Raw genomic sequence first — 113,315 nt, 5'->3', positions numbered from 1 at the left:
CTCGGACTTCATACATTCTAGGTAAGCTTTTGGCATAAATTTCATACATTCCATGTAAGCTTTTAACACATTTGGCTTGCATTTTTCCTGACTATTTAAAGTTTATAGAGTTTGCATTGCTGGAGCTCTCAACATGGTCACCAAGGGCAGGGCTGCAGCGCTCACTGTCCCACGCTCAGGACACCCACAGCTCGGGTAATCTAGGAAGAGACAAACAGCCTCCCCACCCTTAGCCTCTGTCACAGTAACTCAGCCACACTGCCCGTGATTGCACAGAAAACGGCAGAGCTCGAGTCTGAACTTTGTCAAACAGAACGTAAAAACAGAATGACAACGCACAAAGCAAACAACTCGGTGCGGCCCTAGGCAAGCCAGTGTTCTCTTCCTGAAGCCAGGAAAAGCCTTGTTCCTGGTCGCTGGAGGGGGGGGGGGTGCTGTGGGAGATGGTATTTTTGAATGGCCTCGCCTATTTAGTTACCCCAACCCATAAACTCTTCTTGCAACGCGACTGACACTCCTGCCTTCCACCAGAGGAAGAGCTTGTTTTCCCTCCCCTTGAGGGCTGACAGCGAGGACCAAAGGAGTATGGCGAAAGTTGACACTGACTTCCCAGGGTAGATGCCGCCAGAAACATGAATCAAAAGCCTTCAAGTGCATCCTGGAGCAGAGATGAGTAGCCCCCACTGTCCCTTAGTTCATGATCCACAGAAACAATGACAAAATAAATGGCAATCGTTGTTTTAGGTCAAGTTTGAGTAATTTTTTTTTTCTTTAAGAGATTTATTTTTCATTTATTTATCTCCCCTTCCCGCTCCCCCCTCCCCCTGGTTATCTGCTCTCTGTGTCCACTCACTGTGCATTCCTGTGTGTCTGCTTCCATTCTTGTTGGCGGCACAGGCAATCTGCATTTCTTTATTGCGTCATCTTGCTGTGCTGTGCGGCGCCACTCGTGGGCAAGCTGCCCTTTTTTTGCGCTGGGCGGCTCTCCATACGGGGCACATTCCTTGTGTATGGTGCTCCCGTATGTGGGGAACACCCCTGCATGGCAGGGCACTCCTTGCATGCATCAACACTGTGCATGGCTCACCACATGGGTCAGGAGGCCCTGGGTTTGAACCCTGGACCTCCCATGCGGTAGGCAGGCACTCTATCCAGTGAGCCAAATCCACTTCCGAGTAATTTTTTTTAAACCTAGCAACACATAATTAAAATCCAGCAGTCTTAGCTTTAATTTCCCAGTCACCCCAAACTTGTCCCTTAAAAGACTCTGATTCTTTGACCAGTGAGACCCTACTCTAGGCCAACTACAAACTTTCATACTTGGATTGCTTTAGTAGCTATGGAAAAGAGATCATTTGTGTACGCCAGTGTGTACCAGTGTTTAAACATATTTTGTGTGATATTTGGCTTTTAACTGAAAAAGGTCATTTCTTTTAAAGAAGTAACTCAAAAAATTAAACAGCTGCACTGGCCTGATAAATACAGGATTATCCATTGGGAAAGGCTAGGGTTGACGATTAGACTAGTGGATCAAACAGTAAAAGCTGCCTAGTTATAATAATAATTACCTGCATAGTTCTTACTATGTGCCATTCTTTGCAATTCAATTCATTTACTCCTGTATTATCATTCACACTTTACATGTGAGGAAACGCAGATACTCAGAAGTTACATAATTAGCATAAGGTCACAGTGCTAGTTAAGTGACAGAGCTCAAATTTGAACCCAGTCTGGTTGCCAGGCCAAGGATCCTAACCACTACTACACTACTTTAGCCTTAGACATAAGACCTGCCTTAAAGCATATGGGTCGGCTCTGATTGGACAATTCTGCCACCAAAGACATTGTATCAGGGCAATATTGCCACTATGTTGGACAGGCCAGCTTCTAGACAAGAGAGATACTTAAGGATATTTGGGGCAGAAGAGAGTTTAATTCCAAAGCTATAGCAGACACACTGCTCTTCAAAACTAAACTTCCAAAATATAAGGGCAGCTTTATCACTAATATGAGCAACATGCAAAAATGTAATTTAAGAAAGAAAAAAAAATCCAAGGACTTTCAAAATTCATGATGTTTTAAAGAAAACAGGGAAATCCACTGCATCCAGAATAATTATAGTGCCCAAGTGCCATACCAGTAACTGATGAATGGATAAACAAAATAAGGTATGTACACCCAATGGAAAAGGAATGAAATTTCTTCCAACTGTAAAGGAATGAAATTCGGATACTTGTGATAACTTGGATGAACCTTGAGGTTTTGTTGAGTGAAATAAGCCAGGCACAAAAAGAACAAAAATTGTACTATCTCTCTGGCATGAAGCAATTGGAATAAAGACACTCAGGGTCAGAATCCAGAATCCAGGTTAACAGGCGATGGGGTGAGGGTAGGGAATGGGGAGTTAAGGCCTAATATGTAGTTTCTATTTGGAACGATAAAAGTTTTGGTAAAGGATGGTAGTGACAGTAGCCCAACACAGTGAACATAGTTATCGGAATATGGCTAAAAGGGGTAAAACTAGGTTGTATAAACGTTACTATAGTAAACAATTTTTAAAACCATGGAACTGCTTGAAAGTGTGCCCTAAATTAAACCATGCACTATAGCAGTAAAACTATAAAAATTTGTTCAGCAATTTTAACAAATGCACACAAAGGCAAGATGTTAATAGGGTGATAAATGAGAACCTTATATCGTATGCATGATTGTTATGTAAGCCCACAACTTCTAATTAAAAAAAAAAAATAGTGGAGAACCAGATTATAGTATGATGTATTTCTTATTTACGCTGTGGCTATCCTCCATTCACACCCAGAGTGTGAGGCCACAATGACCTGCAAGGGGACATTATAAATTCTTGATTTGAAAATTCTAAAGGAATTCAGTTCAGGTGAAAGACAAGAAGTTAAGAATCAGTTTTTCCTATCCCCTACAATATTGGTTAAGTAGAACTCAGGGGAGAAAGGCCAGAACTGACAAAGCAAGAGGATTAGCCATTTCGTTGTTAATGAGGGCCCGTGAGACAGGGTCCTAATCCCTGCCTCCACCTGCAGCCCAGCCAAGTGGGAGTGGGACAGTAGAGCCAAGAGCCCCCACCCCACACATGGTATCACTGTTAGGAGAGTAGAGCTGAGGGCCCCGACTCAGGCCAGCTTGTCAGAAGCAGCAAGCACACACAGAGGGACATCAAAGCTTAAATGGCAGATGGAGGGGGCTGCTGGACCTGGCCACACATGCCAATGTGGAAGCACCACAGGCTTGTTTTGGAGGCCAGACCAGGACAATAGAAGGACCAGAACAGGAGGGTGAAGGGAATAGCTCTGAAAGTGACAGACCAGTAACCCTAAAATATCTGAGGAAATAATTGAACCTGAGTTTAGATGAAAAAGTTTCTAGATTAAATATTCTTCCATGAGATAGAAAAGGAATGCAAAGGATAAAAATTATATCCAGTTAAGAGAATTTTTAAAATGTTTGCATATCTGAATTTATGGCCTTGAATTATCATTCCTGCCACAATTGGTAATACAGTGTGTGAACATAAATTTATTAATAGTTACATATTTCTAAAAATGGTTTATCTTGGAGTCTTAATTATATTTCTTAATTAACATAATTAAGAAATCTTAATATACTTAAGTAGATTAATTTTCATATTTCTGATTCCTAAGGCTAAGATTTACTATTTTGCATTGAAATATATAATTATAAAATTTTATAAAATCAAACTCTTAGAAACTATTTTATAGAACATCAAGACTTCCTGGGTAAGTAAAATCTTTTATATTACATTTTTATTTTGCAAGAAAATAAATTATACAACTTAAAAAATAAAATCCAAAAATTAAGCAGTTCATCAAAATATTTCAGCCTACTGCATACAGAAACTGCTACTATTTAAAATTGTACAGCATTATCATCTCAGTATGTAGTGGCACACATTCAAAATAGTATATACCATGAGTTTAGAGTACAACTTAGGAACTCAAATTTGTTCAACACTCCAGACAACATATAGTGTAGATGACAGGAAAGCTCTCATATAATGTTTATTTCACAAACATGACCTCAGAAGAATTTATAAGATAGCATCCCAGTCATTTACATGAAAATAGAAAAACCAGCTTGAGTTTAAGATAGCAAATCTTTCTGTAAAACTAGCAAAGCTTTTCACCCAAGTTGAATTTTTAAAATCTGCCCTTTTAGCAGGGCTAATAACATCCTACTGCAAATAATGCAAAATACTTTTTAACTACTCAGGTCATATTTTGTATTATTATATTTAATAAAAAGTAAAAGTAAGAAAGTGAACATTTCATTTTGGAGATTTTAACCTTGATGCTCAAAATAAGAGCAAGAGATTTAAATAAACAGGTTGACAGAACTTAGGGACCCCCTTCAATGAAATGTAAAAATTGGAAGACTTCAGAATTTATTTCAAGATCGTCATTAAATCATTAGAACAATAATGTTTTAATATTTATCTCACTGTAAGCATTAAAATTGTTCTATATTTTTACTTCGTAAATTTTATTTCATGTCTACTTATTCTGGCAACAGCAACAAAGGTTAACAATATTCGGATGGCTCAATCTTTAAATAGAGAGTGAGTGTTCAAAGCTTAAATTAACCTCTGAAACATTCTGTTGCCATACAACTAGTGAAATATATATATAACAAATTTTTTTGGCTTGGATTCATTCCCCTTAATTATGTCAGGTTTCATCCCTACTCATATAGCACTTAATGGAGAAAGGGATTTTATAAGGAATGCTAAATGTGATTCCGTAATCTTTATTAAGTTGCTGGTGAGATCTTTTTTTTTTTCAGATTCTTTTTTACATTGGCAAATCTATAGTCAAACATATTTAAAGAAAATTTAACAATGGCATAGGCACCTTGTTAACAATGTGGTTTTCATAAACACCAAGAAGTAGTTAAAATTTGTATACATAACGAAAAAATGATGAAAATTGTAATTTCTACAGTATTTGCTGCTGTTCTGTTGCATAAAGTACAAGTAGGACATAATTAGTTATTAAACAATTTATAAAATTTAACAGAAAATTTTGCTATGGATTAGGTTACCCACTTTTGTATTAGATTTGCCTTTATAAAAAATCAAAACATTATGGCTCTCATTCTTAAATTAAATGAACAAAAAGATTAGAAATTCCAAAAAGCACTGAGAACAATTATGGTTTAAAACTACAACAAATAAACTTTTAAAATTGGCCTATAATTTTACCCAATTTTCTTCTACTTTGGCATTCTTGTATTGGGACAAGAAAATATGCCAATACCAAACTATCTGTTAAACATAAGGGCCAACATTATTATAAAATTATATTCCTAAATTTCAAATTTATCCATTGTTAGCAGTCTTTTAATTAGAGAAAACAATGAACGCTAATTTTAGTTTAATTCTGAACAGTATGCTTGGTCTAATAGTTGACATATGTTACCTTAGAGGTAAAGTACAACATAGCTAATTTAGAAATAAAATTCCTATGAGTTTCACAGTAACAATTTGACCAGAGCCAGCAAAACCTTAAATGTTTTAATTTGCTTTCCTTCCTTTCAGCAGGCAGTTCACAAAGCACCTTGACATTGGGGACATATTCCAAGAAATGCTCTTGAAAGCACTCATCTAATAAATACTGTACGCTTTTCTGTGCTCCAGCACTCGACTTTCTACTATCTCGAAACCAGAATATTTTCAAAATGTTAATATCAAAAAAGTTAACAATTTGCAAGAAAATTGGAAACGTGCACCACAATGAATAAAAATCCATGTTGAGCCATTCTTTCCCAATGGGGAATAAATTTTTCTCTTTTAAGCTGTTTATGTCCTCAATTCCTAAATCTTCTACAACTCTGGGTATTTAGTTGCCAGCAACCATTAAGTTGCTACTTTGGATTGACTGAAAGGAACAAGGTAAGGGTTGTCTTCTGAACATTTTAAAAATGTTTATTTTTAAAATATATAAATATATATGTACATATATTTGGCAAGTTTACTGCTCATATTAAGATTGTAACAATTCTGCTTACACATTTCAGGTCAATTTATGTTGTAGTTTCTCTCTTTCTTCTCGATTAATGATACTTTATTATTACTTTTTAAAAGAGAATGTCTTCCTTTACAGAAACCTGAGGCTATAATCCCTAATCATGAGACCTTAAAATACCAAAATATTTCTATGATACAGATTACAAGATCAGTTACATAACTGTATTTTATCAGAGCAGGATATTTCGTCATTGTTTTTAACAAATTTAGATATGGCATAATAAATACTAGGCATACAAATATTAAATGTGTTAACAAACACACTTAATATGTTCACTTCACTATTTTGACTTTGCAATCATAATGAACTGTTCTGTACATTTTTTTTAACTGAAGCAACAATTACTATAGCTTCACTTTTTCAAATTAAACTCTCCAGCAATTTAAGATACAAATTCCTTATCATTTACTGCAAACAATGAAAACAGCAGCACCCTGCTAAAAGAAAACCAACATTTTAAAATTGGAAATATTTACTACCATTTTTAGGCCACCAATAAAATCCAGTTATACTGAAGCAGTGTTTGAACAAACAACTTGATACTATTAAATACTTATCTTCTCACCTACATCTGCTCTCTCCCATTGTTATGTAGACCAATTCACTCTTTGGATCAAAAGAAACCAAGAGTACAATTTCTAGTTCTAATTGCATTCTTAAAAACAAAAGATAACAACGTTTTTCAGTGCATGAATATCTGAAGATCCTTCCTTGTGCAAGTACATTTTTTTAAGAGGAAAAAAAAGAGGAAAAAAAGCAACAAGAACCCTGCCCTCCCTCTTCCCAACTGTATTTCTCCTGGTGGGTATAAATCATTTCACTTTTTAAAAGTTCATAATGGGCTCTTCATGAATGCAAGTTTCTCCACAAAACAGCATGCTGTCAAGAGTGTGCAACATGAAGGGAATGCCATCAAGCTAACTTATGTGATTGGCAAAATATAGTTGTTTTGTAAGGTAAGGCAGAGATTTCAATATTTATGTAATTAAAGTCCAAATAAACCTTTCTCCAGCACAAATTGTTACAACTTTCTGCCCAAGCACTCCAAAATTTGGGTTCTTGATGTTGTCCATGATATTCAAAATTATGCCATATATATGAAAGTGTTGATATCGGATTCATCTCTTCTTATATATTTGTGCTCTATTAGCCATTCTATTTGCTCCTTTATCATTTTCTTTTGTGGCAAGAACATGTTTTTCAAAATTTCTACTAATTCAGTCTGTAGCTGAGCATTACTAATTTTCTTTCTCATTTTCATTATCTGTATGATAGCCTCCTAAAAGAAAAATAAAAACAAAAGTGAATTAATATATCAAGGTATTTTAAGAAAGACAAAGTAAAAATTACTTTTTACGTATTTCATACCTATCCAACATCTATACAACATGAACAGTTGGGATGAATCTTGAGACCAGTTTCCTTCAATTTAACCCTTTCTATACTCACAGTAAAAAAAAAAAAAATCTAATTATAAAGATTTTGAGAAATAAGGAATAAACAAAATTACCCAAAACCTCTATGATAAAAGACAACCAACCAGCTGATGTTAATGTTATGGTATATTTCCTTCCATTCCTCATTTCCACACTATGCACATTTTAAAAATTTATCTTATTCATGACATGTATGGTGTTAAATACCAACTAAAATGACATATCCCTTAAAGGAACATTTTTTTCCTAATATTGTTATTGCATTGTATAGTAATGTAAGCCGTTTTAAAAATCATTAAGTACTATATTCTTTATTTACCAGATCAATACACTATATGCTAGAAACATATTTTTTTTTTGCATTGACTTGATTACATGTTTTGAATTTTCTAAAGGAATTTGCATTTTTCATCTAGGTAGATTTTATCAATATTTCCCTTTATGATTTCTTTCATTAAAATTAAGTTTGTATACAGATCATTTGAAAAAAGTGTTAAGTATTCTTTTCTATTTTGCCTTTTCCAATGCAAGCTCTCTCCTTAGACATCTGTCTGCCTTGGTGGAGATTAATATTTGTTATAAGAAAAATGTGAAAAGAGAAAATGAAGTACTATTTGCTTTTAACATTTAAAATGGAATTTTGCTGCAAAGCAATAATAGGCTTTTGAGTCAAGACACTATTGAGCAAGAGAAAAAGTTCTTCAACTTCCCCTCTGACAAATCAAGAGCCAGGCTCTTGATCACAAGGGTTTATGTTAAGGGTTCACAAAGGAACAAGGAGGAAAAGTCTGTTCCTTTGGGCCCTTGACAATTACATGTGTCAGGCAGGGGGAAGAGGGACAATTGCAAACGTCTCAGGTTTTCCTCTTCTGACTTTGGTAGAAATGAGGATGGTAGTTGTTAGAGAAGAAGAAAAAAGGGAGCAAAACGGCTCTGGCCCTGGTCTCCACTGCTAGGATGGAAGAGTCTGTACTCCTGAATCTCCCTTCAGTTCCTGTGTGTCACAGATAGAGGACAGAGCTCATGGACTCTATCACAAAGCAGGGGTGACCTTGCAGCACCAGATGATGATGACAGTGTGCCATGTAGGCCAAAGAGCCAAACAGAGGATGTGACAATCTCGGAGGGCTCAAGAGCTCAGTAAAAGTAGCAGACAAAGTCACAGCAGAGAAGAGGCCATGTGGCCCTAGGTGAAAAATGAACAAACGTTGAGTTCGTTATTTACAGGCATCAGCAGCTTAAAACAACAGAAAGCCAATCCCCATAGGAGACAGATAAAGCACTCCCCAGCTACCAAGAGCAAGGAACCAGGACACTGTCACAACTGTATAGGATGAATATCCCTCCTGTTACTAGGTCAGGTGAATTCCTTCACTCTCAAAATAAGCAGAAAAGATAAAAATTTATGTTACTGTTCAATGATGTAATATGATAAAGTAGCAGAGAAAGATGAATAAATCAAAACCAAAAGCTTTTCTCAATACAAAAATATAAACAAACAAACAAGTGGGAAAAATGAAATGAGAAAACCATAAAATTCAAAGGCATTTCTTTTTAAAGAAGTATGGAGGACTTATACAAAAAAAGTGAACCTTTACTGAGAAATTCAAAAGGAGATTTGAATTACTGGAGAAAAAGATCGTATTCTTTTCTCTTTTTAAAGGTTTTAATTGAAGTATAATTTACATATATAAAGTACACACTTCAAAGTGTAATTTTCAATGAGTTTTGATAAATGTATGTATACCTGTATGACCACGACCATAATTATAATTAAGATACAGAACCTTTACGTTACTCTAGTTACTCTAGCAGTTTCTCCTATGTCTCTCACCCGGACAACCCCCACACCTCCCCACCCCAGACATTTATATCACCCTAGTAGTTTCCACTATGTCTCCCATCCAGCCAGTCCCCTACCACCACCTGGGCTGATTTTCTATCACCATTGCTTGGTTTTGCTTGTTCTAGATGTTCATATAAATGGAATTGTATAGTATATATTCTAATGTTTGTCTTCTTTTACTCAACAAGAGATACTGTATTCTCTAATAATGGGCTGAATAACTTAAAGAGTCCATTTTTCCCGTTTTAATACCATGTTCACTGAATTTGATAAAAATCCAACTGGGACAATTTTTGGATTTTAAAAATTGATTCTCAGTTTTATCAGAAAGAATAAATACGTAAAAGTGACTGAAAAACTGAAAGAAAAAAAAAAGGCCTATTGTGGTGGTGGTAGAACTTGCCTTGCCAAATATTAAAACATATTTAAATATCTACAAAAATAAAACAGCATGACAAGCAAATTGAAGAAAATTACTTAGAATTAAAGGTACTATGTAATAAATCAAATTTCCAATGATATTAAAGAAAAAATAATAAAAGTAGACCTTGGCTTTTTTTTTTTTAAAGATAAATAGATCACACAAAAACAAATTGGTCTTATTAAGACTATTTCTATCTAAAGTTAAATCAGCTATATATTATGTTTGCAATAGACATTCTTTATCATATTCAGATACTTAAAAAAAGAAATAGGTATTAGAAAACTTTTCTGGATTATATATAAAACAACCTTAGTTTCACATTTCATTTGAATTAAAAGTCTTCAAATTAAATAAAATTTTGAACATTTCAATCCTATAATTGTAACTTGTTCCTGAAAAACTTTTCTTTTGGTGGAATCAAAAGAAGACAATTCAAAACCAAGTTTGTGCCCAATCCATTAGTTAGAATCAACTAGAGGCTACCAAGCCACACAGCAATATTTTTTGGCAGCTAAGAGAATGCCAACAACACATTTTTTTTTTTAATCCAGTAAACTAAAAATTGGCTTTTTCTTACAAAAACTTTGAAGATTTCACGACCAAGGTTTTTAAAGGTTCAGACATTTTGTCTTAACATAACAAACCTGGGTTCTTAATATTCTTAGTTGAACTATTCCTTCATTCTCTTCTTCTCTCATCCTTTCTGTAGTGAGCTGTAAGCGTCCAATCAAGTTTATTTTACCCCTTTTTTGAACTTTTGCATTTTTTCTATAAAAAACATTGAAACAAATGACAACGTAAATGTCAAGCCAAAAGTATAATATATATATTGTACAGTGAAAGGACTTTAAAAGATCACATTATAGCAACAATATCTAAGAAAAAAGATGTACAAGCATTCTAAAAGCTAATATTCAGAACCGTTTAAAGTAACAAATAATATTAGCTTTATTTAAAATGAACTCTAAAAAAAAACAAAAACAAAAATAAAATTAACTCTATGATTTTCCTCAAGAGTATGATAAAGACTATTAATATACAAGTGACTACATTCACTATAAAACAAGCTAAAATAATTCATATTGCCATAAAAGTGATTAGGTAATTGAGGATATATGGGTTATGAGTCAGCATAATCTGCTAATTGGATCTTTTTAAAAAATGCTTTATATGGATTCAGATGCTTCAGATTTAAAAAGAATGAAAAACAACACAGTATAAAGTCAGACACCAAAAGCGCATTCATGGAAAATCCGGTAAAGGAGTAAACCTCTCTAGTTCATTAATATATTAAAAAAAAGGAACTAAATGATATAAAACCAGAGTGATGACCATATATAGTTATACGTATTATCTAAAGAAAATATTTTGCTCCAAACCAAACACTAAAAAAATCAAACAAGGTATTTTTATTTTAGATGAACCAACATAAATCTTACATTAAACTGAACTCCTGGTTCACAGAGAAGAGAGTACCTTCTGTAAAATCTTTGGGTGAATTAACTTGAGGTTCATATAATAAAACTTGCCGTTTAAGCTTTGGGAAAGCTACTAAAGACTATGAAGAATAGAAAGAGAAAACAATTAGTGTCCATAAACAGATGAAATGCTAAAATCAATTCTCTCCAACATTACCAACGTAGGTAAGAAAGGATTATAAATGCAAAGTCAGAATTCAAACTTTTATTTGGTACACTCATGAATATAACCATGTAAATACAGAGTGGGGAAAGAGAGAATGAGAAGGACAAAAGGAGTTGGTTATTCGGAAGCAATAATACCCTTTCTGCAATGAGCATCCCAGAAATTAGAAGGACTGTTCATATATGACCACACTAAACACGACTTGCCAGTTAAATACACCCGCTATTTCTTCCCTAAGGTAGTAAGTTATTTTGGAACTTCCAAGGGGTCTATGGAATAGGGTAAAATGTAGTTTCAAGCAAGAGACAAACATATCTAACATGTCTTTGAAAGAATTAAAATCTTTCCATTCTTAAAGTTTTGGTCATCGTAAAACCTTTGAACACATAATATAAAAATTAAGTACAAAAGAACAAACAATAAAAATAAACAGAAATTTAGTGCCTATCTCTAGTCACATTCCTTACAGGTAATGTTCAAATACCAACTCATTCTTTCTCTTTTTATTTTTATGCCTTTCTCCATCTTGATAGCTTGTATGTTTTCAATTTCTTTTTTCCATAAATATCTCATCAATGCTTTTTCCTTGGTTAAAAATCATTTTGAGCATGTTAAGAATTTATAAAGTTATTACAAGGCAATCGTATATATTTCCTGATGGGGTGGCAGGACACCATATTAAAAACAAAAAACATAAAGAACAAACAAACCCATAAAGTCCGTCTAAGCTCAGCATCAGGGAGTTCAGTTGCAAGTTTTAGATTTTCAAAGCTGATTTTCTCTCTGGGTCTTTGGTTCCATGCAAACAACACTGCCAGCTGAAACGTTGTGACCTCCAAATCATACTGACCTACTTCATTTTTAAATGTTATCTATAATAGATAAAATACATGTTTAAAGATCAGAATCTCTTCACAATGATTACCATCTATTTAATACAATATCTCTTAGATGAGATTATTTGTAAAAAAGATTGCTCTAGTTGTCTTCAGTGTCCATTTTTCCTTTCTAACACAGGAATAGAAATTTTAGCAGACATTAATGACTGCCCAGGAAAAAAACCTCATTTCTCTGCTTATACTGGTGATTTGAATTCTGACCAAGTGGAATTGATGGGGGATGGGGGAAACTTCTAGATGTTGCCCTTAAAAGTAGATGGGGCCACTCCTTTTCCTTCCTATTGGCTGGAATACAGACATAATAAGGATCATATTGGATTACAAGGACAATACCTTAGAAATGATCATGCAACAAAGAGTATGGCCCTGACAATCAAGGAATAGATCCATAATCATGGCTCAAACTTTTACATGTGAGAGAGGCATGGCTGTAATATGTTTAAACTACTCATATTTGGACTCCTGCTATTTTCAGCCAAATCAATAACCAAACAAATATACCTTCTACTTACAATTCCGTTTGACATGAGATGATGCCAATGTAATTTTCTACCACTATGATTTTTTTTGTAGAATTCTTCTACTTCAGGTATCAGATCCTCCAGTTCAGTGGGAAGTGAGACAAATACTTTCTCTGAACTTCTTGACCAAGCCCCAGCATTCAAAATTTTTATATTCACTGAGTCAGCTATCAGAAAAAAAATATCAGAACTAAAGTAAATAATCATATTGGATAAAATTCCAAACAAATAATATGGGGTACTGATGAAAATAAATGAGAATCTAAAGATGAAAAAAGTGTCCTTCTGTTTCAAACCCAGGTTCGGCAAATCTAACATTCTGCTTTGACAGCTGTCTCGAAGGAATGTGAGCTTTGTAACATCTCTGGATGTATTACTTCCAACATTTATTTTTAATTTACTTGAAAACAAATTTATTATTTTTTAAAAGAGTTTAAATACACATACACATATAGTTACAAAATAATACCTGGTAAAGCCAACTTGTTATTTTTGTGCATTTCCTTAAAAGCTTGATTCAAATCTTCAGATACCTTTATGTCCTGAAACATTCTAGCAAGCTTGTTTACATAATCTGCCGGCATACCAACCTCCTATAAAAATCAAAGACAAAAAAGGTTATAAAATATAAACTAATAGGTTATCAGGAAAAATTTAACAGAAAAAGTTTTAGATAAGTTAATATAAATTTATTTTCTCCCTTATTTATTATAGCATAAATAGCCTAACAGCTAATAAATTTTAGAAACTAGGATAGTTCAAGCAGTCCCTTGTTTTACACAAATCCAACACGCACAGATTTCAGTTACCACGGCTTAGTGAAGTAATACCAGTCCCCGCAGCAGAAATAGCTGACTGTGTTTGTAATGTTGATACTGCTGCCAGTAAAAGTACTAGATATGCAGCCAGAGGAATTTAATGAAAGCAATTACTGACATAAATGAGAAAAATGGCAGCGAAAAAGGATGAAGACGTATCCGAGGAAGAGACACCAGCAAGAACTTTTTCATTTGAAAAACTCTCAGTATTTCAAAGACCAAAAGAAAATGCCAGAAGTTGATCTAAACTTAGGAGTATCACATTTCTCTAAGGCACAGAAAAGATGCTCGCTATGCATCACTAAGGTACATGACAAGAGGGCAAACACTACTCAAAAACTACTTTTTTTTTAGTAACAGCTGTATTGAGATATAATTCATCTACCATAAAACTTGCCATTTTAAAGTATATAATTAAGTGGATTAGTATAATCAGAGTTCCACAACCATCACCACTATAAAATTTTATATTTTCATTACCCCAGAAAGAAACATTGTGCCTAACAGCAGTCATTCTCCATTTCCCCACTATTCCCCTAGCTCCTGGGAAGCACTAATCAAACTTTCTGTCTCTACAGAGTTGTCTACCTAGACATTTCACATAAGTAGAATCAAGCAATATAGAGTCTTTTTTGACTGCCTTCTTTCTATTATAAAGGATTCATTATGTTGTAGCACAATTCACTACTTTATTCCTTTCTATGGCCAAATAATATTCCATTGTATGGACATACATTTCGCTTATTCACTCATCAGCTGATAGACATTTTGTCATCCCCCTCCCCACTCCTAACACACACACTTTTTGGTCATTATGAATAATGCTGATAAGAACACTGGTGAAAGAGGTTTTTTTGTGAATATATGTTTTCATTTCTCCTCAGTAAATACATAGGAGTGTAACTGCTGGATCATAAAACAGCACTATAATTAATATTTTAAGGACCTGACAACTAGTTTTCCAAAGTAGTCACACCATTTTACAATCCCACCAGCAATGTATGGGGGTTTCAAGTTCTTTGGAGTCTCACCAACACTTGATACTGTGGGTTTTTTTTCCCTTTTTAAAAATTTTATATAGCCTAACAAAGTGAAGGAGTATCCCTTTGCTGCTTTGATTTGCATTTCCTTAATAACTAAGGATGTTAAGCATCTTTTCAGTGTTAACTGGACATTTGTATATCTTCTTTGAAGAAATATCTATTCAAGAATGGGAGCGGATGTTTAATATATTAAGAATTTTTAACAAGGTTTATTTTAAGTGTTGAAATGAACAGAATTAATGGTAAGACATTTTAGTGAGTATAATTAACACTGATGATTTATAAATATGATTGTGGCTGAATGAGGTAGTCTATAAACAAATGTCAATTGAAATGAAGATAGAGAACAATCTAGAGAATGTGTAACGGTAATTTCAGTGATTGCTAAAGAGTGTGGTTAATAGTATACATAGAAGAATGTTCTTCATTTACAAAGTGTTAAGAATATGGTGATACACAGGAAAATTAAAACTACTGTGATTTATGGACAATAGTTAATGGTAATATTGTATTATTTTTGTGTCAATGGCAAAGAAGATATTATATCAATTCTAAGGGACAAGAACAGAGGGGGTTAAGAGGGTATGGGATTTTTCCTTTTAGAGTAATGAAAATGTTCTAAAATTGACTGAGGTGACGACAGCACAACTATATGGTGAAAACAAGAGCCGTTGAGTGAATACTCTGAATGGACTGTACAAAGTATGGGACTGTATAACAAAGGGAATCCAATGATGGAAGATGGACTGTGGTTAACAGAATATGAGAACATTCTCTCATGAACTATAACAAGTATATAATACTAATATAGGGCGCTAATAATCAAGTGGGATGGGAGAAAATACACCAAATGTAAGATACAGGCTATAGTTAGTAGTAATATTTTGATGATGCTCTTTCATGGTTTGTAATAAATGTTTCACAGCAATGCAAGTTGCTGGTGGTGGGGTGATGTATAGAGGTCTATATGATGATATGTATGTTTGATTTTAAGTTCACAACTTTTACTATACACTTTTTTCCTTTTGTGTCTAGCTTTTTTTTTGTCTTTATTTTTTTAATGTTACATTAAAAAAATATGAGGTCCCCATATATCCCCTATACCCCTCATCCCACTCCTCCCCCCACAACAACCTCCTCCATCATCATGAGACATTCACTGCACTTGGTGAATACATCTCTGAGCACAGCTGTACCTCATGGTCAATGGTCCACACCATAGCCCATACTCTCCCACAGTCCACCCAGGGGGCCATGGGAGGACATACAATGTCCAGTAACTGTCCCCATAGCACCACTCAGGACAACTCCAAGTTCTGAAAATGCCCCCATATCTCATCTCTCCCTCCCACACCCTACCCCCAGCAGGCACCATGGCCACTTTCTCCACACCAATGCCACATTTTCTTTGATTACTAATCACAATAGTTCATGAACAGAAAAAATTATGGAACACTTCACGAATTTGCATGTCATCCTTGTGCAGGGGCCATGCAAATCCTCTCTGTATTATTCCAATTTTAGTATATGTGCTGCTGAAGCGAGCACTATACACTTACTATTTTATGTATGTGCATGTATGTATGATATACTTCAATAAAATTTTATAAAAAAGTAAATATTCAAATCCTTCGACCATTTATAAAACTTGAGTTGTCTTTTCATTGTTGAGTTATAAGAGTTTTTTAATATATTCTGGATATGAGTCCTTTATCATATAAATGATATGCAAATATTTTCTCTATTACTGATAAATTTTTACAAAGAAATAAAACACTTTAATTTTTATAAGTTTCTTATGTTTTAAAATAATTGCACTAAATGTTTATTTTACTATATTTTTTGTTCTATATATTTAGAACTCCTAGAGTTTCTAATATTTTGACAAAAATCTTAAAAGTCACAGAATTAACACATTTTCCCCATTACCTATTCACTATTTTTTCCATTTATTGTCAATATTAAGATCTCTATGCACAGTAATTTTTATTCTACATTACTGCACAAAGGGCTATTTGTAATTTGAATTCTGTGTATGTACACACATATATATGTGTATATATATAATCACACATATAGACACATATACATAAGAAATGAAGGGCATATTCATGTTGTTAATAATAAAAGTCCAATCCATTAAAATAAACTAAAAGGAACAGACTCAAATATTTTGACAGGGAAATTTAATCATAGCATTGATTACGATAAATAAACCATCACCTAAAGGTTCTTTTGGCTATACAAAAGAATTTGTTATTATTTGTTTAGGAACATCTCTACCGTTAAGCATTTAGTACTGGAAACACATAAAAAATGAAATGCTGTGTCCTGTAGCCTATTTAATAAGCCCAGTTCAAATTAGAGTACAGGTACAAATGAAAGTGAAATAGCTGAAACAAAACAAAAGCAAAGGTGCTTTACTAAAAGTTTCATTAAGAAATTGTACTATATTAGGTAGCACTTTATTTTATATAAGTGATGCTCTACTTTCATAAAATGTTCCCTATCTCTTTAACATCAATAACTTCACCAAAATGAGTTACCTAAGGACACATATGAACCATGTGCTATATGAAAACCAAATATTAAAAAAAAAAAAGTTAACTTACTCTTAGCCACTCTACCATATTCTCTTCAATTTCACTATCAGCAGAGATGTCTAATATAAGACGTCGTGTCAAATGAGCTTTGTGATATCTCATAAAAACGTCTTTGTTTTGTACATATTTAAGCACCAAGAGCTGCATGGAGAACAAAGTCACTTTCAGTTCATATATACTCTTAAACATCTAATCTAGACCTTTCAACATTCCTCAATCATCAAAATTCTTAAATTTATAAAAGCATATACAGATAGAAGTACTAAATTACCCATCTCTGAAAAATAATCAGTCCTGAAAGAGATATTTATCTACTACTTAAAAGTGCGCCAGTTTGAGGCTGTACCCAAATTACCTTTTAAAATCCAAAAATATCAATTTTTAAGATTTTACATAAAATATGACAATACTTTTCATGAAAAATCAAAAGCACTCCTCTAATTTTCCCTCCTAAATATCTTCTTTACCTCTTTCTGGCACTAACCTTCTCTTCAGGCCTGTCTTTCTATTCTTTCCCTGCAGCTATACTTCTTCTATTTTTCCTGTCTATATTCCTTGGCTTATATCGTTATACTATCATTGGGGGACAAATATGAGGAAGAGAGGAACTAACCCTTTATTTATGTTCATAAATCCTGGACTATCTATCTTGGACTCTCAAAAAAAGGGAAGGAGTGAAAAATCATGGCTCCAAACATCATCAGCTGCACTTTCCTTCCTTTTATCCTTTACTAGGAGATAGAATTTAATTGGCAAAAAAAGAATTAAGAAAGGAGAAAAATTAAATGACATTTTCTCTTTCACATGGCTATAAAATAAAAATGCCATCTAAAAAAATAATTGCCTGGTAGTCTTGCATTGTAAAACAGCATCAGTTAATTACAGATGAACTTTTTAAAAATTGATGCTATCAGAGAATGTCTTACATGCAAAAAGGAAATGCATTAAAAATTTTGAAATATAAAATAATATACCACTTCTTTAAGCTTTGCTTCAATTTCTTCAGAAGTTAGTTTTTTGCTCAATGGTGTTTTTCTTAGCAACATGTCACAGTAATTGGCAAGCAGCTCAGGGCACTTTGATTCAGGCTGTGTTTTCAATCCTACCCTGAAAAACGAATTGAAAGCAGTTGATGAAAAATGACCGACATATGCAAATATTTCTTTCTAAGACCCATCTTTCACAAACTAACTTCTTAAATTTAAGGAGGCAGCCACTCTCAGGTTCCAATAAATGGAGACTGTCAGAAATCTGAGAGTGAGCACCTCTTTGGTTCATCATAGTCCTGGCCCTGCCAGCAATCTACAAAATATTTTATTAAGGTATCTACTAAAACACTTTTGAAAAACCATGTAAATCCTTGCATATTTACATGAACATTAAAAGACTTCTCATCATTAACATGTCAAAATAAAACTGTTACTTCACTCTTTGAAATATATCCAACATAACCTAAATTCCAGAGATTAAATCATCCATTAAAAAAAACTTTAATGAAGAATACAAAAACAATAATGAAGACACTCTATCTCTATTTCACTTTCCCCACAAAATTTTAAATCAGCTTAATACACTTCGATGGGTGAAAGCCTTGAATTTATTTTTTTATCCTACAACATATATAAGCAAATTTAAATTCGACATTTTAAAACTTTTTACACATATAAAATCCAAGTAATATTTTCTGAGGATTGAGTTACCCAAACTGTTATCCATATAAAACTTATCACTATGTAACTTTAATATTGTGTGTAAGCATGTGTATATAAATATATATGCAACATATGCCTACACAAAATTTAACTGGACATGTCAACTCTTTAATATAGTGTATGAAACTCTATTTCCTTCAAATTATGAATCCAGGGATCAATATCAGTTTTACTTCTACCTATTATTTTTATAGATTTACGTCTCCAATTCATAACGAGTAGATGGGAATAAAAAATGTTTCCATTATGTCTTTGAGCTCAGTTCTCTGAGTACCTCCTGAGTCATTTGCTTAAAAAAATTAGTCATCTAACAAACTATTTTTAGCAGAATGGGTGTAACATAAACATTATTTTTGGGTGTAACATAAACATTATTTTTAGCAGTGGTTGAGTGCCTACTTCCCATGTACAAGGTCCTGGGTTCAATCGCTGGTACCTCCTAAAAAAATATATATATTTTTAATAATGCACCAACTGATAAATCCATTAAGTAAGTTAAAACTATATTAAGGGAGAGGACGTGGTTCAAGCAGTTGTACACCTGCCTCCCCAATGGAGGTCCTGGGTTCAGTCTCTGGTGCCTCCTGTAAAAAAACAAACACAAAACAACAAGCAAAATGAACAAAAAAACCAACCCAGGGAAGCCAACGTGGCTCAGTGGTTGAGCACCAGCTTCCCACATATGAGATCCTAGGTTCAATCTCCGGACCATGGTACCTCAAAAAAAAATAACAACCTGTATTAAAAGCAAAGAGTTGGAAACCATCTGACTTGCAAAAAAGATCTGATACCTAGTCATTAGAAATTAATTTACTGCACATCAAGACCAATTATTGTGATTAGATCAATTATCACTGATGGTACACATTGGATGAATTCTATGCTTTATTAATTAGTAACTGTCAATAAAATTGATTTGTTTAAATAAAAAGAAAAGACCAATTGTTAGGGATTGAATCATGTATGTTGCCCCCTGCAGAAGACATGTCACAACCCATTCCTGTGGGTGTGAAGCAATTTGTAAACAGAACCTTTGAAGATGTTTTCAGATAAGGTGTGGACAACTAAATGAGGGTGGGCCTTAATCCAATATAAATGAAGTCCTTACAAGCAAAGAAAATTAGACAAGGAAGTAAAAACCAGAGAAGACAGAAAGGGGCAGACTGCCATACAATGAGGGCAGAGACAGAGCCACCACCAGAATGCTACAGACATCAGAGAAAACATTGCCTGGGATACCCTGATGTTGGAATTCTAGCCTCAAAATCTATGAGACAATAAATTACTCTTGTTCTGATGTTGGCTATAGGTGGGAGGCTCTTAATCTCTTTGTAGATAACCTCAGCTGTCTATGACTTGTGGGTGTGGGACAGTAAGAGGCTGCAGTCCTGCCCTTGGTGACCATGGCAATGACTCCAGTCCCAGGAAACAGTTTAGCGATGCAAACTCTATCAACTTAAATATTCAGGGAAAATGCAAACCAAATGTGCTAAAAGCTTATCTAGAATGTATAAGGTCCATGCTAAAAGCTTACCCAGGATGTGGACGATAGACGCTAATTCAAGCCTATGCAGCACTAAAACAAAGAACAATTTGACCCTTCCTCTCAGTATAAAAGGAACTCAAAATTCTTGTTCAGGGCTCGGGTTTGAAACAGAAAGTTCCCAAGTCCGGCTGGCCATCAATAAATCATTTTTCCTTCTCAAAATCATTCCTGAGTCCCGGTCTTTCTATACGCAAACAGAACCTCTCTCAACTTCTACACATTTTTGGGGGCTCGTCTGGGATTGCAAATGAAGGCCAGAGATGGTAGCATTTTGCTGCCCCTTCCAAATCCCTGAGGAAGCCAGGAAGACTCAGGTGAACCCCAAATCTGGTTGCCCCTGGAAATTTAATCCAGAAAAGATGTGGGCTCCGCCAGAATCTTCTGACAAAAATAGAGGGCAATGGAAGGTCTGAAGAGAAAGATTCTGGGAACAAAAAAGAACTCCAAACATGGAAGAAGGTAAGACTCCCTGGGTGAGCACGTCTGGAGAACCCTAGCTTTAACTGCAAGGAAGGGAGGCTGATCACCTCCCGAGAGAACACTAGTAGCCCAAGAAAATTGGGGGAAGCCATCCTCTCTAGGTCTGGAAAAAGAAAACCGGGAAAAAGCCTGGTGTTTTGGGTTTGTCTAACTGCATGTTAAAATCTGGTACTGGTCTTATATCCACTGAAAGAGTGGAGGCTTGATTATAATAGGAAGGGCTGTTCACAGGTTCGAGTCCTAACATCCTGGAAATTGGTCTAGAGTTTTAAAAAACTTGGTTACAGGAAAATGGATCAGCTTTGCTAGTGAAGCTTGGTCTGGGTGTAAAGTTAAACAGTGAAAAAGGTCTAGCTAGAATCTTTTGTTATGGTGCTGAATTGCGAATGAATTCACTTTATACCAAATGTTAATGTTAAGTGTTCTTTCTAAGATTTGTGATGGCTGTGGGGGCAGTCATGCTGAAAAAAAACATATATATAGAACTCGTGGGTCTGATTAGTGACCTTTGTGCTTCTGTCTGTGTCAGCTCAATGCTGGTGTTGGAGTTGTGTGGTTATGTAAAGTGGTGGAATTTAACTGAGCTGGAACCCTCCCTTGCCACTGGCAAGGGGGTGAATTGATTATGGGGCAAAACTACAGAGTCTGGATGTTTGCGGAGTCTGGATGTTTGCACATGCTCTGCTGCCTCGTCTCTGGTCCACCCCTTTGCTGGGGCTTGGAGGCCGTCTGTGTCTGTGCCATGCACCCGGGTTTGTTGGGGTTGCCCCAGTCAGGGTGACTGGATCCCTGGGAGGGATGCCAAATTTGAGTAGGTTCTGTCTCCCCATTTTGGCAGAAAGCTGGAAAGGGGAGAGCGGCTTGCCCCTTTCCAGTGAGTCCACACCTTCTATTGATAAGCCACATTCCTATTTGATTGTTGAGCACCCAACTGCCTGGAACGGGGAAGGTGAAGAGGATGAAAAGCAGAATCAAAATAAATGCAGTCAAGTTCCCTCCCTAGGGTGTCAAAGGCCAAAAATGCATTTGCATTCTGCCCAGGTTCTTCACTTTTCCAAATCTCTCTCTCTCTGTAAGAAATACTTTGTAGAAATACTTTGAAATGTTTTAGAACTGTAAACTTGTCTGAAGAAAGGAGGCTATTGCTTAAAACAATAGACCTCTCATCACTTGATAGCCTTTTCAATGGTCTGGCTGGAAACTTCAGGGTTGTGAGACTACAGAAGAAAAAGAAAAAAAAGGAACAGAAATGCCACTTTGAAATCTATGTTTGGCTTTTGTCAGTTGCTGGCGCCTAAGAATTCACAGTAAAAAGGTAAAAATGTATTTTAAAATGAATCTTTAAATACCAATACTCTCTTGCTGGTGAATTAAATGATAACTTGCAGATGAGAATTTGTTCCATTACTGAAAAAAGGCAGGACTTCACAGAATTGTTACTAATAAAATTCTTATAGCTTAATTAATAAGGTATCCAATTTACCTTAAGGTTAAAAAAATTAATAAAAACTGTAACTAAGAGTTAAGATCCTTTAGAGATGCATTTATCTTATAAAACAGCGGAAAGATAATAACTAAAATAACTGGGCGAATTTAGCCTGAAACTATTATTGTAAGTGTAAATTCTAAACTAACCTTACCTTTGTTTATGGTCATTTCAAGCCTAGTCTCACCCCTTGCCTTTGCCTATAGTTATTTCATAACAGCTTCTGCCCCTATAGTCCAGGGAAAGGCAGACTTGGGGACATCCCTGTCTCCTGTCCTACTGGTATTAGTAACCCTGCTTTCTCTCATGAATCCAAGTGTAAACTGAATTGCTGCCTGGTGGAATTCTTAGTCGCTGGGTTTAAACGACCACTGGAGTTTTATTATCTCCAAGGGCTGGGAGAAAAAAAAAGGGGAGGGGGGAGTCTCCTGCCTTAACTGTCAGTGTTCCTAAGACTGGCAATTCATTAGGGAACTCAGTCTGTCTCCCTGAGGCTTCAAAAAGCCTCAGTAAATATACATAGAATTAATCTTGTTGCTTATCCAAAATTCTGCTAAATTCAAGGTAAAATATAAAGTTCTAAAACAAAAGAAAATGTTGCTAAAGCATTGGGAACATTTTGGTTACCAAGCCATTAATAAAGAAACAAAATTCTTGTGCAAAACTGCACAGTCATAGTGCAAATTAAAAAAAGTTTCAGGAGTCTTTGAAATTTTTGCAGTCACACTTATTTTGTAAAAAATGGAATTTTTAAGTAACTAAAGTCATGTTTTTGTGTTAAACTATTCATGTCTGCCTATTTGCTCTAATTGTTGAGGTTAAATACGCAGTTTATAAGTAATATATATTTCTGGACCCCAAATTAAGCTAAACAGTATATAAAATAATGCGAATTATAAGTAACATCAATGAGTTGTATTTCTGTGTCTATTTGTGTCTGCCCATTTGCTCAGTGTACCTCTTCATACATAAGGATGATAATATCAAATTAACAATTGAAAATTCTTAAAAGAACTCTATTCAAATTGTTAAAAATTAAATATGCAGTTATATATGTGAATAAATATTCTTGGAGCCCAAATTAGACTAAATAGGATAGAAAAGTCATATAAAAATCTGATTATAAGAACTATTGGGAAAGGGCCTCCTCTTTGCAAGAGCTCTGAGGGCAGAAGTAGGTGTAGCAGATTAAACCTATCTACTAGGCTGGGGAATTAAAAATCAGTTTGCCCTGTAATTTCCCAGTTTAAACCTTTTGACAGTCATAAAATAAAGGTAGTTAGTGGTTCTGTTGACAAATTTCAGTAAGTAAGGAAAAGTCCATAAAAACTATGGAGGAATTTTTCCGGGATTATAATTAAACAAATTAGGTAATTGTGTAATGTGTTTTAAAACCTGGTAGTCAATGTGCTTTTAAAAATTATTCATTTTCATAACTTAAAAAAAGAAAAAAGTTTTAGCTTCCTGTAAAAAAAAAAAAATTCCTTGCATAAACTATAATGGTTTCAATTTTATTTAGCTTAGGTGTTATCTCCCTTAGTTTATAAAATACCCATTAAATAAATTAACATATGTATAAAATCTTTAGAGTAATAAAAATTGTAAATTCACATTAATGGAATTAAGCTAAAGACGAAAGATTGTAAATACCCTCTCTTAAATAAATACAGTAAATTTCTTTGGTTAGTAATTATAATAAGTTTATTTAAATGTAAGGTAACTAGTCAATTATAAAAAGTTTGTAAAACATCTTCCAAACTGAAAACGTTTAAATACTTCTAATTCTAGAAGTCATTGTTAACTAAAAATTTGGATTAGTATTGGTTGCAAAGAATAACTTCGTGGTAATAAAACCTATCTGAAGGCCACCGCAAGGTGCATATTTAAGTAAATGGTAATAAAAAGTTATCTTGATTCTATTGGGAATCTTCTGTTTTCATTTTAACAATGAAAAATAGTTTTTTCCCTCTAAAGTAAAATACCTACTATTATCTTAATGGCAAAATTGTATAAGTAAACAGTCATATGATATATGATGTGTTGCATTAAATTGTTTATAATATATATAAAAAAACAAGGAATAAACTTTAACATTGTCAAACTCTTTTGTGCAGTCAAACCAGGCCTTGAATGCATTATAGGTTGCCTCTCCATGTGAGTTATTGGCTAGGCTGGTCACTGACCCCTCAATTACAAGTATTTGCTGTATCAGCCTCTGGTTCTGCTCCTGAAGTCGATGGAAACTACTTTACAGTTTCAAGCTCCTGCAGCAGCCAATAATAAGTCGGTACAGCCAAGTGTACAATAAATATCGCCTCCAGACTGGCATTGTTCCATAGTGCCAGAGAGCACTATGCACCAGGCTAGTAAAATACTGGAAACTCTAAGATCAACAACGCTGCAACTTGCTCACTGTGTGAAGAACATGCAAAGTGGAGCCATGATACCAGGATACTGTAAGTAAAACTTCAACCCAATTGGCATTATGGCTTGCTCCCATGGAGAGATAACATGTAAAGTATTACAAACCTGAAACTTAAAACTATTAATTGCACCTCAGAATCCTTATGCATTAAGTAATACATTAATTAATATTAAAGTGCTGTACTTTTATCCGGTACTAAATATATGCCCAATAATTATAACTTTATCTTTTCTATTCTAGATTAGGTACAAAAGTATATTACACATGTTAAATTCCTGGTAACTTTATTTTCTAAATAATTAATAAACATGTCTATAAAATAAGGCAGTGGTCTTAGCCAGGCTCAGCCAACTTACTATTCTAGTATACTCCACTGTGTAGCAAAAATGAAGCTTGCTTGCTAATAATGGGTCACCTATTAAACAGTCAAAATTATCAGAAATTGTAAAATTAAAACTGAAATGTAAAAAAAAAACTTAATTCTGTAGTTCTGATCCATTCCCACAGCTAAAAACTAAGAAAATTTCCATCTTAGTGCACTAATCCTGAATGAAACCAACTGTCCAAAAGTGCCAGTTCACCAGGAGCATCTAACAGAACACGAGTGCCTATTATTAAACACCCTGAAATGCGTCTTCAAAACAAAGCTAAGTATCTATTGCAATTTCTCTCTAAAAATAACTTAGAAAAAATATATATATATACTGTTCCCACCAGCTTTTAAAAAGGGGTGCCATCTTTATAAGCACCTAATCTTGTCTACCTCTGTAATCCAATGTCCTCTTTTAAAAACGGGTATTCCAAAATTTTGTTTGTTTCTTTCAGAATAAACATCTTATTAGCCATATGAAAACTTCATCCAACTTCGTACAGAATGCCAGATCCATCTTCCTCCACTTAAAATAAAAGTTTTACACCTTTTTAGGTAATAACTACAGCCCATGGCCAGCAGGAAGCAGATACAGAAAAGAGATCATCTCCCTTCAGCACCCCTTTAAAATTAAAGGTGTAAACTCTTTAAGGGTAAAACAAAATTAATAGATGGATCTGGAGCCTGACTGGAAATCTGCTTGAGCACCTACGGCCCCAGGATAACTGCAGGCCCCACTCTAGGATTCTGCTGTCTAAAATGAAAATTTCTAAACTTCTAAGAACAGGATCTTGGATGCTACACTGAAAATTGATAAGTAAAGTAATCAATCAAAACAATAAACAGCCACCCATCTCACAGCTCCAAAAATAATTATGCCAAAGCTTAGCAAGTTAAGCTCCGGCATAAGGGGGAAAATGATGTGGGCTGTGGGTGGGAGGCTCTTCATCTCTTTGTGATAACCTCAGCTGCCTGTGACTTGTGGGTGTGGGACAGTAAGAGGCTGCAGTCCTGCCCTTGGTGACCATGGCAATGACTCCAGTCCCAAGAAACAGTTTAGCAATGCAAACTCTTATCAACTTTAAATATTCAGGGAAAATGCAAACCAAATGTGCTAAAAGCTTATCTAGAATGTATAAGGTCCATGCTAAAAGCTTACCTAGGATGTGGACGATAGATGCTAATTCAAGCCTATTCAAGCACTAAAACAAAGAACTATTTGACCCTTCCTCTCAGTATAAAAGGAACTCAAAATTGTTGTTCAGGGCTCGGGTTTGAAACAGAAAGTTCCCGAGTCCGGCTGGCCATCAATAAATCATTCTTCCTTCTCAAAATCATTCCTGAGTCCTGGCCTTTCTATAACTGAGCCTCTCTCAACTTCTACAACAGTTTAAGCCAAGCAATTCTGTGGTATCTGTCAGCATTCTGGGAAACTAAGACAGCAAAATTTCAAAATGTTACTTTCTTAGGCAAACTGAAGGATTTTCTGTTCTTAGGAAATGCTAAGTATTATAGTAAGAATGAGAGAGAATGCCTTTCTTTGCTAAGTGAAGAAGAATAATTCTGAAAGACGCAGAAAGGAGAAATTGCATGACGCTTCCATTACCAGGCTCAATTTTAGAAAAAAGTGGATGTGGAAGTTGATATCCAGGGTGGCATGGTCTAAGAAAAAAGAAATCCTTCAACTTAGCAAAAAAACAATCCAATTAAAAGACACGAACAGACATCTCTCCAAAAATGATACATACAAATAGCCAGAAAGTACATGAAAATATGCTCAAGGGAAGCGGACTTGGCCCAATGGATAAGGTGTTCGCCTACCACATGGGAGGTCCGTGGTTCAAACCCCAGGCCTCCTTGACCTGAGTGGAGCTGGTCCATGCGCAGTGCTGATGCGCGCAAGGAGTGCCCTGCTACGCAGGGGTGTCCCCCATGTAGGGGAGCCCCACGTGCAAGAAGTGCGCCCTGTAAGGAGAGCCTCCCTGCGTGAAAGAAAGTGCAGCCTGCCCAGGAATGGTGCCACACACACGGAGAGCTGACACAACAAGATGATGCAATAAAAAGAAACGCAGACTCCCGGTGCTGCTGCTAAGTAATAGAAGTGGTCACAGAAGAACACACAGCAAATGGACACAGAGAGCAGAAAACTGGGGGGGGCGGGGGAAGGGGAAAGAAATAAATCTTTAAATTAAAAAAAAAGAAAAAAAAAAAAGAAAATATGCTCAATATCATTAGCCACCACGGAAGTGCAAATCAAAACCACAGTGAGATATTATTTCACACCCACTAATGGCTACCATTAAAAAAAAAAAAAGGAAGAAAGTGTTGGAGAGAATTGGAGAAATAAGAACACTCACATTCATTGCTGGTGGCAATGTAAAACAGTGCAGCTGCTATGGAAGACAGTTTGGCAATTCCTCAAAAAATTAAAAATAGAATTACCATATAGTCTGGCAATTCCACTTTTAGGTATACACACAAAAGAACTGGAAGCAAGAATTCAAAGAGTTATTTGCACACCAATGTTCATAGCAGCATTATTCATAATTGCCAAAAAAATGGAGACAGATTTTTTTAAGTAATTAAAGGCAGCAAAGATTATAAAAGCAAAGCAAAGCAAACCTGATAGTATTAAGGTAACAGGACACCCTGCACATGCAATAAGGTAATACACTCCAAAAAAAATTAAGAATTTAAAAGCACAGTTTTAAAAAAACTTACCCTTTCTGCTTCAAAGGTAATTCAAGTTTAAATATGGTAGCATCATTAACAACTGCTTTATAAGCCTGCAAATAATAATTTGAAATGTAATATGAACATTATTTTTTAAATTTAAGTACAAAATACAATGTTACATATAAAAATAATAAAAATATAAACCTGTTTTGGTTTTTAATGGTATATCTGCCCTGGCAGAATTTTTCACATCAAAGCCTTTAGCATGCTATTTGTCATATTATTGTTATCATCATTTGCAAGTGGGGCTCTTAACGCTACCTAACAACCATAATATTTTCTCTTGTCCATTCATTCTTTTATAGTCCTAGAGAACGTTTTCATACCATTTCCTTTCTTTTCAAACCTTCAATACTTCCTTCCCAAAGTACATTCTCAGTTAATGATGTGGCTTCTTATTTCACTGAGGAAACTGAAGTAATCAGAAAAGAATTCCCATAGACCACCAACCATCTAACTGAAATCTATGCTCATAATACTCTGCCTTCTTTCTTATTAATATATATAATACTTGCTCCAAAGCAGACACCAGCCTTCCTGCTAAGACCCCATTCTGTGTCTTGTCCAAGCAATTCCCTCTTCTTTCTCCTGCATCAATTTTTCCCTCTCCACTGGTTCTGTCCCCTCAGCATATAAACATAGTGCTATTTTTCACATCTTAAAAATGGTCCCTTGGCTTTGTCTACCTTCATCAACTGCTTCATTTCTCTCCCTTCCTCTAAGCTAAATTCCTTGAAGAATTACCTAACTCACTATGGAAACCACTCTATTCAGGCTTTAACAGAACCACCCCAACAAGGGTTTTTTGTCAGAGTCCATTGGCAATTCCCATGTTACTGAAAGCAATGGTTAACCCCCATGTTTTCTGACCTATCAGCAGCATTTTAAAACCAGACCATGCCCTACTCTTCAAAGTACTTTTTCCCACTTGTTTCCTCACACATCACAGTCTCCTGGTCATTTGGCTTCTTTTTCTTTGCTGATTCCTCATCTTTCTTACAACTAAATGTCAGAATGCCCTGGGCCAGTCCTTCAGTCTCTATTCTTTTCATTCTTCACTTATTACTTAAGTGATTATATCCAGTCTCAGTGCTTTGAATGCCTTCTATAGACTGAAGCTTCCAAATTTACCTATCTAGCCCTGTTCTCTTCCTTAAATCGCAGACTCAACATTTCTACATGGACGTTTTGTAACAAGATGTTTCAAAATTAACTTGCCTAAAACTGAGTTCCTGATCTCTGTACCTACCTCCTTAAAATCTCCTTCTCCCAGTGTTCCTTATCTCAGTAAGTATATCCTTCCATTTGAGCAGAATATTTGAATGTCCTTGACTGCTCCCTACGGCATTTCACATCTGATTTATGAGCAAATCCTGTATAACTCATTTTCATAATATAATCAGAATCCAGCCACTTTTGATTATCCTCACCAATAATCACACTGGGCCAAGGCTTCCTGTTTTTGCAAGGCACTCAATTTAAGATTTCAAACCTCCACACCATCTATCTCTTTACTTACTTGCTTATTTATTATATTTATCTATTCACACCATCTATCTCTTTACTTACTTGCTTATTTATTATATTTATCTATTTATTTCAAATTAAAGTGAATGAGGAAAGAAACAAAAAAGAAAAGAGGAAAAAAAAAGTAAATAAGAAAAAAAAATTAAATGAAAAAAAAAAAAGAAAAGAAAATTACCAAGGAAAAAATCTAACTTGGGAAGTAGAGGCAGGGTGTCAATGAAGTCCCATGGTAAATAGAAACTGAGGTGGGTCGTAAAGGCAGAATCAAAAGGAATTCAATAACCAATACTACTAAAAAACAAGACATTCTTGAAAAAACGAAGAAGAAAACAACCTCCTAGCTTAATTCTAATTTACATGTATATCCAATGCCTATAAAAACATAAAAATACCAATATAAACCCTTCACTGATGAAAAATTAAATAAAAATAAATCTTTTAAAAAAAGTATATTATGATAGCAACATTTTAATACAAGGTGTTTATTTATATAGGAATATATATATATACCTTATCTCTTGCAGTAAGAAATCGAGGATCATCTTGAAAAGCTTCTTTGACAAGTTTACTAAATCTATTAAACAGTGTAAGCAATTGCTCAACATATTTCTCAGAGTCCTAGAAAAAAAAATTTATATCCAATTGAGTTTTCAAAAGGAAAAGAATGATACAATGAAAATTTAGAAATATGAACTGTAATAAAACCTATAGTTTTCAAATTAGGGAATTTTTTTCCTAATATGAAATTAGAAAGTGTTTTCAATGTTACAGTTTTGCCATTTCAATTACTATTTTAAATATCTGATGCTACATTTTAAAAATAATCTTAACATATATTTATCATAACATATATTAATCATCACAACTGAAGAAAACTTACAGTAGTGATAGTTTCAGCAGCTGCTACCATATCTGCCAAGCCAGCACTAATGATATGTTCTTCCAAGTCTTTCAACATTGGCTCTATCCCATTAGGAACTTTGTCCATCAATGAAAACATTAAATGTAATTCTGTAAGGATATATATAACACACTCAAGTAAGCATTTCATCCACTAGAATTAATTTTTCTCTAGAATGTCTATGGTAGTTAAGAATTTGGAGAAATAATTAGAAGCCTGTAATATTAAATGGAATTGTGTGGATAAAACTAGTTTGGGAGTTGTTACAGTAAGCAATAGTTCCTGATTCACCTCTCAGTTTAACAAAAATTATAACATAAAAAAAAATCTAATTAAAAGTGATGACATTCTGCAACATCCAATCGTCTTAAGAGGTGACTTGTTTGACTACTAAGATGATGGGATACTTTTAATTTTAGAAAGCACAAAAATTTATGTGAAAGATGGGGAGCAGATGTAGCTCAATGGTTGAGTGCCTGCTTTCCATGTATGAAGCCCTGGGTTTGATACCCAGTACCCCCTTTTAAAAAATTACGTAAAAGATTAGTGCAATGTATAAAGTTGATACAATATTAAATATGCAGCTACATCAAGGGATAAAAATCATGTCTTCAGATTTTTCAGATTATTGTTTACAAAAGGAAAGTATATTAGAGACCATAAATATGAAGCTATATTCATAAACAATGTTTCACTTTATAAAACACCTTCTTGTGTATTATACTGTGTAACAAACCGTCACAAAAATCTGACCTCATAGTATTGGTTACCAAAAATAAATCCTTTTGAAGGAATCCAACATGAAACAGACAGAATTCTATTTTAATTGGAAATTAAAAGACTACATGTATGTCAATAAGCACCTTGACCATCGCTACATAATTGCTACTGAACAGTGTATGAACTTAAGTGAATTAAAATACAAACTTTAATTAGAAGTTTAATGGAACCTTGCAGTTAGGCATAATAAAATCCAGAGAGCAATATATAAAAAGGTTGAAAGTGGTTAGCTCTGCGTAGTCAGCAAATGGGTAAAAATTTTAACTTTTATTTTGAAATAATTTCAAACTTATAGGACAGTTGCAAAAATAATACAAACCCTATACAGAAAAACTCCAACATACTCCCAATCCCCCAGATACTCAGATCCACTAATTTTTAGCATTCTGACACTTTTGCCATTATCACTACCTATCTACCTACCTACCTACCTACCTTCTTTCTATCATTCTACCTACTTATCGATCTTCTGAACATTTGAAAGCAGGATGCATACATAATCCTTGAACACATAATACCTTCATGCATATTTCCTACAAACAAGAATATTCACTTATATAATCACTTAAAACTTTAAGTACAGTCACCAAGCTTAAAAAATATATATATAAAGCTTACATTCTATACTCCAACTGTTTCTTAAGTCCCAATAATGTCCTTTTGAGCCCTTTTACCCATCCAATGTCACATACTGCATTTAATTGTCATTATCGCTATAGTTTCTCTTCTTTCCTTTTTTTTTTAGAATTTGGAAACATATATACAATATAATCTTCCCATCTCAATTCCTCCCAAGTGTACCATTCAGTGGGATTAACTGCATTCACAGTGATGCAGTAGTACCCTCACCATCATCATCCATTTCTAGAACTTCCCTTTTACCCCAAACAGAAACCCTACAATCATTTTGCAATAACTCCCCCATATGGGTAAATTTTATGTATTATTTTTGTTTGTAATGAATTTTGCCACCCCTACCATCTTTATTAAGAAAACATTTAAGTAAATAGAAAAAAAATAAACTTCAGAAATCTCCAACTGTAAAATTCTCTGGTGGAGGATCAAATGAAGATTATTAACATGAAGTATTTTATTACTTTCTAAAAATATTCCTTTTCACACAAAGGTCAAATACCTAGTTCTATGTTATACTACAATTACAATTTAAATTGACCTTTAAAAACCGTCTTTCAGGGAGCAAATGCAGCTCAGTGGTTGAGTGCCTGCTTCCCATGTATGACGTCCAGGGTTCAATTCCCACTACTTCTTAGGAAAAAAAAAAAAAGACAGTCTTACTTTGGAGAATAAATGAAATTAAAAAAAAAAAAAAAAAAAGGAATACCTAATGAGGAAAAAAATGCTTAAAATGTAGTTCAGAAATTCCTTAACAGTTTTCCTGTGTTTTTACTTTTTTTAATTTTTATTTCTCTCCCTTTCCCTGCCCCCTAGTTGTCTGCTCTCTGTGTCCATTCACTTTGTGTTCTGTGTCTGCTTATATTCTTGTCAGTGGCACCCAGCATCTATGTCTCTTTTTGTTGCGTCGTCTTACTGTGTCAGCTCTCCATGTGTGCGGCACCATTCCTGGGCAAGCTGCACTTTTTTCAAGCTGGGTGGCTCTCCTTATGGGGCAGGCTCCTTGTGTGTGGGGATTCCCTAGGCAGGGGAAACCCCTGAGTGGCAGGGCACTGCTTGTGCGAATCAGCCCTGCGTGTGGGCCAGCTCATTACCCGGGTCAGGAGGCCCTGGGTTTGAACCTTGGACCTCCCATGTGGTAGGTGGACGCCCTATCCATTGGGCCAAAACTGCTTCCCATGTGTTAAGTTTTTTATTATGGCCTAAACACAGTTCACTTTAACAAATATACCCATATATAAGAGAATGACCCAATGGCAATTATTAAGTGATTTGCTTCAAAGACACCCTTTTAAAAAGATTATGATAAGTTTATGTGATATTTTACCTACTTTCAGTTTCATTTCGCTTGATCATGCCTTGGCACTCAGCTAAGATAGTCTCTTTAAAGGATGTCACCAGGGCATTTACACAGCATTCCATAAGCTGAAATATATAAAAAATTGGCCAAGTACATTATATACTTTAAAGCACAAATCTATTCCAACTCAAAAAATAAAACCAAATTTTCCCACAGCAGAAGAAACAATATTCTAAAAGTAGATTTTACTTACCTGTACAACAAGATAATTATAGCTAGATATTAAGCCAGTTTACCACTTAAGCATATTCACCCCCCACCCCACACACATCCCCAGAAAGAAGTTATAGAACTTAGGATCCCTTTAAAAGTTGTAACAAAAGTCTTCAAGGAGGAAAGAAAAAAACTAAAAATATATGAAAACAAAATGAACAAGTAAATTTTGATGAATTCTTCCTTAATGTGGAGAGAGCCTAACCTATGTTGGGATTAGATTATAAATATCTAAAAGCATGAATGCATTCATTCAACAAACCATTATTTAGTGCCAACTATGTGCAGGCAGCAAACAAGTGTTTAGGAAACAAAGAAGAATAAGTTATAACCTCTGCTCTGGAGGAGATCACGGTCTAATTTAGAGTGGGAAGAGGGACAAATGCACACTGATAAATTCAAGAAAATTCAGTTAAGTCACATCACACACACAAAAAAACAAAATCAAACAAGTAAAAGAAAACTACTTCTTAAGAAAGGTTTCATCCACAAGATATCTAAATTGGATCCTGAAAGGTTAAGTCCTAAAACAGACTGAGTATTCTGACAACAATAAGTTGATAGGGAGGAGACAAACAGTGGAAGCAAAGGTTTGAAAGGAAAACCGAAGCCAAATTATGAAAGAAAATCTATGGTTTGGGATTTTATTGTACAGGTAGAGAATGAGAACAAAGTTTTTAAACAGAAGATTTGCATAACGCACTTCACTCTACCTCCCCCGCTATAGGTCATTTTTGAAAAATCAGTCCAATGGCAGTCAACGCAGGTGGTATGGTGGGAGGAAGGCTAGTAAAGGAGCCTGTGCAATATTCCATGTAAAATGACAAGGGTCTAATGTTCTAGGAGGTCCTCAGAAAAATCCCTTAAGTGGGGCAGATTTCTACTATGCTTTACTCCTCTTGCAGGGATCAAATACTATTAATTGATTGTGAGTAATGAAGCAAGGTTCATTAAAGCTGATATCTTTTGTGAAAAACAGATCATCTATCTGTATTAAAGTAGGTAGTTATGAGTGCCTTAAAAGTCCTTTGTGTCAGGTTTCTTTCACTTAGCATAATGTACTTTTTGTGTGTGCCTGATATTAACATTTTATAGTGTTAACCTACATTTGTTGAATTTCAAAGAAAAACATTCTTACATAGTTTCTTTGACACTCAACAAATGTATATTAATGTCACAAGATGTTAACATCAGGCAAAAAAAACCCAAACATTATACTAAGTGAAATGAACCAGACACAAAGTACAAATATTGTATGTTTCCGTTTATATAAAATGTAAATAAAAATCAATTTATAAAGATGAAATTAGATTAGTGGTTACATAGGACTGGGGAAGGATAGAGGGATTGAGAGGTGAATGCTAAGGGGTGTGGGTTTTTTCCTTTTGGAGTAGTGAAATTGTTCTAAAATTTTTTGTGGTGATGAATGCAAAACATTGTAGTTATACTAAAAGTCATTGATTAAACACTTTAGATAGATCATATGACATGTGCATATATCTTAATAAAACTGCTTAAAAATAATAAATAAATGTGCAAGAATAGCCAGAAATAGCAGCTATGTACAGCATGGGAAGCACAGACTGAGTGGTGATAAATGTTTTCTTTTTTTATCTGTTTTTTATTATTATTGAAATAATGAAAATGCTCTAATAATGACTGAAATGATGAAAGCACAAATATGTGATTATACCAAATATCATTAATTGTACACTTTGGATGCATTGTATACTTTATCAATAAAATTGATTTGTTTTTTTAAAAAAGTCTATTGTTGGGAAACGGACTTTGGCCCAGTGGTTAGGGCGTCCGTCTACCATATGGGAGGTCCGCGGTTCAAACCCCGGGCCTCCTTGACCCGTGTGGAGCTGGCCATGCGCAGTGCTGATGCGCGCAAGGAGTGCCGTGCCACGCAAGGGTGTCCCCTGCGTGGGGGAGCCCCACGCGCAAGGAGTGCGCCCGTGAGGAAAGCCGCCCAGCGTGAAAAGAAAGTGCAGCCTGCCCAGGAATGGCGCCGCCCACACTTCCCGTGCCGCTGACGACAAGAGAAGCGGACAAAGAAACAAGAGGCAGCAAACAGACACCAAGAACAGACAACCAGGGGAGGGGGGGAAATTAAATAAATAAATAAATCTTTTAAAAAAAAAAAAGTCTCTTGTTAAAAATTACTGTTGGAATTCACATAATGTTGTTAATTATTGAACTTAGATTCAGATAATGAGGTTTCATTATTTTTTAACTTTTTCATATGTTAAAAATTTCCATAATAAAAAGCTTTTTCAAGTCCCTTTAAGAATTATGCTAACTACTTTTAACTGTTTCAAATTGTTATGAAATCAGTTTTAATGGTTTGTGACCAGCTTTTATGTTAGTGACATAGAACAGAACAAATAACATCAGAGTACACCACACATAGTAACAATATGATTATTTCATAAAACCTTTGTTTCAGATATGTACACACATTATATACCAAGCCACAATATAAAATATAATTTTTATAGTGGGTTAAAATGAAGCCTAAAAACAGACGCCAAATGGACATGATAATTGAAGTAAACTGGATGGAATTTGGTAACTGCTTAGATGAAAGGGATTAGGGGGAAAAAGATTACTGATGCAGTTTCTAGCTTGAGTGGTTAAACAAATACACAATTGGTACTATAACAGGTACATTTCAATGAGCAGTATGTCCCCAGCAGACAGTGTTCTAAATGCTCTACACATATTACCTCATTTAGCCCACATGACAACTGTATGAAGCAGGTATTTAACATAGGAAGAAACAAGCTTAGAGAGGTAAAGTAACTTGCAAATGTTGCACAATTCGTAAGGTCCTGAGCTGTGACTCCACAGCCTCCATCTTTTATTACTACATCAACAAGGAGAGGAAGTATATAGTTAGTAATGACTACATGCTCAGACCTGAGATAAATGTGTAAAGAACAGAGAAGTACAAAACTTGGTTCATAACCTCAGTGATCTTAAAATCCAGTTGGGAAAATATAACTATAAACCTAAAAATGTGTGTATATCTCATATGTACAGAGGTATAAAAAAGAAATTTAATCTCACAAACAAGTGGGAATAAATGTACCATTATTACACTGTAAGTGTCACAAGGACAAGAACTATGTTCTGTCCACAACTATTTACTGATGGTCTTGGACATAGTTGCTGCTTAACAAATAACAAAAAGCCTATACTTTGCTACTAAATCAAGTGGTAGAAACAAGAAGCACCATAGGAATTCAAATAAGAGGAAAATTGATGAAGGCTAGAGAATTTAGGGACTACTTCATTAAAAGATGGGCTATAAGGATTCTGAAGGATGTGGACAGGTAGAAGAAAAAGAAAATGAATCCAAGAAACAAATGAATAGGATGAGTTATATGAATGAGGTAATAAACCTTACTGGAGGAGAAAGATGCTTGCTGGACAATATCAAAAAGTAAAATTAGAAAAATAGGTTAGGGTGAAATTATGAAAAGTCTTGATTACCAGGGATAGGAAATAATGATACTCTGTTTTTTTAATAAAGAAGTAAAACAACGAAAGTGATGTTTATGAAAAATTAGCCTGAATTCACAATAAATATATATGGCCAATAATAATAAGATGCTCAGTCTCATTAGTACTTTTTAATGCACACAAAAAACTCTTCTTCTCCACTTTGTGGGTATTTGAAAATGTTCATAACAGAGCTTTAAAAAAAATAAAGAGAATTATGGCATAGATCCCTGTGTACTGAGGAATCATTCAGAAAATGATTTTATCTAGACAAAAAGAGATTATCTGATAAGAGCTCTCTCATTTCAAATGAGTCTTGTCCTAACAAGGACATATTACTTCCCCATCATTTACCAAAGTACTATATACACAGTTGACCCTAATTACATATTTGTTAATTGGAAAATGCATCTTAAATGGAAAGGATACTGATAAACCAGCTCTCTCACCTTGTATTCCCTTTCTGTCTCCTTTTGCTAGCTTCCGTGAAGAAAAAAACTTTTTGCCATATGCCATCAACTCCTGTATTTGTTTGCCTGAGATGAGCACAACTTCTAAATCCATAGCAATCTCTCCCCAGAGGTCTGCAAGGTGAAACACTTTAACTATAAATGTGCTTAATGTTTTACCTTCCTCTATACCAAGTTTCTAAACACTTTAAGGATGATGCCTGCCATAAAACACAGCAGGCACTCAATAAATATTTATTGAATGAATAAACACACAGGTCTGTGAAGATAAAAGATAGAACTATCTTGTGAGACAGACAGGCTATGTGATATGGTAAATTCTTCTTTTAGTGTACTCAATTTGCACAATTCTACTTCACTGGAATTTAATAAAAACAACAATAACAGTTGTTCTTTTCATTAGCTCTGCTACTATGCAGAAGTAATAATTTGCCTTGATTTCTTCAGCTATAGAACAGGTATTGACCTAAATAATTGCTCATGTTTCTACAATTTAAGATTTTACTTAGCTATTATCAGGCCTTTCAACATAAAAAGATATCTACGATATATTCAAGAATTAATTCATTCTGTGTGTAGTAGGCTATTCTCAAAATTAACTTTACTTGGCCTTTTTTTAACTTGGTTAAGATTCTTTTTCTACCATTAAAACTAGTCATCATTTCTAAATTAGTTACTCAAGTAACCTTTCATAGAGAAAATGAAGTGTCAGACTAACTCACCTCAACTCTGGCTAGCATCCTTACTACAGCAAAATGCGGAAAGCTAATTAGCAAGTACTATTTTTATGTTAATAATTTATAACTCAAGACATAGTTGTTCATTCAAAGTTCTTAAAATCAGTGCTTTGTATAGACATTAAAATGGTTTCTATTTGACTTAAAATCAGTAAGCAATTTTCTACAAGTCAGAGCCTTAAAGTAAAAGCTACCATGCCAGGCACAGTACTTGAGTGTTTTATGTATATTTTTACATCATTTAATTTTGACAATATAAAAGGAATATAATTTGACAATATAAAATACAGTTAAGAAAGTAAGGATTACAGAGGTTGAAAAACTAGCCAAAAGACACAGAGCTGGTAAATGGCAACAGTGAAAATCAAATCCTCATCTATCGCACTCCAACACCGTCCCCTTATGTACCATAAGACCAATGGCCCAGTCTGTCTGGTGGTGGCCTGAGGGACAGAACCAGAAATTCACTGCAAGTTCACCACTCCAGAACTGGCCCTGCAAGTAGAGGGCACTTCACAAAATTCTCCTTCAGAACCCTGTGGGAGGACAGTAAAGTCGGATGCTGGGGCAAGGGAGTTAGTGGGTATGGGACATACAGTGCAGCATCTGGGACCTTGAGAAAACTGTTTCCTAGTGAGAGAGGCCATTTCTACCTGTAAAAATGGGGAAATTCCTAGGGCCAGATGTACATGCCCAAGCCAAGATCCATGAGCAGAAAAGATTAGGGATGCCCCTATACTCTGTCCTTGAGCTAGTCTCTAAACTCACTGTATGGATATGCTCTGAAGGAGAAGAGTCCGCGGATAGATCTGCAAAGACTGGGAAAGGTATTTTCTTTTTTAACCTTCCTTTCCATCCTCCCTCCTCCTCCGACACCTCCTAGCATTCAACGAGAACACTGCCATAACACTAGCTGGATACAAGCTTAAAGAACAGATGCCTTAGAGTCTAAATTCCATCAATAACACATTAAAATATCAAAATGTCCACATTTCAACAAAAACATTACAAAGAAAGAGGAGGTGAAGCCCAGGCAAGGGACAAGAATAAAGCCTTAGAAACCATCATGAAGAAGCTCAGAGCTGAAACATTCCAGAGAAAGACTTTTTTGAAAGGTCTTAAATATGCTCAAAGAGCTAAAGGAAAACATGGAGTAAGAACAAAAGGATATCAGGAAAACAGTAGAAGAAAACAAAGAGAATATCGATAGAGATGGAAATTATGAAAAGAAACCAAATAGAGCTGAAGACTACAGTAAGAGAAATTAAAATTCCCCAGAGGGATGCAACAACAGATTGGAGCTGGTAGAAGAAAGAATCAGTGAACCTGAAGATAACACAATCGGAAGCATCCAGTCTGAGAAGCAGAAAGAAAAAAAAAGAAAAGTGATCAAAGGCTGAGAAACCTGTGGGACACCATCAGGTATACCAGTATATGCATTGTGGGAGTCCCAGAAGGAAAAGAAAGAAAGGCGCACAGTGAATTTTCAAAGAGATAATGTGTGAAAACTTCCCAAATTTAAAGAAAGATGTGAATATACACATCCAAAGATCTCGTGGTGCCTCTCAATGAACTCCAAACAGGACAAACCCAAAGAGACCCACAACATGACATATTATAATCAAACTGCTGAATGTCAACAATAAAGAGAAAAGCTGCAAGAGAAACACAACATATCACATATAAGGACACCTCAATAAGATTAAGTGTCAGTTTCTCTTCAGAAACCACAAAGGTTGCAAGCAGGCAATGGGATGACATATTTGAAGGGGTGAAAGTGAAAGTTTGCCAACCAAGAATTCTGTTTCTGGAAGAGGACATGATTCAACTGATACAGCATCCACCTACCACATGGGAGGTCCAGGGTTCAAACCCAGGGTCTCTTGGCCTGAGCTGGCCCACAGGCAGTGGTGTTATGAGCAAGAAGTGCCCTGCTATGCAGGGGTTTCCCTAGCGTGGGGGAGCCCCACATGCAAGGAGTGTGCCCTGCATTGAGCCACCCCATGCAAAAAAAACACAGCCTGCCCAGGAGTGGTGCTGCACATGGAGAGCTGATGCAGCAAGATGACTCAACAAAAAAAAGAGACAGATTCCTGGTGCCGCCGAGAATGCAAGCAGGCACAGAACACACAGCAAATAGACACAGAGAGCAGACAATGGGGGGGGGGGGTTGTATTATTGTGTATATTTTGTGTGAATTCTATTCATAAATTTTCCCATTTTTATCTGTTAGGTTTTTGTTCCTTGACCCTCAATTCTTAAAAATTATTTATTAGGAATATTAATATTAGTCCTTGGTCTGTGATATGCATTGCAAATGGCGCAAGAAAAGAAATATATTGAAGTCCCAGAAGAGATGCAGGATTTGAGACAACTAATCACTGACATGCACACAAATTTCCAAAATCAAATGACTTGAAAGATAATATGACTAAAGAGAAAAAGGACATCAAGAAGATAATGAGTGAGTACAAAGAAGAAACTGAAAATATGAATGAGAAAGTAACAGCTCATGGGAATCAAAGACATGACATATGAGATCAAAATCACATTAGAGGCATGTAACAGCAGACTTGAAATGACAGAATAAGTGATACGGAAGCGAGAACAGCTGATATTGAAGAGAGAAAGAACACAGAAAAGAATGGAAAAAATTGAGCAGATTCAGGAAGCTGAATGAACATGAAACACAGCAACATAAATGGCATAGGAGTTTCAGACGGAGAGAAAAGGGGCAGAAAGAGTATATGAGGAGATAATAGCTGAAAATCTCCCAACTCTCTCAAAAGAAATGAACTTAATATGTCCAAGAAGCACAGCATACCCCAATCAGACTAAATGCAAACAGACCTACTCCAAGACACATACTACTCAGAATGTCCAACATCAAAGATAAAGAGAAAATTCTGAGAGCAGCAAGGGAGAAGCAAACCATCACATACAAGGGATACCCAGTAAGACTTAGTGAAGATTTCTCGTCAGAAACCATGGAGGCGAGAAGACAATGGTATGGCACAATTAGGATACTGAATGAGGAAAATTGCCAGCCAAGAATTCTTTATCCAGCAAAACTGTCCTCCGATTATGAATGTAAGCGTAAAATATTCACACATGAAGAGAAACTAAGAGAGTTGGAAAGCTGTAAATGTTGGAGAGGATGTGAAGAGATAGGAACACTTATTCACTGTTAGTGGGAATGTAGAATGGTATAGCCACTGTGGAGGACTGTTTGGCAGTTCCTAAAGAAGGTAACTATAGATGTACCATATGACTTGGCAATACCACTACTGGGTATATACCCAGAAGAACTGAGAGCAGTGACACAAACCGGCATCTGCACACCGATGTTCACAGTGTCATCATTCATGATTGCCAAAAGACGGAAACAAACCATATGCCCATCAAACAATGAATGGATAAACAAACTGTGGTGTATTCACATGATAGAATATTAATGCAGCTATAAGAAAAAAAATGAAGTCATGAAGCATATGACAATATGGATAAACCTGGAGGACACAATGTTGAGTAAAGCAAGCCAGACACAAAAAGACAAATACTGTATGACTACACTACTATGAACTAAATATACAGATTAATCTCATGGTGTTAATAACTTGAAAACAGATCACCAGAAAATAAAATGAGTTTAGAGAATGGAAAGCTCAGGGTTACCTCGTGCAGAATTGGTAAAAAGGATGTGTGTTTATCTTTGGAAATGAATAGAAAAGATGAAAGCCCAACCTAACGTTTCTAACTAGCTGTACTATTATGTGGGTATGAAAGTGGTTTAAAGGGACAATCTGAGGTCATGTATGTTACTAAAAGGAAAGCTAAAAAATGTAACATGGGACTGTCTAGCATAGTAAAACTGTATGTGAAATATGAATATGGGCAAAATTGCACATATAAGACTAGTTTTCTTTGAAGCTGAACAAAGGTATGTTAATACTACAAGATCTTAATATCAGACCAAAAAAACCCATCATGCCAAGTGAAAGAAACCATAAAGTACTACATATGCATGATTCTATTTATAAAAAATATAAACATAAATCAATTTATAAAGATAAAATTAGAATAGTGATTATGTAGAGCTTAGAAGGACTGCTAAATTGATGTGGATAAAGTGGCCATGGTAGCTGCTGAGGGTAATGAGAGGGAAGAAGAGATATGATGTGGGGACATTTTCAGGACTTGGAGTTGTCATGGGTGGTACTGCAGGGACAGATGCTGGACATTGTATGTCCTGCCATGGCCCATTGGGTGGACTGGGAGAGAGTGTAATTACAATGTAATCCACTATCCATGTGGGGCAGCAGTGCTCCAAAATGTATTCACCAAATGCAATGAATGTGCCACAATGATGAAAGAGGTTGCTGATGTGGGAGGAGTGGGGTGAGGGGGGGAGTATATGGGGACCTCATATTTTTTTAATGTAACATTTGGGGAAAAAAGGACTGCTAAGGGGTGTGGAGTTTTGTTTTTTGCAGTAGTGAAATTGTTCTAAAATTTTTTGTGGTGATGAATGCACAACATTATGATTATACTAAAAGCCACTAATTATACACTTTAGATAGGTTGTATGGGATGTAAATATATCTCAATAAAATAGCTTTAAAAAATAAATTGTGCAAGTTAAGCCAGAAATAGCAGTTATGTACAGCAGATGAAGTATCATGAGATTGAGGTGAAGAATTTTCTTGTCTTGTTTTTTATTACTATAATTGAAATAATGAAAATGCTATAGTAATGACTGAAGTGATAAATGCACAACTATGTGCTTATACCAAATACCACTGATTGTATACTTTGGGTGAAATGTATGCTTTATTAATATGTATCAATAAAATTGATTTTTTTTTTTTTAAGTCAGGATACTGATAACCCTAGAAGATGAGAGTAGTAACTTGGAAGTATGAGGGAAGGTTTCTGAATTGCTAATAATTCTTCTTCTGGGGTTTTCATATTTCTGTTCCTGTTGTGATAATTCACTGATTTTATACTTAAGATCTGTGCATTTTTCTGTACACATGTTAATGAAAAACAAACCACAGAAAGAGACCTCTTACATCCCCCATAAAGTACAGTTTATTTGGATGCATACCCTATATAGCTGCATTGCACTTAGGTGCTATGCTGTAAGAGCAATATTTATCTTTAAACCCTAGAAGCACTCAGCATGGGGGAGATGCTCACACTGGGTTGGTAACCGTGGAATAGCAAATTCACATCTTCTATTTCTTTTTCAAATGTGTATAAATGTGTGTATTTGTGTGTTAAAGTAGAGAGACTAGGGAAGCAGCTGTGTCTCAATCAGTTGGGCTCCTGTTTACCATATGCGAGGCCCTAGGTTCGCAACCCAGGGCCTCCTTGTTAAGGCAGGGTCGCCCCGCATACTGCAGAGAGCCACCCGCCTGCTGCAGAGTGCTGACTCAGCAAGGTGGCGCAACAAAAAAAAAGGGAGACAAGTAAAAACACAGAAGGGTGCACAGCAAATGGACACAGAGAGCAGACAAACAAGCCACGGGGGGGGGGGCACGAGAAAATAAAAATAAATAAATACAGACACAGAAGAACGCATGGTGAATGGACACAGAGAGCAGATAGCAAGAAAAAAAAGGGCTGCAGGGCAGGGGGAAGTAGAGAGACTAAACTGCTCTATACAAATTACTATCTGAGTATGGTCATTTATCTTTCTCATCCTCTAACTCATTCTTTTTCTTGCCCTCTCTCAATCTAGCTGGTCCTCTATAATAGAATTTCCGTAAGTTTAATGTCTGTATGATATAACTAAACTTTATAAACTGGAGTAGAAGAACAGAATAACAATTCTGTGTTACAAAATTGCACATTCCCACCCAGACACTAGGCACATCAATCACTCAAAGTACTCAAATCCCACAAAATGAACTCACCTTTCTCCCTCACTACTGAGACTTAGGCCTTCTGTAACAACACAATTCTCCCAAGACAAAACTTCAGAAACACTGCTGACTTAATTACCTTCCATATCTAACCAATCCAGTGTGATACAATGTCCCACCCTCTGGGAAGTCATTGTCTCTACCCTTGTCCTTTCCATCCCCATTGCTATAGTCCTATTTGATTCTCATAAAACTTTGCTTGAATTATTACAAAAAAGTCCTATTTCCTATTCCAGCTCTTTCCCACTCCAGTTAGTCTTTCATACTGTGCCAGATTAAACTTCCTGAGGGATAACTCTGACTATAGCATATCTGTTTTAAAAGTGACCTTTCCTGCCTTCTGAATGTATCCCAAACCTGGCTTTAAGCTTCTATAAAGAATATCTATTTAATCACTAAATTACCCTTTGTTTTCCAATAGCAAAATAAAAAATAATAAAAAAACAAGGAAATAAAGTAACTCAGTGTGATTTCAGAACTAAGAATAAACATGATTGTCATTTAAGATCATTTAAGATGAAAGACGCCAAAGAAAAGTCAGAAGCAAAAAACAAAAAAAAAAAGTTTGGATATAGGCAAACTGAAATATTATACCTCTGATTCTAAATCTAGGTCCCAGGTCCTAAGGATTGAAAGGAACTAAAGGAAACGTTGTTATATTTGAACAGATTCCCAAGATTCTGTCCAAACTCCATGCTTACTTTAGCACACTAAGGTCAATTTTCACTGTAAAAAAACATACTTAGGACTGATACTCTCACATGATTCTGACCAATCAGTATTTTATATTATGAAATTAAAATTTTAAAAATGACAATATAAAAAAGGCTTATGATAGGAAGCGGATGTGGCTCAAGCAGCTGGGCCCCACCTACCACATGGGATGTCGTAGGTTCAGTTCCTGATGCCTCCTAAGGAAGACAAACAAGACAATGAGCTGGCACAGTGAGCTGAACACAACAAAATGACACAGTGAGATGATGCAACCAAGAGACACAGCGAGGAAATACAATGAGAGACACAACAAAAAGGGAGCAGAGGTGGCTCAAGCGATTAGGTGCCTCCCTCCCACATGGGAGGCCCCGAGTTTTGGTCCCAGAGCCTCCGAAGAAGATGAGCAGACAGCAAGCATAAAACAATGGGGGGGGGGGAGTAGTAGATTAATAAAAATAAATAAATCTTTGGGAAAAAAAGCCTTATGTTCTCATATCAAATATTAATATTTTATCCCATGAAAAAAAAAGAAGTTTGAAAACAGCTTCCAACAAGTAGAAATAATTTTTACTCACATTAACAACATTAATTAGTATGAACATGTATTTTACCAAATGAAATGAACTAAAATAATTAACTGGTGAAACGGATAAATACTCAACACAGACAATATTCAGAGTTCAAAAACATACCCATATCTTTGTTCTCTAAAGAAAGAGCTTTTACTTGGAATAAATGGCTTGAGTTGTCCCTTCATTTTGCCTTTTAAAAATGATGCTTAATGACTGCAGAAATTTTTATAAGGTTGATGTAAATGTGTGGAAATGAAGAGATGATGGTAACATATTACTCTGAGTGTAATTAACAGAGATGATTTATAGATATGATTGTGGGTAAAAGGGGAAGTCTAGGGTCATAAAATTAGAAAAGAAAATGTTACGAAGTTAGGACTGCATAACAGTGAACTCGGTGGTAGATGAGGAATGTGGTTAATAGTACAAATAAATACAAGAACGTTCTTCCACGAACTAGAACAAATGTATATCACTATTATAGGTCTTAATAACATACATATATGAGAAAAATATAACTAATATAAATTACAGACTATAATTGAGAATGGGAATGTTCTAAAATTATCTGTGGAGATGAGACACAACACTGTGATTACACTGAGAGCCACTGGATATACACTTCAGATGGACTACACTAAACATGGGACTGTAACACATTGAACCCTGTTGTGGATGCTAGACTGTAGTTGATAGTAAAAATATAAGAATGTTCTTTCATGAATTATAACAAATGTACAATACTATCACAAGGTGTTAATAATAGGGTGATATATGAGAAAAATACACCTGTTATAAACTATGGACTATAGTTACACAGTAATATTTTAATAGTTCTTTCATCAAGCGTAGCAAAGGAAACACACTAATACATAGTGTCAAGGATAGAGAGGTACATGAAAATGTATTTTTTACAGGATGTTTCTGTAAACCTACAACCTCCTTAATTTAAAAAAATTAAAGTAATTTTTAAAAATGTATGATTACACATTTATATAAATGAATTATAGAGATAGAATTAGATTAGGGGTTATGCAGGGCTGGGGAAGGACAGAGGAATTGAGAAGTGACTGCTAAGGGATATGAGGTTTTTCTTTTTGGAGTAATGAAAATGGTCTAAAATTGACTGTGGTGAAGAATACACAATTGAATCTACCAAAAGCCACTGATTATACACATTGGATGGATTGTATGGAATGTGAATATATCTCAATAAAAGTGATTTTATAAAAGAAAAAAAAAACTCAGCTGCAGAGTTTAATACTTAAATTCTAACTTGGTAATTCTTTTCAAAACATAAACTTTAATCAACCAAGGAAAGAAGCAAAAATAGATGTAGTATTCCTCTTTAACCTGAGGTTTTGAAATATCGTCAAATTCAGTTGAAACAAGAAATCCATGTAAATTCAGTTCAAAAAAATAATTATTTCCATCATAATTATATTGATTCAGTTTCAAAATTAAATTATAAAAGAACTTAGCCTGAATTCTGTTGCTAAATCCAAAGTAAGAAGTAATTCATTTATTGTATTTAAACAAAACCATACATAACTCAAAACTTTTTCTAATATCATGATCAAGGGCAGTCACATCTTGTCTTAAATATTGTGACTTAGTTTTTATTCTAAGAATACAAAACAGAATAATGTTTTTTATTTTACTTTTTTTCTTCTTGGCTTTTTTTTAATAATGTTTTTTAAAGGTAAATATCTCTAGGAAGGTATATTTTATTTGCAACATTTAAGTCACTATAAAGGCTTAACTTCAGATATTCAAAAAACAATAAGGAAATTTAAGCACATTAAATATAATAAAAAGTCTTAAACAAGGATGGCAAATATATGTTATTTTACACACTAGCACTAAGAACAATTTGTTCTGAATAAGTTGCCTTCTAAGGTTATGCTTTGGCTCATTAGGAAAGACTTCTATAATCAATTTGTAATGTTTTTCAGAGACATGAGAAAGGATAATTATTATTTGTGTCCTGTATTTGCCATCCCTAGGCTATTGTACTTCAAATAACCCATAAAATGTTCAATTACAAAACTACTCACTGCTTCAACGGAGTTACATTCTCGTCGTGTTTCTAAATAACGTAGTGCTCGTTTTTCTTCTTCTTTTAATTTAGCATCTGCCTGTCCAGAAGCAAAATAGCAATCATTTTAAGAATATCAAGAGAAAAGCTCTAATTATAACATATACTAAGTTCTGACTTACATATTTCATATAATTCTGTACACCATTTTGTTGCAAATATGAGGGTGCCTGTGTTCTATAAAATCTCTCTGTTGAATCCAAGTATGCCTTCTCAAAATTGTCCCTATAAATTTGAAGCTTATCCTCAGGATTAGAACAAAGGTTTACTGAAAAACAGAAAATAAATTTTACTCTAATTATGATTCAAATCAGTATTTTGAGCACAATAAATGAAACAAATATTGAGAAGTCATTATGTGCAAGGGATTGTCACAATTCTTGAGAACTTAAACCACATAAGACAAAGTCTTCCTCCATAAGAAACTTATAAAAACAAAAAGATACCAGCACAAGGCAGAAAAGTGACAAATAAATAGTACAGATAACAGGGACTTATATTTTATATTTGAACAAGCAAGAGACTAACTTCTAATTGAATGATCAAGAAACCATTCACTGGGAAGCAGATGTGGCTCAACAGTGTCTGTCTACCATATAGGAGGTCCAAGGGTTCGATACCCAGGGCCTCCTGGCTCGTGCGGTGAGCTGGCCTACGCACAGTGCTGCTGCGTGCAAGGAGTGACAGCCCATGCAGGATGCCCCCATGTAAGGGTGCCCCCTGGTCAAGGAGTGGTCCCTGCACAAGGAGAGCTGCCCCACATGAAACCGCAGCCTGCCCAGGAGTGGTGCCACACACATGGAGAGCTGACGCAGCAAGATGAAGCAACAAAGGAGACACAGATCCCTAGTGCCGCCTATTGAGAATACAAGCAGACACAGAAGAATACCCAATGAATGGACACAGAGAGCAGACAATGGGGGGGGGCGGGGGGAATAAAAATAAATAAATCCTTAAAAAAAAAAAATTTCACAGAAGAAATGAGACTTAAAATGAATTTTAAGGAATAAACTAGGATTTTCTTAGAGATTAGTAACATAACGATACACTTAGAAGTGGAAAAGCAAAAGGCCAAACTCAAGGTACGAGGACTAGGTCGGTCTGAGTGGATTGTAATGTTAGTAGGAAATAAGGTATATATATGGTAGGTTAGGACTAGTTTGAGAGATGTGAGAGTCTCAAGTTAACCTAAATTAAGCATGAGCATACCCCTAAAAGGGTGAATAAGAAATGCACCAATAAAACAGTACTTCAAAATTAACCCCATGGGACAGTACACACAGATTAGATCACTATTAGAAGGCTCTCAAAAGTCTGGATGTTGAGCTTAAAGAGGTCTAAGCTACTGGTAGCTGAAGAAATAATAAATAATTTTCAAGGACATTGCCAATGAAAAACTAAAGACCTGATACCTAAAGAACTACTTTGTGCCAGGCATTCTATGCTAAGTAAAGATATAGTGTCAAAAACACAGATAATGAACAAAAGTATTATGATAGGGAAGGCAAATACTAGGAAGCACTGAGAGGATCTAATTTAGCGTGAAAATTAAGAAAGGTCTCCTTAAGGAAACAGAGGATGAGAAGGACTAAGAAGGTAAAGAGGGAGGAGGAAAGATTTCTCAAGTCAGAAAAAATATTATATCTGATTGAAAGAACAAATAGAATGTCACTGTCAGAAAAGGAGAGGTTACAAGAAGAATGTACATATGGAAATAATTTACTTCCTGAAACAGAAGTAAAAAATCAGTTACTTTTTATGAGCTAAAAATTAACATTTATATTTTCTAATTTAGGTTGCTAAATAAGACTCACCAGCCAAGAAATGGATAACATTGAGAAATAAATATTAATATGTGAATATGAATTTTTGTAGGTTTCTTTATAGCAGAATTAGTACCTTTTGTGTACTCTTAAAAGCATTTGGCACAAAAAGTAAATGTGACTTCATGTGCAAATGAACATAACTTTGATTCTATAATTAACCCAGAATTTCCATGAAAAGTAAATTATGATTATAAAAGTTTAGCACATACCATAGGATTCTCTTACACCAATGACAAGCTGAGAATCAAAAGCTTCTCCTAATCTTTCAGCATGTACCAGTTTCATTGCACTATCTTGGAGTCTGTTTTTTATATTTGAAAAGATTGACTCATTCCATGTATCAAGCATAAGCTAGGGAAAAAACAGTAAAATATTTAATCATTTTCAATCATTAATATACCAAGTAACACATACACACACACACAAATGATTTAAGTACAAACACTAAAAAGGAAAATCAAATTCTTAGGCCTATAGCCACTTGCTTATGTCAGGGAAACAGTGTATTTAGCATAATTGGAAAGATCACGTATTTCAAAAACAGATAAAATAGGTTTTGGATCCCAGTTCTGTCACCTATTTACTTGCTTTCCCATCTGTGTAATAGTGAAAATAACAGTACCAATTTCAAGTGATTGTAAAAATTATATATGGTAGACAACTGCCATATGATATGGCAATCCCTCTACTAGGAATAAATCCAGAAGAACTGAAAACTGTGACGCAAACATATATTTGCACACCCATGTTCACAGCAGCGTTATTCACAGTTGTCAAAAGATGGAAAAAACCCAAGCATCCATCACCAGTTAATGGATAAACAAAATGCATCATATACATATGATTAATACTATGCTGCTGTAAGAAGAAATGAAATTGGGACACATATGAAAACATTGATGAATGTTGAGGACATTATGCTGAGTGAAATAAGACAGAAACAAAAGGACAAATATTGTATGGTCCTGCCAATATGAACTAAATACGAAGAATAAATGCATAGAGTTAAAACCTGGAGTGTAGGTTACTAGGAGATAGGATGAGGGCTGAGAAAGGGGCACCGATGCCTAATATATGTAGAATTTTTATTTTTTATTATTTTTTTAAGATGTATTTATTCCCCTACTTGCAGTTTGTTCCATTCTTTGCTGTCTCTTCTCTGTGTCCGTTTGCTGCGTGTTTTTTTTTTCTGTATCTGCTTGTCTCCCTATGCTGCATCATCTTGCTGCACCAGCTCTCCGTGGTGCATGGGCCATCAGCTCTCCGCAGCATACGGGACAGCTTGCCTTCACAAGGAGGTCCTAGGGCACGAACCCAGGGCCTCCCATATGGTAGATGGGAGCCCAACTATTTGAGCCACAGCCGCTTCCCTAGAATTTTTAATTAGCTTGACTGTGAAAGTGTGGAAGGGACAGAGTTGATGGTAACACATTATAGTAAGTATAAATCACACACAGTTGTTTTGTAAATGGGATTGTGGCTGACAGAAGTAGGCAAGGGATATAAACGTCAATTGAAAGAAAGCTAGAGAATAATCTAGGGACTGATTAACACATTGAACCCAGAGTAGATAAGAACTGTGGTTAATAGCACAAATATAAGAATATTATTTGAACTAGATTTCAATGTTAAGTAGCTGATTCCAGGAAGCCATTATTAAGTAAAAATCTGTAAGCTGATATTGATAACAAAAAGTAACTTCACTGCAGAAAAACCTGTCAGATGCCTCCTTAATCAGTTATGATCTATGCTAAAATTTGTTTACCGAATTGGTATACTGATTCAAAACAATGAAAGTCTGGGACCTTTCATCGAGGCTGAATTCTTTCTATTAAATCATGAGTTGTTACTGGGGACAGAGCTTTTAATGAGAAATTATGCAAGATATGAAAATTAACACAATATATACTGAGTCTTTAATAACTATAATCAAGTGAAAGGAAAATTATAAAAACAGTAGCAGTTTAGTAATCAAAAGGCAATTTACGGGAAGCGGATTTGGCCCAATGGATAGGGTGTCCGCCTACCACATGGGAGGTCCAAGGTTCAAACCCAGGGACTCCTCACCCATGTAATGAGCTGGCCCATGTGCAATGCTGATGTGTGCAAGGAGTGTCTGCGCGTCCCTTGTGTACAGGAGCCCCACGCACAAGGAGTGCGCCCTGCAAGGAGAGCCGCCCAGCGCGAAAAAAGTGCAACCTGCCCAGGAATGGTGCTGCACACACAGAGAGCTGACACAGCAAGATGACGCAACAAAAACAGGACACAGATTCCCAGTGCTGCCATCAAGAATACAAGCAGACACAGAAGGACACACAGTGAATGCACACAAAGAGCAGACAATGGGGGGAAGGGGGGGAAGGAAGGCCAAGAAGGGAAAAGAAATTTTAAAAAATACTAAAAGGAGAGATTTTTGAAAGAGAAAAAAAAAATTAATTTATAGGAAGATAAGAGTACAAACAAATAAGGAAATAAAATACTGCATAACTAGGAAAAGGAGAAAGTGAAAAGGAAAAGGAAATTTGTTTGAAGACACAGATCTAGATCTTAAGACCTCACAGAGATGACAGAATTGAAGCTAAATATGAATAAAAGGAAAATAGTATTATTCAATAAAGCCCAGAAAGAGATGAAAAGGAATTTATACGAGAAGTAGAAAAACCCTTCTAATTACCCTTTCTGAAGAACATCAGGAAATAATGAGAAAACATGGTTTACCTTTCGAACAATACTGTCTTCCACATTTGATTTTTTATTGCTGCCCTGTTTACCCATTAAGGTAATCTCCAGTTGACAGAAAGGTTTTGGTAAAATATCACATTGTGTAAAGAATTTTCGCCACTCAACAATATATGCTTTTAGCAAAGCTGTATCATCTTGATGGCTCAGTACTCGCTGAAAGAAAAGAATCATACCAATTTGAAATAAATGCGGGTGTGCTAAAGAATAAGAACAAAACGTATTCATGCCATAATTTTAAAATACTTTACTATATGAACTGTATTATAGCAATCTAAATTTTAAAAGGTAAAGAAATGAAATGCCCTCATTCTTTGCACTTTAAATAAATAAAACAAATTTTTATCTGTATTGGCCTTAAACATGTATCTACAGATCACATGTAGTTGTAAACATGGTTTAGGTATAATTTTATGTTTTACTTTTTCTCTTACTTTACTTAATAAGTATTATCCTTATTAAGATTAACACTATTAATAAGTTCTTTTTTATTGAAGAATGTAATTTTCATAGAACCGAGAGTTTAGAAACAAACCCATACATTCACGGCCAACTGTTTGTTCCTTAATCTGGATGGTAGATAAATTGTTATTTGCTTTATAACTATTCTTCATGCTTAATGATTTTTATGCACTTTTTGTATGTATATTTCACCACAGAAATGTTTAGAAAAATAGAAGTCATACATGCACATACTGAGAACCCAAGCAGTTTAAGGCAGTCTTTAACACAGTTAGTCTTCCTCCTATCTGAATTCCTCAGTGCCCATCCCCCCAAAATTAGCTAAGTGGTTTTTATGTCCCACAGCTGGGAAAGGAGTATGTCCAGGTGTCTCTCCCCAAGGGTCCACAACCTACTATTTTTGGTTGCATTGGGACACTGCAGAGGGGTGGGTATAAGGCATATAAGTACACATATAAACAGTCAAAGATGGGGAAAAATGGCCAACTAATTTTTGACAAGAATGCCAAAACCAACTCAATAGGGAAAGAACTGTCTTTTCAACAAATGGTGCTGGGAAAACTAGTCATTCACATGCAAAAGAATGAAATTATGACACCATATAAAAAATTTTACTCAAAATCGGTCAGCAACCTAATTTATGAGCTAAAACCATAAAACTCTTAAGAGAAAACAAAGATGGCCTAGGCAACCTAAAGCACAAGCAACCAAAGGAAAAAATAGGTAAAGTGGATTTGACAAAAACTAAAAATTTCTGCGCATCAAGAATACTACCAAGAAACTGAGAAGACAACCTACAGAATGGGAGAAAATAGTTGCAAATCATTTCTCTGGCAAGGGTTTAATACCTAGAATATATATATTAAAAAAAAACAACTCCTACAATTCAACAACAAAAAGACAATACAATTTTTAAAAATGGGCAAAGGACTTAAACAGACATTATTTCAAAGAAGATATACAAAAGGCCAACAAGCATATGAGAAGATGCTCAACATGAACTACTAGGGGAAATAGAAATCAAAATCACAATGAGATACCACTTCATACCACTAGGGTGGCTAAAATAAAAAAGACAAAAAATAATAAGTGCTGGTGAGGATGAGCAGAAATTGGAAGCCTCATACATTTCTGGTGAACATGTAAAACAGAACGGTCATGTTGAAAAAGTTTGACAGTTCCTAAAAAAATAAAATATAGTTACTATATGATCCAACAATTGCACTCCTAGATATGTACCCCAGAGAAATGAAAACTTAGGTTCACATAAAAACTTACATACTAATGTGTTCATAGTAGCATTAGTCATAATAGCCAAAAGGTAGAAACAGCCCAAATGCTCATTAAGTAAAAAATAAAATGTGTTATAGCTATGCAAGGGAATATTATTCAGTCATAAAAGAAATAAAGTATTGATACATGCTATAACATGGATAAACTTTGAAAGCATAATGCTAAGTGAAATAAGCCAGACACGAAAGGTCACATATTGTATGACTCCATTTATATGAAATATCCAGAATAGGCAAATCCCTGGAGATAGAAAGTAGATTATGGTTGCTAGTGGGTAGGGGGAGGAGGGAATGGAGAGTGACTGCTAATGGGCGAAAACTTCCTATTAGGGATGATGAAAATGTTCTGGTATTGGTTGGCAATAGTTTGTACAACCTTAAAAATATACTAAAAAGCACTAGATTGTATGCTTTAAAAGGTTGACTATTATGGTATATGAATCATATCCCAATTAAAAACAAGAGAGTGGAATCGATTTCCCAACCCCTGGAGTGCAGGCTGCTTCTGTGACTTGCTCTGACCAACAGAATAACACAGATGTGATATTATGAAACTCCCAAACCTGGATCTAAATCAGTCTTGTAGATTCCGCTTTCACCTCAAAAGCTAATTTCCTTGAGTAAGGGAAACTACAAAAGGAAAGAGAGAACCACCTGAAAACTAATACCAACCCACGAGGTTTGTGAGTCTCTCTTGGACCATCTGGTCTGGCAGAACCACCAGGTGACTGCTACTGTACTAATTACCTTAGGCAAAATCAGCTGAGCCCAGCCCACAGTGCTAAACCACACAATTGGGACCAAACAGAACAGTTTTTAATCTGAAAGAAAAAAAAATCCAATTTCCTAATAATTTCCCAAGCATTATATATAACTTTTATTCCTCTTTTTTGTCATATAAAATAATGCTATAATAAATACTTTAATGCATATTGCCTTTCCCTTTTGGGAGATTATGGCTCTTCCTAAAAAGATAAGCTCTATTAGATACTGTCAGTTAAAATGACTCACAAAGTTAGATTATCTTAAAAGTTAAAAAATCTTTTAAAATCACATACATATTTCTGGCATCATATACTGCTATTCCTAAAATTTAAGTGCTCTGAATTAGTGGTTTTAAATCTCACTTTAGGTTCTTCCGCAGCTCATGTTACAGTAAAACCTTTACATATCTTGTTTTCTAGATTTAAGTATATATACATATTTAACATTTGTTAAAAATATCTAAGAAGATTCTTCATGAGCATATTTCTAGAAGCTAAAGAATAAAACTCTATTGATCTGAAACAGACAAAATTTATATTTACCAAAAGTCATAACTGATAAGCTGATGTGTTTTCCAATACAAGCAGAAACTATATCTATATCAATTTTAGAAAAATACAGTTTTGATTGACTTTATATTAAAACATTTAATGTCTAAGTATGAAAATGATCATTTTCATTAAAAGTTAATTTCCTATAAAACTATAAACTTATTTGAAATCACTGATTAAGATGGCACAATAAACAGTATTATCAATAATATATTTAATATCCTAAGTAATATCCAATGGGACATCATTCTTATATTACCAAAGTAATAGCTATGAGAAGACTATGTGCCAGTCACATATTCAATTTCAATACTTCCTTTAAGTCTTATATAGAAAAAACTCATTTTTAATTTCCAACTGATCAGCTATTCGTATTTAGCCATATTTTTAAGTAACTTTTACTAACATACAAGATACTGAAAAAAAACTCAAGTAAAGAGTAAGAAATTATAGCCCTCTAGTTTTCAGATTTCACTTTTAGAGAAAGGCAAGTAACCTGCTATCCTTAGGCCCTTCTTCAAAGCAGTTAAGGAATTCATTAGTGAAGCCATAGTTTATTCACAATACTATACCTCTACAGTAATTTTCCCCAAAAACAAAGGTGTTAAAAAGAAACAAAACAAACAAAAGTAGGTTTGTATAACTGACCTAATGCCTAAATGAACTTTGTCTTCATTTCAATAATATTGAACACTTAAACATTTTATCAACTCAAGAATACTGAATTTCAGTTCAGGAGCAAGTAGCAGTGCAAAGGACAACCTAAGAATTTTATCTGGAATTGAGGAAAGTTACAATCAGCTTGACAGGAGGTGCCAGTCATGAGAAAAAAATATGTGGATTGATGGAAAGTAAAAAAAAAAATGGTGATGGAAATTTCTAATAAACTTCTCAAAACCTGGTTTATATAAGCATCTTTTAATTGAGAATGATGTATTATCTTGACAGAAAAATCACTGTCATAACAACAATAAAAAACAACAAACAGCAATCATTTCATTAAAAAGTTTATTTAACAAATATTCAAAAATCAATGTGAGGGGAGTGGGTGGAGCTCAAAGGTTGAGCACATGCTTCATGTGTAGGAGATTCCAGGTGCAATCTCCAGGATCTCAAAAAAAAAAAAAAAGGATATTCTCAAAGTTTTAAAAACAAATCTAATATAAAGCAAAGATAAAGAACTTACTGCCTGTGCTTGCTTAATAAACTCGAGAATATCTTCTTTTAAAGCCTGATGAATTTTTGCTGGCCCTTTGTCATCCCAGAGACAGACTGCATGCACATCCCTATAAAAATAAAGCATGTAAACAAATTAACAATGGAGCAAGAACAGATAGAAACTTAACTTTACATTCTATTAATACAGTTTCTAAATTATAGAACATACTAAGGGCACTTGAATCCCTTCATACATATAAAGCATTCTTTGTAAGTTGTCTCACAGGCTCAATTGTTTCTATATTTATTTTCTTTTGTCACTGTTTTCCTCCAAGATCTGCTACTTACTGTATAAACATTTTCAATTAAACAAGCAATGCATGTGTATGGCCAAAAAATAGAGTACACAAAATGATAAATTACAAAAAGCATGCATGTTCTCATCTCCCAATCCCACTCCCCAAAGTTAATGATAATTAATATTTTCTTGAGCAAAGACAAGTCCAAATCATTTATTTCTCTAACACAAGAAATGTAAACTGTATCCTCTTCGAAAAATTAGTCATTTAAATTCCTACTAAAGAAAATCTCCTAACTTTTCCCATATACTTACTGCTTATTTCCCCATCAATTAGTATTGATTCTCCTTTATTTAAAACAAACAGAGAAGTGAATATGGCTCAACAGACAGCATCTGCCTACCACATGGGAGGTCCAGAGCTCAAACCCAGGGCCTCCTGACCTGTGTAATGAGCTGGCCCACGCGCAGTGCTAAAGTGCACAAGGAGTGCTGTGCCACGCAGGGGTGTCCCCCGAGTAGGCGAGCCCCATGTGCAAGGAGTGCGCCCCGCAAGGAGAGCTGCCCAGAGCGACAAAAGTGCAGCCTGCCCAGGAGTGGCGCTGCACACACACAGAGCTGATGCAACAAGAATACGCAACAAAAAAGAGATGAAGTTCCCCAGTCTTGCTGATAAGAATACAAGCAGACACAGAAGAATACACAGCGAAAGGACAGAGAGAGCAGACAAACTGGTGGGGGCAGGAAGGAGAGAGAAATTTTTTAAAAAAGAAAAATCTTTAAAAAACCAACAAAAGCTCTCATAAATTGGTATATTTAGAAATACGAATTTATAAAGTTGACATAATTTACTCAAGGTCCACTCCTTATAGAAATACGTTCAACATTAGTTTAACATGTTCATAACTTTGGTATTAATGCTGATAATTTCTTAATTACCAAATTGTAGAGCAGGAAACATCTCTATAGTAGATAGTAGATGTCACCTATCTACTGTAAAAAGAAGACAGGGACATTCAGTACATAACGGATGGAGCCCCTGCTACAAAAAATGTGAAAGAAATAAAAATAAAACATGTCAATAATTATTACATGTCAATGGTCAAATGGTTTGTTTTATATATTTGGATTCTTAAGTATAATAATACAACCCAAAGTTTTGTCTGCATATTAATTTGAACTTGCTTTTGTCATGTGTTAAAGTTCAATTTAATAGTTGTGCCTGGCCTAGTACCTAGGATGCAGTTAAGGGTACAAATATTTGTTTAGTAATAATGGTAATAAGTAACACCTGACTGCTTCCTATGAGCCATACAAGATTAAATATTTAACTCATTTAATCCTCACAACAACTCTGAAGTAAATTTTTTTTTTTTTTGATTCCTGGGACTGAAGCCTGGACCTCGCATGTGGAAAGCTGGTGCTCAACCACTGAGCCACATTGGCTCTCCTGAGTTGAGCTGTTTTTTTTGTTTATTTGTTGTTTACCTTTTTGTTTTAGGAGGCAATGGGAACTGAACCTGGTACTTCCCATTTGGGAAGGAGGCACTCAACTGCTTGAGCCACATCTGCTCCCTAAAGTAAATATTTTTATTCCCATTTTACAGATGGGAAAACTGAAGCAAAGAAAGGTTAAGTAACACTCCCAAGATCACAGAGCAAGAGTATGTGGTAGAGCCAGGCGTTCAGGCTCCAGAGTCCAAACTAAACCATTTCCCCAAATTCACTCTTGTATACCCTTCAGTCTATCCAACAAACAGCCACCAAATTGATCTTTATAAAATTCAAATTGGGAGAATTGCAGTTAAGGGTACAAATGCAAGAGAGTCCTGTGAGCTAGAGCAGATGTACATCACTATTGCAGGGTAATGGGAATATGGAGAAACATGGGAAAACTACAATTGGCGTGACTTACAGACTCTGGTTAACAGCAATACTATAATATTCTTGCATTAATGCCAAGCTACACTGTGTTGATAATGGAGGTGTATGGAAAAAGTGTGCCAAATGTATGCTATGGACCATGATGGGTGGTAATAGTCTGATGATATTATCTCATAATCTGTAACAAATGTTCCACCAGGATGTGGAGCTGTATGGGAAATCTATGCATCTGTACGATTGTTTTGCAAGTTCACAATATCTGTAACAAAAATATATTAAAAAAAAAAATAGTATGGGTTGGGGGAAAAATACACCAAATCTAAGATAAGGACTATGGTTGGTAGAAATATTTTGATGATGTTCTTGCATAGTTTGTAAAAACTGTTTCACATCAATGCAAAGAGTTGGTGGAGGAGTGATGTATGAGACCTGTGTGATGTTAAGTGTGTTTATTTTGTAAGTACGCAATCTTTACTATACACTTATTATTTTGGTTCTTTCTTAAAGATTTATTTATTTTTATTTGTATTTATTTCTCTCCCCTTCCCCATACCACCCCCGCCGTTGTCTGCTCTCTCTGTCCATTCGCTGTGTGTTCTTCTGTGTCTGCTTGCTTGTGTCAGCAGCACCTGGAATCTGTGTTTTGTTTTGTTGTGTCAGCTCCCGATGTATGTGGCGCCATTCCTGGGCAGGCTGCACTTTCTTCATGCTGGGCAGCTCTCCTGACGGGGCGCACCCTTTGCACATGGGGCTCCCTACGTGGGGGACACCCCTGCATGGCACGGCACTCCTTGCGCACATCAGCACTGTGTGTGGGCCAGCTCATCACATGGGTCAGGAGGCCCTGGGTTTAAACCTTGGACCTCCCATGTGGTAGGCGGACCCCCTATCTGTTGGGCCAAATCCGCTTCCCTACACTTATTGTTTATGTGTGTTCATGTATGAATGATATACTTCAAAAAAAGAAAACTGAAAAAAAAAATTCAAATTGGATCATGTTATCTCATACTTAAATCTTCCAACAGTTTGTCATTGCTCTTTGAATAAAGTGCAAAATGGTTAACTGACCCCTACATATCTCTACAGTTTCACTTTATGACCTAAAGGAACCTAGAGACTAAAAGCGGAAACAGATATAAAAATAGACAGATCATAAGTCAATGTTTTCAACTATTATGCATATAAATACAAGAAGACTTAGGAATTCAAGGAGAGTATAAGGGTGGAAGTGGGAGGTAGAGTAGAAAAAGGCATACATCTTGGAAGTTGATTCCTGAACTTAATCTCAAGTAACAAATAGTTTATCAGGCTAAGGGCTAAGAAGGCATGGAAAAGGATATTTTAGGAAAAAATAAGAGTATGAGTAAAGGACTGTAAATCCCCATGGTGTTGCCAGTGAACCTTACTTAAGCAAATCAATATGGCTCGGATGTAAAGTGTGATGTGAAATAGGAAATGATAAGGAATGAGTTTGGGGCAAACCAACATTTTTTTATCCCTTACATTTAATCCATCACCTAAATGTCCCTCCAATTTGGACACTTCTACCCATTACCACTACATTGTCAAAGTCACCATAATCTCCTACTTAGTCTACTTATGTAACAACAACATGTACTGACTGGTTACTATGTCCCAAGCATTCCACCTAAACACTCATATGTTACCTTCAGGTCCTCTTAGAAGCAGATAGGATTAGATGTGCAAGAGATTTATTGAAGGAAATGCTGACCCCTACAAGAGGAGAAAAGAAAGGAAGGAAGGCTGAATAGCAAGAGTCTTAGGCTGCAATGCAGTTCTAAGAAAATTTGGAAATCTGCTGGGGAGTTCTGAAGCCAAAGCCACCATCAGAGGAGTTCCTTGTCTGCCAAGAATAGGCCTGCCTTAGGACCCCTGCTGTATTCAAACCTCTGCTAGGCACATGTCAGGAGGGTTCAAACATGACTTGAGTCTCACAGGCAAGAGGGTGTAATGTGGTAAAGGGGCTGGGTTGGGTAACTCCCTGGAAATCTTACTCAAGGAAGAGTCAAACCTGTGAGCAACCTGGTTCATCCTCTCCAGATCCCTATTCCCAATCTCTAGGTAATCCAACACATTGCTACATTAGGGAAGGAGGTCCTCAACTTACTTTCTTATTCAAAACACATTATCTACTCACCACCGCATAAGAGAACATGTTAAGTCTCTATTCAATTTTCATACAATTTCAGGAATATACTGTAATATATTTGAGAACTATATGATGTACGATATCCTTAAGGCTCTCTGTTCCTTTCTCAATCCTACTGTCCTTCATCCCTCCCCAGAAGTTAAAATCAAACCTGAATTAGTCATTTGTGATTTTTTTACACATTATAGGCATTTCTGAACCTTACAGAAATCACATCGAATAATTTTTACATTCAACGCTGCTTCTCCTATTTACCCATGTAGATGCATTTAGTTCTAGTTCATGCATTTTATCTTTTATATCAAATAGTACTTCAAAAGAAAATGGAGGAAATAATAGTGATAATATTATTATAATAAATTAAATAATAATTTAATAGCAATAAATATATTAAATTAACTATAAATGGATAAGAATGAACTACAGGGAAGTGGGTGTGGCTCAAGCAGTTGGGCACCCACCTACCACATAGGAGGAACCGGGTTCAGTTCCTAGTGTCCCCTAAAGAAGATAAGCAAAACAGTGAGCTGATGCGATGGGCTAGAGCAGCGAGCTGACGTAACAAGATAATGCAACAAAGAAACACAATAAGAGACATAAGAAACAGGGAGTGGAAGTGGCTCAAGCAATTGAGTGCCTGTCTAACATGGGAGGTCCCAGGTTAGGTTCCCAATGCCTCCTAAAAAGAAGACAAGTACACAACTAACAGACACAGAGAGCAGACAGTGAGTGCAAACAATGAGAGGCAGGAGGATAAATAAATCTTAAGAAAAAAGGAACGAAATTCAGTATGAATGGATAAAAATGTACCATATTGAAATAAATAACCAAAGTGCTTTTAAAAAGGGACATGAGGTAAGGGAAATTCTTTTTAAATACTTAACTAATTTGGAAATATCTAGGGGTTGGGGAGTGAGAGAGGTGAGAAGTTAAAGCTTTTCAAAGGTCTCAAGGGGATAAGGGGAAAGGATGGGAGAAAAAGCAAGAGGTGAAAAGTATTTCAAAAGTTTCAACTTACTTGGCAGAAAGGATACAGAGGAGAAATAGTATGACCTGGGTGTGAAAGATAATAGCATTTTGTTTTCTATTAATAGTAGCACCACATACCTCTGACGGGAGAGCAAGAGACAGAAAGCTAATGATTAATGCAAGAAAACTTTCAAATTAACAAAAACAAGGAAAAAAAATAAGGAAACAGTAAGTTATAAAGAAGCAATAAAAACAAGAATCTCAGTTATAATATTAAATGAGAATAAAATCAATTATTCCCTTAAAAGACACTGTGTCTTAAGAGATACTAGGCAAACACAAAGAGAAAGCAAGAACCAGTGGTAATAACTAATATCACTCAAAGTAGAATTTAAGATTAAAAGAACTAGAAAAAGGGAAGTGGATGTGGCTCAAGAGAGGGAGGTCCTGGGTTCAGTTCCTAGTGCCTCCTAAAGAAGACGCGCAAGACAGCAAGCTGACATGATGGGCTGATGTGCGAAGTGACACAACAAGATGACACAAGAGACACAAGGAGGAATACATCATGAGCAACACAACAAAGCAAGAGGCAGAGGTGGTTCGAGCGATTAGGCACCTCCCTCCCACATCGGAGGCCCCAGGATTAGTTCCCAGTGCCTCCTAAAAGGAAGACCAGCAGACAACAGACAGACACAGCAAATGCGAAACAAAGAGGGGGTGAGGAGAAATAAATACATATCTAAAAAAAAAAGAACTAGAAAGAAACAGTCCCATCAAGTGTACCAATGTACACATTATGGGAGTCCCAGAAGAAGAAAAAAAGAAAGTGGTAAAAAGAATGTCCAAAGAAATAATGACAAGAGACATGAATATGTACATTCAAGAAACCCAACATATACTGCCTCAAAATTAAACACTTGTTCTTAAAAAAACTTTCTCAAGAAAGTAAAAAGGCCACCTATTCAATGGGAAAAAATCCTCAGAAACCATTTATCTGATAAGGGATTGATCTCCATGTTCTATAAAGAGATCACACAACTTAACGACAAAATGACAAGCAACCCAATTAAAAAATGGGCAAAAGAACTGAATAGACATTTTTCTGAGGTGGTAATACAAATGGCCAAAAGACACATGAAAAGATGTTCAGCATCACTAGCTATTAGAGAAATGGAGATCAAATCCACAATGAGGTATCACCCTAACCATACAGAGTGGCCATTATTAAAAGAACAGAAACCTGTAAGTGCTAGAGAGGACATAGAGAAATAGGACCACTCCTTCACTGTTGGTGGGAGTATAAAATGGTACAACCTCTGTGGAAGATGATCTGGTGGTCCTTCAGGAAACTAAATACAGTACTGCCTATGATCCAGCCACCTGCTACTAGAAATATATTTTGAAGAACTGAAAGCAAGGATGCAAACAGGTATTTGCACACCAATATTCAAAGTGGCACTGTTCACAACTGCCAAAAGATGGAGACAACCTAAGTGTCTGTCAAATGATGAATGGATAAACAAGATGTGGTATATTCATACGATAGAATATTATTTAGCTTTAAGAAGAAATAATTGGGATGACAACATGGAGGAACCTTGGAGATATGATGATGAGTGAAATAAGCCAGACACAAAAGGAGAAATATCCTATGGACTCATTGATATGAACTGGGTTGCAGAAGAAATTACAAGGGAAATTAGAAAATATCTTGAGGCAAATTAAAAAAAAAAAAAAAGCCAACCATGAAGTCTATATCCAGCAAAACTGTCTTTCAAAAATTCCAAGATAGGGGAGTGGGTGTGGTGCAAATGATAGAGTGTCTGCCTACCATATAGGAGGTCCAGGGTTCAAACCCAGGGCCTCCTGGTCCGTGTGGTGAGCTGGCCCACGCACAGTGCTGCCACGCACAAGGAATGCCCTGCCACGCAGGGGTGTGCCCCACATAGGGGAGCCCCATGTGCAAGGAGTGTGCCCCTCAAGGAGAGCTGCCCTGCGAAAAAAGCGCAGCCCACCCAGGAGTGGCACCGCACACACAGAGAGCTGATGCAACAAGATGACACAGCAAAAAAGAGACACAGATTCCCAGTGCTGCCTGACAAGAATGCAAGTGGACATGGAAGGACACACAGTGAACGGACACAGAGAGCAGACAACTGTGGGGGCGGGGGGGGGGGGGGACAGGAGAGAAATAAACAAAAATAAATCTTTAAAAAAAAAAAATTCCAAGATAAACAAAAGCTGGAGGATTTTGTTGCCACTAGACCAGCCCTACAATAAATGCTAAAGGGATTTTTGCAAATGGAAAGGTAAGAAGACTACACAATTGACTAAAACCACATTAAAAATAAAGATCTCTAATGAAGGTATTGTCATGGGTAAATATAAATGCTATATTTATATTTTATTTTTATTTTTGCTTTGTAACTCCACTTTTGACTTCTTACAGGATCTAAAAGGCAAATGCATAAAATGTAATGATAAGGTAATAGTTTTGGGTTCATAATGTATGAAAGATATAACTTGTAACTAGAACTACATAAAGTTGGGGGACTGAGGGGTATAGGAACATAGTTTACATAAGTATTAAAGTAAGTTGGGGGAAACGGACTTTGGCCCAGTGGTTAGGGCGTCCGTCTACCACATGGGAGGCCCGCGGTTCAAGCCCCGGGCCTCCTTGACCCGTGTGGAGCTGGCCCGTGCGCAGTGCTGATGCGCGCAAGGAGTGTGCTACACAGGGGTGTCCCCCGCGTAGGGGAGCCCCACGCGCAAGGAGTGCACCCATAAGGAGAGCCGCCCAGCGCGAAGGAGGGAGCAGCCTGCCGAGGAATGGTGCCGCCCACACTTCCCATGCCGCTGAGGACAACAGAAGTGGACAAAGAAACAAGACGCAGCAAAAAGACACAGAAAAACAGACAACCGGGGGAGGGGACGGGAATTAAATAAATAAAAATAAATCTTTAAAAAAATAAAAAATAAAAAAAAATAAAGTAAGTTGGTATCAAAGAATAAGATTGTTAAATTTAAGCCCCGTTTTAAGAAAATATAAGAGAATACACAAACAGAAAGTAGAGTACAGGTTACCAGAGGTGGGGGGCAGGGACAACAGGGAGTTAATGCAAAAATGTGTAAGGTTTCTGTTCGTGGTGAAGAGTAAGTTCTAGCAAAGGATGGTGGTAAAGGTACTGCAACATTGTAAAGGTGATTAATTCCACTGAATCATATACTTGGAGGGGATGCAATTGGAAGATTATGTTGAATAAATGGTTCCACAATTTTAAAAAAACAAAGAAAGAGAAACTAAAGAGATAATGACAATTAAATGCAATTCATGAATCTGGCATGGATCTAAAATGGAGGTGAAAAGGCTCAAAAGGACATTATTGGGATATAAGAAAAAATAGAATACAGAATGTAAGCTTAATATCAATGTTAAGAATCAACTGCAGTGAGTACACAAGTGTGTAGAAAATGCACAAGAAACAAATATGTGTTCAAGGAGTATGATGTGTGCAACCTGCTCTCAAATGTTCAGATGATGGATGGATGGATAGAAGGGAGAGGAGGGAGGGACGGAGAGAGGGAGAGAGGGAGGAAGGGAGACACACTCACTGTGCCCTAACCTGCTTACACAAGCAATACTGCTTATGTTGAACATGTGCTTTCCTTCTGGGAGTCTGGAATTTTGGTACATACCAAGCAGAGGCTGTCTACACAAACAACCTGCAATACAAATTTTGAATACCAAATCTCAAAGGAGCTTCCCTATAAGACAATATTTGACACATAATGTTGCAATCAGTTGCAATTAAGTGCATCCTATGTGACTCTACGGGAAAGAACTCTTGGTAGTTTGCTCCTGGTTGCCAATCCACCTTTTCCATTTGTTGATTTTGCTTTGTAGCTGTTCACTGTAATAAACTGTTAACAGATTTAGGACACTGTTCAGTTTTCATTAACTATGAAAACATCATGGATTCGGGGTGGACCATCTGAGCCGCAGATGGGACTCTGATGGGACCATATGAAATTAATACAGAGACTAAACGCATTCCTTATTTGCAATTCCTGCCAAAAGCTGCAAGTTGGGAGAGGGTATATCACGAGGAGTGTGACCCCTCCACTCACTCCTGACAGACTGGACTCTTGAAACCATTTCGGGGCTATCTTACTGCAGCTGACTTGTGTTCATCTTTCTAGATTAGATGAAATTTGCACAACTAATGGATAACCTGACTCCCCTCACCTCTCTCCTAGTAACCCACCCTATTAAGACATTTTAGTTATTATATGAAGCTATCCTGAGAAAAGCATTTATCTTTTCTAGGCTGCTCACTAGATAAATGATCAGGGCAAAGAGGGCAGGAGACAATGTAAACTCATTTTGAAAATTTTTCAAATTCAGGACTTCATCCTGACTCAATTCCCAAACATATGTCTTTCTGGTTAAGTAGCAAAAAGTGTTTTCTGGAAAAATGCTTTTGTCTTTCTTGTAGGTCTAGATGAGAATAAAATGATTAGGAAAAAAATGTAAAGTTTTCACTACTGAAATAGGACACACTGATTTTGTAACAATGGAGAAATGACAAAACCCAGCCCCTGGGGAGGTCCAGGGGATGAACAAGGCATTAATGATCTTGGTTTTTCAGAACTGTTCCTAGAAACTTTCCCCTCTTCCTGAAGGAAAATTCCCAGTGTTGCCTTTCCAAGCTACTGTGAGCACTCTGAATTCAAACTGACTGCTGAGTCTATAATCATACCTGACAGGAAGGACCATGAGACAATAGGGGGTGGCCCCAGCTCCTGCTAAGACGTTCACCGAAGCATGACACAAATGAACAAATATCATGGATAAGCAAAGCTGTTTGTAACTGACGGCCTTTAGGCAGTCCTCCTGAAACTAGGGACTGAATTGAATGAAGTGAACTAGACTGGGACTCCTAAGACAGGAGGCCCCAAAATGGGAGGCCAAAATGGAGGCCTGTTAATCTGTACCATTTGACAAATATAAATCCTGCTTGGGGTGCCCTAACAATTGTAAACTTTTTGTTTCCAAGGGAGTCACATATACTCTCTTGCATTATACTTCTTCTGACTGTAATGACACTGCCTCAATCTTGCAAGGCTTTCAAGTCAGCTCCACTTACCATTCTAGGTAGTGCAATACCTAAATTGATGCCTTAGACCAAGTAAAAAAGACAAAGAAACTGAAGAAGAAAGTCTTCTGGCTTTCTAAGACAGACCTTTATGGTTAATGGGATATAACTGGCTAAATCCAATATCCCCAAAAGACATAACTGAGATCAATACTTCAGGTGGCCTTTACCTGCTGCGTGGAGTTCTACTGATAATTTTGTTGTAAAGACACCTTGGATAAAGGCCAAGGAGGGTGAACTGTGTAAAAAAATAGATAGCATAGCAGGACTGAGACTTCTTTTTTAGAAAGGTCTGCTTGCATGGCTGGCCATTGGCTGGGCCTGGGAACTTGAATGGTCAACAGATTCCCACACTTATGCTTATAAACTGTTCGTACAAACAATATAGTTTATGCTGAACACCTGTTTTCTTTCTGGAAACCAACAATTTTGGTATGTGCCAAGAAGAGAGTATCTAGGTGACCATCCTCCCAATAAAAATCCTGAGTGCTGAGTCTCTAACAAGCTTCCCTCATAGATAACATTTCACACATGTCACAACTTGTTCCTAGGGATGAGCACACCTTATGTGACTCTATTGGGAGAAAATTCTGGAAGCTTACACCTGGCTTCTCCTGGACTTGACCTGATGCACCTTTTCCCTTCACTGCTTTTGCTTTATAGCCTTTTGCTGCAATAAATCATAGCCTTGAATACAACCATATGCTGAGTCCTGTGAGTCTTTCTAGAGAATTTTGAACATGGGAGTATCTTGGGAACCCCCACAACAACTAATAAGAATTTTAAACAGGTAAACAGACTAATCTAAGAGTATTCCATTTCATTTTGGTATAGCAATAAAGCACCAAAATTTCTTTTACATTAGCATAAGTTAGAATTAATGGTTTACTTACGAAAATAGATCAAACCATTGTTGTTTCGTAACGGATTCTTGGCGTAAAAGCTTCAAAACAATAGGACGCATGAAATCCCATTTGTCTTCAAATTGAAGAGAACCTTTATTCTTTAAAAAAGAAAGAAAAATAAAAGTAGTTTATTCTAAATGCAGATAAATCAAGAAAAATTTTCTGTAATTTTTGTCTTTTACTAGATAGCTGGAAAAATGCAGGGTTCAAAATTTTAAAAGAATCAGTTTCTTATCATGTAATCTCCATAAATTTAATATATCAAGGAACGACAGGAAGACAATGACAGAGAAGAAAAATTGGACAAAAACATATTGAAAATCTAGATAAACTCTGAAAAATAAGGAAAAAAAAGACAGATACTCAACTTATTTTATAATACTAACAAAACCCTGATAGCAATATAGTGAGAAGAGCACAAAACATGGAAACTTTAGGCCAAGCTTACCTGAGAACATATGCAAAAATCTTAAATATTAGCAAATCAAGTAAGTGACAGAGGAAAAGAATGACACCTCATACTCATGCACAGCTTACCCCAGGAATATGAAAGTGGTTCAATATTAGAAAAAAAAATCAATTCATTATATTACCAAAAAAGCAAGAGAGAAACACCAAGCATATACATCAGTACTACTCTCCAAATATTTCTGGTTCTCTTCTATTTCAGTATTTGCTAGGATTACACTTCTCTGTCTCTTTTCAAGTGTGGCCATGTGGCTTGTTCTGGCCAATAAATTTTTTTTTAAAAAGCAACTTTCTAGTACACCACCACCAAAAACCTCTATGAAACTTATTATTGTTTTTACAATATGAACGTTGTTGAAGATGTAGTTCAACCTGTATCAGTGTCTTACCCTGAGGTTCATGGGCTGACTCCATGGAGACTGCAGACTCCTTGAAATTAGATCTCAGAAGCAGTCTCTGAATGTATGGTCTGACACAACCAACATCAGAAACAACCAGTGTGCTGGTTACACAATACAGATTCTTAAAACCTAGCTAAGTCTTACTGGACCAGAATTTTTCTTGCACCTTTAACAATTCATGATGAAACTACAAAAATGTTAAATGGCGTATGATCCAAAAGAGGTTAAGAACCATTAACTAGCCTCATACTTTTGTAAAAGCTAGCACTGTTACTCACATCCACAAACATTGTTGATTCTAAAAGTTGTAATACTGTCTGTAAGAAACATGCTCCAGGTGGCTACTTCTATCACACAGTATTCTTTTATAAGGACTCATGGGAGACACTAACTCAAAACTTAATACCAATACCAGGATTAGCTATGCTTCTCCCCTGAACAACTAGTTTGTTTTTACTTACGAACTTAAGTGAATCATGATGGTAACTTTGCTATCTTCTTAGTGTTGGCTAATGAGAAATTCAGAGTCAGATTTGTGATCCTGTGGCATACACTTTGTGTAATAACCTTTTATGCCTGGCTTCTTATATTTTTTCTACTGTTTTTATTCTCCCTCGTTTCTTAATTTACTTTTCCCTCTGAGGAAAAGATGTGTGTGCAAATAAACAAACATTAAAGAACAAAGGAAAGAACATACAAGCCTTTTCTTTTTTGACTATGACATAGTCATAATATTCCCTTAAGAAGAGGACACTTCCTAATTTTAACTAGATCAATTTCCAAAAGCATATTCGGCAAATTATAAAATTAAACATGTTATAAATCATGCAATTAAAGTCAAAATAGAATAAAAACATTAAAAAGTACAAAGTACTAGCAAGTTACCAGGTACTTGAGATAAATTAAGTAGGCTCTGAAATCTGACAACTATGGCAAAAAAACACACAAAAAAAACTTGTTTTGTTATCCTGTCTAATGAAAGAAACATGTAAGATTAATTACAGGAACACCCTCCTCTAATAGTCAAGTAAAGGAAGAATTTAGTAATTTAATGTTTTATATTAAACTTTAATAATACTTTCGAAAAATAATAAGCAGTTCTTGGACCTACTGTCTATTAAACTAAAGAGCATATCACTAAATCATAACTAAGCAGCAGGATACCAAACCTACAATCTACAAAAGAGTATGTCTTATTAGCAATACAGGCACCTTCAAATTGTGAACCCTGACTCCATTAGCTAACTGAAAACTGTCTCAGGGCTAATAACTTGCTTCAAGAAGCCTCTGCTGTTTTAAATTTTCAATATACCTCAGAATAGCAAGTAGGCTGAACTCCCCGATTGCTATAATGTCTAGGAATTATCTCACCCACTGACTTTTTTTTTTTTTTTTTTTTAAATTTCTCCACCCTTCTTCCTTCATTGTCTGCTTTCTGTCTCTACATTTGCTGTGTGTTCCTCCATGTCTGCTTGCATTCTCTTTAGGTGGCTCTGGGAACCAATCCTGAGTGTGGGAGTGGGAGAGAGGCACTCATTCTCTTGTGCCACCTTAGATGGTCTGCTGCATCTCTTATTGTCTCTCCTCTGTGTCTCTTTTTGTTGCGTCATCTTGCTGTTCCAGCTCTCCATGTGGGACAGCACTCCTGTGTGGGGTATCATTCCTGTGCAGGGCAGCACTCCATTTGGGTCAGTTTGCCACACAGGTCAGTGTGCCTGTGCCAGGAGGCCCTGGGCATTGAACCCTGTACCTCCTATATGGTAGATGGGAGCCCAATTGCTTGAGCCACATCCACTTCCCTCACCCACTGACTCTTTTCAAGAGGACTTCAACATTTCCCATGCCCCTGCCCCCTCTATCCTTCACTCCTTTCAGGTACTCTTCTCAAACATACCCACTGGCAAAGGAGAAGCCAATGGAGTTGGCCACGGGAGATATCTGGGGAAATAGTCCACGCAGAGGAAAAAGCAATACAAATATCCTAAAATAGGAGCATGCTTGAGGTTTTCAAGGTGGTGCAAAGTAAAGAAAGAGGAGAGAGCAGAGGGCTGGATCTTATAGGGCCAGGAAGACTATTATAAAGACTTTGGCTTCTGTTATAAGTGACAGAGAGAGCCATTAGGAGCAAGAATTGACATAATATGACTTACATTTTAAAATCTCCTTATTTATCATGTTGGGAATACATTATAAAGGGCAAGAATCAAAGCTGAATATAGAGTTAGAAGGCAAGATGAAAGAAGTCAGTGGCTTGAATAAAGGTAGTAGCAATAGAGATAGTGAAAAGTGGTTAGATTTTATATGTGTGTGTGTGTGTGTGTGTGTGTGTGTGTATTTTAAAGGTAGCATTTAACAGGATATCCTAACAGTATGGACGGAAGATATGAGAAAAAGGAGTCAAGCACGACTTCATAGTTTTTGGCCATCAACTGAAATGGAGAAAGCTGCAGATGTAATGGATTTAAGAAGGAATGCTCAGGAGTTCAGTGTTAGACGTTATGTTTGACAAGTTTATTAGACATCTTCATGAAAAGGTTGAATAGGCAACTGGACAAGCAAATCTGGAATTTAAAAGAAAGGTCTGGCCAGGAAATAAAAACTGGAGCGTCATCAGTATACAGGTGGATTTTTAAGCCACAAACTGGATAAGGTCAATAAGGAGGTGAATCTAAATAAACAAGAGGACCCAAGTCTGAGTCCTGAGGCATCCAATAATAAGAGGTAAAGAGAAGAGAAAGAACTAGTAAAGGAGACAAACAGCAACCAGAGAGGTAACAAGAAAACCAAAAGTATGGTATTCTGGAAACCAAATGAATAAAATGCATCAATAAAGAGGGAGTGATGAATTTTAGCAGTGTTCCTGATAGGTCAAGCAAGATGACTTCTGAAATAGCACTATGAAAATCATATAATATATAATTTGCCAAAAGAGGTTTTCATAGAGTGGTGAGGACAAAAGTTGGACTGGAATGAATTTGAGAAAATGAGAGGGAAGAATATACATAATTCTTGACAAGCGTTGCTGTATAAAAAGACAGAAACGGCACAATAAGTGATAGTGACAGTGTGTGTGTGTGTGTGTGTGCATACTCTTTTAATAAGATAAAATAACAGTATGTCCATATGCGCAAAAGAATGCTCCAAGAGATAAAGATTGATGATGTGGATAAAAGAGGGGGAAACTGCTGAGGAATTAAATTGTTTTGGGTAAAGCAAGAGGAAATGGGATCTAGTAACAGGTAAGGAACCAACCCACTATATGCTAATTGGGGAAGGCCAAGTATAGATGCAGATGATGGTAGGAGGGTAGATGTGGTAGGACAGTGGGAAGTTCATTTCTGATTGTTTCAATTTTTTCAGTGATGTGGAAACAAAGATAATGCCTGAGAAGATGGGGGAGGAGATGATAACTTTTCCTAGACGTTAAATAAACATCTAGAAAAGTAGAAGAATAAATTACTAAGGAACAGTTGTATGATTAGGCTGACTTGAAGTCTGGTCATAAATTTCAAGTGAAAATAGTTAGCATGGTTGTGTTTTTTCTCCAACAACATTCACCTGCACAGGTGATGGCACCAAAAGGTGGAGAGAGAGATTTCCTGGGGTTGTTTTAGCCACGCAAGAGAGGGGGAAAGGAGTGGTTTTAACACCTGAACAGATTATTTATGCTAGGTAAGGAGAAAAAAGGACATTAAGACAAGGAAAGATAAGAGACTTCTGCCTCCAATTTTGATGGAATTAGAGGAACAGATTTCCTCTCCTGCCTGAAAAAAATGAGAAAACCTACAGGCAATGCACAACAGTGATTCCGGAGAAAAAACAAACAAATGAGGTGAGCCCTATTAATGCCCAAACACACTACCGAGACAGTTTCCAAGCCTCAGCACAAAAAGGGGGAACCAAAACTAAGCCTGAGAGTCTTACTATGTTAAGGAGACAGAGTTCAGAGTGCAGGGAGGCCAATGTGACTGGAATTTGTGCCAGAGTACCAGAAAAGACAGAGCTGCACAGACAGGGAGCTCTGGAGAGGAGTCCCCTCCAGTCTTTTGTGGAGCTGTGACCTGCGCATGTGTGAAAAAACTACCTGAGGCTGGGGAAAGAACCCCCAAAAAGAAACAGGCAGAACAACCATCGAAGCTCACACCAGGCTAGCAATAGTTCACATTCCCACCAACCAAAGTGGAAACACCCCTGATAAACTGGGCACTGGGTAGAGTCCTCAGAAGGGTATTGCTTTTCAGTGCAGCCAAAGTAGCCCTACCCTACATGCTGTTCTGAACACAACTTAACAAAACTTAAGAGCAAACTTCAAAAGAATCAAACTAATTCCAAGTAAATTAACTATATCCCAGCAAAATCCAAAAGTATTTAAAGGAAGTTTTAAAAACTCCAGCTCCTAAAACACAAAATGCACAATGTCTGCCATTCAATTCAAAAATTACCAAGCATGTAAAGAAGCAGGAAAATACCACCTATTAGCAAGAGAAAAATTCAACAACAGAAAAATGACCCAAAAGTGACAGATAAATTTAGTAAACAAAAATGTTAAATCAGGCTTTACAAATATGTTCCACATATTCAAGAAAGTGGAGGAAAGGATGAAAGATTGAGAATAGAAAAAAAAAATTCTTTTTAAAGTGAACAGAGGGGAAACGGACTTGGCCCAGTGGTTAGGGCATCCGTCTACCACATGGGAGGTCCACGGTTCAAACCCAGGGCCTCCTTGACCCGTGTGGAGCTGGCCCATGTGCAGTGCTGATGCGCGCAAGGAGTGCTGTGCCACGCAGGGGTGTCCCCCGCGTAGGGGAGCCCCATACGCAAGGAGTGCGCCCCCTAAGGAGAGCTGCCCAGCGCGAAAGAACGAGCAGCCTGCCTAAGAATGGTGCCGCACACATGGAGAGCTGACACAAGATGACGCAACAAAAACACAGATTCCCGTGCCGCTGACAACAGAAGTGGACAAAGAAGACGCAGCAAAATAGACACAGAGAACAGACAACCGGGGCAGGGTGGGGGTGGGGGGGAATAAATAAATAAATATTTAAAAAAATAAAGTGAACAGAATTACCAATGAGCTGTAGGAAAACATCAAGGGACCTAATATACATATAACTGGAGTCTGAGGGTGGGGAAGAATATTTAAATAAAGGCCAAAATTTTTTCCTAATTTGATGAAAAATATAAACCTACACACCTAAGATATTAAACAATAAGGTGGTAGAATCAATAAATCAGAGGCCCTAATGAGAGGTGGACTGTTGGAATCAGGGAACTAGAGGGAATAAGCTGGAAGACAGAAGGTGGTAATCAAAGTAAATGCATGCAACTGAGATTATGGAAGGGTTCCACTTTCCAGTGAGTCTTTAATTGCAAATAGATGACATTTTAACTAATATGGGATTATACAGATGAATTTTGTACAAATGTTCTCTGTTATTCAAAAGAGACTGAAAGCTTTCTAAGATCTGGAACAAGGTAAGGATGCCCACTGTCACCATGTTATTCAAGACTGCACAGGAAGTTCTAGGCAGAGGAATTAGGCAAGAAAAAGAAATAAAAGGCATCCAAATTGGAAAGGAAGAAGTAAAACTACCTCTATTCTCAGAGGACATGATCCTATATACAGAAAATCCCAAAGAATCCACAAGCCACTAGAGCTAATAAGTGAATTCAGCAAGATTAACAGGATACAAGATTACCAACGACACAAAAACCAGTGGTGTTTTTTTTAATGCCTTAAAATTTTTTTTAGAAAAATGCTTTAGATTTAATAAATGTTACATAAGAAATATAGGGGATTCCCACATGTCCCACTCCCTACCCCTCACACTTTCCCACATTAACAACATCTTTCATTAGTTTGGTACATTTATTACAATTGAGGAACAAATACTGGCAGTGGTGTTTCTATGTACCAGAAATGAACAATCAGAAAAGGAAATCAAGAAAACAATTCCATTTACAATAGTATCTAAAAGAATGAAAACATATATAAATAAACTTTTAAAATTAAAACTATTTCTGAAAGAGATTAAAGAAGACCTAAATAAATGGAAAGACATTCATATCCATGGACTGGAATGATTAATATTGTTAAGATGTCAATACTCTACCAAAAGAAATTTTCAGTTTGAAGGCAATCCTAATCAAAATTCCAGCAGCCTTCTTTGCATAAATAGAAATGTGAATCATCAAATTCATATGGAATGGTTAGGGGTTCCGAAGAGCCAGAACCATCTTGAAAACGAAGAAGAGTTGGAGAATTCAAACTTCCCAGTTACTACAAAGCTACAGTAATCAAAATGGTGTGGTACTAGCATAAGGACAGGCAAATTGACCAATGGAATTGAACTGACAATTCAGAAATAAATTTACACATTTATGGCTCACCAATTTTTTTTTTCTGCTGGTGGTGGCTTTTTCTTCAAATATATTTTTTATTAGAGAAGTTGTAAGCTTACAAAACAACAATGCATAATAAGCAGAATTCTTATACATCACCACTCCACCAACAGCTTACATTGTTGTGGAACATTTGTTACAGATTATGAAAGAACATTATCAAAATATTACTAACAGCTAGAGTCCATAGCTTACATTTGGTGTATTTTTTTCCATATACCTCCCTATATTAACACAATGGATTAGCTTTGCATATTTGTTATAGTTCAAGAGACAGCACTCTCATATTTGTACTGTTAACCACAGTCTATCATCTACTACACGGTTCACTGTGTTATACAATCCCATGCCTTGAACAATCCATCTGAAGTATATACTCGGTGGCTCTCACTTTCATCAGAGTTGTGCAGTCATCACCTCAGTAAATATTTAAACATTTTCCTTAGTCCAAAAGAAAAAAATCCCACGTCCCCCTATAGTTATATTCCCCCTAGCATTGACATATTACCTTCTTTGACACTGATTCAAGAATATAACAATATTGCTGTTTAGTCATAACTTACATCATTGTATTTTTCCATGAATTACCAAATTCTTACCACCCTGTAATAGTGACATACAGTTGTTCTAGTTCATAGAAGAACATTCTTGTATTTTTACTATTAACCACAATTCTCATTCACCACTGGGTTCACTATGTTATTCAGTCCCTAAATTACTCTCTAGCTTTCTTTGAATTGACATTTACATCCCTAGACTACTCCTTTCAGCCACAATCACATTTATAAACTAGCTGTGTTGGTTATACTCATTATAATGTGTTACCAGCAACTCTATGCATTCCCACACTTTCACAGTCAAGCTAATTAAAATTTCTGCATATATTAAGCATCATTACCTCTTCTCAACATTCATCCTATCTTATAATAACCTATGCTATTGGATTAAAGTCCATGCGTTTATTCTTTGCATTTAGTTCATATTAGTGAGGCCATACAATATTTGTCCTTTTGTGTCTGCCTTATTTCATTCAGCATAGTATCAAGGTTTATCCAAGTTGTCATATGCGTTCCAAACTCCTTTCTTCTTACAGCAGTATAGTATTTCATCACATATATATACCATGTTTTGTTTATCCATTATCAGTGGATAGACCCTTGGGTTATTTCCATTTTTTGGCAATTGTGAATAACACCACTAAGAATATCACTGTGCAAATGTCTGTTCATGTCCTTGTTTTCAGTTCTTCTGGATGTATTCCTAGAAAAGAGATTGCCAGATCATACGGCACTTCTATATTTAGCTTCCCAAGGAATTGCCAAACTGTCTTTCACAGAGGCTACACCATTCTGCATTCCCACCATAATGAAGGGGTGTTCCTATTTCTCCACATCCTCCCCAGCACTTGTAGTTTTGTTTTTTAATTAATGCCCATTCTATGGTATATGAGAAGATATTTCATTGTACTTTTAATTTGCATTTTCCCAACAGCTGGTGATATTGAAAAAATTTTATGTGCTTTTTCACCAACTGTATTTCCTCTTCAGAAAAATGTCTATTTAAGTCTTTTGCCCATTTTTCAATTGGGTTGCCTGGCCTTTTATTGTTCAATTGTAGGATCTCTTTATATAGCATGGAAATCAAATCCTTATCAGAAATGTGGTTTCCAAATATTTTCTCACATTTGAGTAGGTTGCCTTTTAACCTTCTAGCTTTTGTATTTAGGTCTTGATTTATTTTGAGTTAGTTTTTGTATAAGGTGTAAGATAGGGGTCCTCTTTCTTTCTTTTAGCTATGGTTATCCAGCTCTCCCAGCACCATCTGTTGCAGAGACTGTTCTGACCCAGCTGGGTGAGCCTGACAACCTTGTCAAAAATTGCATGACCATGAATGTGAGGGTCTGTTTCTGAACAATCAATTCAGTTCCATTGGTCTATACGTCTATCTTTATGCTAGTACCATGCTGTTTTTACCACTGTAGCTAGGTAATATGATTTAAAGTCCCTTCACTACGGTGGGAAGGCAGAATGGTGTAGCCTCTGTGAAAGAAAGCCTCTGTGACAATTCCTTGGGAAGCTAAATATAGAACTGCCATATGATCTGGCAATCTCTTTACTAGGAATACATCCAGAAGAACTGAAAACAGACATATGCACAGTGATATTCAAAGCAGCATTATTCACAATTGCCAAAAAAATGGAAACAACCCAAGTGTCCATCCACTGATGATTTAAAGTCCTCCGATGTTTGTGGCTATTCGTGGTATGGCCCATTGACCTGCCAAGAGTACCAATTGCACTCAATGGGGAAAGAAAAGTCTTCAGCTGGTCCTGGGAAAACTGAATAATCCAGAAGTAAAAGAATGAAGGTTGACCCTACCTCACCATAACAGAAAAATCAGCTCAATATGGATCACCGACCTAAATGTAAGAGTTAAATTCACAAATCTCTTAGGAGAAAACCTTAAGGACTTTGTAGTACACAGTGGATTCTTAGATACGACATCAAAAGCATAAAGCAACAAATGAAAAAACAGATAAAGTGGATTTCATCAAAATAAAATATTTTGTGCCTCAAAGTACACTATCAGTAAAGTGAAAAGACAACCTACAGAACTGAAGAGAATATTTGGAAACCATACATCTGATAAGGACTGAATATCCAAAATATATAAAGAACTCCTAAACTCAACAACAAAAAGACAAACAACCCAATTAAAAATGAGCAAAAGACTTGAATAGACATTTCTCCAAAGAAGATATACAAATGGCTATTAAGCACATGAAGAGATGCTCAACATCATTAGCCATTACGGAAATACAAACCAAAATCAAGAGGAGATACCACTTCAGACCCACTTAGATAATTATTTTAAAAATGGAAAATGTTGTCAAGGATGCGGAAAAACTAGAACTCTCACGCATTGTTGGTGGGTGTAGAGGTTTGATATGATTCATGGATTAAAAAAATAGATACTGGATTATGTTTGTAAACTGGTCTGTACCTGAGCATGATTACATTACAATTAGGGCTTTGATTGGGCCACATCAGTAGGATGAGTCCCCGCCCCTTGGTGGATTGGGACTCAAAGATAAAAGACATGGCAAAGGACAGAGTTGGAGTTTTGCTGTTGGAGTGTTGATGCTGGAGCATGGAAAGTTAAGCACACAGAAGAGCAGAGCAGTCCAAAGAGAACTGAGCCCCAGGGAGGGGGAGGGAGGGAGAAAGTGAGAGAAGTCACCTGATAATCTACATTTGGCCTTGTGGAGATAGGCGAAGCCTAGAGAGCCTGGAGCTGAGAGGAGGCTGAGCCTGGAGAGAAATGAGTGCCAGGAAGAGAAGAACCAGGAAGTCTGAACCCTAGCAGACGTTGGCAGCCTTCTTGCTCCAACACGTGGCAAAAGACTTTGGTGAAGAAAGTAAGTTACACTTCACGGCCTGGTAAGTCTACGCTTCTACCCCAAATAAATACCCTTTATAAAAACCAACCAATTTCTGATATTTTGCATCAGCACCCCTTTGGCTGACTAATATAGTGGGAATGTAAAATGGTGCAGCCACTATAGAAAACAGTTTGGCAGTTCCTCAGTTAAACAAAGAATTACTGTATGGCCCAGCAATTTCAATCTTGGGTAAATGCTCCCAAATAATTGAAGGCTTGGACTCAGATACTTGTACACCAATGTTCACAAAGGCATTAGACAAGAGACAAAGGGTAGAAACAACCCAGTGCCTACCAACAGATAAATGGATAAAGGAAATGTGGCATATCTGTACAATGGAATACTAATCAGTCATAAAAAGGAATGATGTTCTGATACATGCTACAACATGGATGAATCTTTACTATATAATACTAAGTGAAATAAGCCAGACACAAAAGTACAAATATTGTATGATTCCACTTATATTAAATATCTAGAATAAACAAATTCACAGAGACAGAAAGTAGATTAGAGGTTACCAGGGATTGAGGGAAGGAGGAATAGGGAGTTACTCACAGGGTAGAGAGTTTGGGGTGATGAAAAAACTTTAGTGATGGAAAGTGGTGATGGTAGCACAACATTATAAAAATAATTAATGCCATAGTATACTTGAAAATGGTATGATCACAAAATTTTGTTATATAAATATATATATTACTACAATAAAAAGAAATAACATCTACACAATTACGGTAATTATTGTTACCTATATTCTTTCAAGTCCATAACATATTGATCACAACATAAGGAGTTTAGTTTTTTTAAGCAGTTTTACTGAGATATATTTATACACCATACAATAGGAGTTTTTAATTTTTTAAAACTTATATTTATTCCCTCTGTGAAGCTCCAATCTATTGATTATGGATTATACCTAATAATGGCACACTAATAACTTTAAAAACGAACCCAATTTTCAGATTTTAGATTTTTCATGTAAATTATGAGGTTAGCTATTTGAATGCCTGGGCTCCCACACAGTCTATTAGCCACCAGTGCTCCCACTTATGTTATTTTTAAACCATATGCAATCCCATTAACCCTAAGAACCACAAAACCACAGTATATATTTGAATACTGGCAATTCTCACCATATTACTGATGAGCCACAGTAACCTTTTAGGTGTTCCTCAAATATACCACACCCACCACTCTACCTCAAGACCTCTCCTCAGAGAAGTCTTGTAAAACCAATCTAAGAAAATGCCCTTCCCCCATTAATCTCTGCATATCCCAGAACCAAGGTCCTCAGCTGGTGAAAGGGATGCTTTGATTGGCATGTGAACAACTAAACAGGGCTTTTTAATCTCTTGGAAAAGACCAGAAAGCTATGGAATCTGGCTAAAAGGTCAAGTGGTTGAAAAGAAAAATTTATAGAATATAGCAGAAAGCAATCTTTGATGAAAAATAATTTTCTGTTGTAAATAAGTAAAATAGTGTCCCCACCTTCCAAACACTCTCTATTATAATTGTTTTTGTCACAGCCCTAAGTACTAACAAAACCTATTCTGTTCATTATTTACTTCTTTGGTGTCAGTCTTTATCCATTAGAACATAAGTTCCAAACACTGATGATCTTGTCTGTCAGTCACTATGTGTATTACTACTGATGCTTAGAATAGTATCTAGCACACAGTAGGTTATCAAGTATTTGTGGAACGAATAAACCCCAGTTACACAAATCAATTAATTACCTTGATAATACTTACATGTATTATGTATTATCCATGTATTATGACCAATGTTTTAACCTGACCTTTACCCTGCTTTAACAGAGTACATCGGGCACCAATTTACCTTAGGCAAGAGGCAGGCATTTTTAGTAACACTAATCAGTTCACTAGGACCCTAGGCAAACTATCTAGCAAGAAAAACCTGTCCTTGTCCATCCTTTCTCCACCCTTCTTCCCTCTTCACCAAATAGATGTCTAATGTCCTCTAGATACCCTCCAGAAGTAAAATTTCCCTCCTTTATTTGATAAATGACTGATCTCCTAAATTTACCCTCAACTATAACTTCCTTTAGCAGCTTTAATTAACACACATCACCTTTACATTATGGTAACTGCTCACCCATTTATTTCCAGAGAATATGAAAGATTCCCACAATAACATATTTTTTAAAGATTTATTTTTATTTATTTCTCTCTCCCCCCAAGTTGTCTATTCTCTGTGTCCATTTGCTGCATGTCCTTCTTTTTGTCTACTTCTGTTGTTGTCAGCAGCACGGGAATCTATGTTTCTTTTGGTTGCATCATCTTGTTGAGTCAACTCTCCATGTGTGCAGCACCATTCCTGGGCAGGCTGCACTTTCTTTCAAGCTGGGCGGCTCTCCTTACGGGGAGGCACAGCCTACAGCCTCCCCTGCGCGGGGGACACCCCTGTGTGGCATGGCACTCCTTGCACACATCAGCACTGCGCTTGGGCCAGCTCCACACGGGTCAAGGACGCCTGGGGTTTGAACCGCGGACCTCCCATGTGGTAGACGGACGCCCTATCCACTAGGCCAAGTCCACTTCCCACACACTAACATTTATCACAAGTTACACAGTTACTGATTTAGTCCATTACTCCTACTCACACCCCTTTCCATGGCCAACATACACACTTCTGAATTAGTCTTCTCTGTAGGCTGTGTCTAATGTAACCCATGTTTCTAGGGCAGGACACAAGTAAATGAAGACAGCCCTAAAGTTAATATCCCTCTTAGATATCCATTTTTCAAAAAGGCAATTGCAAATGAACCAACCAAATGAAAAACCTGACAAAGCAGGTTTAATGAGGCTCTAGTTTAGGTTTAATGGATTTATTAAACAGAATGATCCAGTTGTGGATCTTAACCGCATTTATTGCCAACATTCAAATCTTGGCATCACACCCATACTCCTTGCCAATCATGTTCCTAACTCAACGAAGGCACCAGTTGTTCCCCCTACCTGGAAACTCTTCAAAATAGGTGCGTGGCTTGGTCCCTTGCTCCATTCTCATCAAATATCTCCTCAGAAGCATTCCCTGACCACCCTGTCAAAAATAACACCACCTATCACTCTCCATCCTTTACAGTGACTCTTTTTCCTCACAGCATTTTACATACTGATAATATGTACTGATATGGTTTTATGTCTATTGCCTTTCTCCCCCCAAAAATATAAATTCCACAAGGAATCTGTCTGCCTAGCTCACCATTATCTAGCTAAAACTAGAAAGTGCTCAGTAAACACTTGTTGGATGAATGAACTTATTTTTCACAAACTTAATGGCGTCTGTTCAATGGTTTCAATGAACAAGATGCCATTAGCACAAATGCCCCTGATTCATGGCCACCCCCTCCACCCCTGCCCAAAATCAGATTTTGAATACACACAAAACAGAGGTAATGAATAACAGGTTTTATGTGTTAAGAGCCAAAAATAAATTGAGGGCTTAAGAAGAATAAACACATGGAGTTAAAACCTAGACTACAGGTTACTAGGAGATAGGATGAAGACTGAGAAGGGGTACTGATGCTTAATGTGCATAGAATTTTTAATTAGCTTAACTGTAAAAGTATGGAAATGGATAGAATTGATGGTAACACATTATAGTGAGTGTAACTAACAAGGCGGGTTTATAAATGGGATTGTAAATGCCAATCTAGGGACATAAATGTCAATTGAAAGAAAGCTAGAGAATACTCTAGGGATTGAATAACATACTGAACCCAAGGGTGGATAAGGATTGTGGTTAATGGTACAAATAGGGAAGCAGACATGGCTCAACTGATAAAGCGTCCACCTACCTTATAGGAAGTCCAGAGTTCGAACCCAGGGCTTCCTGGCCCATGTGGTAAGCTGGCCCGCACTCAGTGCTACCGCATGCAAGGAGTGCCATGCCACGCAGGGGTGTCCCCTGTGTAGAGGAGCCCCACACGCAGGGAGTCAAGAAATGTTCTTCCAGTTATTTAGGGCTTTTTTGATTTCTTTTAACAATGAGTTGCAGTTTTCTGAATATAAGGACTTTACATCATTGGTTAAGTTTATTCCTGTTTGAGTTTCATCTGTCATATTTTATTTTCACCACTCTTTTGACACTTTTAGTTATTTTTATTGCGCCCCACAAGGAGAGCCGCCCTGCGTGAAAAAAGCACAGCCTGCCCAGGAGTGGCACCGCACACATTGAGAGCTGACACAACAAGATGACTCAACAAGAAGAGACACAGATTCCCAGTGCCACCAAGAACGTAAGTAGACATAGATGAACACACAGCTAATGGACACAAGAGAGCAGACAACCGGGGGGGGGGGGGGTTGAGGGGAGAGAAATAAATAAATCTTTAAAAAAAAACAGTACAAGTACAAAAATGTTCTATGAACTAGAACAAATCTACATCACTATTACAAGGTGATAAGAGTATGGTGATGCATGGGGAAAATACAATTAATGTAATTTATGGACTACAGTTAACAGCAATTTTGTAATGCTCTTGTATCAATGTCAAAGAAGGTACTGTGGGATTAGTGTTAAAAGTCAATAATGGGATATGGGATTTTTTTCTTTTGGACTTAGGAAAACATTCAAAGGTTCACTGGGGCAACGACTGCACAATTCTGTGATGAAAGTGAGAGCCTTTTAATGTATACTTTTAATAGAATGTACTAGGCATGGGACAGTATAACATAGTGAACCATGTGATGGAGGATGGACTATGGTTAATGCAAGTATGAGAGTGTTTTCTCAAGAACTATAACAAATGGGTAAGCGGATGTGGCTCAACTGATAAGAGTATCCGTCTACCATATGGAGGGTCCAGGGTTCAATCCCCAGGGCCTCCTTACCTGTGTGGTAAGCTGGCCCACGCGTAGTGCTGCCATGCACAAGGAATGCAGTACCATGCAGGGGCGCCCCCGTGTAGGGGTGCCCCACGTGCAAGGAGTGTGCCCCGCAAGGAGAGCCACCCTGCGTGAAAAAAGCACAAACCGCCCAAGAATGGCACTGCACACACAGAGAGCTGACATAGCAATATGATGCAACAAAAAAGAGACACAGTCCCCCAGTGCTGCTGGGTAATGCAAAGCGGACGCAGAAGAACACAAGCAAATGGACACAGAGAGCAGACAATGGGGAGGGGAAGGGAGAAAATAAAATAAAATAAATCTTAAAAAAAAACCCATAACAAATATACAATACTAATACACAGTGTTGATAAAAGGGAATGTATGGAAAAATATACGGAGCATATGTTATGGACCATAGTTAGATTAACAGTCTGATCATGTTCTTTCACAATCTGTAACAAATGTTCCAGAACAATGTAGGGTATGGAGGAATAATGTATTGGAATTCTGCACATTACACATGATTGTTTTGCTTACAACTTCTCTAATAAAATATGTATATATTGCATTTAAATAAATAGAGGGCTTGATAATATCTTTACACACATATTTTTCAAATATTATCCATTCTATAAGGAATTTTATTTCAAATTTCCTTGCCTAGCACTGAAGGCTATTCACAATCTGACCCCATTTCCCTTGGTACTCTTATCTCCTACTCTTTTCCTGTAGTCTGGACTACTGTACTGCACAATTCCAAGGAGCACCATTCATACAGAATACAATGCTACATGCAGTCTGGCCTACAGTGCAGCCAAAATTATTTACTCTTCATTCCCTACACTTAGCATATTTTCTCCTAATTACAACTATAAAAATTCTACCCATTTTCCAAAATCCAGGCTTATTGCATAAAACTTTCTTGAACATCCCATCAGAAGTAGTATCCTTCCTTTGAGAAGACCTTACAGCAAATGGTAACATTCCTTAATTTCTTGCCTTTCAGTAAATCATCAGTACCTTTTTATTTCCTTCAGTATATGGTAAATTCCCAAAGAACATGGCCATTATTTTACACACCTTTGTAACCTTTCACGGTTTCCTGCACCGAGGTATCTAATCAAATTATTTTAATAATGAATAAATTCTACATACAATGTGAATTACTCATTTGTTTCCATCTTCCTTCCTCTCAAAAACTTTTCCACTGAGAAAAGTAACAAACTTTCTATTTCAGCTGAAAGTTTAGGATTCTCTTGATGGGCTGGTTTTATCCCTCTCCCCTTCTCTCTCTCCCTCTTTCTATATCTAATTAGGAAGAGAATTAAACCAGAAACTTCTTTTAACCAATCAACACTCTTCTAAGCATCTACATGCATTACTGCACTAGACTTCTCCTTTTAATTAATTATCTCTCATTTACAGAGCACCTACCATGAGTAACATGAGTCTAGGCAGGATCAAAAGACTGATAAAAAATCAGGTCCCAGCATTAACAGGGTTTAAATCCAGAAAGGGAGTTAGATATGTAAAGAGATCCTGTAACAAATACATAAAGCACAATATAAGTGCTAAAAGAATCTGATACCGTGCTATGGTTGGGCAGAATAGGCAACAATTCCAAAGGAGAGCACTAAGAAGAAAGGAGCTATTTGGGATGGGTCTTGATGGATAAATTGGATTTTAACAGGCAAATATTGAGGGGTGGTGTGAGGGGCATTGCTGGCAAAAGAAACAGTAAACACAGAGTCTTGAAGACCTTGGCAAGCTAGAGAACCAACAAGTAAACATCCAGGTAGGGGTAAGGATGTGTGTATATGTAAGAGAGAGAGAGAAAACAAGAGTTGGTTATTAGGGAGAAGATCAAGTTGTGAAGATCTCAGAGAATGAACCATCAAAAGTATCTGAGCAGAAAAGTGATACAGTCAGATCTGTGTTTAGTCTAGAGCTCAGATCAGAGTTAAAAATTAAAACAGTGGAAACAGATGTGGCTGAACGTGCCCACCTCCCATGTGAGAGGTCCTGGGTTCAGTTCCCCGTGCCTCCTGAAAAAACAAAAACAAGCAACACAAATGAAAAAACCAACTCAGGGAAGCTGATGTGGCATCCCACATACAAGGTCCCAGGTTCAACCCCAGACCCCCAGAACTGCAAAATAAATAAATAAGTAAATAAATAAATAGAATAGAATAGAATAGAGTAGAATGGTGAAATCCTGGGCAATAACACTGTCCTTGGTGGGGGGGGGGGGGGAGTACAAATAGAAAAGGGCTGAAGATCAAATCTTGAAAAATAATTATAAGGGGGATGAAGGATGCACAAAGCAGGTCAGTGAAAAACACAAGAGATTTGAGAGACAGGAGAACAAGTATAGAATAACGTCATAAAAATCAAAAGAGAAACAGAGGAAGTGGTCAGCAATATCAGAAGAAAAAAAATGACTGCATCAGAGAAGAATCTCATTTGGCAATCAAGAGGTTGCTAGTGCAATTAAGACCAACAGCTTTACTATAATGGGGGGGGAGGGAGATCACAGTAAATTAAGAAAAGTGGTAAAGAATCATAAAAACAGCAAATAGGGGCTGCTTTTCTAGGAACTGTGATAATGAATGGAAAGAGAGAAAAGAGCAGAGATTTGAAGCAGAAGCAAAGATAGGTTGAATTTATATAAGGAGATATCAACTTTCTTACAGGCACAGGAGTGAAGAGAAAAGAGACTGAAAATAAAAGAAGAGGTGACAAGTCCTGGACAGAAAATAAAGGCTACACAAGAACGGGCAGAAGTGATTTTGCAGGTGGTTTGGAAAGGAGAATATAGGTGAAACTAGAAAAAAAAAATTGTGGCATTGACTAAGGTGGTAAAGGGCACTTCATATCTGGATAAAGTAAACTGCTAAGAATTAAGAGGGTTGAGGCTGGGAGGTTGGGGGGGCGGGGAGGGGGGAAGGTTTAAATATGACTGTTTAGACTAGGATAATCAACTGGAAATGAAGAAAATGAGCACTGATCGTCCAGATACTTCTGCAATGCAAAAATAAAGAACGAGTAGATTTATATATTAAAAATCATTTAAAGCAGAAAATAAAATGATCAGATTCACACAGATATTCTAGAGTTGCACTTGGAGAGGTTAGGAAAACAAAAATAAAGTAGTAATATGCAAAAGATTTTTGAAACTATAACCCCCCACAGTAGTTGATTATTGTATGTGTCAAAATGTACAAGACAATTCTTTGTATAACCAAAAGATTTCCAAAAATCACTAATAATCCACTCGCTATAAACAGAGAATAAAACTATTACAATCATATTCTAATACTAAACAAGTAGGTGGTTTTTATAACATGGGATCCTAACTTGTAAGTTTCATATTAGTAAAGTATTGAATATTATCTTTCATAAAATATCAGTTTTCTCTTCAAATTCTGCATGGTAAGGCCAGATTCTTTCAGTAGGACAGCCTCTCTTGAGGGTGACTGTGATTTATTTCTTGTCATTCTGCAGGTAGTTATTTAACTGGTAATCAAATTCTATAAAGGTATTCCCATCTAGGCCATATTTCTCCATCTTGACCATAAGAACATGATCATTTTGTCAAATATGCTCCGCTGAAATTTAATTACACAATATCTAGGAAATGAGGCTAATTTGGCCACTCCCCAGCTAGCAGTGTCTCTATTCCAGGTACCACCAGTCCTGAATATAAGTGTATCCTAAGAATTAATTATGTCATGGATCAACCATGGCAAGGCCTCATTATTTTCCTCCAAGACAAACTTCTCAGTCATCCCACTTTAAAATTAGCACCTTTTCAATGTATGAAGATAAGGTAATTCTTCCCAATGACAGCAAAAAACAAAAATTTTTTGTTTTACTTGAATATGTAAATTTTTGGGGATACAGACGAAAGAATCAAATGTCTATTATATTAATTATACATGTGTAAAATCAGATTCTATTTAAAATAATTTTCACTTAGAAATTCTGCTTTCCTCCTCCTCAACATTTCACAAAACAATTTTAATGAAACATTTCCAATATATCTTTGGCATTATTTATTGAGTTAAAGCACTTTTTGACTCCTTGTGATCTTGTTAACCTAAACCAAAGTGCCCATTTTCATACATTACCAACTTTTAAATTCTATAGGTTATGTCCTACACACGTACATTCATAATCTCTACAAGGTAAACACTTAATGACAATGACTTGAGTAGCTTCGGATTGCTATCTCTTCCAAACAATACTTCGGAAAGCTTTGTTTGGAGTAGAATAAGGTGATTTGCTCTTTTCTGAAAAATAATTCTGAAGGGAAAAAAGACTTTGCCTTATACCCTTGTAATCAACAAGTCAAAACTTCACAAGGAATCACAACTCAATTATTTCTTAAACACATTTCAATTTTCAATTAGTAATGTCTTTCTAGACATTAGAATTTAGCTATACTTCTGTTATTAAAAAGTAGCACAAGATGAGTTACTCAATTCCCATGATTTAGTTCTTAGGGAAACGTAGAGTAGTAATTCTACTAATTTATATGTACTGTGTACTAGTTAAGCGCCAGGCACTGTTTCAAGTATTTTTAAGTATAGTAACTCAATCTTCTCATGGAAATCCCAGGATATAGGTGCTATTGATTATCCCATTTTGCTAATGATGAAACTCAGGCAAAGAGAGATTAAGAAATTTACCCAGTCACACAGTTTTAAGAGGCAGATTTTCAGGCAGTCTAGCTTTAGGTCCTTCCTTACCCTTTTGAAAAAACGATACATTACCGCTTAAATTAGTGAAACTATATCTTCATTTTATAAGACACTCCCGCCTATTAGACAGTTAATATCAGTGGTGCAAAGAAGACATGATGAAGTTCCAGTATATTTTAATATTTCCCATTCTGCATCTACACTGCCTGAAGGCACAGTGATTTATCTGAGGGAGAAAGAGCTCATCCTATGCATTTATTTTCCGTGAGCTGATCACTAGCCCCCTTTCAGTCAATACTTTCAAGGCAAATGGTTCCTTCTGAAACACAAGCACATACAGACTAGTATTATGTCTTCCTCAGTCTCCTCCAAACTTTTTAACTGAGGGTAGAAATGTGGGCCTACATTTCACCTGCTATCCCAAATACAGAAAACTAACTTTAAGATTTTCTTTGAAAAGGTAACTTTCCTGAGCCATAAAACGACACTTCATCAGTTGTCATCTGGTTGTGTGCTGTAACAGGGTGGGGGTGGGAGTGGGAAGCAGGTTCCCAAAGCAAAAAGGGAAAAATATAAACTCAGGAATTGAGGAGGATGGGGCAGGAGGGAAAGGGTAGCATGCAGAAAAAGAAGGAAGGAGCTGGGGTGGGAAGCACTGCTGGATCTGACTTGGAATTTCATGCAGACAGAATGAGAACAGAAATTGAAGAAATCGAGGAGAGAGGGGGTCAAGTCATTGAAACCTATTCGGCGGCAATTTCCTGCATTTTCCTTTCATGCATCTTGGACCCTGGCTTCGGAAGAAACTGAGATCTCCCCCAAGGGGACTAAAGGCCCACTCCTTCGGAGCACAGCACGACCATTCGCCGCTCCCATCCGGCCAGAGCCGGTCCCTTGAAAGCACCGCTGCCCGCCAGCCCCCGGCCGGGCCTCTCACACCGCCGGCAACCAGCGCGAGAGACCACCAGAGCCGCTGGACCCCAAGGCCGGACACCCGCGTTCCGCTCCTCCGCGGCAGCTGCCGCGGCCTCCCTTCCCGGGGACAACCCCTGAACACTCCCACATTTCGCCGCCGACCCGGAACCGAGCCGTTTCCGAATGGCTAATCCCAGTGGTCACGGAGTAAAACCCAGAATGGAGCGAGGGTCTTACCTTTAACAGATTAGACGTCGCCATGTTCCTTCAACTTAAAAACTCGCGAGACGCCGCGAGATTTCGTGGCGCTGCGAGGCCGGGCACAACCGGAGGCCGCAGTTCCCACCGGGGCGGTGGAGGGCGCGGGCGTGGCGTACCGGGAGCTGGCCTCGTCCCAGGCCCCGGAGGCTTCCTCACTCGTTCCCCCTACATGGTCACCGGAGCTTCCCCACACGGAAGAGCTCATGCAAACACTCGGGGAGATCCGAAAGGTGACTGGGGAGCGGGTGACGGGAGCCGACCTGAAGTGAAGGAGGAAGCATCGGCCCCTCGAGCCTCCCCCGCGCCTCCGGACCAGCCTCCGAGCTTCACACCGGCCGCGGCCGCCGTCAACGAATTTAGCGAGGCTGAGGCCTGGCAGCTCCGGGTCCGCGGCTCTGTCACGTGATGCGGCGGGCGGGGGCGCGCTCGGGAGCGAGCGTGGGAGAGTGGGAGCCTCGGCGGGGGGCGGGAGGCGGCGTAGAGGACGCGAGCACGTCCTCTGCCGGCGGGATCCGACGTTTTCCTTCATCCCTCAGGGAAGTACATTCGCTCGAAACGCTTCCAACTGTCTTCGGTAAGGACTGGCACGTAGAAGGCGTCCAGTAAATACTTGTTCAATGAATGCACGAATAAAGTGCACAGAAGTGATAGCTGTTCCTATTGAGTGCCTGGCACTTAGATATTCTGTGAAAGATTGTTGAGGGAATGAATATGAACCTTGGATTTCATAACCCTAACCTAGAAGACACTAAAACATAAGCCCCCAAACTCTGTCCCCTCAGATCACAAACCGCTGGCCAAGGGGAGAGAATGTAGTTTATATAGAGAACCTACAACATAGCTGGAATTGTACAAACAGTATGCATTCATACGTTAATATGTTGGAAATAAATAAGAGCTATGGAGTACAGCAGAGAAAAGATTTGACATTTGCAATTTTAAATGGAGTGTTCCCTGTTCTCACTGAGAAGAGGGCATTTGAGCAAAGACTTCACGGAGATGAGAGAGCAGGCAGTGCCATATGTGGGAGACTATTCCATAGGGAAAAGCAGGGAAATGCACCTGAGGTGGAAGTTTGCCCAGAGTATGCAAGGAACAGGTCAATGTATCCAGAGCAGAGAGAGCAAGTTAAGCAGTAAGATTATATAGGACCTTGTAAGCCACTGGAAAGACTGGCTTTTATTCTAACTGAGATGGGGAATCATTACTGGGTTTTGAACAGAGCAATGGCATGACCTAATTCTTATCTTAACACATCATCACACAGACTACTCTGCATGAATAGAAGCTGGGAGGTCATTTACGAGCCTTTTGTAATATCTCATTTGCTTCAAATGAGTCAATAGAGAGTAACCTAGTCAAAGTTAAGTAGTTACTAAGTGGAAGAACAAGAACTCAGAGCCACTGTGACTATAATGTCCCAGCAGAATGTTAACATGAGGAGCACGCTTAGCGGTCACCTTTCTACAGATGAGAAAATCGAGGCTCAGAGAGATGATCTGACTGAGGTCACTTTGTTGGCCTCACAAAAAAGGCATAGTCCAGAATAAACTTTATGTAACTATGTTTGCCTCTTCCATTAAAACTCGGTTATCCTCAAGCCTAGTCCAACTCCACTGCTTAATTTAAAATGTTAAGGCTTAGGTTAGATTATTAGAACTCTACACACCCTAAAAAAAAGAAGTTAGGTAACACACTGTGGTTTAACAATTGAACTAATTAATGACCATACTTAAAGAGTCCAATTAAGTATTTAGTACTTGTGAGTAACTTGTGCACTAGGCAGTGGAAATACAAAAGACAGAAAAGATCCCTCTTGGAGTTTATAGTCTAGTAAGGGAGCCAGATATTAAGCATAATTGTGCAAATCAAATTTTACCTAATTGGAGTAGTGGTCAATGCTGTAAAGGAAAAAATAAAATGTGCACATGAGAGAATACGGTCGGGAGAGAGACCAGTCTCCTAACCCCAATCCACCCAAGACATCCATTCCCATGATCACATTCTGAACCTTAGAACCACTTTTGAAAACTCAATTTCAAACATCACACTGTCTAAACAGGATACTGTATTTTTCCAACTTGTTTGTTCTGGTAACCCCACTGCTACAAATCTTTGACCTCAATTAATTCGACATTCCATTGATAATCCCCACCTCCACCCTACTTCCTCAGTCTGTCATCTCCTCCTGTTTTCACTTTCCTCCTCATCCAATTTAGATTCCATGGCCAATTATTATAAAATTAGTAAAATCATATGTATTGTTTTAAAGATTTATTTTTTATTTATTTCTCTCCCCTTCGCTGCTGCCCCCCCCCCAATTGTCTGCTTCTGTGTCCATTCACTGTGTGTTCTTCTGTGTTGGCTTATATTCTTGTCAGTGTCACCAGAAATCTGTGTCTCTTTCTGTTGTGTCATCTTGTTGCGTCAGCTCCCCGTGTGTCCAGTGCCACTCCTGGGCAGGCTGCACTTTTTTCACGCTGGGCGGCTCTCCTTACAGGGCACACTCCTTGAGCATGGGGCTCCCCTATGCAGGGAACACCCCTGCATGACACGGCACTCCTTGCACGCATCAGCACTGTGCATGGGTCAGCTCATCACACAGGTCAGGAGGCCCTGGGTTTGAATCCTGAACCTCCCATGTGGTAGGCAGATGCTCTATCTGCTGAGCCAAATCTGCTTCCCAGTAAAATCATATTTTAATATACTTTTTAAAAAAATAGAGAATATAGCACAGTCCAAAATTCATGTGGTAAAAGGAATACAACCAAAAGTTGGCCTCCTTAGCTAAGTAAAGAATTGCCATATGATCCTGCAATCCTGCTACTGGGTACATACCCAGAAGAACTGAAAGCAGTGACATGAACAGACATTTTCACACTGATGTTCATAGCCACATTCACAATTGCTAAAAGATGGAAACAACCCAAGTCTTAGTCAATGGATAAACAAAATGTGGTATATCAACCCAAGTCTTAGTCAATGGATAAACAAAATGTGGTATATACATATGATGGAATAGTATTCAGCTGCAAAAAGAAATGAAGTCTTGATGCATGTGACAACATGGATGAACCTTGAGGACATTATGTGCAGTGAAATTAGCCAGACATAATAGGACAAATATTGTATGATCTCACTAACATAAACTAATTATAATAAGCAAACTCATGGAGTTAAAATCTAGAATATGGGTAACCAAGAGGTAGAATGAGGATAGAGAATGGAAAGCTGATGCTTGATTTGTGCAGAATTTTTAATTAGGTTGATTGGAAATGTTTGGAAATGGATAGAGATGATGATAGCAATTATTGTGAGTGAAATTAACAGTGTTGAATTATGTGTATGGGGAAACGGACTTTGGCCCAGTGGTTAGGGCGTCCGTCTACCATATGGGAGGTCCGCGGTTCAAACCCCGGGCCTCCTTGACCCGTGTGGAGCTGGCCCACGTGCAGTGCTGATGCGCGCAAGGAGTGCCGTGCCACGCAAGGGTGTCCCCCGCGTGGGGGAGCCCCACGCGCAAGGAGTGCGCCCGTGAGGAAAGCCGCCCAGCGTGAAAAGAAAGTGCAGCCTGCCCAGGAATGGCGCCGCCCACACTTCCCGTGCCGCTGACGACAACAGAAGCGGACAAAGAAACAAGACGCAGCAAATAGACACCAAGAACAGACAACCAGGGGAGGGGGGGAATTAAATAAATAAATAAATCTTTAAAAAAAAAAAAAAGAATTATGTGTATGATAGTTGTTGAAAGGGGAAATTTAGGGTTATTTATGTCATTAGAAGGAAAATTGGAGGATAAAACTTGAGACTGTATGACACAGAGAAACTTTTAAAGAACTGAATTTTTGAATTCCAAAAAGAGGTAAAGATTATGTTTATAAACTGGTCTGTTCCTCTGGGTGTGATAACCCTTTGACTGTACTAGATTCAGCTGAGACATCTGATTAAATTATGTTAAGATTAGGGCTTTGATTCAATCACATCATTAGAGTGTGACTCAGCATTGAGTCCCAGCCCCCTTGGTGGGCTGATAAAACAGACTCTCACACAGAAGTAGACACACAGAGAAATACACAGAAAAAGACAATGGCAGAGGAGAGAACTCGGTTTTGATGCTGGAGTCCCAGGGAGAGATAAGACATTTGCCTGATAGTCTACAGCTGAGAACAGAGGGGCTAGGAAGCCCTAAAGAGACAAACCTTACCCCAGCCTACAGCTGAGATCAGAAGAGGCTGGGCCCATGGAACCTGAAGAGGAAAGGGAAAGGCTGAATCCTCACAGATATTGCCCGCTGTCTTGCTTCAACATGTGGCAACAGATTTTGGGTAAGAGTTTGACTCTTTATGGCCTTGTAACTGTAAGCCTTTACCCCAAATAAATATCCTTTGTAAAAGGCAACAGATTTCAGGTACTTTGCATCAGCACCCCTTTTGGCTAATCCATGGACGATTATGCTGGTTAATAGTATAAATATAAGAATGTTCTTCCATGAACTAGAACAAAGGTATGTTACTATTAAAGGTGTTAATAATAGGGTAGTATATGAGAAAAAAATAAACCTAAAGCAAACTGTGGACTATAGTTAAAAGTAATGTAGCAGTTTGATATGGTTATGAATTCCAAAAATAGATATTGGATTATGTTTGTAATCTGGTCTGTACCTGGGCGTGATTAAGTTATGATTAGGGCTTTAATTGGGCCATGTCATTAGGGCATCATTAGTCCCCATGGGGGTGGGGACTCACAGATAAAAATCATGGCAAAGGACAGAGTTGGGGGTTTTTGATGCTGGAGTTTGATGCTGAAGCTTTAAGCTGGAGCCCTGGAAAGTAAGCATACAGAGGAAAGAGACACAAGCCCCAGAAAGAGAGGAACGCTGAGCCCAGGAAGAAGCAAGCCCTGGGAAGAGAGGAACTCAGGAAGCCTGAACCCTCGCAGACGTCGGCAGCCATCTTGCTCCAAATAGACTTTGGTGAGGGAAGTAACTTATGCTTTATGGCCTGGTATCTGTAAGCTCCTACCCCAAATAAATACCCTTTATAATGGCCAGCAGATTTCTAGTATTTTGTATCAGCACCCCTTTGGCTGACTAATACAAGTAATATTTTAATATATTCTTTCATCAGTTGTAACAAAGGTTCCACTCCAATGCTAGGTGTCAATAATAGGGAGGTATAAGGAGTGTAGAATATGTTCTAAAACTGCGGTGAAGAATGTGCAACTCTGTGATTACCCTGAGAGCCGCTGATTGTACACTTTGGATGGACTATTTGTGGGAATATCTCTCAAACCTATTTTTTTAAAAATGTAGGCTTCCTTTTAGTCAATATGTAAAGTTTAATCAATAAAGTATATATTGGGAAACGGACTTTGGCCCAGTGGTTAGGGCGTCCGTCTACCGCATGGGAGGCCCGCGGTTCAAGCCCCGGGCCTCCTTGACCCGTGTGGAGCTGGCCCATGCGCAGTACTGGTGCGCGCAGGGAGTGCCCTGCCACGCAGGGGTGTCCCCCGCGTAGGGGAGCCCCACGCGCAAGGAGTGCACCTATGGGGAGAGCCGCCCAGCGCGAAGGAGGGAGCAGCCTGCCGAGGAATGGCGCCGCCCACACTTCCCATGCCGCTGACGACAACAGAAGCGGACAAAGAAACAAGACACAGCGAAGAGACACAGAAAGCAGACAACCAGGGGAGGGGAGGGGAATTAAATAAATAAAAATAAATCTTAAATAAATAAATAAATAAATATTCCTTTAAAAAAAAAATAAAGTATATATTGTTTAGAGAATTGGTAAAACAAACAAACAGGGTACCAGGGATGTGCAGGATTTTGGAGTGGAGAGAGAGGAGGAAGCAGACCCAAGATATAAATGAGGATGGCCAAAGAGGCTTCCTAGATCTCTGGGTACCACATGGAAAGAATAGTCAACCTCAAAAAACTATGCTGCTAAGCTTCAAAACACCACTTTAAATAATGACTAGATGGGAAGGGGATGTGGCTCAAGTGATTGGGCTCCTGCCTACCATGTGGGAGGTCCATGGTTCAGTTCCTGTTGTCACCTAAAGAAGACAGCGAACTGATGCAATGGGCAGGCATGGCACGCTGACTCAACAAGTGACACAAGAAGAAAAACATAATGAGAGACTCAACAAACAGGGAGCAGAGGTTCCTGATGCCTCCTAAAGAGGACAAGCGCTATGGTGAGCTGGCACAGCGAGCTGATGAACAAGATGATGCAACAAGAAACACAAGAGGAAAAACACGATAAGAGACACAACAAAACAGGGAACAAAGGTGGCTTAAGTGATTAGGCACCTCCTTCCTACATCAGAGGTCCTGGGTTCGGCTCCCAGTGCATTTTTTTTTAATATCTTATTTATTTATTTCTCCCCCCTCCCTCCATTGTCTGCTCTCTGTGTGCACTCACTGTACATTCTTCTGTGTTTGCTTGTCTTCTCATTAGGTGGCTCCAGAGAGGGAGAGAGGTGATCATTCTCCTGTGCTACCTCAGCTCCTTGGTCTGCTGCATCTCTTATTATCTCTCCTCTGTGTCTCTTTTTGTTGTGTCATCTTGCTGCTCCAGCTCTCGGCATGGGCCAGCACTCCACATGGGAGAGCTCACCACTCAGTCCAGCTTGCCTTCACCAGGAGACCCTGGTTATCAAATCCTGGGCCTCCTATATGGTGGATGGGATCCCAATTGCTTGAGCCATATCCTCTTCCCCCCAGGGGCCTCTTAAAGAAACACAGAAGATGAACAGACACAGCACGTGAAAACAATGAGGGAGTGGGGAGAGATAAAGAAATAAAAATTTTTGAAAAATTGAAAAAAAGTAATGGATAGGACATCTAGATCAATAAGGAAATATAAGACCTGAATGATATTATAAACTATATCTAACACACATATATAGTAAATTTAACACAACAGCAGCAGAACACACATTCTTCTCTAGTGCACATGAATATTCTACCAGATAGACTATATGCTAGGTCACAAAACAAGTCTCATTAAATTAAAAAATACTGAAATAATATAATGTGTCTTATCCAACCACATTAGAATGAAGTTAGAACTCAATAAAGAGGGAGAATTGGAAAATCCATTAATATGTGGAAATTAAACAATGTACCCTTAAACAACTGCTGGGTCAAAGAAGAAATCACAAAGGAAAATAGGAAATATCTTGAAATGAATAAAAACAAAACACAACATAACAAAACTTGTGGATGCATCAGAGGCAGTGCTGAGAGGGAATTTTATAGCTCTCAATGCCTTTATCAAAAAAGGAGAAAGTTCTCAAATCAGACACCTAACCATACACCTAGTAGATCTAGAAAAATAAGAGCAAGTGAAACACAAAGTAAGTGGAAGGAAGGAAATATCATAACGGAGATAAATGAAATAAAGAATAAAGAAACTGGGAAACAGACTTGGCCCAGTGATTAGGGCGTCCGTCTACCACATGGGAGGTCCACGGTTCAAACCCCGGGCCTCCTTGACCCGTGTGGAGCTGGCCCATGCGCAGTGCTGATGCGCGCAAGGAGTGCCCTGCCACACAGGGGTGTCCCCCACGTAGGGGAGCCCCACGCGCAAGGAGTGCACCCTGTAAGGAGAGCCGCCCAGCGCGAAAGGAAGTGCAGCCTGCCCAGGAATGGCGCCGCCCACACTTCCCGTGCCGCTGACAACAACAGAAGCGGACAAAGAAACAAGACGCAGCAAAAAGACAGACAACTGGGGGGGGGGGGGGTTAAATAAAATAAATAAATCTTTAAAAAAAAAGAATAAAGAAACAATAGAACCTAAAGCAGTTATTTTAAAAGATCGATAAAATTGACAAACTTTTAGCTAGACAAAAAGAGAGAGAGAGAGAGAGAGAGAGAGAAAGAAAGGACACATATAGCTAAAATCAGAAATGACAGGGAGCATTACTATCAACCCCACAGATAAAAGAGGTTTTAAGAGAATACTATGAGAAAGAGGATTGTGGGAGAATGGCAGAGTAGGGAGCCATTATTCCACCAGAATAATATTAAAGTGGCAGGAATTGTCAGAATCAACTATTTTCAAATTCCAGAAGCCAGAGGAATACTACAGGGAAGCGTATGTGGCTCAAGCAATTGGGCTCCCATCTACCATATAGGAGGTCCAGGGTTTGGTTCCTGGGGCTTCCTGGTGAAGGCAGGCTGGCCCAAGTGGAGAGCTGGCCCAAGTGGAGAGCTGGCCCACACCGAGAGCTGGCGCAGCAAGATGATGCAACAAAAAGAGACACAGAGGAGAAACAATAAGAGGTGCAGCAGACCAGGGAACTGAGGTGGTACAAGAGATTGAGTGTCTCTCTTCCTCTCAGAAGGTCCCAGGATCTGTTCCCGGTGCCACCTTAAAGACAAGACAAGCAGACACAGAAGAACACACAGTAAGTGTACAGAGAAAGCAGACAGCAAATGCAAAAACAATGAGGGGGGGGGAATGAAAAAAAAATACTGTACAGCATCCAGGAAAGAGCAGGAGGAAAAGGCTGATAAAGTACAGTAAAGAGCAGTAAATTACTCTCTCTGCCAGCAGCTACCAGTACTCAAACTCCTACTCACGTGAAAGTTTTTCGACATAATAAAGGGCATATAAGAAAACCCATAGCTAACATTGTACTCAATGGTGAAAAACCCAATTTCAGCAGCAACTAAAAGAAGTAAATATTTAGCAATAAACTTAACCAAGGACCTAAAGCATTTGTATTCAGAAAGCTACAATGTATTGCTAAAAGAAATAAAAAGAGTATAGTCTAAAATATAAATCACAATGTAAATCCAAATATTACCTTATTTGAAAGCTATTGTCTCAATACCTGTACATCAGTTTCAGTAAATACAATATGAATATGTAAAAAGATTATTGCTGTGGAAGGGAAAAGGGTTTTATGTTGGATATGTGGGAGTACTGTATATTGTATATATGAATTACTGTGATCTAAAACTTTCATGAAGATAAGCTTAATAATTAGGGAAAAAAAAGAAAAAGATAGGACTAGGCACTGAGGAAAAGACGGAAGTAGTTGCCTTGCCAATTTGCATACAAGGCAACACTTATTGCAGGGATGGAAGGCAAAATATTAAAAACAAAGCTTTTGCATTTTTAAATTTTTTGATCCCCCAATTTATTTTTACCTTATTTTTTCTAAATTAATATGTATTCTATATCTAACCTTTAAACTCATCACTATATTCCATTTTACTATTAATGGATCTTGGCATTATATTGGGCTTCACTCAATGGCAGGGGAGGAATATTGGTGTGAGATGTTATTGACAGGGGACACATGGTTGGCAGGGAGTCCTACAGGGCATATATCCAGGGTACATAAAAATGTTTGGATATTTTCATAGTGGTTACAATTAAAAACAACAACTGAGGGAGTGCTGAGTTCCTAGCCAGGGGAGTTCTATCACAGTCCCTAAAGGAACAGCAACAATACCCCAAGTGCAACGGCAAAGTTCAGAAAAGAAGGAAGGTCCAACAGTGAGCCCTTGATACTAATGACTATGCTTGTAAGCCTGTGCACCTGAAATAAGAACAAGGCCTAGAGCTGCAGGGTGCCTAAGAGTTACCTCCTGAGAGCCTCCGTGTTGCTCAAATGTGGCCAGTCTCGAAGCCAAACTCAGCATGTAAAGGTGTTGCCTTCCCCCCAGCGTGACTCCTGGGGATGAACCTCCCTGGCGCCTAGGGATTACTACCAAGTACCAGCTGATGATGTAACTAGAAAATGACCTTGAATAAAAGGGTCAACTCGGACCAGCAGAATATCTCAGTCTACATATAATACCAGGAATTAAAAATGCTTTTTGACCTGAAGAAAAGGGGGAAATGGAAAGGACAAATGAGTTTATATGACTATGAGTCTCCAAAAAGAGCCAGGAGGTTATCAGAGGGATTGCCCTTATGCACACCTGAGCAGAGTCCCAGAGACAGATAAAGTAGATATAACCCCAGGTATTGGTTCTGCTGAGGGCTACAGAGACCCACAGGTTTTATGGTCATGGCAGATGGAGTTCAGTGCCATCTCAGTTAGCCCTACTTTGGAGTTTGTGTTTCTGTGCAATGGAGCTGGACTTATATGTGATCTTTGTCCACAAGTCTCTCCTTTCACTTTTACCGGAACTGTAGTTGGTGCTGGGATTTAATGTATACCCAGGGGACCTGAATCTCTGGACTGACCAGGTGATAGCCAGGACCTGAGCCTCAACAGACTTGCAACTCCTACACTCTGGTTTATTGGACTTACCCCACTCATCTAACATGTAGGTGAAGAAGGTCAACTACCACACCAGGGAGCCAAGACTGCCTGCAACTGAAAGCAGGAGAATTGCATCCAGCATCCATGTGGAATCTAAGCCCCCTTTTGATATAGATGTGGAGTGGACACAACCATTACAAAGTCCACAGGATGGAGGAATAGAGTATGAATTAGAGTGGACTTACTGATATTCTATTCATGAACTATTGTGATTAGTAATCAAAGAAAATGTGGCATTGGTGTGGAGAAAGTGGCCATGGTGGCTGCTGGGTGTGGGGAATGGGAGGAAGAGATGAGATGTGGAGGCGTTTTTGGGACTTGGAGTTGTCCTGGGTGGTGCTGCAGGGACAGTTACCAGACATTGTATGTCCTCCCATGGCCCACTGGGTGGAGTGTGGGAGAGTGTGGGCTATGATGTGGACCATTGACCATGAGGTGCAGTGATGCTCAGAGATGTATTCACCAAATGCAACGAATGTCTCATGATGATGGAGGAGGTTGTTGTTATGGGGGGAGGAGTGAGGTGAGGAGGTGGGGGGTATATGGGGACCTCATATTTTTTGAATGTAATATTTAAAAAATAAAGACAAAAAAATGATCTTCAGCAAAAAAAAAAAAAAAAAGAAATAAAAAGAAAACCTAAACAAATGGAAGAACAGTCCATGTTCATGGATTTGAAGACTAAGTATCATGAAGATGTCAATTCTTTGGAGCAGATGTGGCTCAAGCAGTTGAGTACTCACTTCCCACATAGAAGGTCCTGGGTTCAGTTACCAGTGCCTCCTAAAAAAACAAAAACTAAAACAAAACAACAAGTAAAAAAAAAAAACAAAAAACAAACAACCAATTCAGGGAAGCCAATATGAGGTTCCAGGTTCAATCCCCAGCCCCTGGTACCTAAAAAAAAAAAAAGGGCAGTTGTACCCAAATTGATATACAGATTCAAGGCAATCCAAATAAAAATTCCAAAAGCCTTTTCAAAAGAAATGTAAAACCCAATTAGCAAATTTATTTGGAAGGGTATAGGGTCCCGAATACCCAGGAACTTCTTAAAAAGGAAGAACAAGGTTGGAGAACTCTCATTTCCAAACTTTAAAGCATATTTCTAGCTACAGTGGTAAAAGAAGCATGGCACTGGCATAAAGACAGACATATAAACCAAAGGAACTGAACTGATCGTTCAGAAACAGGCTCTTACAACTAAGATCAAGTGATTTTTTTTTTAAGATTTGCTTTTTATTTATTTCTCTCCTCTCCTGCCCCACCCTGTTGTCTGCTCTCTGTGTCCATTCACTGTGCATCTCTCTTTTCTTTTTTAAAGATTTATTTATTTATTTCTCTCCCCTGCCCCAGTTGTCTGTTCTCTGTGTCTATTTGCTGCGTGTTCTTCTTTGTCCACTTCTGTTGTTGTCAGCGGCACGGGGATCTGTGTTTCTTTTTGTTGCATCATCTTGCTGCATCAGATCTCTTTGTGTGCGGCGCCACTCCTGGGCAGGATGCACTTATTTTTGCACGTGGCAGTTCTCCTTGCAGGGCGCACTCCTTGTGCGTGGGGCTCCCCTACACGGGGGACACCCCTGCGTGGCACAGCACTCCTTGTGCGCGGCAGCACTGCGCAGGGCCAGCTCATCACACAGGTCAGGAGGCCCTGGGTTTGAACCCTGGACCTCCTATGTGGTAGGCAGATGCTCTAGCAGTTGAGCCAAATCCGTTTTCCCTCAAGTGATTTTTGACAAGGCTGTCAAACCTACTCAGCTGAGCCAGTCTATTCAACAAAAGGTGCTAGGAGAACTGGATATCCTATCCAAAAGAAAGAAAGATGACCCCTATTTCACACATTATACAAAAATTTACTTGAAATGGATCAAAAACCTAAATATAAAAGTTACAACCATAAAACCCTTAGGAGAAAATGTAGGGAAACATCTTCAAGACCTGGTGGTAAGGGAAGCAGACTTGGCCCAATGGATGGGGCGTCTGCCTACCACATGGGAGGTCCATGGTTCAAACCCGGGGCCTCCTTGACCCGTGTGGAGCTGGCCCATGCGCAGTGATGATGTGTGCAAGGAGTGCCTTGCCACGCAGGGATGTCCCCCACATAGGGGAGCCCCACACGCAGGGAGTGCGCCCTGTAAGGAGAGCCGCCCAGCGGGAGAGAAAGTGCAGCCTGCCCAGGAATGACGCCACACACACACAGAGCTGACACAAGATGAGGCAACAAAAAGAAACACAGATTCCCAGTGCTGCTGATAAGGATAGAAGCAGTCACAGGGGAACACACAGCGGATGGACACGGAGAGCAGACAACTGGGGGGGTGGGGGAAGGGGAGAGAAATAAATAAAAAATAAATCTTAAAAAAAAAAAAGACCTGATGGTAAGTAGTGGGTTCTTAAACTTAATACCAAAAGCACGAGAAATGAAAGAAAAAAATGGGTAAATGGGACCTAGTCAAACTTAAACATTTTTGTGCTTAAAGAACTTTGTCAAGAAGGTGAAAAGGCAGTCCACTCAATAGAAGAAAATATTTAGAAACCACATACATATAAAGGGTTTGATTTCTATGCTATATAAAGAGATCATACAACTTGACAATAAAAGAGCAAGCAATGCAATTGAAAAATAGGCAAAAGACTTAAATTGAAATTTTTCCAAAAAGGAAATACAACTGGTCAAAAAGCACATGGAAAAATGTTCAATATCACCAGTTATTAGGCAAATAGAAATCAAAACTACAATGAGGTATCTTCTCATATACCATAGAATGGGCATTAATTACAAATCAGAAAACTACAAGTGCTGGGGAGGATGTGGAGAAATAGGAACACCCCTTCACTATGGTGGGAATGCAGAATGGTGCAGCCTCTGTGAAAGACAGTTTGGCAATTCCTTGGGAAGCTAAATATAGAAGTGCCGTATGATCTGGCAATCTGTCTGCTAGGAATACATCCAGAAGAACTGAAAACAGGGATGCGAACAGACATGTGCACACCGATGTTCATAGTGGCATTATTCACAATTGCCAAAAAATGGAAACAACCCAAGTGTCCATCAACTGGTGAATGGTTAAACAAAATATGATATATACATACTATGAAATACTATGCTGCTGTAAGAAGAAATGAAATTGGGACACAGAGGAAAACATGGATGAAACTTGAGGACATTATGCTGAGTGAAATAAGCCAGACATAAAAGGACAAATATTGTATGGTCTCACAAATATGAACCAAATACAAAAAATAAATACATGGAGTTAAAATCTAGAGTATAGGTTACTAAGAGATAGGATGAAGGCTGAGAAGGGGTACTGATGTCTAATATATGTAGAATTTTTAATTAGCATGACTGTAAAAGTGTGGAAATAGAGTTGATAGTAAGACATTGTAGTGAGTATAACCAATACAGCTGGTTTATAAATGTGATTGTGGCTGAAAGAGGTAGTCTAGGGACATAAATGTCAATTGGAAGAAACCTAGAGAATACTCTAGGGACTGAATAACACAGTGAACCTAGTGGTAGATAAGGATTGTGGTAAATAGTAAAAATACACAAATGTTCTATGAGCTAGTACACATTTCTGTCACTATTACAAGGTAGTAAGACTGTGATGATGCATGGGAAAATACAATAAACATAACTGATGACTATAACAACAATATTTTAATATTCTTGCATCAGTGTCAAGGAAGGTACTATATCAATGCTGGGGGGGGTATAATAATAGGGGAATATGGGATATTTTTCTTTTTGGAAGGATTGTATAACACAAGGAAGGCATGGGCCTGCATAACACAGTGAGCCATGTGGTGGAAGATGGACTGTGGTTCACAAAACAAATGTGAGTGAGTGCATTCTCACATGAACTATAACAAATGTACAATACTAATGCATGTTTTTTGTTTTGTTTTTCAGGAGGTAGCAGGGGTTGAACCCGGGACCTCGTACATGCAAAGCAGGCGCTCAACCACTGAGCTACACCTGCTTCCCTAATACATGGTGTTAATAATAGTGGGGTGTATGGAAAAAATAATCCAAATATAAGTTATGGGCTATATAGTTAGTAATGATATTTTGATGATGTTTTTTCATAATATGTAACAGATGTTCCACAATAAAGCAAGGTATTAGTGGAGGAGTGGTGTATGGGAATTCTATACATTATGCATTATTGTTTCATAAACTCACAACTTCTCTTATTAAAAAAACTATATTATAAAAATAATAATCTGGGGTGCTTATTTTTAAAAAGCGTATTTCCAGGCTCTACTCTCCAAAGATTCCCATACTCTGCTATCCAAAGATCATGTGATCTAGGAGTTGGACACCAAATCTGTCTTTTCCCCCAAGCATCCTAGAAGATTGTTACACACTAATGTTTGAGAACCATCTGTGTAGTACTTAAGGGAACTGCTTTAGAACCAAACATGGCCTGCCATTTATGAGCTGTGCAGCCTTGACACCTTGCTTACCCCTGCCGAGTCTTAGTTTCTCTTCTGTAAAGTTAGGATAAAAATAGCATCTATATCATAGAGTAATTGTAACGATTAAAAATGATAATATACATAGAGTATAATCTATAACATATTACACATGATAAGCACTCCCTAAATAATAAAATAAGAAATAAGAGCTAATACATATAGTACTTAAAATATATCTCTCATGGAGACCATCTCATCTGGGAAAAGGAGAAGTCAGAGATGGCTGATGGGAATGATCCAGTAGAGGGAGAAAAACAATGATGCAAAAGAAAAAAGGGGACAATTTTGTGGCCCTGATAGGGAGAAAGGATGGCACGTAGTGCATGAGTGAAGGGGAGCTGATCCTTGCTGAAAGCACAGATAGTCGCAGAGTAGAAGGATGGGCCTGATGCAGTAGACAGGCTGTTGGGAGTGAAAGTTTTCTTTTCTTTTCTCATTGAAGTTGGAAACCAGGTCATTAGATGATAGTGTGGATGCTGTAAGGCTTCAGGAAAAAGGAGAAAAGAAGATAAGGTTTTATCTAGGACAGCGAAGGCATGAAGGCAATGTATGATTACTGGGCCACCCCAAGGACCCATTTGAGACTAGTAGTCCTGAATTTAAATTGTGAACACTTAGCCACTTAGCATAGCTTTTCCCCAGCCACATCAGTCACTCAGTACAGGCAATGAGTAGGTGTAGAATAGGATGCAATCAAGAGTGGGATTTTGCCAAGGGAGAATGATGGAGGGAATATGTAAGGAAGTGAATGTGATGTTGACCATGGGGATTCAGCTAGATTAGGAGGGTGAAAAATGGTGAAAAGATAGTAGGCACAAAGTGCTGTGAGAGCCTAAGGATTGTTGGAGTTAAGGTAAAAGAGGGACTGAGCTGAAAAGGTGGTGGTGGTGGTTGGATGGGGAAATCATTGAGCTTATTATGGAAGGGTTGCTGTTATTGGCAGTGACCCAGGATAAGCTATGATAAGAGAGAGGGTAGTTGGGGTAGGGTGGAGGATGGTGGAAAAGTGGAGATCAGGGAATTGAGAGGTGCCCAGCTGTATGGGAAAGAGCGGGTAGCGTAGGCATTGGGGCTTCTTGTGGAGAGTGACATAAAACAAGGCTATGGCATAACGTACTTGGTTTTACCAGTGGAAAGGCAGCCAGCAGGAGTGTGTCAGGGGGTGGGAATGGGTGGGCACCTCGCGGAAACCCGCCGAGCTCAGGGCTGCCTTCTCCTAGGCTTCAGCCTGAAGTGTGGAAGCCAGGGGGGCAAGGTGCTCCACATGCACAGGGCTCAGGAGAACCCCCTGGCCCTTGCTGGGGGAAGCAGGGAGCCCAGGAAAAGACCTGCGCTTATTCTGAAGTACTGAGAATCCTAGGGAACAATTCTAACAACCAGTTTGGAAGCCAAATGTTTTCTCAGAGCAACTGGTGAATAGTTACCCATTCTTTAACGTTTTTCATTAACAATTTTAAACCAACACCTCGGTTATATTTTCTAGCCAAGGCTGAATTAAGGAATGTGGGATTTTAATATTCTAGTTCCATATTGGAACATCAAGTCCCCAAACGCTGAAAAATAGCAAAAGTATCTAAAGATTCAAAATATTGCAAGACACCACCACGAAGCACCAGAACTAGCAGTGCTTTAAAAAACAAACAAACCAGTGTTGAGGTATTTGATTTTTGGGAACAAACAGCGATTTCAGGCAACTTGTTGGGCTGACCACTTGCATTCTGTGAGTTAGGCGTGGGTCGAATTATCTTCCCCCGTACCAGCCAGTGCTGAGGACAGAACTGGGGCCGGCTGACCCGGGTCCCGGGTCTTTCTGTCTGAAGGATGTTTTCAGAGAAAAGCGTGAAAGGAAGCAGAAACGAGAACGCCCCAGACCGGGTCTGCGTGCCCTGGGACGCAAGCCAGGCATGGAGGAGACGCGGGAGGGACTCGCAGGACCCCCCGCCTCCGATGGGCCCCTCCGCTCCCGCCGGAGCCGCCTCCCCCCGAGCCCTCGGGGGCGCGTTCCTCTCGGCGCGGCCGCCCCGGAACCGCCGCGTTGTGCTCACGGCGCGCCTGCGTGTCCGCACGGCGAAGAGGGGCGTTTAAACGGAGGCTGTGTCAAAACCTTTACAACTGTGTGGGGCAAAGGGTGCACTGTTAATATAAAGTAAACTCTAGCCCACGTAACAGACGGAGCACACTACAGGAAAATGTTGCTAACGTGGGAGAGCGAGGGAGGGGCAGAGGCGAGCTATATGGGAATCCCCTGCATTTGTGAAGTCACATTTATGTACTCTAAAGCGCCTTTCAAAATAAAAAAATATTTAAAAAATCAACTAAAACAAAGAACTGAAAAAACGTCTCCCCTAGATGTGTCGGTTCCTGGGCCCATGCCAGGCTCTTCTCCTTTCCTCACACACTGAGGAGGTTCTGGAACTAGAAATTCTCCTCCGTGGAACCTCAGAGCTTTTAACCGGATTCCCGAGCCTCTCGTTCTGGCGCCCTCTGCGGGTCACTTCTGGACTTGCAGTAGTGGGGAGGGTAGCATTCCGGTCTCTTTGGCGCCCCCCAGTGGTAGGTCAGTCAGCTACAGTGGCAGGAGCTGGCATCTGAGCTCAGAAAGTCGGCTTGTTGGCTTAAAGGGGATTTTAGACAACGATCCTAAAAGAAACACACACACACCTATCCCAACACTTTTAACACTTGTTTCGTTATATGTAATTACACAAACAATTATGCACTTACCAGAAAAAATGAACAAATTTGTTGTCTAATTAGCACTAAGTGGAAGAAATAAAAATTAGCAGCTGTTGGCCAATTATAACACTCTCAATTCACACTGTCATCTGGAGGCCTTGTATAATTAGAATTTTATTTTATTTTATTTATTTATTTTTTTTAAAGATTTATTTATTTATTTAATTCCCCCCCTCCCCTGGTTGTCTGTTCTTGGTGTCTATTTGCTGCGTCTTGTTTCTTTGTCCGCTTCTGTTGTCGTCAGCGGCACGGGAAGTGTGGGCGGCGCCATTCCTGGGCAGGCTGCTCTTTCTTTTCACGCTGGGCGGCTTTCCTCACGGGCGCACTCCTTGCGCGTGGGGCTCCCCCACGCGGGGGACACCCTTGCGTGGCACGGCACTCCTTGCGCGCATCAGCGCTGCGCATGGCCAGCTCCACACGGGTCAAGGAGGCCCGGGGTTTGAACCACGGACCTCCCATGTGGTAGACGGACGCCCTAACCACTGGGCCAAAGTCCGTTTCCCTTATTTTTAAATTCTATTAAAAAAAATACAACTTTTCATTCAAGCTACTATCATTTGAAAGCTTTATCTAATTAGAATTCATTTTAAAATTAATTCAGTTTAGACAATTTACAAGATAAGGATGGACTATATGAAGATAATATTTTTGGTAATAGAATTTAGAGGTTTACTTCCCACATGAAATTCAATTTCTTAATTGAATTAAATCTAAAGTAAACTGAGTATTTTTGCTTTTCCAAAGCTATCTAATAACTATATTAACAAAGGATGTGCCCTGCTCTATTTTTGCTTAATACAGTACTTATTACCTGTAAAGTTAAAATATACCCAAACTTCACAAGTCTAGGCAATGTCTAGCCAATGAGGTCACACCAACAGTAATACATAATTTTTTTCACTTCCTCCACCAGCCTCCACTTCTTCCCCTTCATGTTTTTTTGCTTTATTTTGTTTTATTTTGTTAGTCTCCAGGGCATGCTTCAAAATGTTCAGGATTGAGTCAGCTTGTGATCATCAGCTACACTCAGCTATCTAAAATGTATTGGTGATTTCAGAGAATATAATTAGAAATGCTAATTATGAGTCACTTGAGAACAAGCATAAGGGAAAAAGCAGGGCTTAAAATATCTACATTAATGATTATAAAGCTATATTGGAGAATTTATCTCGAAAGGGAAGCACAATTGTGTCTTTTTTATCTCCTTTCTCTCTGATTTTAACTCTACTACTCAGGCATAAGTGGGGCAGCTGGAGAACCACAGACCTCCCTTCAACTCCTGCAGTTTATGGGAACTATTGTCTGACTCCGTCCACTAGACAGACAAAAGAATCAGCTCGGACAAGCAGGAACATCCTGCTTAAACTTTGATAAGATTTTCCCCAAATTAATCTGTATATTCAGTAAAATTTTAAAACTGACTCCCTTCTCACCAGTGTGAGGAGGACACCATCATAGGTTATTAGAGCCTTCTCGGGTGATGAATTGTTTGATATATGATGGAAGGGGTGTGATGCATCGGACGTTTGAGGAATATTGGGCAATAACTGCAGCTATAAGGACTGTGGAATTAAGTGGCTATCACTGAACACAAGAAAAGGTCAATGAAAAGCTTAAAGCATTAATTTCCAATTTTAAACTAAGTTTGAAGTCCAGAAGTTCTCCCCAAAGCTTACAAAGGGGCTTTCGTCTCTTGCAGTGGAAGGACAGAGAAAGCCAAGGAACAGGAGGTAGACCCTTTACTCATCAGATTAGCAAGCTCCAAAGAAAAACTGCCTACAAGGCAGGTCTTCTATGCCAAGGTCAGGGCCCTGATTGATAAAGAACAGGAACCTCATACATGTGATGAGGACAACTAGGTTGGTGACTTAGAAAATCTTGAGTCACCTGATTTCCCTTAACCCGAGCCTGAAGAGGTGGTATACTTCTCCCTATTAAGAACTAGCACTTCTGCATTACTTCATGGTAATGCAAAGATCTTTTCCCCCATAAGATAACGTGCCTCTACTCCTGGCCACTAGGTCTAAAACTAGTGTTAAGTCACAATATGACCCAGTCAAGAAGGTGCTGGGACTGATAAGGGAGGAAAAAGACTATATCCTAAAATATGCTGCAAGATTGCCAACGTGTATAGGCAGGAGCTGGGGAATTGTGTTGCTGTTGGATTCTGAAAGTGCTTGATCAGCAAGCCAGAATATAAGGTTGGATAAGGGAAGTTTTATTGACTTGGAACACTGGATTTAATACTCTGATAAGAACCCCAGGAGATGATCCCAACTTTCTTCTAGGATACCTTCTAGAAATTTAGAAAAACTGATGTCCACACTAGATGATGTTGGAATGCTACAACTGCCATGACAGATGGTAGTAGGAAGGATTAAAAGAGTCAGGGAAGTGAAGTGGATATACTGTGTAAAGTGGAAAGTGCTCAAGATAGTTATGTTCCACAGAAAGGTCTGGAAGATACCTCATTTACCAAGGTGATAGGAATGTTACTAAGTCCATTGCAGCCCTCCTCTGCCAGCCAGCGCTGATAGCATGAGAGGTCAGTACAGAACTAGATTTCCTGATAGCAGTGGGGATGACAGGACCCCTAAATAATGGAGACTAGGTAGCAACACACGTAACCATTAGAAGCCAGGTGGCTACAATTATTATAATGCACATCAAGATCAGAGGGGCCATCAGGAATGCCTGACCTGCAAAGAGTGACGGAGATGGTTAATAGAGCACAGGGTTCCTGTTGCAAAACAGATGGGAAATCAAGCTGGTACACTCAATCTATGCCATCAAAAGAAATCAAGGATGTAAGGTTGAGGCAGTCACTCCAATAAAAAGTCATGACCCCTTGCCCAGTTTTTGGACTTGAACCAGTTTTCGGATGCAAAGACTATTGGCTTAGAAAAAGATTGGGTCCCCAAGAACAGGACAATGCAATACCTTGGCACATGTACACAGTAATGGTCCTTTCCCAAAGAGACCTACAGCCATTTACTGGGTAAGTATGCACTGGGGGAAAGGAGAAAACCCAAATATTTTGAGAACCATTAAACTCAGGGTACAAGTTAACAACGATATTCAGAGATCTGAAGTGTCTCCAGGTTCCATTGTTAGAATGGGGGTATATGGGACCAAGTAAAAGTGACACCCTTGCTTAGGTCCAGCTCACAGTGAGTCCACTGGTCTACAGACTCAGTCAGTGGTCATTTTCCCAGCCCTCAAATGTGTACTTGAAATAGGCATACCTAGTAGTTGGCACAACTTCCATATTAGATCAATGGGCTATGGGGTAAAAGCTTGCATAATAGGTAAGTCCAAATAGAATTCTTTGAATATGGCCTGTGATGGTTAATTTCATGTGTCATCTTGACTAGGTTGGTCAAGTAAGCACTTGTCTGATTGGTACTGTGGGGGTGTTTTGTAAATGGACTTAAGTAATTAGTCAGTTGATTTTATCTGTGTCTGATTATATCTACAATCAACAAAGAAGGCTGCCTTGAGCCATGAGAAGAGTCCTTATCCAATCAGTTGGAGGCTTTAAAGGGAGAACTGAAAGAATAATTTCTATCTCTACTTTAGCCAGCCAGCTTCTCGTAGAGAATTCAACATCACTTTGATCTATATCGATAGCTGTGTCTGTATATCTATATCTATATCTGTATCTGTATCATCTATCTCTGCATCTGCATTTGTATCTGTATCTATATCAATATCTATCTCCTGTTGGTTCTATTATCTCTGGAGAACCCTAACTAATAAAGTGCCCTTTCACCCTGGCCAAGACAATCAATATCATATCCTGGGGGTGATGATGGAAATTAAGGCTACCGTTAGAGGGACACGGACTTGGCCCAGTGGTTAGGGTGTCCGTCTACCACATGGGAGGTCTGCAGTTCAAACCCCGGGCCTCCTTAACCTGTGTGGAGCTGGCCCATGCTCAGTGCTGATTCCCAAATGTGGTGTCTTTGCTAGAGTAAATTAATGTGGCCCTGTATATGGGCATAATTACCTTTGCTCTGGTGAATGCATTTTCCTAACCCTATCATTAGAGGTTCAGAAACAGTTTGCATTCACATGGAGTGGATAACAGTAGTAATTTGCAGTTTTCCCCTAGGACCATGTTAACTCTTCTGCCTTATTTCATACTATAGTCTAAAGAGATCTGTGCTATCTTAACATTCCACGAAATATCATATTGATAAATGACATCATGCTTATTGGGCAGAAGGAGCAAGAGGTGGCTTCTATGCTAGAGGATTTGTAAGACCCATGCACTTTAGAGATTGGAAAGAAGCCCAGAGAAGATTCAGGAACCTGCCACAAGAGTGGTCAGGTGCATGTAGGGACAGTCCATCTAAAGTAAAGAAAAAAACTCCCACTACAAAATGGAAAGGAAAACCAAAGGCAAGTAGGCTTCTTCAGGTTCTGAAGGCAACATACTACATTCAAGGTACTATTGCTTTGATCCATACTGGGTGTCATGAAACGCTGTCAACTTTGAATAAGGCCCAAAAAGCACATCCAGATTGTGGTGCAAGTAGCCCTGCCACTTGGACCATAAAACCAACAGACCATGTAATATTAGATATATCACCAGTGGAGAAAGACAACTGGTGAAGTTTATGGCAATACTCAATGGGAGAATCACAAGGCAGCCCTTAGGGTTCTGGAGCAAAGGCATATCAACCATAGTGGAGAATTATATATATACCTTTTGAAAAATAACTCCTGGTAGGCTACTGGTAAATGAGAAGTGCTTAACCATGAAGTACCAAGTGACCATGTGGCCACAACTGACCTTAATGAGTTGGTTTGCCTCAGAACCACCAAAACCAGCATGACTATTTCTTAAGACAGAAGTGGTACATCCAGGATCAAGCACAAGCTAGACCAGGGACACAAGCAAACTGTGCAGGCAGGAAGCTTGGATCCCTATGTCATTTCAACACTATTGTACAAACACCTCTTCCTTAGCAAACACTTATGGTCTTATGACAAGCTGATGAAGGAGATTAAAAAAGGCAAATCCTGATTCACATGGGTTGGCTAATTATGTGTGGTGTAGGACAAAAAATGGAGGGCAGCTGCACCAAAGCCTTGACAGATAGGGGTCAGAGAAAACCCTCCCAATGGGCAGAGCTTTAGGAGGTATACCTGGTCATTCACTTTGTGTGGAAAGAGAAATGACCCAAAGTTAAAATATACAGACTCCTTGGCAATGGTGAAAGGCTTGGTTGTTTGATCAGGGGCCTGAAAGGATATGTGTATTTCCTCTTTGGAAAAAATGTCTGTTCAAGTCTTTCGCCCATTTTTAAATTGGGTTGTTTGTCTTCTTATAGTTGAGTTGTAGGATTTCTTTACATATTCTGTATATATATTTTTTAAAGATTTATTTATTTATTTCTCTCCCCTTCCCCTGCCACCCCGGTTGTCTGTTCTCTGTGTCTATTTGCTGCGTCTTCTTTGTCCGCTTCTCTTGTTGTCAGTGGCACGGGAATCTGTGTTTCCTTTTGTTGCGTCATCTTGTTGTGTCAGCTCTCCGTGTGTGTGGCACCATTCCTGGGCAGGCTGCAATTTCTTTCGCGCTGGGTGGCTCTCCTTGAGGGGGACACTCCTTGCATGTGGGGCTCCCTTATGCGGGGGACACCCCTGCGTGGCACGGCACTCCTTGTGTGCATCAGCACTGCGCATGGCCAGCTCCACACGGGGCAAGGAGGCCCGGGATTTGAACTGTGGACCTCCCATGTGGTAGACAGAAGCCCTAACCACTGGGCCAAGTCCGCCACCTATTCTGGATATTAAACCCTTATTGGATTATGTGATTTCCAAATATTTTCTTCCATTAAGTAGGCTGCCTTTTCACTTTCTTGACAAAGTCCTTAGAAACACAAAAATAATTTTGAGGAGGTCCTATTTATTTTTCTTTTGTTGCTTGTGCTTTGGGTGTAAAATCTACAAAAGCATTGCCTAAGTCAAGATCCTGAAGATACTTCCCTACATTTTCTTCTAGGAATTTATAGTCCTGGTTCTTATATTTAGGATTTGTGTGTGTGTGAATTTTTGTGTATGGGGTGAGATAGAGGTTGTCTTTCATTCCTTTGCATATGGATATCCAGTTCTCCCAGCACCATTTGTTAAAGGAGACTATTCTTTCCCAATTAAGTGAACTTGGAAGACTTTATAAAAAATCAGTTGACGGGAAGCAGATTTGGTTCAACTGATAGAGCATCTGCCTACCGTATGGGAGGTCCAGTGTTCAAATCCAGGGCCTCTTGACTCATGTAGTGAGCTGGCCCATGTGCAGTGCTGATGCGTGCAAGGAGTGCCGTGTCACCCAGGCGTGTCCCCCGTGTAGGGGATCCCCACGTGCAAGGAGTGCACCCCGCGTGGAGAGCCTCCCCACGTGAAAAAGTGTCACATGCCCAGGAGTGGCACTGCACACATGGAGAGCTGACACAGCAAGATGACACAACAAAAGGAGACACAGATTCCCAGTGCCGCTTTCAAGAATGCAAGCAGACACAGAAGAACACACAGTGAATGGACACAGAAAGCAAACTATTTGGGGGGTGGGGGCCAGGGAGGGAAAGGGGAAATAAATAAATAAAAAATAAATCTTAAAAAAAAAAACAATTGGCCAGAGGAAGTAAAACTCTTCACTATTCATGGATGTCATGA

General features: G+C 37.8%; 1 protein-coding gene and 1 non-coding gene across 2 annotated transcripts; both read right to left on the bottom strand.

Moving 5' to 3' along the window:
* Nucleotides 1-3,780: 3,780 nt before the first annotated feature.
* Nucleotides 3,781-89,611, bottom strand: CUL5 (cullin 5). Its single transcript, XM_004470849.5, has 19 exons — nucleotides 89,109-89,611; nucleotides 67,672-67,781; nucleotides 56,330-56,429; nucleotides 52,053-52,229; nucleotides 49,544-49,685; nucleotides 47,631-47,776; nucleotides 47,468-47,548; nucleotides 33,239-33,332; nucleotides 30,474-30,604; nucleotides 30,104-30,211; nucleotides 28,052-28,116; nucleotides 18,286-18,418; nucleotides 17,321-17,452; nucleotides 13,317-13,440; nucleotides 12,839-13,014; nucleotides 12,138-12,299; nucleotides 11,223-11,341; nucleotides 10,428-10,551; nucleotides 3,781-7,356 (listed from the first exon to the last, which is right to left on the bottom strand). Exons 1-19 carry the CDS (start codon nucleotides 89,130-89,132, stop codon nucleotides 7,162-7,164), a joined length of 2,343 nt encoding a protein of 780 aa, XP_004470906.1. The 5' UTR covers nucleotides 89,133-89,611; the 3' UTR covers nucleotides 3,781-7,161.
* On the bottom strand, nucleotides 16,150-16,256 carry LOC111767182 (U6 spliceosomal RNA). The gene has a single exon (XR_002799070.1). It is a non-coding gene; the product is annotated as a U6 spliceosomal RNA (small nuclear RNA).
* Nucleotides 89,612-113,315: the final 23,704 nt, after the last annotated feature.

Source organism: Dasypus novemcinctus, chromosome 27 (assembly GCF_030445035.2).
Source record: "Dasypus novemcinctus isolate mDasNov1 chromosome 27, mDasNov1.1.hap2, whole genome shotgun sequence".
In the NCBI taxonomy this organism is placed as follows: Eukaryota; Metazoa; Chordata; class Mammalia; order Cingulata; family Dasypodidae; genus Dasypus; species Dasypus novemcinctus.
This window is presented reverse-complemented; position numbering and strand designations above follow the sequence as displayed.

What these genes read in the sequence shown, in the direction of transcription:
- CUL5 (XM_004470849.5), bottom strand. Translation starts at nt 89,132, where the DNA reads ATGGCGACGTCTAATCTGTTAAAG. An exon ending in CGACGTCTAATCTGTTAAAG is followed by an intron (nt 67,782 to 89,108) that starts GTAAGACCCTCG and finishes TCTTTTTTAAAG; the next exon opens with AATAAAGGTTCTCTTCAATT. An exon ending in CAATGGTTTGATCTATTTTC is followed by an intron (nt 56,430 to 67,671) that starts GTAAGTAAACCA and finishes TTATTTTTATAG; the next exon opens with GGATGTGCATGCAGTCTGTC.